General features: G+C 42.8%; 1 protein-coding gene across 2 annotated transcripts; it reads right to left on the reverse strand.

The window, feature by feature from the left end:
* Positions 1-4810: 4810 nt before the first annotated feature.
* LOC122660141 (tRNA pseudouridine synthase A) lies at positions 4811-90271 on the reverse strand. 2 transcript variants are annotated; one of them, XM_043855324.1, is made up of 9 exons: positions 90085-90271; positions 89889-89993; positions 79441-79635; positions 70919-71064; positions 65084-65175; positions 64601-64935; positions 61021-61090; positions 49828-49890; positions 4811-5246 (listed from the first exon to the last, which is right to left on the reverse strand). In XM_043855324.1, the coding sequence occupies exons 1-9, from the start codon at positions 90222-90224 to the stop codon at positions 5061-5063; spliced, it is 1332 nt and encodes a 443-aa protein (XP_043711259.1). In that variant the 5' UTR covers positions 90225-90271; the 3' UTR covers positions 4811-5060. The 2 variants fall into 2 exon arrangements, with proteins under 2 accessions (XP_043711259.1, XP_043711258.1); XM_043855323.1 differs by having other exon boundaries at positions 79441-79644.
* Positions 90272-136445: the final 46174 nt, after the last annotated feature.

Genomic DNA, 136445 nt, shown 5'->3' on the forward strand with positions numbered 1-136445 from the left:
TGGAGTATTGGTGAAGTGCTCGAGTGTTAAACTTAACCCCTGTGTAAGCCCAAGGTAAATACAGCAGAATTCCATTCTCTGGGTGATGCACTGGGCGATTGACCCAAACGCCCAGTGAAACGCCTAGAGTGTCTAAAACTGGTATTTTGGACTCTAGACACCTGGGAACCATGCAAACAGCCAATGGACACCCCCTAGAGGTAGATGGGAATTTTAGAAACCATTACCCACCTCTGGAACCAAGTGGACCCCACCAATGCAGCTAGAATGGCCTGGAATGCACTCAAAAATGCATTCTTAGAAGAAGGGCTTATGGCCAAATAGGCCCTAAGTAATTCAAAACTATAAATAGGAGGGGCCAGCCCTCCCATTTCTTTTTGCTGCCTCTACAACAAGAGAAAGAAAGAAAGAGAAGGAGAAGGAAGAAGAAGAGAAAGAAAGAGAAGGAGAGGGAAGGAAGAAGGGATCAAGGACTGATCTGGGCCCTTGGTTTAGCTTCCCTACAGTTCAGAGGTATAGACTACAGTCCTTAAACACTGCTGTCCATTCATGGTTGCTTCCAGTTCTTATGTCTGTTCGGTGTGTCTGTGACCAGTAAGGCTCAGAGCATCACTTGAATGCCTAGGAAAGCTCTGGATCTTGTATGCATGAGCATTGCATGCAAGATCTAATCATTCAAAGATTAGATCTAAAGTTGTTACTGCAGTTGAGATCGAAATCAATCTCTGAGCTGAGCTGCACTGCAGACTTGCACCCAGATCATGCTGTATGGGCATGGATCTCTGCATGCAAAGGGATTTCTTCATGCTAAAGCATAAGACCAGACTAGTTGTGAGTAAATACATGTAATTCATGCCTTGCATGCAGCCAAAGCTGGATCCAAAGCTTGAGCTCAGCCATGGCAGACATTCTCTATGCTGTCAGAGCTCACCCCAACTTCCAAATGAGTAACCTGACCTTTAATCCATTAGGACCAATCCATTTAGCTCAATTTTAGGTCCATAAACATCCTAGTATCTTCCCTGATCGAAATCATGGCCAGGCATATAGCAAAATCCAAAAATTTGAGCTGAATCTTGTGTTAAACAGGCTCTGGGCGATGCATTGGGCTATTGACCCAAACACCCAGAGTTACCATTTGGGCTTAGATGTAATTCTAGCTTTTTGGACCTTCACCAATAGGTCTAAGACAGCATGGGGAGGAAGGAAATGACTGAAATACCCTTCCCCATTGGCCCTTGTTGTCATCCACACCTTGGGTGCTTAGTGAGCCCCACAGAGCTAGGAAACCACACACAGACCTAGTCTCATTCGGGCTGTGAACCTTTGCATTGGTTTAGGAGATTGATGGGGACCATGCATAGGCAGACCATACTGTGAAAATGCTAAGATAGATGAACCCTGCATCTCTGGATGATGCACCGGGAGATGGACCCGAAAGCCAGTGCAAGACCCAAGAATTCTAAGTAATACCTATATATGCAGAGTCGAGTCCAATTAAACCTAGACCAATTCTAGGACACTAATATAATCTTGAACATTGTTTGACATACTTTAATGATTCGGTTAACTAGGTTTTGACCCCGAGCTCGAGGTGCAGTGTTAGATACCAGCCGGAACCGAGCTGACTGCTGAGCAAGGGGGACTAGAACAAGGTGAGTGAAATTACACCGTGTGTAAATATAACAACTAACGAGTCATGACAAATACGACAATACTATTTACTCTGTTCATTATTTCAGTTGTTTTATATTCTATTAAACACTGGATTGTTGTCTGATGGGTAATGAGAATGAACAATGATGCTTGTATGTGAATTGCTAGATTAGATGTCGTAGCCGGCTTGGAAATGAGGCCTGTGGTAGCCCGTAGAATGGGATGCGGTTGACACTACCCGACTCATACTATGCCATATAGAATGCATTAGGCTAGAGTGTCATCACCAGTGCTACGAACCCTTGCCAATAGGGGTTAAGGTGTTGGATGTCTATGAGAGTACCTATATGAAAGAGAAAAAGGAATAGAAATGTTTTACACTGAAATGGTGATTATGCGGCTGAATGCTAGAAAAAGGAATATGTTATATTGAAATGATGATGGGTGCCTCACAGATTAATCCCAAAGGGCTGGTCGGGCTGATCTTGGTGACTGATGCGGGAGCTGACTGGTCCTCTCCGACAACTCAATGGGTGTATCGCTGGAAGAGGTTAAAAGCCCGCACCAGGGATACATGTATTGGGGGTTGTAGTAGCACTTTTACTTGCCTTAGTTGTGATGTTAGGTGGCTAATAAATAAAATGAGTTGAATTTCATGTAGGACTCATTTGGTTGTGCTTGCATGTGCATGCATGATTATGCTTCATTCATGGGCTCGGTGGAGCTCACACTCTCTTGTATATGCTTTTGTTAGATGATCCTACAAGTGGATGTTTCAATGGCGAGGAGGCTCATCTCGCGGAGACGGGCCATGGTTATTATGATTGTGTTGGTGTGGACCCGAACAGAGGTCATACCTCTGGTGCGAGTCTTTTCTGTGATAGTTGATGAGGACCCATGATGGGTGGGCAACTGACTCTATTTCGGACTGTGGGATTCTTTTTAGTTGTAGTTAGGGATCCCCTTTTGTATAGCTTTGTTTTGGGGCTCGAGTTGCCTTGCCCTGTGTATATTCTTTTGTAAAGTTAGGCTGGAAAGAGTGGACTGCTGATTTGAGAGAGAGAGAACTAGTACAATGATGGATGTATATATTTTTTATTTTTAATGTTTAATGTAAATATTAGTTTCCACAGCACTCTGTGATCTATTTCTTTCATTATTGTGGATGTGTATTTGTGAATGGTATTAACAGCTTCTAGATCCTTGGGGTTTGGCGGATTGCTATTGTGCAATTCGGGTCACCTACTTAATCCTCCTAGGGGGTGGTTTGGAGTATGACATCCACCATGTCCGGGGTGCTAATCCTGTGCCCGGAACACAAGAAAAGTGGGTCCCACACGAGACCCCTCACAAAAGAGGTTCAACAGCACTGGTGATTGCAAGACCAGTTGCATTAGCAGTCTTGCAATCGCTCTTTCAACCGCCCATGGAGAAAAGGGCTGTTCACAAGGCTTTTGATCTCGGGCCCTGGCCCGCACTTCTAGGACTATCAAGGGAGTAGCATTCATAAAAAAAAAAGGGTTGAGAGCTCATCTTTGTATAGTCCTTACGTCTGTCACGGTGTCTTCCGAGATTCCAAAGAGTTTCCTCACTTCAACGCTTACTTCACTAGGACACAAACTGTCAATGTGACAAAACACTGGGTGCTCCTTCCGAAACTTCTCGTTTCTAGGACTCGTACTACGAGGGTAGTCCGTGAAAACATCGTCGACGAATTTTCCCCTCCCGGCTGAGGAATCTGTCCTCAACAACCAAACCCGTGAATTGGTCAAAGATCTTGTGGGTTAGTTTGATGACCATTGCGAACAACTCACCGGCATAGACTTCAACTCCATCAACGTGGTACAAGAATAACATTATAATATTAGGGTCTCCGGGTACGGGTATAACACTGGTACTATGTTGTTTTCTTGGAGCTTTACATTCTCCGCCCCGCTCTTTACGGGCACGTCCCCGCTATGGCGAAAGTTTGCCTTGATACCACTATAATGAACCAGACCCCGTTTGGCATGATATTATCAGCTTTGGCCCATGGGTCTCACAACCTTAAAACGTGTCATACCAAGTAGAGGATGTCACCCTTTATTAATAGCTCAAGATCTCTCCCTCATTAACCGATGTTGGACTAAGTTTGCACCTCCTCATCGATCTTCTAAACCCCCTAGTACTAATCCGTCTCTTGATGGGGACACCTCACCGCTCCCAAGCGGGCCGGTACTATGCCGTTTTCTTGGAGTGTTACATTTACCTTATTAAGAATTATGAAATTTTTAGATTTTTTTTAAAAAAAGCAGCATTAGAAAGTTGAAAATTTCGCCTACCGATGAAAAATCTAATTTTGGTTCTTAAACTGGGGTTGACTTTTTATTCTTTTGGAATTTGATTTTCTAACTATTTTTATTGGATTCAAATGGAGGCTATTTGCGTACTTATGCAAAATATCATTTAAGTAAATGAAATAACAAAATATTAAGAGATAATTCTGGTTCGATACCATTTCCAAGAACAGTATACACTATAAAATTTGGGTCAAAACCACAAGTACTGTTTTGAGTGTTCTTTATGCGAACCTAATGCATGAATTGGGCTCAAAATGTCAAAGATAGACAGCACAACAAAAAATCAGGGCAAAAAAAAAAGAGTTTCTGGGCCTCAAAACCAAGGTTTCAAGTTGGCTTGGAGAAACTACCAGGTTTCGACCAAGAAATAGTCAAAAATTGGCATATCTCGATTTTAGGGCTGGCTGAAACCGGCCTCGAAATTGAGATTTATAACCTTTCTCTAATCGTGCATAAATTAAAATAGTAAACGCAAACCCCACCCGACCCCTCTCCTCCCTCCCCCCCCCCCCAAAAAAAAAAAAACAAAAAAGGAAAGAAAAAGAACAAGAATGTTTAAACCATGAAAATCCAGTCCAACAGCAATGTCACGCATGTAGGGTAATCAAAGTTTGAGCAGTATTTATCCAGATCCAAATGATAAAGGTAAGCCTTACCTCCCCATGCACTCATGCTTTGAAGTAATACTCCCTAGAAAATCTTCGGATCAGGTTCTAAATTCCCATTCCAGTGATTTCTGTGTTGGTAGGAAATTCAGATTCTAGAGAACAAGATTTCAGGAACTAGAAAAATAAAAGCACGTCTGACAATGAATATAAGAGCCATTAGAGCAAAAAGGGATTGACTAAAATGTTTTTGATCAACTCAATCTGATCATAATTGTATTTCAGTAAAAGAGGGAAAGGATCAGAACATGCTCGTTGAGCCTTCACAATGACATCTACATGGATCATGTTTAACCATTCCCTTCTATGCCAATTATATTATTTTTTTAAGGGACAATGGATATCCATGAGGGACACTGTATGTAGGTGCCACATATTTAGATATTTTACTGGATTTACTCTATCGGATAAGGCAGTTTTCCTGATTGAATTCAGTATAGCCAACATCCACTAGGCAAAGACCATCAGGTGGTGCTGGGGGAGCTGTGGCACGCCTGCATTTAGCATCCATTAGATCTAGCAAGGCATGGTCCTCTGCACCTGCTGCTGCCTCTCTTATTGATGTTGCAATCAGTACTCGAACCATCTGCAAAAAGCAGTTAAAGATTGTTTAGAGGCAAGTAAAGCAAGGAAAGGTGAGAAGTTATGCTGTATGTTAAGACTGATCCAAAAGTAGTAGAAGATGGTCTGAACAAGGTTCAATGGCCAAGGGAAATCATTTTTGTACTGCCTTAGATCAGGCATCTTGAGGCTTCAAAGAAGTGACATGCAGTCTTGAACTTTTGATTATCAAGAGATTAAAAGAGCATCTGACAGTTTTTTCATAATAGAGGATGCTAGCATGTTGAATTTGCTTTACTCCTAAATTGTTTCCTTCACAAACCTCAACCCATCCATCAAAACCGCCTCCATCACACCCTCCCCCCCCCCCCCCCAAAAAAAAAAAAGGAAAAAAATAAATAAACAGGAATTGTGCCCTCCTAAAAATTAACCAGATAGGAAGCATATGACGGGCATGAGTTCTTTCACAACATATGGACCATGCTACAACTAAAAACCAAAAACTAGAGCTAATAATGGCCAAAAGAATATAAGAAACACAAATAGCAATTTCTACAGTAGTAAAGAAAATCATGTCAAATCTTAAAAAAAAAAAAAAGACCAGTTCTGCATTGAACCCCCATCCCTGGGTGATGGCAGGCCTTAAAAGCCAGCCTTTGCAAAGGTGTAAACATCGAAGAAACCATCGGCTCCGTTTGTTTCGGCGTAAAATTTTACCTGGAAAATTTTACTTGAAAATTTTCACTTCAAAAAAAATTAGATGTAAAATTTTAAATGTTGGAAAGTGTTGCAATGTTTGTTTTTTTATGGAAACTATTGAGATGTGTTACCCGATATTATAAGGGTATTTTGGGTTTTTTATTTATGCTTTATTTATGTACTTTTGAACAAGGGTAGGATTGTAATTTGGGCTGTGACACTGTTTACGTGAACAGTGTCATGAATAGTATCGTGAACAGTGTTTTCCTTCGTAATCTCTTTTATTATTATTATTATAAATAGAGAGCTTGACTGATCTCATTGATCATTCAAGCCATTCACGAAATTCCTGTTTTGTTAACATGGTATCAGAGCCAAATACACTCTGATCTAGGTTTTCAAAACCCACCTCCCTCCCTTCGATTTTTTTCTCCTTCCCTCCATCGAGCTTCTTCCCTTCTTCTTTCTTCCTTTCTTTTGGTTCTTCTTCTCCCATTAGGGCAGCACTACTGAGGTGATCGTAATGATCTAGCTGCTGCCCCAATATACCTCCTTTTTTATGCCTCTTTTTTGGATCGAGTGGAGCTAAAGCACTGTCTGCGATTTGAAGATTCCTATTTTTTTTGGAGATCAGGCCTCTACATCTGTTTCGGCTGCATCTTCTATTGTGGGATCTTTATTTGATATTGTTCTCAGCCCCTATTCACTTCATCAGATTGGTTGAAGACCCCAGCCCCTTATCGATCTCTCTTCTCAGGGTTTTTTTCAAAACCCTGACATTAATCGATCTTGGGGTTGGGCTGCTGGTTCCTGCTGCATCTGATTGGCACCCTTGCTGCCTTCATTCGACATCATTCCCAGCCTACATATCTGAGATTTTTTGCTCCAATACAGCCCTTTTCTATTGGGGGTCGATTCCAGAATTTTTTTGGATATTTTTTGGCTGTTCGCTGCTTCATTGAAGATTGGTTACCTGCTGCAATTACTGGTTTAGATTCTTCTTCGGCCTCTTCTGGCATTGATGGCCAACCCCGGACCGATTTTCTTCCCCTTGCTGCCCCAATCAAACTTGATGGCTCCAACTACCTGAAGTGGTCTCGGTCTACCTATTTGACAGTAGCTGGCCGTGGCCTCACTGGCCATCTTCTTGGGACAACAACTAAACCAGTGGAAGAGGGTTCTCAGCTCAACAAGTGGTTATCGAATGATGCGATGGTCATGTCCTACTTGATCCATTCTATGCAAGGGGATATCTCAGACAATTTTCTTCTACTGGACACTGCCCATACTATCTGGAATGGTGCCAAAGAGACTTATGGTCGCACGGGGAATGATGCACAGGTCTATGAGATTAGAAAGAAGGCTAATGCCACTACCCAACAGGAGCTCTCTGTCTCCAAATACTATGCTGCCCTCAAGAACATGTGGCAGCAATTGGATCATTACTCCGACTATCAGCCCTCTACTGCTACTGAATATGAAGTTTGATCCTATTCGGGTGCAAGTACTTGGGCAGTCCCCTTTTCCATCCCTAGAACAGGCCTTTGCCTTGGTTCATAATGAGGAATCTCGTCGGGCTGCTATGCTGCATTCCTCTACTGTTGATCGCTCCGCCTTGCAAGTTGCTTCCAGTACTCCTTCTCTTACCACTACTGATGGTGGTACTGCTGTCCCTAAAGGTCCTGTCAAGTGTGAACACTGCAACAGGCTCTATCATACTAAGGCTCAATGCTGGAAGCTCCATGGGAAGCCTACTGATTTTGAGGAAAAGAAAGCCCGTGGGAAGTTTAAGCCCAAAGCTCATATGGCTGATTCTCCTACTCCTGCTGTTGCTGCCCCTTCATCTGACATTGGGCTTACTCAGGATGAGCTCCTAGCTTTCCGTCGCATGCTATAGGCCTCTTCCGCTGCCTCCACTACGGCATCTACACCTGCTGCCCCTCCTGGTTCTAATTTTGCCTCAGGTACTCCAGTCAGTAGTCTATGTGCATCGGCTGTATCCAGTCCTTGGATTATAGATTCCGGTGCCACTGACCACATGACTGGCTCCTCCCATGTATTTCATCTTTATTCTCCATCTTCTGGCAAAGACAGTGTTCGAGTAGCTAATGGTTCCCTTTCTCCTATTAATGGGAAGGGTTCCATACGCTGCTCCCCTACCCTTTCATTAAAATCTGTTTTGCATGTTCCGTCCTTTTCTACTAACCTTCTCTCTATTAGTAGTCTAACTAGAGATCTGAACTACAAACTGACTTTTTTCCCTTCTCATTGTGTCATACAGGATCTGGAGACGGGGCGTACTATTGGGGGTGGTAAGATGCAGGGTGGTCTCTACTTACTTGAACCGGGTCAGCCTTCTACTTTGCATTCGGCTTCCTCTACAGCTCATCATTTACAGTCCACCTCGTCCCCTGACCTTCATCTCTGGCACTGCCGACTTGGTCATCCATCCCTTAGTACTTTGTCTCTTTTGTTTCCGAGCTTGATTACGCATTGTAATAGGAATGAGTTTTTATGTGAGGCTTGTGTTTTGGCCAAGCAGACTCGTTCCAGTTATTCTTCATTAAATAAAAGAAGTGAGTTTCCTTTTGCTTTGGTTCATTCTGATGTGTGGGGCCCTGCCCGTTCTACTTCCCTTTCTGGTCATCGATGGTTTATCTCGTTTATTGATTGTTATACTCGTGCCACTTGGGTGTACATGAAGAGCCATAAAAGTGAGGTCTTCCGCTGTTTTCAGTTATTTCATCGTATGGTTCAAACCCAATTCAATGCCACCTTGCGCATTTTACGCAGTGATAATGGCAGAGAGTACATGGAGGGTCGGTCCAACTTTATTTGGCTGCACATGGTATTGTCCATCGGATCAGTGTGTTGACACACCTGCCCGAATGGGGTTCTTGAAAGGAAAAATAGACATCTCCTCGAGGTAGCCCGGGCCATTATGTTTGCACGGCAGTTCCTTCTCACTCACGGGTGATGCCATTCTTACCGCTTATCTCATCAACCGTGTGCCTACCCGTGCCCTTGATGGTCGTTCCCCGTTGATCTCCTCCAGGGTTCCTCCTCCTTTGTGGTTCCCCCAAAGTTTTTGGTTGTGTTGGTTATGTCCGCAATCATCATCCTCATGGGAAATTTGCTCCACGGAGCATTCGGTGTATTTTTCTCGGCTATTCTGCGACCCAGAAAGGATACAAGTGTTACCATCCACCTTCTCGTCGTACTTTTGTCTCCATGGATATTGTCTTCCATGAGTCATTGTCATATTATTCCCGCACACCTCTTCTTGGGGAGCAGGATCAGGGTTTTCAAGATGTGTCCGCTATTCTTCCGGCTTCTATTCAGGGGGAGCCCTCTGTAACTTCAGCTCCTATAGTGGCTCCTATTCAGGGGGAGCGTAGACCAGTCAATCAAATCCCTGCTGATGAGGTATATACCCGGGAGCGCACAGGACAAGTTAAGACTACCACCACCACCATACCACCTCCACAATCGTCTGCACTTGATCCAGCATCCAGACCTACTACATCATCCGGTAAGGATCCTTCCCTTGACTTACCTATCGCTATTCGTAAAGGCGTTAGGTCATGCACCCAACACCCCATCTCCAATGTTGTTTCCTATGATGCTTTATCTCCTTCCTATCGTGCATTTGTTTCTTCTCTTTCCTCTATTTCTATTCCTCGAAATGGCAGGAGGCGATTGCAGATCCAAAGTGGAAAGCGCATGATGGAAGAAATGACGGCCTTACTTAAAAATGAGACATGGGAGCTAGTTGTTCTTCCTTTGGGTAAGAAACGATCGGGTGCAAATGGGTATTTGTTGTCAGCGAAGCCGGATGGAACAGTGGATAGATATAAAGCCAGGCTTGTGGCCGAGGCTTCACTCGGACTTATGGGATCGACTACCAGGAGACATTTGCCCCTGTTGCAAAGTTGAACACCGTCCGGGTCTTATTGTCTTGTCTTGTCAACTTTGGTGGGACCTATAGCGATTGGATGTAAAAATGCATTTCTTCATGGGAGTTGGAAGAGGAGGTTTATATGGATGTTCCTCCGGGTTTTTCCTCCGACAAGACCCATGGGAAAGTTTGTAGGCTCAAAAGGGCACTCTATGGGTTGAAGCAATCTCCACGGGCATGGTTTGGTAGGTTTCATAAAGCCATGGTCTCCTGTGGATACAAACAGAGTCATGCTGATCACACTCTGTTCATCAAGCGAAAGGGAGAAAAGGTCACTCTTCTCATAGTTTATGTTGATGACATAGTTGTGATTGGTAATGATACAGATGAAGTTTCTCACCTGAAGGCTTTCTTAGGACGGAATTTGACATAAAAGATCTAGGACAGCTAAGATATTTTCTTGGGATTGAAGTTGCCCGTTCTCCAAAGGCATCTTTCTCTCCCGGAGAAAGTATGTTCTAGATTTACTATCGAGACTGGTTTGCTTGGTTGTCATCCTTGTGACACTCCTTGGAAGCTACTACCCGCCGCAAGAGAAGGATGGTGAACTCGTTGATAAGGGCGATATCAACGATTGGTGGGCAAGCTAATTTATCTCTCCCACACCGCACGGATATTGCCATTCTTGTGAGTCTTGTGGAGCCGGTTCATGCATGATCCTTATTCCACTCACCATGCATGGCTTGTTCTTCGTATTCTCCATTACGAAGTCGCTCCAGAAAGGGGATCCTTTTGTCTCCTCATGACCATCTTCGCATTCGAGGCTTACAGATGCCGATCGGGGTGGTAACCCCTGACAGGAAATCTACCTCCTGCTATTGTACTTTTGTTGGAGGAAATCTAGTCACAGGCGGAGTAAAAAGCAAAATGTTGTGGCAAGATCTAGTGCTGAAGCTGAATTCGTGCTATGGCCCAGGGCATATGTGAGTTATGCGTGGCTTGAGTTTACTCCTTGATATTCGTGGTTCTGTTCATCTTCCAATGATGTTGTCTTGTGACAACAAAGCAGCAATTAGCATTGCCCACAATCCAGTGCAGCATGACCGTACCAAACATGTGGAGATTGACAGACACTTCATCAAGGAGAAGTTAGAGAGTGGGCAGATTTGTATTCCTTTTGTGAAGTCTGGAGATCAACTGGCTGATGTCTTCACCAAAGAGTTGAGTGGGAAGTTGTTTTATCCTAGTCTAGTCAAGTTGGGCATGTGTGATATCTATGCCCCAACTTGAGGGGGAGTGTTGAGATGTGTTACCCGATATTATAAGGGTATTTTGGGTTTTTTATTTATGCTTTATTTATGTACTTTTGAACAAGGGTAGGATTGTAATTTGGGCTGTGACACTGTTCACGTGAACAATGTCGTGAATAGTATCGTGAACAGTGTTTCCCTTTGTAATCTCTTTTATTATTATTATTATAAATAGAGAGCTTGACTGATCTCATTGATCATTCAAGCCATTCACGAAATTCCTGTTTTGTTAATAAACAAACAATAGAAAACTTTTCAACATGTAAATACATTTACGAAGTAAAATTTGCCATGGAAAATTTTACGCCGAAACAAACGGAACAATCATCAAAACAAATCTATGTGAGTGCTTGATCTTTGTCAGTCAAGCTAAAGTAAATATGTGCAATGTCTACCATACAGTACCTATATGGTTTAAAGCCAAACTTTGTATCCCATGACATGGCATCTAATGAATGTGTGATATATTCTGTGATGGTAAATGATGTTAGCATAAATACACTAAGACTAGGAACACAGCTCCACTTCTAAGTTACAATCAAACCCACAAGTGCTGAAAGAAATCTTCTTCAAATTCAAGTCACGAAAAGTGCTGCTTTGAAAGTCAAATGTTAAACTTCAAGGAACGAGTCCCTTTGTCCTTGCAGTCCCAGTTCCAGCTCCTTAGCAAGTATACTCTACTTACACCATTGATAATCATGAGATTTCACCCCTATAAGTGTCTCTCGAAAGCAGTGCACTAACATCAAAAAAGTTCACTCATCTCATGCTCACATCATTTATGCTGCTTGGTGTGCTCCACCAGTAAGGAGTGCAATGATTCAGAATGGCGGAGTTAAAAAGAGCCATGACATGCCTAAATTGACTTCAGGAGAAGTGGTGAGAAAAGATATGCATAGATTAGGGTTCGAACTAGCTCTGAATAAAGTAGAATGGCAACACAGGATCTGTCTGGCCGACCTCATTTTGCTGAGAAAAGGCTTTGTTGAGTAGAGTGGGTTTGTTCCACTCAGTACCATCCAGGCATCCACGACAACCAAAATGATTAAGGTTTTCCAGAACAATCCCTAGAACTTTCAGAAGTAGGATCCACATTTTACCTCCATTTTATAGAAGTCATGCATGACAAGGCAATAGAACAAAAGCTCAAAACCTGAAATAGGCGATGAATAAAATATTTTAAAATTCTGGAAAGTTAATAACTTTAACAAGCTAGAGAAGAAGTACCACTTTTGGCCAAGGCAGAATCCATATACAAGACCAAGCATGAGAAAAAAAAAAATGAGAGAATTAATGTTTCGTTATGTTCGAATAGATAGGGTTTAAAGAATCTTGGAGTTAGTGGAAACTTGGAAGCCCCACTAAATCTTATGCTGTTAATTTTTACAACTATTTAGATGATTTGTGATTAAAAAAAGTTATTTTTTTTTTTAAAAATGAAACAGTTGTGGCCCCACTTGAGAGTTTTCATCAAAATATTGCCAAAATGCCTAAGAGAAAGGAATCTTATCGTTAAAGAAACTAATCCTGTTCAACTGTTTACACCCTAGTTTTCCTCAGTTTACAAAGTTGGGCCAAGTATGGAGCGGCCTAGGATCAGAGAGGGAAATAAAGAGCCCGCTTGATAACCTTACGAGAAACAGTTTCTGGTGTTTTTCCGTTCTGAGAAACGAAAAAACACCTAAAAATCGCTTGATAACGAAGTGTTTTTTGTGACTGTTTTTTGAAACATAAATCAAAATTTATGCTCACTGAAAAACTTTTGATAGAACATGTCCAACATGTTCTGTTGTTTCTTGGCTGAAAATTGGAAAAGTGTGCCCGACAAAAACTCCTATATTCGTTCACTATGCTCTTTTGTAAAATTGGAAAAGTGTGCCAAACATATCATTTTGTTAATTTTTTTTTTTTTTAAAAAAAAAAAGGGTTTTGCTTGTTCCCAAGAACAAGTTTACCAAGCGGGTCAAAAACGGTTTCTCAGCACACAAAATGAAAAAACTGTTTTGCTGTTTCTCATCACATAACCAAAACAGAAACACCTGTAGAGTTATCAAGCGGGCACAAAGTTGCTTGGTTCATCTCAAACATGGCTAGGTGATTATTGTTTGTTTTGGATTATGACGATCAGGTCCAGAGCAGGTACTTATAATCGGTCAGGAGGTTATAACCAATTTTGGAACCAATTAAGAGAGAAACTACTACAATTTAAATAGAAGAACAGAAGAAAGAGAAGAGACTCTTCGTCAAATCAACAAATCTGCACTTTTCTCTTCTTTAGGAGTAGGAATAATTTAGGTTTGTTGATATTTTAGACTAATGACTTGTGTCTAATTGATCACAGCCCCTCTTTATTTATAATAGGCCAGAGAACATTCTAGAATAGGAACAAGGACAGAAATACCCCTAGGACAAAATTACCCTTGAACCCATTTGCAACACTCCCCCTCAAGTTGGTGCATAAACGTCAAACATGCCCAACTTGCTAACAATAGATATTAAATTTTTACTATTAATATTTGTTAGTGTAGAAAACCTAAGACCTGTAACCAGTAACTTGAGAGAGAAGAGAAGATGGAAGAAGAATTGATTGTAATGCTTGAATTTATAATCTCAAATTACAATAGAAAGGGGAACTCCTAATCAGATTAGGAATTCCTAATCATGATAGGATTCCAAGTTACAATAGGAAAAGAACTAGAACTAACAACTCAAACTGAAACTAAGACTAACAACTCACAGTAGAATTAGGACTTGACATAATTAGAAACTAAGACTCCAACTAGGACTAGGAAAATAGAAGATACACATATCAACCAAATCACTGTTCACGTGAACAGTGTCACGTGAACAGTACTTCAACACTCGCGCTCAAGCTGGAGCGTACAAATCACCTAGACCCAGCTTGGTACAACTCCGACGAAAAGCAGGTCCAATAGAGCCTTGAAAAACATGCACGTTGGAGAAGCATCACGAACATCAGTGTAGAACCTTGGAGAAAACTTCATCAGGTCATATCATAGCAGTCATCAGTAGCACCAGTTAGAGAACAAATCTGCGGCGAAGAAACCCAATCAGCAACGATCAACAATATAGGCAGTAGAGAAAACCTCTTGAATGCCAAAACAGCAGAGCAACAGCAGTAACACCATAGGCCTTTCACAAATCACAAAGAAGGCAAGTAGTAAATCTTCAAAGAAGAAGACCCCACGCACAAAAGGGGCACAATCACACAAACCCCATGCATCAAGCACACAAAAGGGGCACAAAGGCATAAAGTTGTAATATCAAAGCCCACACAGGGGCAAAAGGGCATAAAGCCTCACTATCAAAAACCACGATTGTAGCATAAGGTTGCTACAACCCACTGGTAATGTGTAGCATAAGGTTGCTACGGCCACTGATAATATGTAGCATAAGGTTGCTACGGCCCACTGGTAATGTGTAGCATAAGGTTGCTACGGCCCACTGGTAATATGTAGCATAAGGTTGCTACGGCCCACTGATAATGTGTAGCATAAGGTTGCTACGGCCCACTGGTAATATGTAGCATAAGGTTGCTACGGCCCACTGATAATATGTAGCATACGGTTGCTACGGCCCACTGATAATATGTAGCATACGGTTGCTACGGTCCACTGGTAATGTGTAGCATAAGGTTGCTACGGCCCACTGGTAATATCCTAATGATACGAGCTGATGACCTGAGTACAAGCAGATTAAGAATCTCCCAATCAATAACGATCTCCAATCAAGCAACAATAAGAATCACCATCCATTAGCTCCAATCTCCCCCTCACGTGTAACATTACACGTGGATAAATAATGACCACCAATAATCAGCATCACAAAAAATCCAATAATCATGAGTAGCGCTGCAACAAGATCCCAATAAATAATTTCCAATCTCCCCTCACTCATGCATTCCCCAAGTAATGCAAAAACTGGGTCAAAATACCCAATTGGGTTCGGTGTGGACCCACCCAAGTACACAGGTGGCAATAGCAAGGGTTAATAGCAGAACCGTAACTATTTCAATGTGAAAAGGGAAGGGCATGGCTGTAATTTAGATGAAATCTGAGTAAAATAAAAGCAAGGCAAAGGGTAAACATGTAATTGAAAGTGAAATAAGGATAAGGAGTAATAATAAAGCAAGAGGAGGTATAAAATTGGAATAATAAAAATAAATAAATAAGGGTAACTTGTAATTAACTTGAAAAGATTGGGTAAAACCGTAAAAGTAAAGTGTAGGGGCAATAGTGGATAACATAGGGGCATGAGACCAAAGGTAATGAGGACAAAAGGAAAGGCTATAATGATAAAGATAAGGATAAAAATGGAAATCAATAATGTTAAGGATAGCAACAAACCAGCAACAATTGTTCGACAGTGACGAAACCAATTCGAAGAATCAGAAAACAACCAACATCGCCATCTTTAGCACCAAGCTGCAGGAGTGGAACCAAGCAAGCAAATCGATAACAGAAAATAGGTGTCCAACCAGCAAAAAAAGCTCAATTGATGTGCTTGCAATCGAGAACCGCAGCAAATTAGAAGATTGAACCACCAAATACTACCAAGGTAGAAGTAGATATCGACCATATCATGAAAGAGAAGGTTGTCTTCAACCTTGGCAGTCGCCCAGTGGAAACCAAGAATCGTATCTAGAAATCTCCAGCGTGAACTAGAGGAGGGAACCAGTATAGTAGTAGCAGCAAAAAACATGCACAATAGCAACCAGCAGAAGCAAAAACAGAGGAAAAACTTCTAAGTAGCTGAGTCAACCGATCAGGTATGTTTCTTCATACAATACTTCAGTCTTCAACATACGAAACCCTAGTTCTTTTTTTTTTCTTTCTATGAACTAGGGTTTCACCTCAAACCAGTGAACCTTGAAACGACTCTCAAACTGGCTAAAATCAAGGATAAAATCAGGTATTGGTTAATGCTCTGATACCATGTAGCAAACCTAGGACCTGTAACCAGTAACTTGAGAGAGAAGAGAAGATGGAAGAAGAATTGATTGTAATGCTTGAATTTATAATCACAAATTACAATAGAAAGGGGAACTCCTAATCAGATTAGGAATTCCTAATCATGATAGGATTCCAAGTTACAATAGGAAAAGAACTAGAACTAACAACTTAAACTGAAACTAAGACTAACAACTCACAGTAGAATTAGGACTTGACATAATTAGAAACTAGGATTCCAACTAGGACTAGGAAAATAGAAGATACACATATCAACCAAATCACTGTTCACGTGAACAGTGTCACATGAACAGTACTTCAACAGTTAGAAACCGAGAATAAGCATCGAGACTGATTTGGTGAGGGTATTTTGGGGTTTTATTCTCCTTTTTTGCAACTTGGTTTATCCTATTTATATATATATATATATTAGTGAAAGGGGGAGAATAGACAATAAGTTGTTCTCCCCAAAGGATTGCAGTCTAACTTCTTCATTATTGTTATTTACATGGTATCAGAGCTAGGCTCTTAGGAATAGATTTAATTTCCCAGGACCTACTATATTACTTTCGGTTCTCATATAAGATGCAATCTGCAGCTTCTTCTTTTTTTTCAGGTTTGAAGCATTTCATGGATTTGATTCAAAGGGGCTGCAGCACCCTATACTACGATTTTTGGAGGTTGTTTGAGACTAGTTCATGAAGATATAGGAAGAAATAGGTCTCAATTTTTGTGGTTTGTATTGATTCAGGGTTAGTAATTGAAGTTCGATTGAGAAGAGATTCAATTTCAGGGTTAGTAATTGAAGTTCCCTACATCAATTTCTGTTGAAGTTCGATTTTTGGCTTGTTGAAGACCTGATTTCTATACTTTTCTTTTTTTTGAGAGACTATTGCTGTCCGATATTGGTGATCGATCTCTTTTGGGTTCGATTTTTTTGGAAGTTATTTGAAGCTGCAATTTTTGCTTGATTGAGATGGGTGACACAAGTGGAGATTCCAAAGGGGTTATTGCTGAAGTTGTCTCCGGCTCTTCCAAGTCTATCACACAGAAGAAATTGGAAGGTATAAGTAACTTTCAGGAATGGAAGAAAATTGTTTGGGTAGTTCTGACTGGTCGTGGCCAACAGAAACATCTTACAAAGGCCAAACTAGAGGTTGATGAAGCATGGGAAATTGTAGATGCACATATTCTGGAGCAGATGTTGAACAGTATGGATTCCCAGATCATTGACTTAGTGACTCAACGATATTGTGAAGGAGTTATGGGACTATCTGCATATTCTGTATTCTGGACAGAATAATTTGTCTCATATTTATGAACTATCACAGGAATTCTACCGTGCTGATAGAAAGGGTCGTCCATTGACCCAATATTTTGCTGATTATAAACGAATGTTTAAAGAATTAAATGCATTATTGCCCATTAGTTCTGATGTGAAACAGATGCAAGACCAGCGGGAACAACTTGCGGTTATGGCATTTTTGGGAGGACTGGGTCAGGAGTATGACTCAGTACGTTCTACTATTCTTGGAGGAGAGTTGCTGTAATGCCCCAGAATTTTGAAAGCCTAAAAGTGTTGATAAATAATTGATTTTACACCTCAGGGGTATTTTCATAATTTTACACTTTAGGGGCAAATCTCTAAATTAATAATTTTTTTTATCTTATTGACATTGTGTAGAATATAATTTTGGAGGTACCCTAGTACTGAATGGCATAATGATATTTAAGAGTTAAAGAGTGCTTTCGTTCTTTATTTAAATATGGTTTTGGAGATTTATTAAACAAGTGAGTGTCTAGCTTAGGCTGTCTTTGGTATGCTTTATATTTATGTTTATTTGACATAGAAATATAAAGAGGGATGTTTGGTATGCTTTATAGTCCTTATTTTAAAATAAATAAATATAATGTAAAATCCATAATGAGGTGGAGAGATGTTTATGATTTATTGGGATAAAGAGCTTATTGTTATTTATGTGGTAGACTTTAATGAGCACGTGTTGTAACGGCTCAAAAACTAAGGGTAAAATGGAATTTTTTTTTAATTTTATTAAATCAGTTCACATTTCATGTTTCCTCATCATTTACAACTCTATTTCTCTGTAAGAGATAAAGTTCAACCTCCTATCGTCTCTCTCTCTCCCTTCATCTCTCATCCTGGCGCTACAAGGTACTTTCTTTCTCTCCTCTCTCTCTCATCTCGTCTATCTCTCTCTCTCTCACCTCTCTTTGTTTCAGAGTTCAGGGGAAACACCTTCAGTTTTTGAGGTATGGTCATCTCTCTATTTTTTGTTTCTTCTATTAAACAACATTAAATAATGAAATAGGAACTTCATGGCCTATTCTTCTCAGTCGCCGAGCACATTGGACTGTAGGTCTTGTGGCAACCTTGATTTCTATTAGCAGCATAATTGTAGCAGATACATATGCCTTTTTAGGTGGAAACGTATACCCTCTTTGACAGTGATCGATATGGCTTTACATGAATCTTATATGAAGAATATCACTCAATTTTTTGGTTGAAGAACTCAGATGGATATAGATTTTTACTCTGCATTCCCTTTTCCCTCTAAATATTTTGATACACTTCGATTTACATTTTAGTTTATCAGGCAAGCATGGTGTCATACACAAAAACAGAGCAACTACAGATGAATTGACTAATAGAAGAGAGAGAATTATTAAGAGTGCAAGTCAACAGAAGTACTTGTACATAAGTTCATTCTAGCGCACTCCAGAATGTAATTTCACCATTTCAGGGATGTTGTCTTTTCTATTCAGACCATTATAGAGGTGGTCACCATTAGAGTGGCCCACTGGGCAGCAGCTAGCTATCAGCTTGTTCAAGGATATTCCACACGGTTAACTTTCTTGGGATTGATCAATTGGTGATTACCTCAAGGAACGTTCCAAACAGAATAGTGCGTGAATAGATTCCCCCTCCCCCCAACAAAGTTGGCATAGTCAAATTGAATTTTGATGGTTGTTCTTGAGGTAATCCTTAGCCCCTCAAGAGTAGGAGGGGTGATTAGAGATAGTTCAAGAGCTATTTTCCATGTCTACTCTGGTCCCATTGGTGAGAGATATTCTATTAGAGTAGAACTACGAATGCTTTGCACAGCTTGAAGCTGGCAGTTTGAGAGAACTACAATACTATTATGGTTCACAGGGACTCACCAGTTGAGATTAGCTGGTTTAGGAATGATGGTGAATGCCCAAGGAGATCCTTTCATACATTGCAAAAGAATAGGCATTTGATATTCCCCTAAGCAACTTCATTTCATTTGACACCGAGATCAGCAACTCCTTAGCTGATGTCCGTGTTAGACAAGGAATTGTTAGGCCTTGGATAATTCTCTGGGTTTATATTCCGGTTTGATGTTTGGGTTAGAGTGTTAGTACTTATGTTGTTCTTCAGGTTGTTATGGTTTTGGATCTAGGGGAGTTCTACCACTTCCTTATCCTTGTTATTGTACACTATCTTATTTATTCTCAATAAAATTTGTCATTTATCACCAAAAGGTATCTACAATGATTTAATCAATTGAAGTCATTAAAAATTCTGTTAATGAAATAATTAAACTAGCCTATTAACCCTCATTGACCTCTTTAAAACCCTCAGAGTTTTGTGGCCTCAACTTTGCTAAACATTGAGCCTCTTTATCTTGTCAAGAAACATGGACCACTACAATTAATCTACACCACTATGAGCTCCATTGCTTGAGTCTCTGAACAGAATCATATAGCATAATCTTTTTCATCCAAAAGAAAAAAATAAAAGCGCTCATAAAGGGCCATTTTATGTGCAGAGGATTAGGAAGGAGTCCTTACCATTGCCTGATCATATGATTGTTGACCATCTGATCTTAGCTTATTGTTTAGGATTTCTTCATTATTTTTCTAACAGTCTACTGAGTTCAATAAATATGGATGCATGTGAACATTATATCAGGTAACTATTGCCAGGTCATATGATTGTTAACCATCTGATCATAGCTTATTGTTTAGGACTTCTCCAATAGTTTTCTGACAGTTTACTGAGTTCAATAAATATGGATGTTTGAGACCATTATATCAGGCTGGCTTTGACCATGATGTTCTCTTAGTTGCATCCTGATCCTTTGAACATGAGACACCTGGCCATTTGTGGCCAACCCATAACCATCCTATGGTGATATGACACAAGGCCCCAGATTTTGTCTTAGTAAGAAATTAGGCTTGTATCCTTTTATCTTGTTATAAAATCAGCTCCAAGAGTCATAATGGCACACTAAGGCAAGTTGGCCACTATACCAGACCTGTAAATTCTTCAGTTTGTGAAATGCAGAGAAAATTTGTAGACCTCTTTTCTTTCTCCCTCCCCTATACTTCAAACCCCATCTTCATCTTGAAACAAATAGATGATGATAATGATGCCAGATATCAACAACACCATAATTTCTTTCAAGGAGACCCCTCAAAAGACACCTGAGAATATGCAGACTTTGATGGCTGCACTGCTGCTCCAGCAATGCCTTGAAGTAGCTTGATGACATCAACTGTATCATCAAGATAGTACTTTGCCTTACAGAGCAGCTCACAATGTCACAAGTTTATGGATCAAGTTGCAAAGGCAATTGATACAGAACTTGATGGACCATTAGGCAATGAAGCACTCTACATGATCATGCAATTGATACAGAACTTGATGGACCATTAGGCAATGAAGCACTCTACATGATTAGTCATGCAATTGATACAGAACTTGATGGGCTTATGTTTATTTGACATTTTACTTCGGTATGACAATTTTAAAGACAAATATCGATAGACTAGCATTTTTCAGGTCATTTTATTTTTCACATAATTTCTTGATCAATTTGCCAACTGGTGGTGCCTACTTTGTATACTTTGCAGCAGATATCACCATAGTTACTATCTCGCTGTGAATGAATATCCAAATATTATTTTTTCGCCTCCATCTCGGTGGGCTTTTGGCCATATTAAGGCCTAATACTTCATGTACACCCTTATTTATGCTAAATAAACACATTTAAACCTTCACATTGCAAAAAAATGAACTCAAAGTGGTATTTTGGGTTTGCACCCTTGATTGACAGTATATGGTCGCCGATCCTGATATATAAATAGTTAAATACACATTGATTAGGCAGTAAAAGACATAAGAAATTTAAACAAAGTAATGAAACAAAAATAATTCATAACTCATAACTCATAACTCATAAACTCCATAATAGTCAATAGTTCGATACTCAATAGTCCATACTCATTACTCAATAGTCAATACACAAAGTCACAAGTTCACAACTCACAAGAGTGCAAGACTCACAAGAAATATCCCGAAATATCGCCAAAATATCCCGAAATATCACCGAATTATGAACTTTTTCCATTTCGCCTTGCCATATCGTCTCGGTATTGTCAAGATTTCCGAAATATCCCGATATATCGGCGATATTTCGCGAAATCTTGAACCATGGATATCACCATTGTGTGGGTCCTTATGTTCAAATATACTTGTACTTCTTAGTAAAGCACATACATAATATATTATGCACTAGACATTCCAAACCTATTTTTCATTATATAATCTATTATGTTTACTAGTAACTAAACGACTATTGTTTATATTCCATAACCTATTATCATAATTGATTATTCATAAATAGGTTATAAATATAAATATAAACTATGCCAAAGAGATCCTTAGTGGTTGAGACTTTAAGTAATCATGAGGTCTTGGGTACAAGTCTTAGGGACGGGTGCACAATATATTTAAATTTCTTTTATTGTTATTTCAGCCTTAGGCTGGTGGACCCACCCTACCAAACAAACCATGAGAAGGGAGGAAACTACAGAATCGTGGAAGGATTAGAGGGCAGAGATATAATAGGAGAGTGGGTTAAAAAAAATTAATAATAATAAATAAATGAAAGGGGGGACAGAAATATCGTGTGTGGGAGAAAGAGAGAGAAACCGAGAGAGATTTGGAGAGAGGGAGAGAGAGAAACCGAGAGAGATAGGGAAAGAGTGAGAGAATTTCCGCAAGAGGGAAAGAAAGAGAAAGACAAAGAGAAGGGGATCGAGAGAGGGAAGGAACTACGGAGAAAACAAAAAGAATGAGATCGAGAGAGGAGAGAATCGTAAGAAGAGAAAGGGAGAAGAAGAAGAGGTCGTGGAAGGAGAAGGGAGAGGGAAGAACTGCCGTCAAGGAACAGCTGCTGCTGTTTTTCTTTTCCCATTCCACATTAGTGCCAAGGCAGGTAAGTGAACTACGCAATGTTTTTTTTTTTTTTTTTTTTTTTTTTTTTTTTTTTTTTGTTGTTGTTGTTGTTTTACCTAATGCATCTGATGGAAACGAAACTTGGATTAAATTCTGATTTTCTTTGCATCAAAAGCCTATTCTGTTTTAAAGTTAAATTCTGATTTTTGCTGCATTCGAACCTAGACTGTTTTAAAGTTAATTTCTGATTTTTACTACATTGGAACCTATACTGTTTTAAAGTTAAATTCAGATTTTGCTGCATTGAAACCTATATTGTTTTAAAATCAAATTCTGGTTTTTTTCCCTACATTGAAAACCATTCTGTTTTAAGGTTAAAATTTTGTTATTTCCCTACATTGAAAACCATTCTGTTTTAAGGTTAAAATTTTGGTTTTTTCCCTACGTTGAAAACCTATTCTGTTTGAGAGTTTTGGAACTATACTTGGGACCCAAATTGCAGGACCCAATGTAGGTCAGATTAGGATGAGGTATTAGGGTTTTGTTCTTCTACCAGGGGTGAAACTCGATTCTGATTTGGGCCCATTCTGAGGTTGCTTATGTTATGATTGAGAAACTTCCCTATTTTTATGTGTGGTGCCATTGTGAAAGTGGCTTTGGGATCTTACTTGTGGATTTTTATACTTTTGTTTCACTTTTTTAAAGGTGTAATTATTAAAGAGAGTGTTTTAATAGTGTGGGTGTTAATGAGTGATAAGGGATGTATGTGTTTGTGAAAGAGTGATAAGTGATGTAAATGTTTGTGAAATAGTGGTAAGGGATGTAAGAGTTTGAGGGTAAATAGACTGCCCCGTGCTGGTGTAGAGTCATTACCACCAGAGAGGTTTTCTGTGGAGTCACGAAAATCATATCCACTGTGCACAAATGAGTTGTCAGTGGTGTATAATTAGTCACAGAGTGGGTGACAGCTGTAAATGATTGTAAGGGGGCCGTGTTCCTCTCATATTATGGGCGGTGGCAGCCTGTATCCCTCAGTGCCGGCTAAAGTGATAAAAACGGGGGGAGTTCAAATGACAAAATTCTTTTAAGTGTGTGGAGTTTTCAAGCAAGTGTTTTATCGAAGTTTTGAAAAATTTAAAAGGCGTTTGATTTAATTCTTGTGAATGTTTGGTTGTTTTGTTTTGTTGTGTTGTACTCTTACTATTTTCTATCTTACTCGGTTGTTGAGCTCATCCCATTAAATTTTGATATTATAGAGGAATAAAGTGGAGGTATTGGTTGCAGCGAAGTTTGAGGGAGACTTAAGTTTTCTTTTAATTTATTTTATTTCAGTAGATGGATGTAGTAGGGTGCTACTTTATGTAAACTCTGATAGAGAGATTTGAAGTTTAAGTTAAGGACATACCTTAGATTGCCACCAGTAGGTACTTTTGGGATTGAAGAGTTATGATTTAATTATTTTTTCGAGACTTGAATCTGATGAGTTAGTTTTATGCATGATTTTGTGAATGTTTATCGATCGTTGATCAGTGCCCGTGAGGGCTGTACCTTTACCTGTATCCGGGTCTGGGTCGTTACAGATGTGGTATCAGAGCATGGTTTTGGGGTAGAGTCTTGTGGCATAGGGACATCAATAGAGGAATTATAATGAATCATAATATACTGACACTATTGATTAGTTGAACTAAAAATTTTATAATAATTATTAATATTTTTTCTGTTGATAGGGAAATGAATCTTTATGAGAGAAGAAGGGTAGCAGCTGCTGGAGGTAATGGCAGGCCAGAGGACAGGATGATCCGGTGAGAGTGATCGAACAGTTTAGGAAGCTGCGGCCAACCGCCTTCAAGGGTACCACTGACCATTAGTTGTTGAGTCTTGGGTGCGGGAGATGAATAAGATTTTCAGATTGATGAGGATTACTGAGGCAATGAAGGTGGAGTGTGCTACTTTCATGTTGCAAGGAGATGCTGATTACTGGTGGGATACGACCAGGCGAGTACTTGAAGGGGAGAACCAGCTCGTGACTTGGCAGAGATTCTTAGAGGTGTTCAATGAAAAATATTCCCATCCACCGTCTATCAACAGAAGGAGTTAGAGTTTTTACAACTACAGCGAGGGACTAGTACTGTGGCAGAGTATGAAAGGAAGTTTGATGAGCTGGCCCGTTTCGCACCACGAATGATGGACATAGATGAGAGGAAGGCAAGGCGATTTGAGGATGGATTGAAGCCGGAGATCAAGATGGTGGTTGCTACCCACCAATCTGATGTTTATAATGATGTGTTGAAGCGAGCCCTAATTGTGGAGAACAGTAGTAACGATGTAAGCCGCCCTGAAGCAAATGAACAAAGGAAGAGGATTATGCTTGGTTCGCCAAGACATATCCAACGCTTTTGTTGGAAGCTTCATGGCAAACCACCACAACAACAGTATGCTAATTCAGCGACTACTACTGAGTCTTCTGTTCCATCTTCTGAAGGTAAGGTGGTGAGATCGTCGGATGAGGATTGTTGCGTCAGGAAATCGCTCAGCGGTCCCTCGAGTGTCGTCACTTGCAAAAGGACCAAGGGATGACAAAGGAGAACCGGTGTGGTTCCGGCCTAGGACTCTCCGATGCCAAAGTCAGATCTCCTGAGCAAAAAGATGAATAATAGTATTCAAGATGGGTTGATGTGGTAGAGTACCTTCCCTTTTATAGTGTAGTATGGCGGTGTGGAGAGTCCCAGTTGATGATGAGTAGTCCTCGTAGTTGATAGCGTCCCTGAGTAGCAGGGCTCATGCTTGATTGGTTGTCTTCCCATAAGACGTAGTGTCATGATAGACTTGGTATCCTTGATGGATAGACCTATCTTCATGGTAGATGAGGTTCCTCGTATATGAGTCCGTTCAGACTACGTGACTGATAGGCGGTGGCCTAGAGTCCTTGGTGATGTGATCTATCTCGCCGATGGTGGTGGTTACTGCCGTGTTCGAGGGAGACTGTGCCCAATGGGGTTCGTCCCTAGGGTAGACTGCGTCCGTCCGTGAAGACCGCGCCTGGGGCCGGGCCGCGCCCGGGGTCTGCAATCCGCTCCTGGAGTCCGCGGTCCGTGCCTGTGCTCGATCGGCGCCCGTCCGCCGTGGTCTGCGCCTATTGGTCTTGGTCCCAAGCTGGTCCTCCTTCTTGGGCTAGGACACGTGGCAATCCCTAAGTGGTCAGGGGTAATTTTGGGTTTATCATTTGCCCCCCACTCTCTTGGAACGGAGTGCTCAAGAGAGTATTCCCTATACTCTGGTATCTATTGAGGGGTTCACGACGAATTGTCTCTTCTCGGAGGGCGTGCCTGCAAATTGCTTGGTGAGGGAGAGTTTATGGGTTCAAACCTCTCCTCTCCCATCTTTCTTGTCTTTTTTCTCTTCTTTTTTGTAGATATATGCTCTTGTCCCTTTCTTCTCTTTTCACTTTTCCCTTTTTCCTTTTTCTTCCTCTCTCTCTTGCTTTTCCACTTTTTGCTTTATTGCATCTTCCACTTTTTGCTTAGGCTTTGAGCTTAGTTACTATTCATTGTGCCCCCCATGTGTTTGTTCCTGGGTCACAGTGACCAGTAGTGTCCTCTACTTATTTGCCTGATTCCTTTTGGCTATTAGCCTTACCTTTGGACTTGGCTTGCTTTGTAGCCTGCATGGCTTGGTGCTTGGCCTTTGTTTTGTGCTCACGCTCTCGTGCCTGTTGATCTCTGTTTAGCTTGCCTCGGTTGACGCTCGTCGAGTGCTCGTAATCCACGATCTACCCCTGTCGCTCAGTCGGCGCCCATTTCAATCAGCGCCCGCCCTCGATCCGCTCCCGTCTCGATCCGCGCCCGGCTCTGATCCGCACCCGTTTGATCGGAGCCCGTCCTGGATCCGCGCCCGTCTCGATCGGAGCCCGTCCTGGATCCACGCCCGTCTCACGCGCTAGTCATCGGCGCCCGTCTTCGATCCACGCCAATCACGATCGACGCCTGTCTTCGATCTGCGTCCGTCTCGATCCGCGCCCATCTCAATCGGTGCCCGTCTTCGGTCGACGCCTGCTCGGCTGCCACATCCGATCCGCGCCCGTGCTCGACCGCGCCTAGTATATTTTTTTCTTTTCTCTCTTTTTCTTTTCCTTTTTTTTTTTTTTTTTTTTTTTTTTTTTTTTTTTTTTTTTGATTGGTTCTGCATTGATGGTTGTAGGTTGGCATCCCTCTCTTCACGTTGGTTGCTTGGCTTTGGGAGACCGTCGTTCTGAGTAAGTAGCTAGCCTGCTTCATTGTCTATTCATGTCATCGTCTAACGACTCTGACCCGACTACGGTCGTGGTTGGGTCTACTGAGGAGTCTTCTTCGGGGTCGTGTTCCCCTGCGGACACCTCTCCCTCTTTGCGTTCCCCTGTTGCTAGTGATGGGGAGGAGGTTTTTGGAGATTCCGCCCATAGTAAGGGTCGTAGGGTCTCCAAGGCTTCTACCTCTGTTGGTGATTCTAGGAGTAAGTTGGCTCACATCCCTAGCATCATGACTTCCTCGGACTTGGCGTCTCTTCGGCGAGAGTTCCATATACCCTCTGAGGTCGCGCTTCGCGTCCCAGGACCCGATGATCGTGCTTTTTCCCATCAAGCGGATGAGGTCTGCCTCTACCGTATTTCATCGAGCCCCAGTACTTCATCGAGCCTCAGCATGCCCCAGTACTTCATCGAGCGTCCCCGGACTCATGGTCTTCGCTTCCCTGTCTCCCGTTTTGTGGAGTTGGTGTTGGAGCACTGGTGTTTTACCCCTGGGCAAGTGTTGCCCAACTTTTAGAGGGTCATCCTGGGTTTCTCTGTGTTCTTCGCCCGGATGGGGCATGCTGCTACCGTTCCCCTGTTCTCGTACTTCTATGTGTTGAAGAAGGGGGAAGGTGGGTGCTACCACTTCGCCCGTCGTCTCCCTTGGGGGTCACTCGCCACGCTTGATCCTCTTGTGGGGATCACTAGCTCGGTGAAGTACTGGAGAAGACCCCCAATTATGATTTCTCGGGGTTCCCAGAGGTCACTACGCTGTTACCTGCGACCGCGGTGGTGGCACGTGCCTCTCCTGAGGATGGTGTTATGGTGCCAGAGGAAGGCGTTGCTCACCCAGCTGAGGCCGATATGATGTCCCCCGCAGGGTCGGATGTGGCTCCTCCATCAGATGCTCCTTGAGTTTATAGGTGTTCTGGACGTTGAACTATTGGGATCTCGAACTTTGAGATATTTATGTTCTCTTTTTGGATTGTGTGTACTTAACTTTTTACTTTCTTCGATGTGGATATGGCATACATTTGATCTTTATTACTTCGACGATACTCTGACCTTGTGACTCTATGTGGTCGACGGACCTTGGTGGCATTACGCCTTGGTGGTCAACGGACCTTGATGGCCGACGGGCCTTAGTGGCATTACGCCTCAGTGGACCACGGACCTTGGTGGCCAACGGGCCTTGGTAGCATTGTGCCTTGGTGGCATTCTGCCTTGGTGGTCAACGGACCTTGGTGGCCAACAGGCCTTGGTGGCATTGCGTCTTGGTGGTTAACGGACCTTGGTGGCCAACAAGCCTTGGTGGCATTGCGCCTTGATGGCCAACGAGCTTTGGTGGCATTACGCCTTGGTGGTCAACGGACCTTGGTGGCCAACGGGCCTTGGTGGCATTGCGCCTTGGTAGCATTACGCCTTGGTGGCCAACGGACCTTGGCGGCCAACGGGCCTTGGTGGCATTGCACCTTGGTAGTCAACGGACCTTGGTGGCCAATGGGCCTTGGTGGCATTATGCATTGGTGGCCAACGGGCCTTGGTGGCATTACGCCTTGGTGGTCAACGAACCTTGGTAGCCAACGGGCCTTGGTGGCATTGCGCCTTAATGGTCAACGGACCTTGGTGGCCAACGGGCCTTGGTGGCATTGCGCCTTGGTAGCATTACAGCTTGGTAGTCGACAGACCTTGGTGTGGTGGCAGTGATTTGATTGAGTAGTAGAAGAAGACGAGTGTTTCCGAAACCAACTATTTACTTCAAATAAAATTTTTTTCAAATTATCCTTGAAACCTTGAAACTGTAATGCCATCTACTGCTACTACTACTATTACCACTACCACTACTGCTACTACTTTATTGCTATTACTGGCAGTGCTGCTGCTGTTACTTCTACTGATAGTATTTCTTCAGGTGTTCTGAGTTCCAGGTACGGTCTACATTCTTGCCCCCCGGAGTTTTCAAGCGGTATGTCCCTGGACGTATCTGCTTGGAAACTATGTAAGGTCATTCCCAGTTTGCTGATAGCTTTCCTTCCTTCCATGGTTGTGATGCACTTGCCCTCCTTAGGACTAGGTCCCTCTGATGGAACAAGCGTTCTCGCACCCTGATGTTGTAGTACTTGGCTGTTCGCTGCTGGTAGGCCACGTTCTTCATCAATGCCTTCTCACGTACCTCATCAAGGAAGTCTAGGTTTGCTTGCAGTCCATTTGTGTAGGTTCTTTCATTGAAGTGCAATACTCTGTGGGACATGGCGAGGACCTCTACTGGTGCCAGTGCTTTTGTGCCATATGCTAGGCGAAATGGGCTTTCCCCTGTGGGTGTCCTTACTGTAGTACGGTATGCCCACAAAACACTCAGTAGTTCCTCGACCCACTTCCCTTTGGCTCCTTCCAGTCTTTTCTTTATTCCATCTAGTAGGGTTCTATTTATTACCTCCACCTGACCATTGGCCTGTGGGTAGGCTACCGAAACAGGCCGATAGTCAATGTTGTAGCTCTGACAGAAGGCTCTGAACTTGGGGTTGTTGAACTGCTTCCCATTGTCCGAGACCAGTATCTTTGGCACACCGAACCTGTAGATGACGTCGTCACGGACGAACTTCTCCATTTCATTCTCTGTGATTTTGGCCAGTGGCTTGGCCTCTACTCACTTGGTGAAGTAGTCTATGGCGACCACCAAGTACTTGCGGTTACCTGATGCTGCGGTGAAGTCGCCTAAGATGTCCACCCCCCACATGGCAAAGGGAATGAGGTTGAGGATCGATGTCAGCATGGTGGCAGGTAGATGGGGTACACGGGCGAACAATTGACATTGCTCGTAAGCCTTGACGTACTGTATTGCTTCCTCTTGCATGCTTGGCCAGTAGAGTCCCTGGCGGAGGATTTTGTACGCTAGAGCTCGTCCTCCAATGTGGCTTCCGCAGATCCCCTCATGTACCTCTGCCAGGGCATACTAGGCTCCCTTGGGTCCTAGGCACCGAAGCAGTGGTGCTGTGGCCCCCTTCTTGTACAGTACTCCGTCCAGGACGGTGTACTTTACAACTCTCATCCTTATCTTCTTTGCTTAGACCTTGTCTTCTGGTAAGACGTCGTTGTCGTTGTCGTTCTGTAGGTAGTTGAGTATAGGGTCCATCCAACTAGGCCCCTCTTCAATCTCGTTGACCTGCTTCTCCTGGTATGTTGGTTCATGTAGTATTTCCACATATACCGCGCTGGCCAGGTTTCTGAGTTCATCATTTGCTAGCCTGGACAGTGCGTCGGCGGTGGCATTCTCGATCCTAGGGAGCCGAACCATCTCGAACTTCACGAACTGCCCGATCAATTCTCGAGCACGTGCTAGGTATGATGCCATTCGCTCGACCTTCGCCTCATACTCTCCGTTCACCTGGTTCACTACGAGCTGGGAGTCACTCCGGATAGATATGTGTGTGTGACTTGAATGGCTTTGGCCACCCGGAGTTCAGCCAGTAGTACTTCGTACTCTGCTTCATTGTTGGATGCTGGGAAGGTGAATCGTAGAGCATACTGGATTCGGAATCCTTCGGGGCTGGTGAGTATGAAGCCAGCCCCACTTTCTGCTGCATTACTCGAGCCATCCACGAACATCTCCCACGATCCTCGATCCTGCTCCTCTGGTTCCTTTGCTTCTGGCTTGATCTCAGGTAGGGTACATTCAGCGACGAAGTCTACCAGGGCTTGGCCTTTAATTGCCGTCCTGGGTAGGAACCTGATGTCGTGTTCACTCAGCTCGACTGTCGATCAATCGTTCAGAGACGTCTGGCTTGTGCAGTACCTTCTTCAATGGTAGGTCAGTGAGGACTATGATGGTATGGGCTTAGAAGTAGGGTCTAAGCTTCCTAGCCGCGATTACCAATGCATAGGCTACCTTCTCAATCCTTGTGTACCTGGTCTCTACATCAATCAGGACATGGCTAACATAATAGATGGGTCTCTGTATCTTACCCTCCTCTCTTAGCAGTACTGCACTCACTGCGACAGGGGTCGCCATCAAGTAGATCTGCAATTCTTCGTTGGGTTTTGGGCGCCCAAGAAATGGTGGATTCTTGAGGTACACCTTCAGTTCTTCAAACGTCTTTTGGCACTCCTCCGTCCAGGCAAAGTCTTTAGGACTTCGGAGGTTCTTCAACGTCTTGAAGAATGGCAGACACTTGTCTCCCGAGCGTGACACGAACCTTGAAAGGGCGGCAATCCTTCCATTCAACCTCTACACTTCTCTGACCGTCCGAGGTGGTGCCATCTCTTGGATGGCCTTGATCTTGGATGGGTTGGCTTCTATTCCCCGTACTGAGACCATGAACCCCAGGAATTTCCCTGACGTTACTCCAAAGGCGAACTTTGTCGGGTTTAACTTCATCTGGTTCCTTCTTAGCATGGCAAGCACTTCCTCTATGTCGGCCAGGTGTTGATGAGCTTGAATGCTTTTCACGAGCATATCATCCACGTACACCTCTATATTGCGCCTAATCTGTTCCTCGAACATTTTATTGACCATCCTCTGATAGGTGGCCCCTGCATTCTTTAGTCCGAACGGCATGCCACGGTAGCAGTAGTTCTCCTTGTCTGTTCGGAAGGCAGTGTAAGATTTATCATCCTCATACATGAGGATCTGGTTGTAATCTGAGTAGGCATCCATGAAACTCAGCATCTCATGTCCTGCGGTGGCGTCGATCAGCAGATCGATCCTAGGTAGTGGGTACTCGTCCTTTGAGCATGCCTTGTTCAAATCAGTGTAGTCGAGGTACATTCTCCACTTCCCATTAGGTTTGGGTACCATGACCACGTTCGCGAGCCAGGTAGGGAGCTTCTCTTCCCTGATGAACCCTGCTCGGCTAAACTTTTCTACCTCTTCCTTGATAGGTGCCTGTCAGTCGAGGGTAAAATTCCGCCTCTTCTGCTGGACGGGCTTCCTGGTTGGGTTTACATGTAGCATGTGCTCTGCTATAGATCTGGGTATGCCAGGCATGTCGGCGGTCGACCATGCGAAGACATCCATGTTGGCTTGGAGGAGGTATCCCAGTTCTTCTTTCTGTTCATCGCTCAACAATTAACTAACCTGTACGACCTTGGAAGGGTCATCCTTGTTGAGTGGTCATGGGACAAGGTCCTCCACCGACCTTCCTCTCTTCTCTGTCAGTTCATCTCTCTGGTCACTGACCAGGTTCTCTATGCACAGTACCATCCCCCGTGTGTTGCTGTTGTTCTTCTTCACAAAGGTGGCATAGCATTCTCTAGCCTTCTTCTAATCGCCTCGGACTTCACCCACTCCATTGTCAGTGGGGAGCTTCATCTTCAGGTGGAGTGGAGACACGACACCTCTAAGGGCTATTAGAGATGGTCGCCCTAAGAGGCCATTGAATGAGACCATGGACCTGACGACCATGAAGTTTACCATTATGGTCACCTGTCGAGGGTGCTCTCCAAAGGTGACGGGTAGCTCTATGGTGCCCCTGATGGAGCCTATGGCGCCCGAGAATCCATGGAGGTAGGTGGGCTCTAGCTTGAGTTGATCGTCTTCGAATCCGAACTGGCGGTAGGCTTCCAGTAAGAGCACATCCACGGACGCCCCTGTATCTATCAGCACCCTATGCATGGGTCGGTTGGCTATCTCTACTTGTACGACCAGGGCATCCTCATGTGGAAAGCTCACACCTTCCAAGTCTGCATCCGAGAAGGAGATCACCGTCTCGATCTTCGCTATCCTGCTTGGTTTCTCTGCTACTCCCATGAACCTGGCATGGGCTTTGGCCTTCCTGGTTGATTCTTGCCCCCGGTCCTCCAAGTATGGTGAGGATGGGGGCTCCCTTGGTGCTGCTGGGTTCTGGCACATCTCTTCTTTCGCCAGTGCAGTCTCTCTTTCTATCTCGGTCCGCCCTTCTTTCTTCCCTTCTCGGCTCTTCCCGGTCTCGATCACAGCCTCGATCTCCTTGGCCCGAACAGCTGTTACGCCTTCCTTTCACGTACTTGTCCAAGCTCCCTGCTCTCACAAACTGTTCTATTTCTTTCTTCAGTTGATAGCATTCCTCCGTGTCATGCCCGTAGTCCTTGTGGAAGAGACAGTACTTGTTGGGATTGCGCTTCTCAGGTCCTGCTAGCATGGGTCGTGGCCATTGGATTAGGTCACAATCCTGGATCTGCATAAGGATTTGGGACCTGGCGGTGTTCAGCGGTGTAAACTCTGGACTACTTGCTCTCTCACTCCTCTCTAGGCGACGGTCGCTTCTTCCTGAAGGGCGATCACCCCTCTCTTGTCGACGCTCGGTCCTCGACCTCTTGCTTTCCTTGCGATCATCTAGTGCTGACCTCTTGTTGTCCTGTGGTTTGGCTTCAATTGCCTTCTTCCGAGCTTGCAGTACTTCAGCCATGTTGGCGAACTCATTACATCGTTCTAGGAGCTCTTTCATGGTCCTAGTCTCATAACGTGCCAGGTCCTTGATTAGCTCCAGGTCTCTGATGCCCCCAGCCAAAGCTGCATGCTGGGTCTGGTCGTCTAGGTCTCTGACTTCTAAGGACTCCTTAGTGACCCTACTGACGTACTTCCTGATGGACTCTCTAGGGTTCTGTACCACGTTCAGTAGATTGATCGTGGTCTTCTTTTGCTTGACCCTGCTCTGAAAGCGGGTCACGAATTGTTCGCATAGCTCTGCAAATGACCCTACCGACCGTGGTTGTAGTCTGGAAAACCATGAGGTTGCTGCACCCTTGAGGGATGCAGGGAATGCTCGACAGGATACCACGTCCGATCCACCATAGAGGGTCATCATCCCGTTGAAGTAATTGATATGGTTATTAGGGTCGGTGGTACCACTGTAGAGTTCGAAGGTGGGTAACCTGAACCTGGATGGAAGTGTGGCGGACTTGATCTCTTTTGAGAATGGGTGTTGTCCAGGGATCAAGTGTGTCTCGCCCTTGGTCTGCTTCTTCAACCCTTCCAATTTTTCGTCCAACTTTCAGAGTCTCTTGTCTAACTCTTCATCCCGTGCTTGTTCCCCACGCCTTACTGGTCATTCGCTGCGAGCTGTTTGCGTCCTCTCCTAGAAGTCCCCACCCGTTTCTACTGTTGCCGAGATGGTGAAGGATCACGTCGCGATGAATCTTGTCTCGAACGACGTGAGGGGCTTTCTTTACGGTAAGTCCGGCTTTGCTCTCGAAGTCTCTTGTCTAACTCTTCATCCTGTGCTTGTTCCCCACGCCTTACTGGTCGTTTGCTGCGAGCTCGTTCGCGTCCTCTCCTGGAAGTCCCCTCCCGTCTCAACTGTTGCCGAGATGGTGAAGGATCATATCGCGATGAATCTTGTCTCAAACGACGCGAGGAGCTTTCTTCACGGTAAGTTCGGCTTTGCTCTAGTACATAACTTCCTCCTAGTCGACCTTGGAACACCGACCTCCGGATGGACCCTTCAGGGTTAGGTACCCCGGATCGGTGTGATGGTGTTCTCCCCCGGTCCGACCGTGCTGGAAGGTCCACCGTTCTTCTCTGAGGTTGGGAAGGCTCTCCTCGCTGCCTGGTGTGCCTCTCTGACCTATCAACCCTGGGAGGTGTCCTCCTAGGGCTCGACTCCCATCGAGGATCCGTCCTGCGACGGTGTGATGTTGCACGCTGCCTCAGGTAGTCGCGGAAGAGTTGTTGGTCATGGAAGATCTGTCGCTGCAAGTCATTGATCTGCCCCACCGTCGCTGGTGCGTTAGGATCAGGTACTGGCTCCACAGGGGCGGCTTCCACGGCTACTTCAGGGTTGAGGTTGTCTACCTCAACTTGTTGGTTCTCAAAGACCCCCATCTCCTGAGAGGCACGATCAGTGGCTCTGCGACGTGAACTCTCTGGAGGTGGTGATACATTCCCCTCCCTCGCAGCATTATTGGTGGAGGGAGCGGTCTTCTTGCCTCGTGGTGCCATGGTTGAACAGTTATGGAAACAAGCTAATAGGTATGATGGCTAGCGTCGTTCCCACAGACGGCGCCAATCTATTGCGTCAGGAAATCGCTCAGCGGTCCCTCGAGTGCCGTCACCTACAAAAGGACCAAGGGATGACAAAGGAGAACCGGTGTGGTTCCGGCCTAGGACTCTCCGTGCTAAAGTCAGATCTCCTAAGCAAACAGATGAATAATAGTATTCAAGATGGGTTGATATAGTAGAGTACCTTCCCTTTTATAGTGCAGCATGGCGGTGTGGAGAGTCCCTGTTGATGATAAGTAGTCCTCGTAGTTGATAGAGTGCCTGAGTAGCAGGGCTCATGCTTGATTGGTTGTCTTCCCATCAGGCGTAGTGTCATGATAGACTTGGTATCCTTGATGGATAGACCTATCTTCGTGGTAGATGAGGTTCCTGGTATATGAGTCCGTTCAGACTACGTGACTAATAGGCGGTGGCCTAGAGTCCTTGGTGATGTGATCTATCTCATCGATGGTGGTGGTTACTGTCGGGTTCGAGGGAGACTGTGCCCAAAGTGGTTCGTCCCTAGGGTAAACTGCGTCCGTCCGTGATGACCGCGCTCGAGGGGGTCCACGCCAGGGGTCTGCAATCCGCGCTTGGAGTCCGTGGTCCACGCCTGTGCTCGATCGACACCCGTCCGCCATGGTACGTGCTTGTTTGGTCGGTCCCGAGCTGGTCCTCCTATTTGGGCTAGGACACGTGGCAATCCCTGAGTAGTCAGGGGTAATTTTGGGTTTATCAAGGATTATGCTCGATTCACACAGTTTTAGATCTCTCAGCCTTCTACATCCTCCTCGACAACTACTTTTGCCCAGACAAGTCATGCTACTGCGTATTTCTCATCTTCTCGCCTCTGGATCAATAATTCAGGTACTCGTGCATCTGATCATATGTCTGGAGTGTCAGGTAATTTTTCTTCCTTTCAGTCTACGGAGTCTAGTGTTATATTGGCTGATGGTTCCTTTGCCAAAGTCACTGGTACTGGTACTGTCTGTCCAACTAAGTCCTTATCTTTGTCTTTTGTCCTCCATTTACCTAACTTCCCTTGTAACTGGCTTTCTGTCAGTAAAATTACTAAAGCTTATAATTGTTCAGTGACATTCTTTCCTGATTCTTGTGTTTTTCAGGATCTTACGATGAAGAAGATGCTTGGTAGGGAACGTGCGAAATGAGGTTGTATCTTCTTGAAGACTCTCATTTAGTTGCCTGCTCCAGTGTTCTATCTCCACACCAAGTTCATTGTCTGTTGGGCCATCCATCTTTAGAGTTTATAGAAGTTGGATTCTCGTTTAAGTTCTCTTTCTAATCTAGAGTGTGAGTCATGTCAGTTTGGAAAGCTCCACCGTGTGAGTTATTCCCCTAGAATAAATAAACGGTCTGTGAACCCTTTCTCTTTAGTGCATTTGGATGTATGGGGACTTTGTCCTGTTACTTCTAAGTTGGGATTTAAATATTTTGTTATCTTTGTTGAAGACTATTCTAGAGGGTTACATGAATTTATCTAATAAAGCATCGTTCTGAGTTATTTGCAATTTTTCGTACCTTTGTTACTGGAAGTCAAAATTAATTCAATACAAATGTTCGTGTTTTGTGGAGTGATAATGTAACACTCCGCAGGTCATGAATATTTTGTTATTATATTAGGTGTCCTAAAATATTCTAATGCTTTTATGAATATTTTAATAGTATCTGAATAATTGAGAGTATTTTATTGTTTGAAATTCTGCTTTAGTATTATATTAATGGATTGTATAATGTTTTATATTATTATAATGTGAAGAGAATTATTTCATTAATTTTAATATAAGTTATATGAATTATGTGAGTTTTATATTATATAATACACTATGATGTATGTATGGTTGATATAACATATAGTTTGTAATTGTATAATACACTAAGTGAATAGTTAAGTAGGTGTGAATAGTTAAGTAGGAGGTGGCTTGGTCTGGTTTGGTTTGGTTTGGCTTGGCTTGGCTCATATGAACCATTGGTCCAACCATGGGTTCGGTTGAACCCAAGTGATGAGGATGGATTGAGTTAGGCTTGGGCTGCTGCCAAGTAACAAGGAGGAGGTGTATTAGACTATTAATAGAAGTAGGAGGTGGCTGATAAAGTTGCCTAAGTTAAGCTGCTGGTGGCAAGGAACTTTGACTTGAGGCTGTCTAAGTGAAGTTGGTGGTGGAAAAGTTACAAGCTGGAGGTGGCTGATTGATTGACTAAGGAAATAATAGGGAAGAGGGAGTCCTACGTTAGAGCTGGGAGAGTTATTTTGGTTGCCTATGTTGCTGTGGAGCTAAGGAAAAGAAGAAAAAGAAATCAATTAGCACACTGTAGAGTTTCAGACTTGGAAGAATAAGAAGAAAGGAAGAGGATGAGAAGCTGAAGTTCAGAGGTGTTGTTGGAACTTATAGAAGAAAGAAGAAAAGGAAGAAGAATGAAGTAGAGGAAGCTGGAGTTCAGATTTTAAAGGGGTTTGTCGCTAAAGTTCTGATTTGAGAGAAGGGATTGAAAGAAAAGAAGAAGGGAAGCTGGGTTATTATATATTACTATGGTTTTGGTTAAATTAATATTATTATATAAATAGATAAGTAAGGATTAAGGCTTGAGAAAGTCTCATCAAACACAATCGAAACTAAGAAGACAAAGAAGAAGAAGAAAAAAGGATGAGAAGTTGACGTACAGAGGTTTTGCTGGAGGTTCTGAGAATTCTGGACTTAGAAAGAAGAAGAAGAGAATCAAATGGGAAGTGTAAATTGAAAGAGGAATGGAGTGGCTGTGTGCAATTGGTGCTGGAATTGTTAATCTAAAAGTGAAACCAAGTACAGAAATGATAGGAATTGAAAAAGAAATTGCAGAAGAAGGATGAATAGAAGAAGTATAGCTGGTTCATCAAGAATTGAAAAAGGAAATCAAACTGGGTTTGAAGCTAATCTACAAAGGATACTGAAATTAAAGGTGAGTTAGAGGGTTAAAGATGCTGGAGATAAAAGATGTTGGAGATACTTTAGTGAAGTTGGATTTATAAAGAGAATAAAAGAAGAAGCAGCAGTAGTAGCATCAGCAAGGTCTAGGTTCTTCGACAAATTGGACTACTGAACATTAGATTAAGAAGAGTTGCAGAGTGCTTCCAAAGCTTGCAGTAGGAACAAGGTATTGGGTAATCACTTTTGGTCGCTAAAACCATTGAAGAATATACGCTCTTTGGAATTTTATAGAGTCAAGCATTATAATCAAGGTGAGGGAGCATGATTATGTAATGTATAATATTATAAGCATTGATTGAATGATGTGAGGGTTCATGGCTATATTATGTGATTGCAATGTATCTAAGATAAAAGTAATTATGATGTGTGATAAAGTGAATGATGATCATGGAACTACTGATTTAAGAGATTGTTATGCTGATGTGTGGATGCTTGGCAATAATATATGAAATGCTGAAATGTACAAATATGTTGCGATGTGAAATGATACCTTTAAGTATGATTGAATTGCACCACATTCTTTAAACTTTAATGGAAAAGATCCAGAGAAATAAAAACAGAATCATTTTATTCAAACCTTGACAATGTGGAACGGATTAGTCATGAACCTTCCTTCTCCCCCCCCTGCCAGCCCTCCTCCACCATTGCCCTCACCGCCACCCCTCCTTGACTCCCCCGGCAACCCCTCCGCTGTCATGTCCCCCTCAGCCCCACCTTCCACTGCTGCATCTCCAACCCCTACCATTCCGATCATCCCCCCCCCCTCTGCCTCCTGGTCCTCCCTTTTACGTCAGACTCCTCCTTCTCAGATTGATACTTCCCTCCATTATTCAAAACCCCTCACTGAAAATGGCATTCCTTTCGCCCTCTGTCCCACGTCCATTCTCTCCCCTGAACTCCGGAAATGGACCTCCTGCCTTGTGGGTCATTTCTTGGGTGCTCGGCCTTCTTTCTCCATAGTCCAGGCCTCCCTCACCAACCAATGGAAAGCAGCTGGGATGCTTGATATCCATCTCCTCGACTCTGGAGTGTTCTTATTCAAGTTTTTCTCTAAAGAAGCCAAGTCTCGCGCGTTGGATGGTGCCCCTTGGATGGTGGGAACCAAACCAATTTTTCTTCGTCAGTGGCAGCCTCATCTCCTTCTCCACAAGGTCGACTTCAACACCATTCCCTTGTGGGTCACTCTCTCTGGCTTACCCCTCCACTACTGGACCACTGAGAGCCTCAGCCGCATTGGCTCTGTCCTGGGCATTCCTCTCCGCACGGACCTGCGCACTCTCAAACAACATAGGCTTTCGTATGCGAGACTCTGTGTCGACATCTCGGCAGACTCCCCTCCCCCTTCATCCATCTCTATCAAAGAAGAAGATGGCTTCTGGTTTGAACAGCCTGTGCAATACGAATGGCTGCCCCCTCACTGTCAGCAATGCAAATCTTTTGGTCACTCAAACACTACCTGCCCTGCCTCTGCAGCAACTGCTCCTGGAGACAAACAGCCTGCCTCGCAGGACGATCATCTTCCTACTGCGACTTCCTCTCTCAACGAAGTCTTCGCCATCGAAGCCTTGCCCATCGAAGATCCTTCTCCTTCAGTGCATCGTGGCAGAACCCCCAAGCGAAACCGGCGTCAGCGTCGCCGGCCCAGCGATCGTCCTCGAAGTTCCACAGCCATCGTCGCCGTTGATGCCACTGCTATTTCTGGAAATACGCCTGTCCCAAGCACCGAGATTTCCCAGGCTCCCACCCTGCAACCCTTGCAGACGCCAGACTCCTCGATCATCGAGCAAGTTGACAAATTGGCCATCGAAGATCCTCCTGCTTTGCCTCTCTGCATCTGCGCAACCACAGATTTCCCCTCTGTGGAAGAGCCTCTGACTCTTCACCTACCACCACTGGGACGTTGTGCAGCTCCCCAACTGAGATTAGTCAAGTCACCGATATCGCAGTCGAACCCCTGCTACAGGACTGCTCCCCTTGCCATTCTCGCGAAATCACCTCCTACACTGCGCAGTCTCAGACTGCTTCAGCCCCTCTTTTGAATACCCCCCCTTTTGTCCTCTCGTCCCTCTAACCTTGCTTTTCCCCTTTTACCCCCCACTTATCCCTCCTTTTTACCCTCTTTACCCCCTCTTCCCCTTTTACCCTCTACTTCTCCGTCCTTTTTACCCTCACTACCCCCTCTGCTCCCTACCCCCAACACGCCAACACGTCACCACCCATTAACGACTTTAGCTCTTCTACCCCCCTTTATGTCGTTCCTTTTGGGCCCACACCCTTAGCCTCTGCCCCCCCCTTCTCCTTCTCGGCCCACCATCGAGGCCCATTATCCCCCTCCCAACTCCGTGACCCATTACCCCCCATCCACCCAATCCTTGCCCCTAGCCCAGCCCCCCCTTTTCTCTCGGCCTAGCATCCCTGCTATATCCTTAACCCCTACCTCAACCCAACCCACCCCTCCTCTTGACCTATTACCCCCAGCCCAAGCCCAATCCTTCTTTTCCTATAACCTGCCCATCTGTCTACCCCCTGCTTACCTCTACCACAAACTCTTCCCCAACCCCCCTTCCCATTCTCGCACCCGGTCCATCTGCTTCCCCTCTCTCTCGGACAACCCCCCCTCCCCCTCCCCCCCCCCTTACCCCCCCGGTTTCAACTCCCCTCCCCCCCCCCCGCAAGCCTCTCCTTCGCTGCCCGGCTCTTGTCTTCTCTCATCGTCACTATCGCAGCACCCCTCCGGTACGCACCCGGCCATTCCCCTCTTAGTTCTCATGTCTGCTGGATTCCTTTGGAATGTCAAGGGTCTTAATTCCCTGGCTAAACATCAGGATATCAGGTCCCTTATCAAGTCCACCCATTCCTCCTTTTGTGCTCTTCTTGAAACTCGTGTCCAACAAGATAATGCTTCCCGCATTGCTGCCTCCATTACTCCTTCCTGGTCTCTTCTCTCCAACTACAACCATTCCCCTCTTGGTCGGATTTGGTTCCTTTGGGACCCGTCCAAAATCACCACCTCTCTCCTCCACTCCACTTCCCAATTCCTCCATCTTAGCCTTTCCATCCCCAACTCCCCTACCTCCTTCCTTTTGACGGTCGTCTATGCCAATAACCTTGCTACCGAGCGTGTGTCTCTTTGGCACGACCTCTCCCTCCTCAAGCCCTCCTTGGACTCCGTCCCTTGGGGCTTAGCTGGAGACTTCAATGTGGTTCGCTCCCAAGTTGAGAAACTTGGCGGTAGACCCATTGATTCTCCCTCCGTCCTTGCTTTTAAAGAGTGCTTAGAAGATCTCGGCCTTGATGACCTTCGGTGGACTGGTTCCCCCCTCACCTGGAACAACCGCCGCTCTGGCCCTAACCGCATCGCTTGCAAGCTTAATCGCTTCATTTCTAATGAGGCTTGGCTTTCTTCCTTCCCCCACTCTCTAGCCAATTTCCTTCTTCAAGGCCTGTCTGATCACTGCCCCTGCCACATCCAAATCCACTCCTACACTTCTTTTGGCCCCAAGCCATTCAAATTTTTTGACATGTGGACTTCCCACCACCTCTTCCTTCCCACCGTCCTCAAGGCATGGCGCATCCCGGTCTCCTCTCCTTCCCTTCCCCTCATTGCTCTCTCCAGGAAGCTCCGAAATACCAAAGGTGCCCTGAAAAGGTGGAATCTCTCCACCTTTGGTAACATCAATTTCAGGCTTTCCTCTTGTAAGTCTAATCTCTCTTCCATCCAACTTAGACTTCAATCTGACCCTCTCAACCCTTCTCTTGCCTCTGAGGAAAAGTCCCTCTCTGAGGAATTGTATTCCCTTTCTTCCCTTGAGGAAAGCTTCCTGCGCCAAAAGGCTCGCATCAAGTGGCTTGAGTTGGGAGACTCTAACTCTGCTTATTTCCACAGATCTCTGAAAGCCCACCTTAATTCTAACTCCATCACCCTTCTTCACTCCTCTGATGGATCCCCCCTCACTTCGGTCCACGACATTAAATCTGCCTCCATCTCTTTCTTTGCCAATCTTTTCAATCCTCCCCCTCTCTCCGCACCCCCCATTCCCCCGGATCTCATCAACAAATTCCTCACCCCCCAGGTCGCGGACTCCCTCATTAGTATTCCCTCGGATGATGAGATCTCCAAGGCTATCCGCTCCCATAAGTCCAACAAAGCCCCTGGCCCCAATGGCTTCAGTATGGGTTTCTTCTTCAGCTGTTGGGACTCCATCAAAGGAGACCTCTTCAAAGCCATCCGTAGCTTCTTCTACAAGCCCAGCCAGCTAGCCCAGGTCAATCAGACTTTCATCTGCCTCATCCCCAATAAAAAGGGGGCCACCTCCCTCGCGGATTTCAGGCCCATTTCCCTCTGCAATCTCATTTACAAATTCATTGCCAAAAATCCTGGCCAACAGAATCAAGGCGGTTATCCCCACTCTTGTTAGCCCGAACCAATCCGCCTTCATTTCTGGCCGCAGCGTTGCAGACAACATCATTCTCTGCTCGGAGGTAGTGCGGGGTTTTGACCGCAAATCTCATTCTCCGGCCGCCCTCATAAAGATTGACCTCCACAAAGGTTTTGACTCCCTTCGCTGGGACTTCATCTGTGGAGTGCTATCTCAAATGGGCTTCCCCCCTGCCTTTGTCCGTTGGATTCAAGCTTGTATCTCTTCTCCCTCCTTCTCCGTGCTGGTCCATGGTTCCCCTGCTGGCTTCTTCCACTCCAAAGTAGGAATTCACCAAGGCTGTCCTCTCTCCCCCTTCCTTTTCTCCATCGCTTTGGAAGTCCTTTCCCGTAGTCTCCAATCCAAAACGGACCTCCACCTCATCTCTCCCATCCCTAAATGCAACCATATCAATCTAACCCATCTGGCTTTTGTTGATGATCTAATGATCTTCTCCAAAGCTTCTCACTCTTCTATCTCTACTATCATGGATTCCCTTCATCTCTTTAAATCCCTCTCTGGTCTCCGCATCAATCTCCTTAAATCCAAAATCTTTCTCTCTGGTATTCCCGATTCAGATAAGGATTCCCTTCTTCACCTGACTGGCTTCACCCTAGGCTCCCTCCCAGTCAAGTACCTTGGTCTTCCCCTCATTCCGGCCCGGATCTCTAAGCATCATTGCGCTCCTATGCTTGACAATATCCGCAAGCGTCTCCGGCTATGGAAAAGCAAACTTCTTTCCTATGCCGGCCACCTTGTTTGTATTCGCTCCGTCCTCCAAGCTACTTACATCTACTGGTGTGGGATCTTTGCCCTTCCAAAAGCCACGTCTCGATAGTTGGAACGCCTCTTCTGCGCCTTCCTCTGGAAAGGGGCCGATACCTCCAGGTTTCTTCACCCTCTCACTTGGAAGTCCATCTGCCTTCCCAAATCTGAGGGAGGTCTTGGGATTCGCCGCATCAAAGATTCCAACACTGTTGGCATCCTCAAGTTGATCTGGAAAATCTCTTCTCGTCAGGATTCCATCTGGGTCAACTGGGTCTACTCCCATCTTCTCAAGTCTGACTCCTTATGGATTGGCTCCACCCCCTCTGATGCCTCCTGGATTTGGAGAAAGATCCTTGCCCTCCGTCCCCTGGCCCTTCGTGGAATCTCTACCTCCATTGCTCGAGGCTCTTCCACCTCCCTCTGGCTTGATCCTTGGCACCCCCTTGGTATCTTGTACTGCATTATCAGTCCCAGGTCCATCTACTCCTCTGGTTTCCCAAAAAATGCCCCCTTTCCACTCTCATTTCCTCTGGATCCTAGTCCCCCCCCCTCTTCTCAATCCCTCTATTGTTGACCGGATTTGGCCTGCTCTCCCCCCTTCCCCCCTCCCCCCCCCCCCTTCTGCTGACAAACTTTTGTGGTTGCCCTCTCCCAATGGCCACTTCACCTCCTTCTCTGCTTGGAACTTCGTTCGCCACTCTGCCCCCATTGTCCCTTGGCACAACCTTGTCTGGTTCAAAGGCCACATTCCCCACCATAGCCTCACCACCTGGAGAGCCCTCCGCCTTTGCCTCCCAACCCAAGCCTTCCTTATTCACCGTCACATCCATGTTCCCCCTACCTGCTCCCTTTGCTGGAACGGTCTCGAAGACATCCCCCACCTCTTCTTTGACTACCCTTTCACCTCTACCATCTGGAAAAAAGCCCTTTCATCCATTTGGCACCGTAGCAGAAGACCCCTCCCTTTTGACAGAGAATGGCCCTGGGTGGCTAAGTCCTTCGTAGGGACCTCGATCTGCGACATCATTGGCAAGCTAATCTTTGGAGCGGCTGTTCACCACATCTGGATGGAGCGTAACATTAGGAGATGGACTTCCAACTCTCGATCCTTTGATCTGATTTGGAAAGCCATCTCCTTTGATGTCTCTTCCAAGCTCAGCCATATCCCTCTTCGCGCTATCAGAGACACCCCTAGAAATAGGCACATTGCAGTTTTTTGGGGTCTTGATCTGACCTCCCTTTTTATTGCCACCTCTGCGTAGGTCGGCTTTGTTTCTCCCCTCCCCCCTTTTTCCCTTGTATATTCCTTTCTCTCTTTTCCCTGCCCCCCCCCTGGGGTAAGGTAATACATATTTATTCATCCAAAAAAAAATGCTTTAAGTATTTTATGGGAATAACATTATATGGTATGATGAATGAAAATGGAAAGGAAAGATGGAATGAAATGAGAAAGAAAGGAATGCAACAACAATGTTTATGATGTGTAATTTTATTATGATATGTAAGTGATATGTGGTGAAATGATTGAATGCTGTATCTTAATGAATATTATTACGTTCCATCTAAACAGAATGCTTAACATGACAGTACATGTATATTGATTAATGTATACTATGAAATGTTCATATGAACTGATAAGATGCATGTGGCAAATGAATGTGGGATGAAGTTCTGATTTGTACTATGTATTGATCTATGTATGAGGATGATTTAATATATATGCCATGTGAAAGTAATGAATGAGTATGGAATGAAAGAGAAAGGAAGAGGAAGAAAGAAAAGAAGAATGTGAATGAAAAAGAAGTATGTATGCAAGGTTATGGTAATATGCAAAATATCCTTGTGGCTACCACCCCTTTCCAGTAGGGGGTTATGTACTGGATGAGGGTTTTGAAAAGGAAAGAGAATAGGCGAGGGTCCTCCCCTAGGTCTACGGTGCCTGGATACATGGGAGTAGAGCGCGTTTATTATGTTGTTTGATTAGACGAGGGGTCCTCCCCCAGGGCTACGGTGCGTGGACATATGAGAGTAGAGTGCGTCTAATATGATGTTTTTATAGATGAGGGGTCCTCCCCCAAGGCTACGGTGATGGTGCCTGGATACATGGGAGTAGAGCGCATCTATAATGCTGGGATACAGTGCCTGGGAATGTTTGTAGTCGACTACACCCTCAACTGTTTGTGCATTATGGTAGTTCACTAAGTGGCCAAAACCTGACCTAATTAAATAAAAAGTGAAATTTTATGAGGTGCTATGTATGTCTCCATTCCATTTATTGTTCTTTTGAATGCTTGTGTGTATAAGATCATGTGTACCTCACTGGGCGTAAGCTCATCCTTATATATGTTGATGTTTTTCAGATGACAAGTCAGGTGTGGAGTCTTATACAACTCCGGAGTATTTGAACTATGGGTAATGTTAGAAGATCAGAAAGAAATATTTTATGAACAAAGTTATTTCAGAATATTTAATGCTGATAAATGAATGAACAAGATTTTAGTTGTACGACATTGTAGATAATTGCCACCAGTGTATACATTTAACTTGAACTGTTATCCAATATATAATGCTACCGCTACGTTGTAAACAAGACTGGGAATTATTTATTACTATTAAGGTAAGTTTGTAACCTAATGGGTCGGCACTTGCAAGAGCAGTGCCTAGAATCCTGTCCGAGTTTGGGACGTTACAGATAATGCACTGGAATATTTTTCGGCACCCTTTAACTCTTTTATGGCTGACGTGGTATGTTACACCAGTCCTCTTGTTCAAACACACCCCAACAGAATGGTGTGGCTGAACAGAAGAATAGACATTTAATGGAGGTGACCCGTTCCATTCTCTTTGAAATGAAAGTACCAAAAATCTTTTGTACTGATGTTGTTTTGACTGTTTGTTTCCCTATCAATCGTATGTCATCTTCTGTGTTAAAGGGGGGGGGGGGGGGGGGATTCCTCATTCTCTTTTATTTCCCACTGAACCGCCTTTTGTTTTACCACCTTGTATTTTTGGCTGTGTTTGCTTTATTTGTGATCATCGCCCAGGGCAATAGTCTCTGCCGATTTGGTCTACAGGCTGGGAAAGTGGGGTTTTGATGGGTTTAGGGAGATTTATCGTGGAAGGTGATCTGCAGGTCAGATGGGGCTAACAAAGGGATTGAATGGAGGTCTTAGAGGGGGGGGAGGGGGAAGGTTTGCTGAAAAGCTTGAAGAAAACTAATGGCTGGATAGGGCAGGAGAGAGAGAGAGAATGAAATTAGAAGGTTAGTCAAAAATAGAAGGTAACGTGGGAATGAAGACTTGAAGGCTTGCAGGGAATGAAACTCAGCAACAAGAAAGAACCTCCTGGCCTTCCCACCGCAAGGAGTCAACAGGATCCAACAGCAGCTCCTCTCTCCAAGGATCGAAACCAAGGAAAAGCTTAATGGAAGCATAACTTGCATAACAGCAGAGATATAATTTCGAATCAAATCGTGGAGCTCACCCCCGTGGGTTGTATGTATAATCCTTGAATGAGGTTGCATAGCACTATCAACAACTAAGTTGATGTGAAGACTCTCTAATTTCAAAAATAGAAACTAATTACTAACTACAAAAATAGAAAGTACTAACTTCTAAAAAATAGAAACTAACTTATGACTAAGCTTCAAAATAAAATTGGACACTGTTCACGTGACACTGTTCACGTGAACAGTGTTTCTTGGTACAAAACTGGCCCAATACTTGGGCTGGTTCAAGTCTGGCTCGATGGAGCAGCAGCATCAAAATCGTGTCTGGCTGCCAAGGTAGGCAGCAGCCTTCTTCTTCTTCTTCCTTGAATACACCCTTGGTTCTGCATCAACTCTCCCCAGCTTGAAAACATTCGTCTCCGACGAATGGGTAAAGGCCATATAACGTTCGTACAAGTCCGGATCAAGCTTCTTGAAGTCATCAGCATGTATCCAAGTGCTATCGTGTCGTGGGCGACCCTTCCATTTGACGAGAAATGCATGGTAACCGGTGCCACGACGAGTGGTTTTGTACATGTCGTCTAAAACCTCTTCAATGATGTCTTCCATAGGTGGCTTAAGTTGGGGCAGGCGAAGTAATTCTTCAGTATCACCATCATCAGCATGGTGCCCCACATAAAGGTGTAAATCAGTCACGTTGAAGACATTGCTTATACTCGTATCATCAGGCAGCTCGAGTACATAAGCATTTGGGCCAACACGCTTTAACACCTTGTATGGACCCATCTTCCTTGGGTGGAGTTTAGTGTTGACTCCTGGTTGGAACCTTTCCAGATTGACACAGACCATCACCATGTCTCCTGGCTGAAATTCCAAGTAGCAGCTATGACGATCAGTTGTAGCCTAGTAAACATCGTTGCTGAGAGCCATTCGTCGCCAAACATCAGCATGCACCTCTATAATATGGCGCAGAAATTCATCAGCTTCAATGCTGATGCATGCTTGTGGGGGCAATGGAACAAGGTCTATAGGCCACTGGGGTTGAACTCCAAGCAGTATCTCAAAAGGAGTGTGACCAATAGTCCGATTCACGGAGCTGTAATAAGCAAACTCAGCTATATCAAGTATGGACGGCCATGTCTTTTCATAATCACGAACCAAGCACCTCAATAAGTTACCCAAACTCCGATTAACCACTTCAGTTTGTCCGTCAATTTGTGGGTGAAAAGATGTGGAGAATTGGAGCTTTGTGTTTGTTCGCAGCCACAAAGTTTTCCTTGAAGAACAGCTTGGCAATGTGATAGGCATCAAAGGTCTTACAGCATGGCAAAAAGTGGGCCATTTTAGAGAAACGATCAACAATGACCATAATGGAATCGTATCATTCTCTAGTGGGTGGCAGTCCAAGGACAAAGTCCATGCTAATATCAATCCATGGTGCATGACGGACAGGTAAAGGAGAGTATAAACCTGTATTTTGCTTCCCTCCTTTTGCAAGTTGACATACCCGGCACCGTTTGATCACATGATGAACATCTTTTACTATGTGTGGCCAACAATAATGGTCTGTCACCTGAATAATGGTCTTATCCTTCCCAAAGTGTCCTCCCAAACCTCCTCCATGTAGTTCCCTTATGATGTGATGTCGTAGGGAAGAGTTTGGAATGCATAGGCGTGTTCCCAAGAATAAGTAACCATCCAGGACAGAATATTTAGGATGCTGTCCACCCTGCTGCAACTCATCATAGATCACACTAAAATCTGTATTGGCAGCATACTCTCCTCGTATTTGTCCAATACTAGCTGCATGGGCAGAAAAGGTACTGAGGGTGAGGACCTTGCGGCTCAATGCATCACCCACTATGTTCTCTTTACCAGCCTTGTATTTCAGCGCAAATACAAACTCCTGCAGATAGGCTACCCACTTGGCATGCTTGTTGCTAATCGACTTTTGAGAGTGAAGATGTTTGAGTGCTTCATGGTCAGTGTAAAGAATAAATTCTTTACCAATAAGATAGTGGCACTAATGACGTAACAGTTGAACAATTGTATACAGCTCCAAATCAGTAGTCGAGTAGCGCTTCTTGGCATCATTTAATTTTTCGCTATAAAAAGCAATTGGGTGCCCTCATAGCATTAATACACTGCCTAAGCCGACATGTGAGGCATCTGTAGCAACCTCATATACTCGGTCAAAATCTGGTAGGCGTAAGACTGGTGCTTCAATCATCTTCTTCTTGATAAGGTGGAAGGCCTTGTTGCCGCTGCTGTCCATTCAAATTTTCCCTTACTAGACTTCATACACCCAGTAATAGGGGCCATAACAGCACAGGAATTTCGAATAAATCTTCTATAGAATGAAGCCAAACCATGGAAACTTCGAACTTCAGTGAGTGTCTTAGGTACCGACCAGTCCTTGATGCTTCTAACCTTCTCCGGATCATCTTCCACCCCCTTGGCTGAAACAATAAAGCCAAAAAATACCACCTTGGGCAGCATGAAAGAACACTTCTTGAGGTTCAAGTACAGCTTCTCTTGACGAAGAACTCTCAAGACTAGTTTAAGATGGTCAATATGGTCATTTTGGTCTTTGTTGTACACCAAAATATCATCAAAATAAATAACCAAAAATCGACCAATAAAAAGACGAAGTACCTGAGTCATCACTCGCATAAAAGTGCTAGGTGCATTCGTCAAACCAAAGGGCATGACTTTCCATTCATACAGTCCGTCCTTGGTTTTGAAGGCGGTCTTCCATTCGTCGCCCGGGTGGACACAAATCTGATGGTAACCGCTCCTAAAGTCCAATTTAGAGAAGACCTTCACTCCAGACAGCATGTCCAACATGTCGTCAAGCCGTGGAATGGGGAACCGGTACTTGACAGTTATTTTATTTAGTCTTTTGTTTTTCCTTGTTTTCTCCTGACTTCAACGTGAGAGTTGGTCAGTCGAGTCTTATTTACTTTGTAGTTTTTCCCTTCAAGTTATTGAATAAAGGTAGTGTTCAATTCCAGGCATTTTGTCTGTTTGCTTGTCTTTTAATTCAGTCACTTTTATGCGAATTATTCTTTGCATCAAAAGCCCTTGGCGCAATCAAGGCAAGAGCGAAGAATCTACTTTTACTAGGTAGAAGTCAGATTAATTTCTCTTGGGCTTTCAGAGGCTCTGGCACGCCTGCAATTCTGTGATTGCCAAGTTGAATGAGGGTAAACACGTTCACACCATTCGAGTCTTAGTGACTCTGGCACACTTGCGCATCCAACGACAGTCTCGAGCCCGAGTAAGTGGCAAACATCAATGTTCTGCTCTTTTCAGGCATATCAACCATGAATAAGGCTACTGTCTGGATACTTCATTGCAAGTCCTCGTCAACTTTGCCTTGTTGTCTTAGAACCTTCAACCCATACCATATTAATTCTCACTGCTGGAGCTTTTTTTATTTCACATCATCAAACCATCAGTGTCAACTTTCCCTCAATTTGTCACATATTGGTGCTACTGCTAAGGTCTCACAAACACATCCATTTGAATGATATTTAAGACGAGCAATGAGAAAGCTCAGTGAAAAAGAGAAATGGAATTAAAAAGTAAAAAGACAGCTCTTGATAGAAAATAGAAGCACATCGAACAAAGTAAAACTACTTATGCATTAGTACAACTATATTACCTTGCGCAAAAAGCGATTAGCAACCAGCTCCACACACATAACTCTCGTTCCTTTCAAGTTAACCTATAGACAGAAGTCATGTTATTAGCATGCAGAAGTCCTTGTCAGGCATAACTAAAGAAATACCTAAACCAAATCAGATTACCTCAATCATGAAACAAATGCATAGAAAGGGTCCCTAGGTTTCCTTTAAAATTATATCAAGTAATATTAAACTATAATAAGCTCAGAGTTCCCAGAGAGTTAAATAGAGAAACCAAATAAATAAATAGCAAAGAAAAACTGAAATGGAGTTATCGAACTTGAAACTTGTTAATTATTTAATTATGTAACTTGATTAGAATAGAGAATATTCTAATCGAGATTCTATGATTCCTATTTGAGTTGAGATTGTAATTAGGGTGTCAAATTAGGATTCCCTTTTAGTTTATGATTCTGATTCCTAGTAGGATTAGGAGTCTGTTTATGTACTCAATAGTTACTATAAATAAAGACTTAGAGGGAGCTACTGAGCATCGATTCTGTCTCTTAGCAGCTCCCCTTTCTCTTCCATCTCCTCTATTTTCTCTTTCGGTTCTCTGATCTCACAGGTTTAACTCTGTTACGTGGTATCAGAGCAATACCATTAGTTGGTTGTTGATTCTCGGTTCTGACTTGAAGGTCTTCCAAGGTTTCTACTAAAGGGATGCAGCACCCTACGTTGCATATTACTTCAGATTAAATCCTAGTTGATGATTTCAGTGACAAGCTAGGGTTCTACTCTCTACTATATTATTTACATGGAGTGACGATCGATTGCAGTGATAAAACTTCAAGTTCAAGGCTGCGGTTTATCTACCTACTATTTCTATTGTGATTTCTAATCCAACAGGTAGATCCCTACTATATTTGAAGGCTATCTCAATCGAATGATTAGATCTCATTCAACTACAGCTCATCTCACTCCATGCGGCACCCTTTTTAGGGTAAGAATGTTAGAGTTATTGGAATAGTTGTATAAGGGTAGTTCTATCATTGTCTTATTATTAGACATGGCTGAGTTGTATTTTTTGTTATTTATTCTTTATTTCTATTTACCTCCCCAGGGAGGTCTATGTAATTCTTAGAAGTGATTAATGAAGTAAATATGGGTGTTGAGGATTACTCAAAACACATTCGATTCTCCCCAAAACTCTCTCCTTCTTCTTCTTCTTCTTCTTCTCCTTGCTGTGAATCGTGTCCTATTGCTTGCAACCTTCTATTTATAAAAACTAACTTGGTATCAGAGCAGTTCTTCCACTGGTTTGAGAGACGACTAAGACTTGGCTGTCCTCTTTACCTCTTCTTGGAACCCTAGAAAGGTAGAGGGTTCCATTAGAGGCTGTATTAGTTGGTTTCTAGGTTGGGAATATAGGTAAGTGAAGGAGAAGAAGATGAAGAAGAAGAAGAGAACAAGAGAATGGAGGAATAATATTTCGGTTGTAACTTGTGTGTGTGAGAGATATCTCTCCACAGCTATATTGATTCATTAGTAGAAGTAAAGGAATTACATACACCTCCCTAAGGAGGTAAACAGTAAAAAAGGGAAAAAGATAGAAATTACAAAACAGGGCAACTAGTTAACAGGCTAGTTCCCAAACTACCCTTAGAACATAACTACTAGTAACTCTAACACTCCCCCTCAAGCTGGAGAATATATATCATGCATTCCCGGCTTGCTTAAGAATGTACTAAAGCGAGGAAAACCAAGAGCTTTAGTGAAGATGTCCGCACTGATCACCGATCTGCACAAACGGAGTACAAATGTGGCGAATCAATCTTCTCCTTGATGAAGTGCCTATCAACCTCAATGTGCTTGGTTCGGTCATGTTGAACCGGATTATGGGCAATATCGATGGCAGCCTTGTTGTCACGTGAGAGTCTCATAGGGCCTTGATGGCAAATCCCAGTTCTGAACAAGCCTTTTCAACCATATGAGTTCACAAACACCATGAGCCATGGCTCAAAGTGCTTACGCACTAGATCGGCTACAACATGCTGTTTTTTGCTTCTCCAAGTAACCAAATTACCTCCCACAAAGGTACAATAGCCGAGGTAGATCTTACATGCGTAATGGAGCCAGCCCAATCAGCATCGGTGAAGCCTTCCACTCTCGAGTGATTGTGTTTGGCATATAATAGTCCTTTCCCTGGAGAAGACTTCAAATACCTAATAATGCGGTACACAAGACATCTAAGTGGCCACTCTTGGGAGCATGCATGAATTGGCTCACCACTCCCACTTGCATAGGAGATATCTCGGGCGAGTCATAGCAAGATAGATAAGCTTCCCCACTAGCCGTTGGTACTTTCCCCGCATCAACCAAAGGAGAACCACAATCTTCTCTCGGTTTATGATTACGCTCAATGGGAGAATTTGTTGGTTTCTGACTGACATCCCTGTCTCTGTCAACAAATCAAGGACAAACTTCCGTTGACATATGTTGATTCCTTTCTTGGTTCTTGATACTTCAATCCCTAAGAAGTACCGCAAGGGACCCGGATCTTTGATTTCAAACTGTTGTGCCAGGTAGTCTTTGATTTACTTATTTCATTATATCATCCCCCGTGACCACAATATCGTCAACATAAACAATGAGGGTTGTGATAGTTCCATTGCCCGCTTGGTAAAGAGAGTGTGATCGCTTGACACTGGGAATACCCATTTCTCGGAATAGCTGTCCGGAAGCGCTCAAACCATGCCTTGGGAGATTGTTTGAGACCATATAGTGCTTTCTTGAGAAGGCACACTTTCCCTTCATGAAGGCATTTTGAAGCCAGGAGGGGTTTGCATGTACACCTCTTCTTCAAGTCACCGTGAAGGAAAGCATTCTTCACATCTAAGCGGTATAAAGGCAATCATTATTGGCGCCCAAGGATAAGAGGACTCTTATAGAATTGTGCTTGGCCGGGAGCAAGCGTCTCACGATAGTCGATCCATAGACTTGATTGTATCCCTTGGCAACCAACCTTGCTTTGTATCTTTCGGACAACGCCATCAGATTTATATTTGATTGTATAGACCCATCTCGCAGCCAATCAGGACCGTCCCTTAGGAAGGTCCACCAATTGCCAAGTATCATTCTTCGAGGGCCATCATTTCCTCGCATATAGCTTGTCTCCACTTTGGGTCGACATAGCATCGATGACATTCCCGGGAATAGAAGCTATAGAAAAGCAGTAATAAAGGCCATACTTGTGGGAGAAAGAGCATCATAGGAAATAAAGCTGGGCTATAGGATTAGTACAAGCTCTTTTCCCTTTTCTAACAAAGAATAGGAAGGTCTAAATCACAAGGAGGAGAAGGGATGTCACCTGACCGAGAGTGATGAAGCTCAAAATGTGGATCTCGGATCCAAAGAGGACTCTTGGTAGGTTTGCTTTCTTTGATTATGTACGCCTTCACTTCTTCGTATGTAATGTGGTAATCCTTCTCCTTACTAGGACCACTTTCAACCACCAATTCCGTGTTCATATCGATTGAGATTGATCACTAGTATTAACCACATCCACGATCTGTGTGTACCAATGTCAAACATAAAAGGAGAGATAGGAAGAGGAGAATGAAGAAAATCAGCAGCCTGTTCACTTCCACACTTCTCCCCCTGAAGAGGATGCTGAGAAGGGGCAAAGAAAGGAAGGGATTCAAGAAAGGTGACATCCTTTGAGATAAGACACCGGCGAGAAGAAGGGTGATAGCACTTGTAGCCCTTGGTAGTAGAAGAGTACCCAAGGAAGAGACACTTGAGAGCTTTGGGATCAAGTTTAGTGCGGGCAGATTTGTTTACATGCACATAACAAACACAACCAAAGACCTTAGGGGGAAGAGAGAAAGCTGAAACTTTGGGAGATAAAATGTCCAAGGGAGATTTGTAGGCAAGAAGTTTGGTAGGCATGCGATTGATGAGGAAAGAAGCAGTGAGAAGAGCAGCGGACCAAAAGGTTTTGGGGACATGCATACCAAACAAGAGACTACGGGTGACCTCCAATAAATGGCGATTCTTCCTCTCAAGAACCCCATTTTGTTGGGGAGTGTCAACACACGCTAGCTGATGGAGAATGCCATTATCGATAAGAAGTTTTGGAGACCACTAAACATGTATTCCCCCTTTATCGGATCGAACAACTTTGATTCGGGTGTCAAACTGAGTAAGAATCATCGATAGAAGGTTTTAAACGCATCACAAACATCACTTTTATGTTTCATCAAAATAGTCAAGTACACGAGAGAAATCATCAATAAAGGACACAAAATAACGATAACCAAATAAAGAGGTAGTAGGAGAAGGTCCCCAAACATCGGTGTGCACAAGATGAAAAGGAGCAATGCTTCTATTACCATGATATGGATAAGAGGAACGACAATGTTTGCAAACATGCATGGTTCACATTGAAAAACATGAGAAGAAACAAGAGAAGAAAATAAGTGAGGCAATTGTTTCCTCATTACAACAAAAGATGGATGGCCAAGACGCCTATGCCATAACATAATGAGACTCCCACAGAACTACTCTCGGTATGACCACACACATAAGATTTGTGGCGAGAAAAGGGTCAAAAAAATAAAGGCCTTGCTCTTCACGTCCACTACCAATAATCCTCTTCGTCACCAAATCCTGAAAAAGACGGTGAGAAGGGAAAATGTGACGGAGCAATTCAAAGATTTTTGTCAGTGACTCAGCACGGATAAGAGATTAAGCTGTAAGGTTAGGAACATGAAGAACGAAGAAAGAGAAATAGACGAGGTTACAGGAATACTACCCTTACCGGAGATGGAGGATAGGAGCCATCGGCCTATTCTAACCTTATCCTTACCGGAGCAAATGGTATAGGAATCATAATTATGGGACGTACCAGTCGTATGGTCGTAGCACCATAGTCAATGACCCAAGACCAGGCTACGATGAAATTTCAAGTAGAGACACCTGTAAGGCCGAGGATGATGAGGAGCTGGCTACGATGAAGGTGTAGAAGATGTGCTAAGGCTGTGACATGACCCGTCGAACCACTTGTCTCCATAAAGGTGGGGTCATCCGGTATAGTATCTTCCTCGGTCATCACAGAGTGAGCTCGGGCTCCCCCTCTACGGCCACCACGACTACGTGTGCTAGGAGGACGACCATGAAGAGACCAACACCGATCCTGGTGTGTCCAGGTTCTCCACAATGGTCACATTTAAAACGGTCCCTACCAACACTATTGGCACCCATTGCTCTCTTGTGTTAGGCCCGGGCCACGACCACCTCCACGGTGTCCGGGAAGAAGCTGAGTCGAGGGCTGACCTCTCAAGAGAAGATACAGAGCTGGCTCCATTGCAACACGTCTAGTCTCCTCCTCTGTAGTAACTACGATGACCTCACTAAGAGATGGGAAGGGAGACCGCCTAAGATCTCAAGTCCGATAGGCTCATAGTAGTTGGGCACCACCAAGTAAGGTAAAGACACGCTCTTTTTCAAGAGTCCGATAGACCTTAGCCTCATCCTCTGGGTCCTTAGTGAAGATCTCTATAATGATCATATTCCTCCAGAGAGGCCAAGAAAGGCATTATAGTACTCAGAAATGGTCCTATCATCAGAGATGGAGGATAGGGAGCCATCAGCTATTCTAACCTTATCCTTACCGGAGCAAATGGTATAGGAATCATAATTATGGGACGTACCAGTCATATGGTCGTAGCACCGAGTCATGACCCAAGATCGGGCTACATAGAGAGGTGAAGTAGAGACTGTAAGGGCCGAGGATGATGAGGAGTCACTAGAAGGTGTAGAAGATGTGCTAAGTTGTGATGACCCGTCGAACCACTTTGTCTCCATAAAGGTGGGGTCATCGGTATAGTATCTTCCTCGCTCATCACAGAGCGAGCTCGGGCCCCTCTACGGCCACCACGACTACGTGTGCTAGGAGGACGACCATGAAGAGACCAACACCGATCTTCGTGTCAGCTTCTCCACAATGGTCACATTTAAAACGGTCCCTACCAACACTATTGGCACCCATCTGTCTCTCTTGTGTTAGGCCCGGGCCACGACCACCTCCAGGTGCTCGCCGGAAGAACTGAGTCGAACCCTAGAAAGGTAGAGGGTTCCATTAGAGGCTGTATTGATCATATTCCTCCAAGAGGCTGTGAAATACCTCACATATTTCATTCCTTGGAGCTGTTTCTTTCAAACCTACAGCAATGGAGGAAGATTCCCAGCTTACAAAAAGCATTTGAAGCCCTAGAAGCTGGACAGAACATTACCACTAGCCTGGAGAGTCTTCTGCCCATCTCTCTCTCATCTCTTCACCTATTGGGATGAGGACTGAAGCTTTTGAATCGCCTGAGGATCCCCTTTTAGACCCCCAACAGCTCAGTTCCGAAGAGGAGCTGGTCGAAGAGCATAACTCCAATCAGTGCTGCACTTCAGGTATCGGCAGATTCTGCTTCTTCCTTTCTCTGAGTGCCTTGGTAGCTGTAATGAGTGGAATAGTCTCTTTTGCCATCCATTTGAATGCTTTGGTTATTGTGGAATGGAACCACAGTTCATGTTGAGTGTTAGTTGTAATTTTTCTTTAAGGATGTGCCCTCGGATTCTATTGTTTTAGGACTATTTTTGCTTGTTCTTGACTATTCTTGTCTGGGTTGCTGGAGTTTTATTACCTAGGCTAGTCAATCACATCAAGTAAGGGAATTTGACTTAATTTCTATGTGTTTATTGCCTTAATTACTTCTTGTTCAGTATGCCATGTCATGCATCATTATTGCTGCTCAGATCATGTAGTTTATTAGTTTTATATTCTTTGCACTAGACTGCATGTGAATTAGGTTGCATTGGTATACTGCATTGCATTGATATTTACTTGATACTGTACAATTGATGATAATGGTGCACTGTTTACTTTACAATTGATCTATACATACATGTGCCATCATGATAGACTGTATTGGGTTAGGATACTTCATTACCCAGTACTACGTACCTTACCAACAGGGGAAGAGGTGTTGGATAACCCGTGGTAGGTCCGAAGGGTAAATTCCGAAATGCCATTCACTGTCCCATGTTAGCGTGTGTACTCCACTGTGGGAACAAACAGTAGGGTTAGTCACTGGGGGTCCGTTAGCATCAGATGTATGATGCCTGAGCTGTCGGGTCTCCACCGTAGTAGAATGTTTTCGCTCGGGTGACCGACGTCTGGTTATGTGTTTCCGGGACCGAGGCTAGTATTCTATTACAGTAGTACTTATACCTCATATGACTTAGTATTCATGTTAGGAGCATGCTTGCTTAGGACATTCATCATGGATTGTTGTGTTATGTTTTCATGCATTTCCTTACTGGGCTCAGTGGAGCTCACCCCCGTGGATATCCCTATTTTTCAGATGATACTGTTGTTTCTGGTGCTTCAGTGGGAGTCTCCTCTACACAGAACTCTCCTTCGGCTCATGGAGTTGACACTCGTCTGGCGGTGGAGCACAATGCTTCGTGCTCGTGCGACGACTGCGCATTCTCATGAGTGATTGCTAGATCAGGCTTCTTCCACCCTTTTTGTTATACACTTTTGTATAGTTACTGCAGATAAGTCTTTTGTTCTAGTTATCTGATGTATGGAACAAACACTCTAACTTAGTTCTTTTAAATATATACAGATCACAATTCATCGTTAGTTTTCCTTTATTACTGCCTTAATTCTATACTTTAATTGCTTCCGCTGCATTTAATTCTGTATTTGTGGATATGATTGCAAATAGAGTACAGCCCTTGCGATCCTGGTGGGTTGGTTGGATGTCAGAGACATCCAGTCACACTTGGCCCTTATAAACCGGGCCGGGGTGTGACAGTGGTTCTCTTATAGATGCAAGCCGGTACCAAAGATTAGTTGGGAAACTAATCTATCTCTCCTTGACTCGACCAGACATCTCTTATGCAGTTGGAGTGGTGAGTCAGTTCATACATGCTCCCAGGAGTGGACATCTGGATGCAGTGTATCGCAGCATTAGATACTTGAAATCTTGTCCAGGAAAAGGTCTTCTATTTTCCAGGCATGACCATTTGCAGATTGAAGGCTACACAGATGCTGATTGGGTTGATTCAGTCTCTGACAGGAGATCTACTTCTGGGTGTTGTACCATTGCGGGTGGTAATCTAGTTATCTGGAGGAGCAAGAAACCACTAGTTGTAGCTAGATCTAGTGTAGAGGCTGAGTTTAGGGCCATGGCTCATGGAGTGTGAGTTTATATGGCTAAAGAGACTTCTTCAAGACTTGAGTTTTAAAATTGAAGGGTCAATGAGACTTTATTGTAACAACAAAGCTGCTATAAGCACTGCCCACAATCCGGTTCAGCATGATCGAACCAAACATATTGAGGTTGATCGACACTTCATCAAAGAGAAGCTGGAGTCTAGGTGCATTTGTACTCCCTTTGTGAAGACAGGTGATCAAGTAGCAGATATCTTCACCAAGGGTCTCATTCCTAGTCTGTTTAGTACCATATTGTGCAAGCTGGGAATGAATTACATTTATTCTCCAGCTTGAGGGGGAGTGTTAGAGTTATTGGAATAGTTGTATAAGGGTAGTTCTGTCATTGACTTAATATTAGACATGGCTAAGTTGTATTTACCTCCCTAGGGAGGTCTATGTAATTCTTACAAGTGATTAATGAAGTAAATATGGGTGTTGAGGATTACTCAACTCACATTCGATTCTCCCAAAAACTCTCTCCTTCTTCTTCTTCTTCTTCTTCTTTTCCTTGCTGTGAATCATGTCCTATTGGTTGAATCCTTCTATTTATAAAAACTAAGTAAGAATTCATTGTCTTACTACTTATAATTCCTCACAGTTATCTCAACTTATTTCTATGAGGTGTTGGGATCTTATTCCCTTCTTCAAGTTCTGTTCGATCTACCTAGGTCAATCTGACCTGTTGCGATTTGGTGTTTTTTAAACCCTAGATCTGATTTCTGTGAGATTTGGGTTTTGAAACCCAAATTCTGGTTCTTTCAAGTGCTGACAGTGACTCTACTACTGTAACTATTACTTTTCTGCTGTGTTGGTGATTAGTGGATTTCATGGGTGATCCTAAACCGCCAATGGACAATGTCCAAGTCCAGATTACTACTGTTGAACACATTGCTCGATTACATTACTGATGATCCTCCTACTACTGATCCAAAAGACCCTACTATGATCAAAGCTCATGATGAGTAGATGTGTGAAAACTCTATTATCAAAATATGGTCATGGAACATTGTTGAACCTGCTATTACATCTAATGTGATGTTTCACACTCTTGCTAAAGATGTCTGGAAAGATTTACATGAAAGTTTTTCTCAAGAGAAGAATATCTCCCGTATGTATGATCTCTATGAGAAACTTTTCAACTTCAAACAATGAGATATGACTTTGAATGAATACTTTGCTAGTTACAAAGGTATGGTTGAAGAATTCCAGCTACATCAGCCCTTGACTACTAATCTCGAACAGCTGAAGCACCAAAAAGCTGAATTTCATGTGGCTAAATTTTTAGCTGGTCTATATCCTAACTACCAGTCTGTGAAGAGTCAACGTCTCACAGGGGAGAAGCTTCCCTCTCTCAATGAAGTCTTCTCTCTCATTAATCGTTTGACTGCTAATCCTTCTAAAACTGACACTACTCCCAACGACAATTCAACATTTGTTGCCCATCGTGGACGAGGACGTGGCCAAGGCCAATCTAGAGGCTGATGCCTTGGAACTAGTGGTCGTGGTATAGGCAGTCAACCTGTTGATAAATCTTCTCGATAGTGTACTTACTGTGGCAGGTCAAATCATACCATTGATACATGCTGGGCCAAACATGGAAAACCTGACTGGGCTAATGAGTTGGCTAATACAGGTGGACTGCATCTTTTTGCCCATTCCAGCAAAGACAACAATGAGGAGAGCCCTGGATGTGGCGATGGATTAGGAAGGCCTAGGTCGGGAGGCAGTTTGAAAGGGCTCACCAAGAGGTGAAGCTGCGGCGTGGAATGTGTCCTTTGAACCAGACAATTATACCAAGGGGAGGGAGAGCCTCTGTGTCTAATGATATCCCAAGCGGATTGGGAGCTGAAGCTGCTTGAGGAGGATGCGAGGAAGGTAGCTCCAGAGGACCTCTAAAGGAGGAGAGCAGGAGGGGAGGGGACCAGGCACCTCTGGAGATGATGGAGACAACCAAGGAGAGTCTATCGAGCCCAGACAAATATACCTCACGGGGGCTCAGAACTGAAGAGAGGACACCTGAGGGATGCCATTTGTCAAGCCAAAGGGAGGAAGTAAGGCCATCATTAATCTTGTAAGAGATGGCGGCAATGGTGATGTGCCTGACTTGTAAAATTCTGCACCACACCCACGAAGCATCGGATGAGGGGCTGACCGACCAAATGGAGTCCTACGGAGGAGCCAGCATAGACCCAAGATGTCCAAATGTTCTTTCTTGGTGAGGATCTTCCAAATAAGCTTGAGAGAGCCAGCAAGGTTGACATCTTTAATTCTTTGGAGGCAAAGACCCCCTTCTGATTCGGGGAGGCAAAAGGGAAGACCAGCTCTTGGGATGGAGAATTCTGGCCGATTCCACCCCTTTCCAAAGAAAGGCACACATAATAGACTTTGTTGTCTTGATGATTGCCTTTGGGAGCCCGAAGAGCCCACACCAATAGATGTAACAAGATTAGAGCATTGATCCGATGAGCTCCAAGCGACCTGCATAAGAGAGGAATCTAGCTTTCCAAAGCTGCAGCCTTTTACGAAGGAGGTCTAAAATGGGGGAGTAGTGGTGGGCTGTTAGTTTAGCGGGGATGAGGGGGAGGCCAAGGTATCTAACGGGTACGGAGCCCAGGGTGAATCTAATGGGGCTAGTAAGGAGGGTTTTGGTGGTGTCAGAAACCCTAGTAAGGCTAGGAAAATGTGGGACTTGAGGAGGTTGATGTGGAGGCCGGAGAGGTTTTGGAAGAGGAGGAGGGAGGCCATGATGGACTCAATGGAGAGGCCATGGTAACTCCCGTTTAACTTGGGTTTATTTGTTAAAAGATCGGTGCCAATTTCTTACATAATTACATAATAACAAAATTTAACAAAGCATTTTTTAAATTGGACAAACATAATGGAGTTCAGAGCCAATTCATTCAAGGAATATTGAATATAAGAATCATGACAATCAACAAGATTGATAGCAGTAAACCTCTTCCTGATAGGGTAATCTTCCTTCAGCAGCTCGAGCATGGTAAATGAAACATTCTGTAGGTGGACCCCTGACAGAGAGACAGATAATTAGAAAGTTTACAGAAAACTTAGTTCTATTCAACAGAATCAAGTGCATAACCAATAAAATTCAGGTAGTTTGAGCTTGTAATGTGATATGTTCAGTCTCACAAGTAATGAAAAAAAACCCATTAGCAGGCACACAAACATGTGAAGGATGGCCTCATAGTCCAGAGTTGCCATTACTTTTTTCTTCTTTCTAATTTTCGTGGGCACATACCTATGTCATCCGCTTTATGAAAGAATCAACAGCCAATAAGGCAAGAAAGAGCAAGTATCCTCTAACTAAATAATGTCTAAGCAGAGGTTGACTATTGAAGATATTCTATGAGTAGTTGTCACACCCCGGCCCGGTTATTATGGGCCAAGTGTGGCAGGATGTCTCTGATATCCAACCAATCCCCAAGGATCACAAGTGCAGTACCTTATTTACAATCATTGCTCACAGAGACAGTAATCAGAGGCAGCGGAAACAATTTAATTAATAGAGATAACATCATTAGTAAGAGAAGTCTAAGTGATATTTCATTTATATAAAGGATAAGGCTTGTGATACAACTATACAGTTCTCAAAGGTACCACAGAGTAAAAGTATACAAGAAAACTATACTATAACTATATAAAGCATTTACAAAGCATAAAAGAGTGGGGGAGTAGCCTGGACTATCAGGCCAAGATCAGGAGGTTGCGCAATCATCACATGCGCACGAAGTATCGTGCACTTCAAACTCCAGCGCCGCAAATCCAACATTAGAAGTAACTAAATCACCTGAAAAATAAGGATATCCACAGGGGGGAGCTCTCAACTGAGCCCAGTAAGGGGGGTACAAGCATACAAACACAATAAATCCATGATGCATGTGCTAAACTAACATGTTCCTAACACAGATACTAAGTCTCATGGGGTATAAGTACTACTACTAGGGGTAGATGCTAACCTCGGTCCCGAAACTAACCCTTCGGTCACCCGAGTGAAACCATTCTACCACGGTGAGGACCCGCCAGTTCCAGAACTAACACATCGGACCCCGACAGACCCCCAAATGACCAACCCTGCCTGTTTATTCCCACAGCGGAATTAGGGACCCGCTAACATGGGACAGAAGATGGCATCCCGGAACTAACACATCGGTCTCTGCCACAGGTTGTCCAACACCTTTCCCCCTGTTGGTAAGGGGCGCAGTACTGGGTAATGAATATTAACCTAGCCCAGTGTAGTCTAAACATGATGAGGCAAGCATGATCTGAGTTATAAATTACCAAATTCCATCATCATAAATTCACATCATAGAAATAATCAATGCAAATGCAATGCAGTATATCTTTGTGCAACCTATTTTACATGCAGTCTAATGCATTAAATAAAAGCTAGAAAACTACATGCTCCAAGTATAGAGGTAATGATGCATGAGCATGGCATTCAGCATAAAGTTGAAATTAATGTGATAAACACGCAGGAAATTAAGGTCGAATCCCCTTACCTGTATTGGAGTCTAGTTCAACTAGGGAGTTCTCCAATAGATCAGCAGAGCACACAAAGACAACAGAGAAACAAACCTAAATATCATGACAAAACAGTGTTTATTAGGTCCATGAAGTGTCAGGGCAAACCCCAACATAACAGGGCTTCAAAAATGACCAGCCAGATGCAAACTCCAAAGGAGCCGGTCGACCTCCTCTGGGCCTGCAACTCCATCCGGGAGTGTGTCCGAATTTGGGGTTTTTCCTATTTTTGGGCAGATCCTTACATGCAAGGGTAAATCTTGGTGTTTTAACACCATATTAAGGTGGGTCTACGTACATAGGGATTCAATTTCATAAACAGCTTCCTAATTTTGATAATTTCAAGAATTAAACCTAATTAACTAGATTAGGGTTTATGAAATACTATTAAAAACAGCAATACAGCCTGCAGACTTGATGAATTACCGAATTTCAGGTCTCATACGGATAGAAATTGTTTCCAATTAGTCCAAACATGCTCAATCTCTAAATCCCAAGCTTGGTCTTCAAGCTTTAATGGTAGAATTTCCTAATAGATGAACTAGAGATGGAGAAGAAGTGAAATAAAGAGGGAGACAGCAAGTATTCAAAGCTTACCTTAATATAGGAGCAGGAAACAAGGTACAGCAGCCTTCTAATGGAGTCTCTAAGTTCAATTTCAGAAGTAGAAGGTAGGTTGTAGGGTTCTTCTTCTTCTTTTCCTTTCTTCTCTATTTTTCCTTCTTGCTTTCTAGTTCTTCCAAGAGAGAATTCATTTCTCTCAGCCCCTTTAGTTTGTTGTGATTGTAATAGTAAAGAGAAGGTTATATATATATATATATATATATATATGGTAATGGCATTTAAGCACTAAAGGGCATTTCAGTCTTTTTGACTGAAATTAGATTTAAATCAATTTCTATAACAGTTTATATATCTGAAATTTGTATTTAATACACTATTCTATCCATAATTTGATGCCGGGTGACATTAAAGGTCATCCGAGTACGGGTAACTATCGAGGACAGCATTGCCTACTGGGAAAGTGGGTCCCACATGGTCAATTTTACTAAAATACCCCTGAATTTCTATTTGGTCGTACACACAATATGTATAAATTCATTTAAAATAATACTTACAATGTTTTAATTTAAGGAAAGGCTTTGCATAGCCATCAATCCAACATGCCAAGCTTATGTGTTGTCTTCCGTTAGACACCTCAGACTCATTTAAGGCCATGGCAGTTGGCTGATCGGAATGCCTTTAAAGACGAGTCATGAGATAGGTCTGAATTTCTTAATCAAGACGGCCCACAACTTAGAGGCTAGCATGGCCAAATATTGAACCAGAACCTGAAATCACACAGGTTCCAAAAGTTCAAATTTATTCAGAAATTTGACCGGGTTTCATAGTAGTACCCTATATGACTAACAAAAATAAGTAGTTACATTCTTTGTAACTAGGAAGGATAAAGTAAGGAATTATCATATTAAAGCTGGTTTGGGACTAGCCCCGATACGTGATAATCTACAAGAAAGTAATTTAAGGGGGCATGGCCATGTTCAATGGAGGCCTATGGATGCTCCAGTTCGGAGGAGTGATTTGATTCAGATTGAAGAACTAAAAGAGCCAGGGGCAGACCTAAAATGACCTTAGGAGAAGTGGTGAGGAAATACATGCTTATCTTAGGGCTTCTTTCAAATATGACCTCCAATAGAGCTGATTGGAGGACGAGGATCCATGTTGCCGACCCAATTTAGTTGGGATAAGGCTGAGTTGTTTATTCTTTGTTAACAGATAATTCAAATTTGGTAACAAAACCACGTTTAGACTCTAAGCTTTAGAAGGGGAATGCACACACTTTAACACAAAATATCTCCAGACATGTAGATTGAATCATCATCACAGAAAAAACAAACACATATGACCGTAGTCATGCTATATACAGTAGCATACATAGAATATATACGTATGGCTGTGGCCAACGCTGCATACAGTATCATACATATGTTACTTACGTGCTTCTAGAAGCTTTTGTGTCCCGCGCAAACACCTTGTATGATAACAGCTTCCCTTCTAGTTGGAGTAGAAGTTGGTTTACTCTGCTTATGCTGAAACTTCTTGGTTTCTTTGCACTTTCAAGTTCATCTTCACCACTGACAATCAGGCACCCACTATTCTCCTCTCCAATATATTCATCCCATCCATTTCTCTCATGGAGTTCCCCCAAGCTGCAGTTCTCATTGTCCCCCTGGAGCCCTTCACTTTGCTTCTCTTCTCCATCATTAAAGGGGAAAATATAGAAATAGCGCCTCCATTTGGCAGAGAAATTAGGATGGAATATTCGTGACACCTACAATTAGTTCCACTTTACATCAGTATCAGCTCATATACCATCGGCTCAAGACATGAATCAACTTTGTAACTACAATTGGCATGCTTTGCAGCTTCTTCCAATTTCTCACTGCAACCTTGAAATAAATAAATAGAACAGGGTTTACCTTGGATACAGAGATGACCTGGAGCTTTCCTGGTGCAGCAGTATTGATTGCATCCACAACATCTTGTGCTTTGACATCCTCTCTCCAAGTATCTGGACATGCAAAATCTCTGAGAATGACCCTGTAAAATAGTTGAGACTACAAAACAATACTGAATAATCACTTAAACATTCTAGAGAATCTGATGCAGGGGAGCTTTTAACTTACTCCCGAAGAAAGAAGAATACCAAACAGGCCTTAGTGGCCAATAACTTAAAGGAAGTTGAACTTCTTTAAGTTCAGCCCAACATGGGCCACTAAATCCCATTAATGGACCTGTCTTCTAGCCAAAGTCATGGACTATGTTTTAGTTTTATTCTTTTATTTTTTTTGAAGTTGTTTTATTTAACTTAAAGGCTTGTTACGTAGCCTAGTGGGTTTCCTTCTTGTGGTATGTTTCCTATTGGCTTACTAACTAGGGATTTTTGTCTTTTTATATCACAGATTGTAGCCTATTCTAGGCATTCAACGAATTAATCAAAGGAATAGCTATTGCCTTTGTTGCTTCTGTGAAAGGAGCTAATGTGAGACTCAGTTGAGAGTCAGAGACTCTTGAGATTGGAGGAATTCTAATCTAGGTCTGTTGGTGGGAGATCAAAGGTCAAATCCGCTTCTATATTTTTCTGTTTTCTTCTCTCAAGTAAGTGGTGATTCTTCTACTGTTTACGGTGCTTGCTGAAATTGATTCATCTAGGGTTTGGTTCTTACTGGAGAGTTAAATCCAGCCAAGGTCAACCATCCAAAACCTGCCGTCACCCCCTGTTTTTTCTCCCAGTTAAAGTTAGAGTAATATGTTAGAGTAATATGTAACCACCAGTCCCCCCATCATGGATTCCTTCTTTCCTCTATCTTTCTTATCTCTTTTCTTCAGCTTTCCTACTTGTGTTAGGATTTTAAGTAGTATAAGTCGAGTTTAGTAGTCTAGTTTATTTCTATTTTCTTTTCTTTGTATTTTCCTAATATGATAAGAAAAAATTCTTGTAACGTATTGGCTCTGTTGGAACCGCTTCTTCTAAAAGGCCGACCTTGTAGGAAAGGGGGGAAACAATATGTACATCATACAGGAGCTTTAACACGGCGGACTATCCAAAGGGGGACACGGGTGGATAAATAATTTTTTAACACCTGTCCGCTCCCAGGGGGACTCGATACCGTGACCCCTGCCTGCTCTGATACCATGTTGGAACCGCTTCCTCTAAAAGGCCGACCTTGTAGGAAAGGGAGGAAACAATATGTATATAAAAGAAACAAAAAGAGGGTCCAAAATACCCCTACGGTTCTAACAGTTCTAACACTCCCCCTCAAGTTGGAGCAAATATGTCAATCATGCCCAACCTGACTAGAATAGGATGGAACAATTTCCCAGACAATCCCTTGATGAAAATATCAGCAACCTAATCATTAGACTTCACAAAAGGGAACACAAATCAATCCGTCTTCCAACTTCTCCTTGATAAAATGCCTGTCCACTTCAACATGCTTGGGATCATGCAGTACTGGATTGTGAGTAATGCTGATTGCAGCTTTGTTGTCACAATACAACATCATAGGAAGATGAACAGGAACACTAAGGTCTTGTAGCAAGCCTTTCAGCCAAAGTAACTCACAAATGCCCTGTGCCATAGCACGAAACTCTGCTTTAGCAGTAGAAGGAGCCACCACATACTGCTTCTTGCTACGCCAAGTGACAAGATTACCCCCTACAAAAGAACAATACCCAGAGATAGATTTCCGATCTGTAGAACCAGACCAGTCAACATCAGTATATGCCTCTACTCATAGGTGACCATGAGGAGATAGAAGAATGCCTTTTCCAGGAGCTGACTTCAAGTAGTGAAGAATCCAAAGAACAGCCTCCATATGAGAAGAATAAGGGTCATGCATAAACTGACTCACAGTACTCACAGCAACAGCAATGTCTAGACGTGTGTGTGAGAGATAAATCAGTTTCCCCACTAGTCTTTGGTACCGGCCTTTATCAACAAGTTCACCCTCCTTTTCTTTGAGACGAACAGTAGCCTCCATAGGAGTATTTGAAGGGTGACAACCAAACAAACCAGTTTCAGATAACAAGTCTAGGGCATACTTCCTTTGGGAGAGAAAGATGCATTTAGAAGACTTGGTAACCTCAATCCCTAGAAAGTACCGTAGCTTCCCTAGATCTTTTATCTCAAACTCCTGCCCAAGAAACTTCTTCAACCGGTTGATCTCATCACCGTCGTTGCCAATAACCACAATGTCATCCACATAGACTATATGAACAGTGAGGTTTTTTCCAGCCCTCTTTATAAAGAGAGTGTGATGTGAAACCGACCAAACCAAGCTCTAGTTAACTACTTCAGCCCATAAAGTGCTTGCTTCAATTTGCACACTTTACCTTGATTACTATCACAAGAAAACCCTGGTGGAATATCCATGTATATCTCCTCACCAAGTTCTCCATTTAGGAAGGCATTCTTCACATCTAGCTCTTGTAGATCCCATCCAAGATTGACTGCACAAGATAGCATAGTATTTGGAGACAGATAACTCCCCCTGAGTAGTATTATTGGCCTTCTTCCAAAGTTCATACACCTGTGCATCATTACCAAGCTAGCCATATGTCTCCTTGCAAGTAGACCAAATCTGATGGGCTGTATCAAGGAGAAGAAAACCATTGGCAAGGTCGGATTGCATTGAGCCAATCAAATAGGACATAAAGTATACCATTGTTGGAGATCCATCTAGTCAAGAGAGTGCCAGGAGCAGTTGGCATGGTGATAGTACCATCAATATGGCCAGTAAGCCCACGGCCAGCAATAGCAAAGTATGCCGAATGAGACTAGATCAAATAATTGCTCCCATCTAGTTTGATAGGATTAGGGAGGAGATCACGGTTGTCATTCCTACCAAGCCCAGCAGCAGCAGAGATGCCAGTAGAGACTTCAGAGTCACCCATAATGCAGCCAAAAAACCCAAATCGCAAAGGAGGGCTGTGGTGATAAGAAACCCAAGAAATCCTTCAAATTAAAGGCTGAAAATTGGAGGAAAATCCCCTTTCAATGTCACAATATGTGTCTCCAAAAATCAGCAGCAGCAAAGGCTCAAAACCCTAAGATCGATTTATTCAGGGTTTTGAAAAAAACCCTGATTTTGTTGACATCGATGTAGCCATGTAGGGAGAGAAGCCTGCAAAAAAACACTGGATTGAGCTGAAACTTGGCTCGAGTGTGGGTCTAGAAGAGACTGAGCACTCTTCCAAATATCAGCCCCAACAGAGGACAGCAGCTCCTAGATCGATATTTGACTTTTCAAAACCCTGTTTTTGGAGAAATCGATCTAAGAGGTCTTCAAGGCAGAACTGAGATAAAAAAGAGTATTCAACAAAGGAACCTGCTGCAGTTCTTGATCTTCAATAAGGGAGATTGGTTCCTTATACTTGAGGTGGAATCAATCAAATATGTGAAGCTTCAAATATCGCAGCCAAGGTGTTGTTGATATCGAACAGATTTATTTAACCATGGAATGAGGTGAGAAAGGGCAGCAGCTGGATCAATGGATCACCTCATCAATGCTGCCCTATTGAAGAATAGAAAACAAAAGAAGAAAAGAGAGAACAGAAGAGGAGATCGAGGGAGAGAGAGAGAAGAGAAAGAAGAAGCTGAAATTAGAAGGTAGAGGCCTAATTCAAAACGTGCTCTGATACCATGCTAACAGATTTAGAATTAGAGAAGGCTTGGATGATTAATGATCACCTCCAGCTCTTTATTTATATCCTTAGGGGCCAGTAACTTAAAGGAAGCTGGGCTTCTTTAAGTCCAGCCCGACATGGGCCTTTAAAGCCCATTAGTAGAACTGTTTTCAAGCCCAAGTCGTGGGCTATATTTTAGTTGTTTTTCTTTTATTCTCTTAAGTTGTTTTGTTTAACTTAAAGACTTACTACCTAGCCTAGTGAGTTCCTTCTTGTGTTATGTTTCCTATTAGTCATGTAATTGTAGTAAGATAGCTTTCTTATTAGCTAGGGATTCTCTCTTTTTATACCAAAGCTTACAGCCTATTCTAGGCATCCAACGAATTAATCAAAGGAATGGCTATTGCCTGTGATGCTGCTGTGAGACTTAGTTGAGACTTGAGAGTGGGAACCCTTGGAATTGGAGGGATTCTAATCTAGGCCTATTGGTGGGAGATCAATGATCATTTCTTCTTCTATAGTTTTCTGTTTTCTTCTCTCAAGTAAGTGGTGATTCTTCTACTGTTTATGGTGCTTGCATTTTTTTTTTTTTTTTTTTTTTTTTTTTTGAGACAGGAGGGGTATCCGACTTTAGGCCAACTAAATCCCCCTAGGGCTCGTTCATGACCCCCGCGCCACACACGAACCGGGAGCTTCTGGGCCCTAGTGAGCCTCAGGCGGGTGGCCCCAAGAAATTATGCAGCGGCAAAGGTTTGATCACGAGACCTCACTTCCTGAGGCGGAGTCTCATGTCCCCTCCAAGCCAGCTGTGCTAACCCCTTGGGGTTGGTGCTTGCTGAAATTGATTCATCTAGGGTTTGGAAGGGTTTATTATCTACTCACTTTACTGTTTATATTCTGTTCTTACTGAGGAGTCAAATCCAGCCAAGGACAGCCATCCAAAAGCAGGTGGCACCCCTGTTTTTGGCCCCTATTTGCTGAAATTGATATATGTGATTGTAGGTCCATACTTTTCGGCAATCAAGTGGACCTTTCTAGTGACCTTTGACCAGGTCATCTCTTAGATCAGACCTGCTCATCTATTGATATCAGATTTCTCCCTAAATCTGAGTTTTGGGTTTGAGACTACACTGCTTGATTATTACTTCAAAATCTGACCATTTAAACGTTGCTGTATTTTGGGGTTCACTTGTTCTAACACTTTGTGAACATTGGTCAAAATCTGACCATCAATGGGTAAGGTTGACTTTGACCTTACTATTGACCTAAATTCTGTTTTAGGGTTTGCTTGAGTTCCTGTTAAAAGAAGAGTATAATCTGAACCTAGGGTCCATCTTATCGACCCCCCACCAGAATCATTATATATACTAATCAAAACAAATACAAACCATACTGTCACTCTAAGATGCATCAATATTGATGCTAGGGTTTTTACCAAAAAACAAAAAAAAAAAAAGATATCGATGCTAGGGTCAGCATCGTTCACCAATACAGAAGGCCAGTGTCAGTGAATGAATTATAATAGAATTCATACACTTAGCAATATATTTTACTGTTGTAGAAGTAATTAGTTATACCAGCACAACAATAATCACATCTTATGAATCGTGTAATTACCTGATACATGAGCATAAGATAAATGTAACAATGTTACATTAACCACCTAAAAGTTCTGTTCAAGGAAGGATAGAACTAAATATACAGAAGAAGCCAACTAATGATTTAAAACTGGAAAAACGAAGGGGGCAAGGAGGAATTCTAAATTGTCAAACCAGAATCTTGGAGTATTGAAAGCTGACTTGGTCGCTTCATCCATTTGGAAGAGTTCAAGCAAGAGCATCACATGCTTATATCCTGATCTTTACAAAATGCTTAAGATTGTACTTCAAAAGAATAGACCTAAAAGTTACAACACTGCCTTTTAATGGCCTCTTTGCCTATCTACCAATCTATGAGCAGCCACAGCTTTTTATTTTTTTATCTCTAATGAATCAAGAATTCATTTAATGGAAAACAGAGATGGACAAAAAAGATCCCTGGCATAAAAACCAAAAAATATTAAAGGCAAAACCATGGATTTTGACATACTGGGGAGGTGAAGAGGACAAGAGGAGGAGATAACATACAGAATGAACAAACTTGCCGAAGAGCTGTCACCCCTTTGTCAGTGCGCCCAGCAACAGCCGCACAACCTTCCACCGGTAAAGACTTCTCTTTCAGCTGTTGAGCTTTCTTCTCATCGACAAATTTCCCAAGAGATCTTTCTACTAAACTGTTACCATGAAAAGAAATTGAATTAAATAAATAAGATATTTAAAAAGAAGCACAAAAACAAGCAGAACATCAACCTAATCTAGGCCTCTATCCCGCCCCTTCCTTATGACAGATTAAGAAGACAGTTGTATGGGGGAAATCAATTGACAAAATAAATAAGGTTGTTAAGTTGTGTTACGTGCTACCGCAGGGGTATACTTATCATACCCTGTGGTAGAATGTTTTGTTCTTTATTCTTTTAAGTTCTACCACATGTAGCACAAGGGTATTCTTGTCCTTGTGCTTGTATTTTTGGTTTAACCCTATTATATAATGGTATGAGGGACTGCTGATAGCTATTAACCAGAATTCTTCTCTATCTCTCTCTGCAGTACCCTACTGCCCTTCTTTCTTCTTCTTTTCTTCTTCTTCTACTTTGCTTATTCTTCTTATTGGTTGTTCTAGTTCTGAAATTGCAACGTGGTATCAGAGCTTTGAACAACCAATAGAATCAATCCATATTCTATTTTGAGTCTTCTTTAGATCTTGTGCTTTTGTGTTTTGTTGTGTTTGCATGAAAGTGAAACCCTAGTTATTGGAACATGAAAAACTAGGGTTCTATATTCCAATGTTGGCTGGTACATTGATGTACCTTTGTTACACATGAATGTTTTTTTTTGCTGCTGCCTGCCATATGTTTCCTGCGGCTTCACTGGTGTGCCTCCTTGTGGCTGCAATCTTCAAGTGGTGATGTCTCCACATCCATATAGCGGATGCTTGAGATATTTTGGGGGCTCTTCTACTGTTCCAAGTTTGATGCCGATCAGCTAAGTAGATTGGTGTATCTTGATAGTTATTGATTCTGCAACTCTTAAGATTCAATTTTGCTGTCTCTCTCATATCTTGTCATCTAGCCGTTGTTGGATTACACTTTTCTTTTAAGGAATAAATCTTCATATCCTGCACTACATTCAATTACAATCTTGGTATCTTCAGATGTTTAGATTGCCTACTATAAAATTTTGTTTATTGCTGTCTTATGCTTCTGGTTCTGTTTTCTGTTGCTGAAAGTTTGGCCAGTGTGGCTACTGGTTGATGTTATGTGTTGATGTTTGGTACTGTTTTCAGTTACTGGTTCTACATTGGCTTGATATTGTGGCTGCAGTAATGTCATGACTATCGTACTGTTTTGATATTGCTGCTGGTCCTGCATTGACCAGTTTCCTGCATTTTGCAGTAATGTTGGACTGTATTGTTGTGGTACTGATATTGCTCTTGATACTGTTTTGGCTTATTTGAAGGTTGTGCTTGGCGCGTTGGTCAAGTGCTCACTTGCTGAACGCTTGGTCACAGGTTCAAGTCCTGGAAACAGCCTCTTTGGAAACAAGGGTAAGGCTGCGTACATTTGACCCTTCCCAGACCCTGCTAAACGTGGGAGCCTTGTGCACTGGGTATAGCCTTTTTTACTGTTTTGGCTTATTTCCTTGCTGCTGGCCGTTGATTGTGAAACTGTTTTGTTGGTCGGTTGCATTTTTTTGTCATATTATGGGGAGTCAAAAAGTTTTGTGGATAATATGAATGTCCAAATCACCTCAATTAAATTTAATGGTGCATCAAGTTATCATCTTTGGTCATAGACTGTTATAGTCCTCTTTTTTTTTGGGTGAGTAATTAATTCATTACCAAAACCCCAAGGGGGAGGAAAGAGAGTGGGGAGAATACACAGGGAAGAGGGAGAGGGGGGGCTATACAAAGCCTCAAGCCCTAAGGAGGTGGGCTAGGAGACTGAAAAAGAGAAACATCTAAGCCCCAGGAAACAACAATGTGCCTGTTCCTTGGGGAATCAAAAAGAGAACCATGAGGGAGCATATGAATTCTGGTGCTGACATTAAAAAAAAGATGGCTTTCCAAATCTTGTCGAATGAACGAGAGTTGGAGGTCCATCTTCAAAGACTTCTCACCATCCAAATGTGCGAGATAACGGCCCCAACCGGAGCTAGAACTGAAGAGACCATTGGGGGAGGGGATCCAGATGACATTGTCCGAGTGAGACGGATGGGGCGGGGAAAGGACAGAGTGAGGCAAAGGGGGATTGGGGGGGGGGGGGGGACCAAATACCACGGGAGATGATAGAGGAAAGCTGGGCGAATTAAGGAATGCCAGAGGAGTAGACCAAACATGTCACACCCCACCCTAAACGAGCCGGGTAATGTGATTGAACATCCACTAACAATCCTAAAACCACCAGGATTTCAGTTCTGTGGCCTACCTCACAGTTAATAATCAAAGCAATCATTAAGAGAATCAAAGTGATGCATCGGAAGATTAATATACCATTAATATAAACATCAAGGTACTGAATTCTACATGATAGTAGATTAATTACATAACCCAAATTGTTTTTTAAATTTTACATCCATTATATCTACATAATATTCCAAGATAAATATTTACACAAAAGAGATTGTTTCAAAAAGGTAACCCAAAACATATCCAACACCAACTACATCAAACCAGAGCCACTGAAGGCACAACTGATACAGGCACATGCATCATCGTGCTCATCCTGCTCAGCTCCTCCAGTGCACACCCTTGTTCAATATTGAACTGAGATGAAGGATCTACATCCATCATCACCACGCTACCTACCATGTCTAAAAAAAAAAAGAGATATATCGAGGAGTGAGCTCCACTGAGCCCAATGAGTGGAATCACACAAACAAACACATATAGTCCATGATTTATGCATGATTCGATATTAACATCATCAACAATGCCTAATAAGCAAAATGCCTAAGTCTCATGGTAAGTCCTATACTACAGTAACTTCTGTTGCAATGGAAGCCTGCCAGACACGTGTACATCCTGCCCGGCAGACCCCCTATGTCAACCCTAGCTCTCCCTCAGTTACGAGCAACTCCATCTGCCATCAGAGTTCAAGAATCGTACACCAATACGTCGATATCACTATCGGTTACCAACACCTTTCCCTTTGTTGGTAAGGGGTGAGTATAAGGTAAGCCCTATCCACATGCATTCTAATCATGATGTAATGCACATGATTGAAGGTATGATCGATGCCCATACAAAGCCATACCAACCCTCATACAATGATCAACATAAATGATTTTCTATGCATAACCATGCCATGCTCATCTCTAAATCACAATCATATTCAATGCTTCTCACTATCAAACCAAAGATCATTATGCTAATGTAAATATATGAATTATGTCACACATGATGCATGTTTCCACATATGCTTCATACATAATACAAGATTGTTAACTGAACACGATGGGATATAATGCTTGAGTGAGTAATGATCACCCCAAGCTCTTCTATTTATAATATTGAAAAGAGAGGACAGAATTACAAATAGGCGATGTGGGACTAAAACCCACATAACCGACTAAACAACTAAAGAATAAAAAAGACAAATATACCCTTTCGGGTTTGACTACTCAACACTCCCCCTCAAGTTGGTGTATAGATATCACACATGCTCTACTTGACCAAATTAGGATGAAGCAAGCTTGGCAACTGGTGCGAAGGTTACCAAGTAGTCAACACCATACACCTATGCGTAACCCTTGGCCACAAGTCTTGCTTTCAACCAAACAAGAGACCCATCAGGGTTAACTTTAACAGCATAAACCCAACGGCAACCAATAGCAGTCTTACCATGGGGCAGAGGAACAAGTTCCCACGTGTTATTCTCTCTCAACGCCGATAATTCTTCATCCATAGCTGTCCTCCAGCCAACACTAGATAATGCCTCAGATAAAGACTTAGGAAGCGGATGAGTCTCAACAGTAGACAAAAAGGAACGAAAACCAGTAGATAAGCCAGAATAAGAAACAAAATGAGAAATAGAATGTTGTGTACAACTCTGAGTACCTTTACGCTGGGCAATAGGTAGACCAAGATCAGAAATAATAGGGAGAAGGGGAGTTGTACTTACAGTAGGATCTGCAACGGAAAAAGACGTGGTAGAGTCCGTGAGAATAGGAGGGGCAACAGCCACAGGTGGTTTAGGGGCGAGCAGCCACTTGCGGTTCGGGGGGCAGCAGCCACTGGGGGTTGACGAACATACATACGAGTAGTAGGAGGATGATTCCGAGAAGCTGGAGCAAGACCCTGTGGCAAAGAGGACTGAACAATACACACAGGAAAAGTATCATCTAAGCCAAATGCATCAACTGGTGCAGTAAGGTATGGAGCAGACTTAAAAAAAAAGACATCAGCAATGATGAAATATTTATGCAACACAGGAGAATAACAACGATACCCCTTCTGGGTATGATAATAACCAAGAAAGAAACATTTAATGGCCTTAGGATCCAATTTGGACAGCCTAGGCCAATGATCACGAATGAACCACACACACCCAAAAATTCCTGGAGGCAAAGAAAATAAAGACTCAATGGGAAATAACAATGTATGAGGAATACCCCCCTTCAAAACAGATGATGGCATAGGATTGATAAGATAGCAAGCTGTTATTATGGCATTAGCCCAAAACACTTTAGGAACTTTCATCTCAAATAGCAAGGATCGAGTAACCTCTATTAAATGACGATTCTTCCTTTCCGTCACACCATTTTGTTGTAGTGTGTCAGAACAGGAAGATTGATGGATAATACCACGCTGAACCATAAAAGAAGAAAAATATTCTTTGGCATTATCACTTTGCAAAATTTTCACACACACCAAATTGAGTTTGGATTTCGGAGACAAATGCACAAAAGATAGAAAATAATTCAGATCTGGTTTTCATTAAATATAACCATGTGACCCTAGAACGGTCATCAATAAATGAAACAAAATATCTGAAACCAAGCTTAGAATAACAGGACATGGACCCCAAACATCTGAGATACTAACGAGAAAGGAAATGCTGAACACCTATTGACTCTAGATGGGTAACTCACACGATGGAGCTTCCCAAACTGACAAGACTCACACTCTAGACTAGATAAAGAACTAAAAGTAGGAACTAATTTTTTAAGACTCTCCAAAGAAAGATGACCAAGCCGGCAATGAATCTGGTGAGGGGAAGCAACATTGGTGCAAGCCACAGGTGGAGAACCATCCAATAAATACAGCCCCTCTGACTCCCGTCCTCTACCAATCGTCTTCCTCGTAGCAAGATCCTGGAAGACACATGAATCAGGATAAAAGGTCACAAAACAATTAAAGGTTTTAGTTAATTTACTAACAAACATAAGATTAAATGGAAAATTAGGAAGGTAGAGAACAGAAGACAGAGATAAAGAAGAACTGGGTTGAATAGTACCAATCCCTTTAACTCTAACTAAGGACCCATCAGCCAAAGTAACACTAGAAGAAGATGAGGACAGAGACAAAAATATACCTAACATCCCAGACATATGATCGGAAGCCCCTGAATCAATAATCCAGGGACGAGAAGTAGCGGAGAGACATGTAGTCGCATTACCTGTCTTGACTAAAGCAGCAGTGGAAGAAGTAAGCTGAGACATCTGGAACTGGTTGTAGTGGGTAAATTCCTCCTCTGTCATGACAATTACCTTATTTTCAGATGGTTGAGTCTGTGGAGCTGAATCACTGCTAGTAGCTGAATTAGCAAATTGTTGCTGGGGAGGTTTTCCATGAAGCTGCCAACAAAATCTCTGAATATGTCTAGGCTGGCCGCAATGATGACCAGTTCTAACAAACCCTGAGCCATCAAAAGAAGTACTAGACTGACCAAAACCGTGCTGGTTTTGGGTTTTCCCTGTGCCACGACCACCACCACGGCCACTGGTGCCACTACCACGACCACGACCTCCACCACGATTGCCACCATCTCCACGTGCAAAATTCTCAGTCCCTAATTTTGATAACAGGGCAGAATTCTCAACAGCAGGTGTAGGCTCCTTTGAGCCATCCCGGGATACTCGAAGTACCCTAGCAAATGTATCAGTTAGCGTGGCAATAGTTGCATCTCCAAGGATTTGAGACCGAACTGACTCAAAATCCTGTCCAAGACCTCTCGAGCAACCCATGACAACCAATTGCTCCCTTTGACTTTGCATCTGTTTCACATCAGCCGAGATAGGAAGAAGGGAGTTCAATTCTTCATACATTCTCTTGTAATCAGCAAAGTATTGAGTGACAGAACGTCCCTTCCTCTCAATGCGATAGAACTCTTGAGAAAGTTCAAAAATCCGTGACAAGTTATTTTGGCCAGAATATAACACCTCCAAATAATCCCACAATTGTTTCACTGTATCAATGTGGGTAATGAGGTCAACTATGTTGTTCTCCGTTGAATTCAACATCTGGCCAAGAATTTAAGCATCAATGGTAGCCCAAGTTGTGTCATTCTCAGGCTTGGTCCTTGTTAAATGAGCTTGTTAATCACGACCAGTCAGAACTAGGTTCACAATCTTCCTCCATTGCTGATAATTTGTGATACCTTCAAACTTCTTTTCTGTGATTCGATTGGCAGAAGAGGACACAACCACTGTGACAACTGCACTCTTTTGTTCATCACCCATAATAATGTTCAAGCAAGACCACAAATCAAAGAATTCAGATAAGTGAAAGGGGAAAACACAAACTGTTTGGCACCACCACCGAGAAGAAGTATCCTCCCAAACAGAAATTTCAGACCAGCAACCGAAAAGAGAAAATATCACCTCAACCAAATCACTTTTTTTCCACAAACAAGGGATTGAGACTCCCTTTAACCCAGAAAAATCAGATCAGAATAATCTCACCCACAAGCAACATCAAACGATCATAGACACCATCACAAACAACCAACAAATCTGCTTTTAATTTGGGAGAGCAGATTTACTTCATGTTCATCCAGCAACCACCAACAAACACCAATAAAATAAAGGGAAGCAGTTTTCTGTATGGGAGTGTGGCCTACGCCAGCACTCCCATGTGTCTATCTCTCTCTTCATTAAAACAAGGGGGCAGAGGTGTCTTTTCACATGAGGAGGAGAGAGATGGACTCATGGGGGTCCTGGCATAGGCCACACTCCCGGACAGAGAACTTTTTCCCTAAAATAAAATAAAAAACGCAGGGGTGAACAATCACCCCCTTCCTTAGGTTCGAGAACCTCTGGTAAGGCTAACCAGAAATTGCAGAAGATAAAAGTGAAAGGAAAAAGAAGAGAAACAAAGAGAAGAATGGAAAAGGACTTGCACAGGCCTAGGAAAGCAGCTTTGATACCATGTAACCTGCAATAACAACGAAGAGAAGAGAAGAAGGAAGAAGAGTGCTGCAGCGCAGCCTTAGAATCTCATTAATATCTCACCGAAATAAAGAGAGAACATATAGAGGAGGGTTGGGGGCAAATAAGGAAAAAACCAAAAAAGAAGGAGACCACTTGGGATCCCGAGACCTCTTTTTGGTCTCCTTAAACCACTCTTAACCAATACCACGCCAGTAAATGTAAGAGGATTGTAGAACTGATCTAATCAACACAATCCGGCCAGCATAGGAAAGAAGTTTACTCTTTCAGAGCTGAAGTCTTTTGCGGATAAGGTCCAGCATAGGGGTACAGTGATGGCCAGTCAGCCTACCCGGAATAAGAGGAAGACCAACATATTTGACTAGCAGGGAACCCAAGGTGAATCCCGTAAGGCGAAGGAGAGTTTCCTTATCAGATTCAAGGATACCTGTGGTAGCTTGTTTTGTTGTTTATTCTTTAAGTTCTACCACTTGTAGCACAAGAGTATATTTTCCCTTGTGCTTGTATTTTTTGTTTATTCTCTCTCTCTCTCTCTCCTTCTTTTCTTCTTCTCCTACTCTGTTTCTTCTTCTTCTTCTTATTGGTTGTTCTAGTTCTGAGATTGCAACAAAGGTAAAGAGATGAAGGTTCTAAGGATCTGCCAGTTATAGTTTTGATCACTTGATCCCGTTCAGGATTTTCAAGGCCAATGCAGTCAGCATCAGCCAGTATCGGCCACTTCATTGTTTAGATCAGTCCGCTGATCCAAACTAGAGCAGGTCAGGATCAGTCAAGACCAAGATGATCCCTAACACTGATTATTCGATCTTTGGATGCTACAACATTGTTTCATGAACCACTGACTGGATGATCGGGATCACCACCCGCTGCCAGCACCCAACAGTTCTCCCAACTTTTAGGATCACAGATCAATCAAAAACCATTGACCTGTCAGAAAGATAGCCTTTTCCAAACAGGACCGTAGTGTAATTTTAGCTTTCATACTGTATGTAGTCTTTCAAGTTTCAACCATCAGACTGTTGAGGCTTTGGAGCAGAGAACAGGACCACTACCCACCAAATGCCAGAGCAGAATGGTCTACTGTTCCATTTACTAGAATTTATCCCCACCATAAGAAGTTTAACATTAGAACATGAACATTTGACCAAAATAAAACAACTTACACTTGCACAGTGTTCAGACCCGGTTGCTTTTGCCACCCATCGAAGGAGCCCCCATGATAGGAGAGAATTATTTTGAATGTGGCCCTCGCCCATCTTCCAGTCCTTTCTCTTGTGTAAACATTGACCAACTCAGTTTCCTCATGAGAATCTGGTTGACCAAGATCATGAAGTGGATGGGTCTGTTGAGGAAGTCCTCTAGAATAACTACAGCAAGACAAGTTTGATAAGAAACTTTTTAAATAGTTTTTGGGATGCAACTAAAATGATGATGCAGGACAGGCACAAATCCAACCCAAACCTGTGGGTATGGGGCCACGTAATTCGAAAGGACAATAGCAAGAATAGTTTCAAACAGCCCACAGCATGGACAAATATAAAATTTCTGAATTGTATATACTCGCTTTCAAAGAGATAATGAAAACCAATGCAATTGGCAGAAATAGGAGATTTATATCTGAGCTATTCTTAAAAATCACACGGAATATAGAGCAGTTCAGCACCAAATCAGTTAGATAACTTCTGCTAAGTGAAGTTTCAGGCACCAGAAATCAAGTCAGATAGACAGTGATAGGAGCCCCCAAACATTAACCGAAGTCAATGAACTCCTGCAGGACAATACCTTTATCAGTCTACTCACTCCCTAACATCTCAAGTCAAGTGAGAAATCCTAAGTAGGGTAATCACTAGAATCAAGTAATCAACTATACCACTCAGTTGTAAAGAGACAGCAGTATAATAAAGAAACAAGTAAAAACTGGGAAAGCAAGAATTTCTCTTCTGCATATGACTCCCAAACTCATAAAGAGTTCCCGAATGACTCAAACAGTACTTGCTGATGGGTTTCTAGAAGCCTTAAATGATTAAGTTCAGAAATCCAAAACAACCAGAATCGTAGTGATAGATTTAGAAACCAGATTGCAGGAAAATAGAAATAACAGCAAAACATCAGAGGATCTTATTTTACTGGAACTCCGGTTACATGCTTTATCTGCTGGAATGTGTCCATCAAACCCAAATTTGTTTGAATAAATAATTTATTTTAATTTTGCATGAATTTATTTAACAGGCTTACAAGATTGTTCCATGGGTTTTCACCCAAAACCGTTCTCGACTAGGGAGAGGACCGGACATCCAGTATAAATGGCTGTTACATCCAGTATAAATATTCGAAATTTCGGATATTTCAGTCGAAATATTGTATTTTTTCTGGTATGTTTCGATAGGTCATTTCGGAGGGTTTTAGGCCAAGTTAAGGCCTGAAACTTCATGGAAACCCTATTTTAGGCTATATAAACCCATTTAAATGTTCAAATTGCAAAAATAGTCACCCAAAATGGTGTTTTGGATGTGCACCATTGATTGGCAACGTACGGTCGAACCCGAATGTATAACTTAGTTAATTACACATTTACACATACACATTGTACATTAAACAAGTAAATTGACTTGGAACTAAGTTGGAAACATAATGACTCATAAATTAAGTCATAAATCATAATATTAAGTACATAAGACATCAAGTCAATAACAAGTTAACAAATAACAACTTAAGAGTTAAGATTTAAGAAGATGATATGAAACATTCCAAATCACAATATGTCAATATCCCCAATTGTCCCCTACAAGGCTACAAGTCAAGTAGTCAGCTAGTCATCATTCATCTCAAATGTTTACAAATTTGCTAATAATAACTACTCCGCCATCCAAGATCAACCCCACTCATGGTCCGCTGGAGCCGATGTGTATTGCTCTCCGACTGTAGGACAAATGCATGCCACATCATAGCCTGGGAGAAGAAGCGAGTGTAGTCATCCACAGTGGCCATGTAAACTGCATCATCAACATGCTGAAGGTAATCTATCCTAGGATATAGGTCACCAAACTGTGAAGAAGTACTACCCACTGATCCACTATGATATGAGTCATATGACGGCTCTGGGAGCATGTACGGGTTGTACGGCTGCGGCTGATGGGTTGGGTAGCTAGTGTAGGAAAAGAAGTCATCCACAAAAGACGATCCACTATATCCTTGTGAGTGGGAGTCATACTCAAAACTGGGAATGGATGGAGAAGACATAGGCTGCTGCCCCCAAGGGTACGCCAGAATGCCCTTCGCCACATGGATGTGAATGAGATGAACCATGCTCGATTGTCTTGGAGATGGACTGCTTGTCTACATGAAAAGATGGGGCACGGAAATGCCCACTCGATCATCTGTCTCTATCGCCAATACTCGACCCACCAATGAGCGGATAGGGCATCAATGTCCATAAGCTCAGCCTGCCTACTAGTATCACTACCACGACCACCAGGACGGGACTAGCCACGCTGCTTTCTCGAGTAGGTCGAGGTGGACGATGTGGGCCATGTGGCTGGTGTGGGGCCGGTGGGGGCACGGATTGCCTCTTGCTGCTCTTGTACCACAAACGGGACTTGAGTTCCCTCATATGCTTGACCACCATCACCATCATCATCACGTCCATCATTACCTTCATCATCACCTCCATCATCACCATCTCCACCAGGACCACCACCACCATCTCCACCAGATGACATAGACCAATCTTCATCCTCCTCATCAACACCACCAGTAGACTGGAACGGTATGGGTGACGCATCCCGTGCATGTACCTCATCCTCTGCAGCCATGAAGTCATCCACATCAGCTTCTATGTGTTCAGCTATCATGGGGTCAGGTCTACCTCCAGGCTGATCTAACACTGGCTCACCTCTATCCCTCACCCAATCAACAATAGGATCTTCATCATCTGACTCCACCTGAAAAATGTCGGCGAGATCGATATTTTCCCTGATACCCTCTTGTCCCATGCGTATGTGTTGCATCTTCAACCTCAAATTATAATGCACATACACTAAGTCAGAGAGACGTTCAGAACCCAATCTATTTCTCCTCTTGGAGTGGATGAGAGAAAATGTACTCCAATTCCGTTCACAGCCAGATGCTGAACATGTCTGGGAGAGAACCTTGATTGCTATTTTTCTTAAATTGTTTGTCGAACCCTCATACAACACCCACCATTCAGCTGCATTACAACAAAAGAAACATGTCACCTTCATTTCAAAAGAATAAGATATTGAATTGAGTAATGACTAATGAGTACCAGCATCACCGCGTGTCCGCTCTTGCATGCGACTTCGGTTCCAAAACTTCCCAATGCATCCCTAAAAGTCTTCAACTATAATCATTTGGAAAATATTTAAAATTAGTAATGACTCATTACTATTTAGTATTGAATTGAGTAATTCCAAATGAATTATAACTTATAAGACTCACCTCATTGTTGCATATCGCTTGTAATTTACTATTCGGCTCCAACTTGGCAACTACTTCTTTGACTGCGTCAATAAGACTATTATTCAACCCAAGCCTATGACTGTATTGGTACTTGGGGTTCAAATAATATGCTGAAATTGACATTACATATTGACTAGTTCGTAATATATCCTTCAAATTAACTTTAAAAGATGTAATTGCATAAAAAACAATGAGTGTACACTCACCAACCTTATGCAGTGGATGCATAAGTTGATTTTCCCAGCGCTCCTTGATAATTTTGAGAAAGTGTTTGCTACCTCATGGATTTGCATTGTAAACACCTTCATTCATCAAGTCTATGGCAGCATATAGATGTGACATGGTTGGTCCCTTGATAGCAGAATCAACTATATGCAAAACCTTGACCACTAGGTCCAGAAGTTGTACCACTTTATGCAACTTAGACCAAAAGTCATCTCATGAAATTGTAGCTTGTGCTTCCCTACCACCATGGGTATTGGACCCATTCCAGTTGAACCAGTCTTCAGAAGCAAACATTGATCTCAGTCCAGACTTCTTGGTCTCTATACTCTTGAGTGCAATGTAGTTGGCGGCGAATCTAGTTATGCCTGGCCTCACTAAGTCACCCCCACAATTCTCCCTCAAGAGGTTTAATGCAAACCCATGGTTGTAGACAAAGTTGGTCATTTGCCTTGCCTTTTCCACAACATGTTGTACCAATTTGATCTTTCCCATGTCCTTCAACATGAGGTCTATACAATGGGCAGCACATAGAGTCCAAAACAACCGGTACTTATTGTTTTGCATCAACCTCTCACCGGCACTCTTGTAGTTGCTTCCGTTGTCCGTTACAATTTGGACAACGTTCCCCACCCCTACATCTTCTACCACTTCCTTCAGCAATTTGTAGATATACTTTGTATCCTTTTTCTCCTTTGATGCATCAACAGACTTCAGAAAGACTGTCCTCCCATCACAATACACCATAAAGTTGATGATGGACTTTCTTGTAGGACCAGTCCAACCATCACACATTATGGTCACCCCATAGTTCTCCCACAGCCCCCTCATTTTATTGATGTAGTCTTCAAGCTCTCTCTTCTGTTGGGGCAAATACACATTCATAACCTCATATGGGGTGGGCCCCTTATACCCTGGGCCAGCCTCAGCAATGGAATCTATCATAGTCTAATAAAAGGGGCCGTGTGCTGTGTTTGCTGAGATGGTATGGTATAACATCCACTTAGCTATAGATTCCTTCACCATCCCCTTCAGATTTTTCCATGCTCCCTTGATTTTTGGTTGTTTGTTGCCTTTCTTTCTAGAAACACCAAGTGCTTGGTGAAGTGTTGGGTCATCTAGTGGTAGTGGAGGCGGAGGGGGAGCTGCCCTCGTACTCTGTGATCTCCTAAAGGGATTAGGCAACCCATCTCCTCCACTTGTACCTACTCCTCCACTACCACTAGCACCAACTCTAGAGGTACTAGCTCCTCCACTACCACCTACTCTCTGTCTCTCGACTCTCTCCTGATCCTCATGATAACTGGCTCTGCTCATCATCTGTGCTCGTCTCCAATCCCTAGCCTCTTGCTCAGTCTCTATATCATCAGGAACATAGACATCATCACTGTCATCATCATCATCATCACGATGGCTTGATTGGCCTCCCGCTGTACATCTCACTGCTTCCTCAAGATCTACTTTTGCCTTCTCCCTCTGAGCCTTCCTCTTACTCCCTCCCTTCATGTAATCAATGACGACACTAGATACCTCCACAGGAACCATATGACATGCGACCACTTCGGAGAATTCCGGCTAGATGTTGTTTGAGTCTAGTGGCACCACCTCCCAAAAGCGCATGTGACAATAGTTGCATTGGGATTTTCTTTTATCCCCATCAATTGGAGTGCCATGCAACCATGCAATGTCACCCCCTTAGTGCGCTGGGTGTGCTCCCCTCCCCCGGGTGCGGGCCGGCTGCCTCTGCCCCTCTTGCCTCGGCTCTGCTCGTTTACCACGGTTCGTCATAATCAGACTAGTTTCTTGTTGCATGAATAAAAGACAATTCATTAATCACTGAAGCACATCAATTCTTTTAGTTTAAATGTTTAAGAATTAAGATTAAAGAGCACTAACACAAGTATATAAGTATATAACTACTTAGTATTTTTCCCCTAACCCCCATATTTTTCTCATATTTAAAAACAATTTTTAAAAATATTTTTCAAATAAATATTAGCCTAACACAACAAAATCGAAAAGATATGTAAATGGGCAGCAAATAAGAAGTATGTACAATTTACTTTTATATTTTTCAGTAATTTTAAAACAAAAACCTCATATTTTTTCTTATTTTTTGCTATTTTTTTGAATTTTTTAAATATTTTTTATAATTTTCGAAAATTAAAATAATTAATTATTGGCAAAAAAATATTTTTGACACCATGAGGCCATAGATCGACTAATGGTGTCTAACATATATTTAATTCATCACCATACAATATACATAACCCCTATTATTTTTTTATTTTTGTTGTAAATAAATCCAATTTTGAAGTAGAAAAATAAATAAATAATATATATACCAAAAAAATTTCGACATGTTGAAGTCGTAGATCGGCTTCCGGTGTCTAACATATATTTATTTCATCACAAACAAACATGTTGATCAAGCATTTCCCTAAAAAAAATCAATTTTGAGAATATGGTTTTACCTGGAATAGGTTAAAGGCTTCACAGATGTGCTAAGAAGTTTTTCTTCTCCAAGTGATTCCGGTGTAGATGCGGCAAGGATTCAAGTGGGAAGTTGAAGATTGAAGAAGAAATGAGCAAAAACCTTCAAAAACCAAGCAAAAGAGGAAAAATGCTCTCTGTTTCTCAGTCTCGGTCGAAATTTCAACCGAGATTATCGAAACATGGTATTTTATATAAAGCGTTTTCTCGAGATTTTCGAAATCTCGTGAGATTTTGAAAAAATCTCAAAATATCTTGAAATCTCGAGAATTTCGATCGAAATTTTGTAATTTTTTTATTCGAGGGGTCATTTCGTTTCTAGGGGGTCGAAACTCTCGAGATTTCGCGAGATTTTGAACTATGATTGTATGTCAATAGAAATGATGATTTCAGGGCATAAATGTAATTACACATTGTGTATGTGTATATAATAGAATCTGGTCCAAATCTCAAATGTTAGCGTCTGTAGTATAAGGACGAGATGTGTACCCGTCACCAGTTGACCTTTTGACCTGAGAGATCCTTATCATTACGGTGTTATGTCACGAGTTTTGGTACACCAAAAGGTTTACGTCTCCCGGACTACATATCGGTGTGTTGACGCATCGTGAACGAAAGAGATGCTCAACATAAAATCCACTACCATTAATTAGGGAATATCAAGTAGAGAGAATGTTTGTGATCAATCGGATTGGAATCTGGATCCATTGACGTTTTTTGTAAATTATTTGATCACTTTTTTGGCATCCAATTGTGATCATAAAATCTCTGATAAGGACATGTACAATGAATTGGGGTTTGGCAGTATTGAATTACATGCCCTATAGTTCATTATAAGATATTGTTTAGAGGAGGGTCCTATGTGCAAATTAAAGAGTTTAATTATGCATAAAAATTATTGAAAAATATTAATAGGGATGGGGACATTTACAGGAAGCTGAGGGAGATTCACCACTGGATCCAAACTAGGAGAGATAAAAGGAGTTTCATCTCCATCACTCAACAAGGAAGTAAAAGCCCCAGACTTATCTCAGGCATAAGCATCAAGGGAGGCCTTTATTCTCAAATTATCAGAAAATAACTAGGTGGAGTTTTAACCCTATCATCAAATCTGAAAAGATCATTAAGGAAAAAGTCTTCAAAATCACCAGTACCAAAGTCAATTGGAGTAGTGTCGCAATCCACCTCGCAAGAATTAAGCTCATCAACTTTGTTATCCGCAGTAGACTGAAGACCATAAAAGTCCAGAACACCCTCCAACTCAGAAGAAGAGGAGAATGAACCCAACATAGGAGAAGAACCCGCCATAGACCCATCAAGTTCACCATAATAGGAGGAACCAAAACATCATCATAGAAACCCCCATAGGAGGGAGGCATTGAGACGGCGAACCTTTAAGCAACGGGCAGTATGTAGTATCATGGTAAATTCTGCCGCACCGAAAACAGAGAGACCAAAGCTCGTATTTGAGCTTCACAGCAAACGCCTCATTCGAGATAGGATTTCTGATTTTTGAGTTGACACAAACGGCCCTTTTCTTTTTTGAAGTTAACCTTGACTCTGACAGTGTCGCAGGGAAGGCCAAATTCCACAGGATTCCAACACAATTGAAGAGAACGACCAACACAGGAGACTGCATGCTTGATGGCCTCCTCAGAAAAGCAACCTTCAGGGATAGCGGAGGCCTGAACCCACAACGGCACCGATTCTGATTCCTCTGCATAACACGCGTCATCAGGCGCATGAGGAAGGAGGTGGATCAAATTCTTGGAAAACCAGTAGGGAGAATTATTGAAAACCCTACCTCTGTCAGAGGCAGAAAGAAACTCCACAAAGAAGTTGCTCTTATCAAAGCACGAAATGTAAGTAACTCCAAAGGGTTCCCATAGAGATACCAGAAAGTCGCAAAGCACATCCCTGTTGGCTTTCGGGTATCCTACAAGATACCCATGAAAGATTTTGTCCAGTTTAAGCTGATGAGAAGGGGAATAAGGCCAGGGTTTAGTCGTCAACACATCTTCATCGGACTTCAGAGGCTGAATAGGGGCCTTCCAGGAACAAAAAGGACATCATAAAGACAAGCTACTACCCTGAGGAGATTGTTTGCGGTGGCCACCCCTGGAAAAATCCCTTGCATGACTTCGGAAAGTCAACCTGAGAGAGACATTGGAAAACAGCTCCTAAAGCAGAGAGCAAGAGTCAAGATAAACACAAAAGGAGGAGAAGGAAAGCGAGGCCTACGAAAAGGCCAAAGGGATAAGAGTAGCAAGAATCCTTGGAAAATAACTGAGAAATGCCGAAAAAAGGAGAGAAGGAGACTGGAAGCAAAAGGTTTCCAAAAAAACTCCAGAAACACATGTAAAGGTCCAAGAACCCTATTAGGGCAATTACAGCTAGTGAAACTCTAAAAAGAAGGAAGAAACAGCAGAAAAGTTACTCAACAAAGCGAACAAACGAAAACGAAAAGGAAAGAGGCAAGGTAAAGTAAATAAAAGGGTTAAAGGAAAAAAACGCATGGGGAAAATATGAAAAGAGAAAGGGAAAGAGCCACACTCCACGCGTAAGGTCAGAGATCAAAAGCTGTCCCCACCATCATAGGGGGACTAAACGCCTCCCATCACCGAACCCGAGAAAAGGAAAGAAAAGTAAAAGGAGAGAGAATGGGATACGAGGATTCACGATGTAGTAGAGGAAGGAGATTAGGGAAGAAGAGAATGGAGAGACCAAGAGTCACAATCCATCGAAAAACTTCTCAAACTCTCGGGGTGCAGCTATTGTCCAGATGCTAGAAGAGCTCGAGCATATTTGGTGAATACACACTACACAGGTGGGCAGGCAGGCAAACAAATGAAAAACAGCCTCAAATGCATTTTCTGCCCACTAAACTGATTGGATGGATCCTTCAGTTATTCAACTTTGTTCTTTTATTGTATTGATCCTGGTGCAATTGATCTCCCGCTGGTTACCCTGGTTCAAGGTCGAGCCTTGCATTATTTGGTATCAGAGATGAGGAGAGGCGGTAGACAAGATCGACGATTGTTGCATTCTACTTCCAATTGAAGATTCATCATGCAAGTCAGAATCGGCATCTCTACCAAACTCGAGGACGAGTTTTTTTCAAGAAGGGTAGAGTTGATGTAGATCGAAACATGAAGAAGCTCAATTGGGGGGGGGGAGTTACTGTTCACATGAACATTACCGCAAGGAATTGTTCCTGTAACACTGTTCACGTTAACAGTAATTTGGGGCTTAGAGGAGTTGATTTTAAGTGTTATTTTTATTATTAGATTCTTATTTAGTTTCCTATTTGAGTTGTAATCCTAATTAAGAATCCTAGTTGTACTCAAGTTTCTATTTTAAAGGAGATTTTTAAAAATAGAAGTTGTCTTAGGTTTTATTATAAATAAGTATGTGGTTGAGCAGAAAAGGGACAGAGATTGAAGAGAAAAGAGCTATGGATGAAACTGTGAGATGCGGCAACGGTGAGAGACCGTGGGTGAGAGGATGAAAGGCTGAGAGAGTCGACCCTATCCCCCCTTCTATATCCCTTTCTTCTTCTTTCCTATCCTTCGATGTTCTTCATTGTAAACAGAAAATAGCAATAAAAAAAAGAGTTTCAGTTATTCAACTTTGTTCTTTTATTGTATTGATCCTGCTGCAATCCTCCCACTGTTTTCCCTGGCTCGAGGTCGAGTTTGCATTACTTCTCTTCCTCCTCTTTTCTCCTTTTTGTTTCCTGTTTTCCCTTTGAGTTCTCTTACCACATACCCCCAGTACCCTGCTCCAGTGGTACCAACAGCCCTTTCATATCAGATTCTATCTCCCTCATTCCCTCTCTTTCTTCCTGATATTTTGGGTGTAGGTTGCCTTTTTCTAGGCGACCCAGACCCTATGTTCTATGTTCTTGCATCCAAATTACACTCCTGTTGTGATATATTTCATTGATACCAAATCTGGTTCTGTACAGTCTGCCAGATCCATTTTCCAGAATTTAATATCCTCTTGATATTTGGGACTGTTGATGGTAGATCCTAAGGTTCAGAGGTTAGAAGCTTAATCCTATAATCTTGAGTCGATCCGTGACCATGGGAGGAAGTTCTTCCAAAGATACAGCATTCTGTTCTACTGCCATGGCTATATATATCGAAGGTTGAAGACAACCTTTAGGTTGGTTTTTTTTATTCTCTCTCTCTCTCTCTAGCTAAGCTAGCTAGTTATTAAAGTTGGTCACTGAAAAATTCTACAGCAAGGATACAGACTCTATTCAGTGATCTAAGAACAAAGAAGATGAAGTAATTTTAACTTAGTCCACTAAATAAATTCAAGAGATATTTGGAAAACCAGAAGCAACAACCAATCGTTGAAGATATCAAACATGCTTTAAGCATCCAAAATTAAAATTTACTTTAAGACCCACCTCAACTCCAAACAATTCAGACAAGGAAATCGCCCGTTCACTAGATTCGAGTAGAAATCAGTAACTTGTTGCCATGGCCTAGCATACATGAACTGAAAACTTTCCCTGCCAAAACAAGAACATCGATAATTTGGGTAAATTCATTAAAAGAAAAAAAAAAATCTCTCTCGAATAAAGTAGTATGCATAAACCACACCTTGCAGTCCATCTCGCATACTTGCAGGGATCCGTATGTTTGTAGTGTGTATAAACTATCTTTTCAGTTTGATTTTCCATCACGGAGTTCTGAATCCGTCCTATAGCTGTGACCAAATTTCCCCTCGCGTAAGTTAGCATTCCTTCCAAGCATTCTACGGAGCTCTTATCGATACATGGCGCTCTTGGATTTTTCGTACATTACGTTCCCTTTCCTTAAAAAAATTTGCAAGTTTTTTCCTTTTTTGTTTTAGTTTCATCTATTTTGAAAGAGAAAAGGTTGCGGCCTTGCGGGTGCCCAGCATGTGTCATCCTCTCTCCTTCCGCTTTGGAAAAGATTCTTCGTCCTCGTGTGTGATCGGTGCATGCTGTTAGCTAGGGGTACGTTTGACCCGCCCTAAGCCCGAATAGGACTTGGCCAGATTTTTCAACCCTGAGGATGGGTTAGGGTTCCAATTTTCTAGCCCGAGGTCAAGGTTGAGGCCTCGAGCTGAGCCCAGCCTAGCCCATCCGGCCTTGCCCGACCCTGGTTTTAACATTATTCTTATGTTTAGTTATTTACTATATTGGTGTAATTATTAACGTAACAAGGGTTTGTATTTATCCGAATATAACAAGACAGTCAACTACCCATGTAGAACTATTGTTGAGGACAAGATAGGAAATAAAGTTTGGGGATAGAAAGATCAATTCATAGTTTTAGCTGGAATACAATAAAAATAGGAAAATAAGGTCTGGATTTTGAATTTAGGGGTATAAATGTAATATGACTATGGTATCTTGGAGCCTTCGATCAGTGTAGAAACCTTCTTCCCTAATTTTCTAACACTAAGAGTGCGTTTGGTAACGTTCAGAACAGTGTTCTGAACAGTTCTTTTGTTAAAAAAGAACAAAAAAACATGAAAAAGTGTTTGGCTTTGCGGTTCGTTTTTTCGTTCTTTTAGAACGAACCGGAGGTCTTGAGCACCAAAAGAACAAAAACGAATGGAAGGGGACAAAATTTGAAAACCTGTGATTTTGCGAGACAAAACCCGTGAGGAGAAGTGTGGAAGGAAGGGGTCTCTTTGGCCGTGGAAGTTTGGAGAAGAAGAACCAGAGCTCGATCTGCAACCCTTCAGGTGAGATCTCTCTCTCTCTCTCTCTCTCTCTCTCTCTCTCTCTCTCTCTCTCTCTCTCATTCTCTGCATCTCTCTCTCGCTCTTTCCCTCTCTCTGTCTCTCTCTCTCCCTCTCATACAATCCCTCTCACTGTCTCTGTGTTGCTCTCTCTGACGATTTATGCAATTTTTTCCCCATTTTTGTCTCAGGAATAGGATCAACACCCCTTTAATCAGCACTCCTCAACCAAAAAGGTTTGGGCTTCAGGGATTTTTTTGAGAAAAAATTGATTCTAGGTATTCTCTGTTCTAGGTATACAATTTCTGGATTTTATTCTCTACTTTAGGTATTAATTTTTTGTTTTGTAAATTTGATGTTGCACCTCCTTACTCATCATACATATGTGTGTTGTGAAAGTTTGATTTGATTTGGTAATCAGATCTCTCTATTCCCTTTTTTCAATTTGAGTAAACCGATTTGTTTGGGCTCCCTGTTATTGGTACCACCACCACCACCACCGTATGTAGATGTAGTAGTTGAGCAGAAGCTGCTGCAGGGCCCCTTATTAATAGCACTAAGATAGTCGAGAAGGAAAGCCATGCTCTATCTTTCTTACTTAGGCTGCGTTTGGTAACGGTCTGAACAAAGAACGCCCGTTCTTGACTAAGAACGTTTTTTGCGTCTTCGCCTGAACAGGCAGCTTCCGAGACCAAAAATAACCATTTGGTAACGTTCTCAAGAACTTCAACGGAAATGGTGTTTGGTAAAATTTGTTCGAACAGTTTTGATGTTAATTACAATAATGCCCCTTACCTCAAAATACATGTTTCTCTACAAACATAAATTAAAATTGTCTCATAAGTTCCTTATTTAACATAGATTAAAATATCTAATAAATTCCTAAACTTAACATAATTTAAAATATGTCTATAATTAAAATATGTCAACTTATAGTTAATTAAAGTCATTAAATTACAACTTTGACAACCTCTCTCATGATTTAATTTTCTTCTTTCTTCAAGTCTAACTTGGTAAGACCTTTAAGGATGTCTTTGAACATCTTGGCATGATTCTCCGAGGATGTAATTGCACTCTTGCAATAACCTTTCGGAAATTTCGAAGAAGACGGAGCGGATACAACTGTTGAGCCCGAGGGACAAACCACGATACATTAGTCCTTGGCTAGAAGATGAGGTCATGCCTTCTTCTATCCATTGAAAAAATTCACATCCGCAATTATCACTCTATAAAATCCAATGAAGTTACATAAACAAGCCATAGTTTGGTCAAACATATACAAAAGAAACTCATTCAAATCACATTCTTGCATTGTCTCTCCGATTGAATATCTAGTTTGGTCAAACAAATACAAAAGAAACTCATGTAAGTTGCGCCATCCTACAACTTATGGCCAATTCATTTGCAATGTTTATCCGCAATCCATTCATGATTCTTGCACTCTCTCTCCGATTGAGAGTAGACATAGATGTATCATAAGGCAAGTGTACAGATTCGAGTGGATCTATGACTACTTTGTCATCAAGCACTTAAACCAAGCAAATATTTTGTCCGCCTCTTGTTATCACGAATAAAATTATGCAACCCACAACAGCCATCACAATGTAAGTCGATCTCGATTGAGTAACTAGTCATATGTCTTAATATTCTAAACCTATTTTTTGAACCCCAAATGTACGCTCAATTATATTCCGAAGTGAGGAATGTCCGTAGTTGAACAGCTCTTTAGCAGTCTTTGGGTTTCTCCACTCCCTTGTAGTCCGGAATATGGTACCTCTCACCTCGAAATGGAGTTAAGTAACCAACTTGACTTGCATACTCAGTCTACAACATAATATTTTCCTACACATACAAACCATTGTAAGGAAAAACTCAACTTTACCAATAAGTACTTCATATATCAGTAGAATTAAATGGGTTTTACCTTGGTGGATGTGGGAAGCGTAATGTTGGATCTCTCCTTGCACGTTCAAATATACGACAATCATTAGCGCTGCCCTCCCAACCCGCATAAACATACGTGAATCGCATATCAAAAGAACATATACACATCACGTTTTGTGTGGTAATGCCCTTTCGATTTGTAGCGAGTAGCATCTTGTTGAGGCACTATGGCACTAATATGACTACCATCTATTGCTCCAATACAATCCTAAAAACAGATTTCATAAAATAAACTTGTCATACTAAAATAAGAAAAATTTAAATAATTGAATTTTCATACTTGTATTGATTGTATATTACCTTAAAGAAAGGATAGTATTTTGGTTTTGATTGCATGTCTAACTGAATTTTCTCGGATGTCCGGTGGTGTGATCATTTCTTTTGCCAATTTTCCCATAGCCATTAAAACACGCTTGAATGTACGGCTAATGGTCTCTCCGAATGTTGAAACTCCTCTTGAATATCCCGATTAGAGAAACCCTTCCTACTATCATCATAAACATGGCTATTTGTTCATCCACCCTTAAATAGCGATCGTCTTTTAACCACTTTCTAGATATCATTAGTGTACATAGATTTTGGAAGACATGTCTTTCCATGCTAAACTTCTAAAGCAACGGTCCGCATGACCACTCAAAACTTCATGGACCATAATTGATCCTGGATGTCTACCATCCCTACAAGGTTCTCTTGTATATAGAGATTGTGCGGCAACTAAAGTTGCAGCTACCATTATCAAGTCATCCTCATCACTTGAAGAGTCATTCTGAACGGTATATTGTTGTCATGACCGCTAAATATACACAACAAGTAATAAACTTTTAACATAATACGAGAAGTAAATTGTTTCAAACATAACTAAAAAAATACAAGATTGTATCATCATACCATCCAAATTAAACATAACACAACTTAAATTGTTTGGACCACCACACGAATTTAAAAAATACAAGATTGTATCATCATACCATCCAAATTAAACATAACATAAGTAAATTGTTTCAAACAACCACACGATTTAAATAACATCACCCTATAACTCCTCCAATGCCACATCCCCCGTCGGCCTACAACCAATGAATGACTCCCTCCACGGTCTCGACTCCCTAATTTGTTTTAAGGCTTTCGGATACATGTCCTTACTTATATCGTATCTCATCAAGGACACGTGTACATGCCAAAACACTAGTATCGATAGGAGTCATGAAGTGCCATGGCCGAAACTTCGAGTAGCCTCAGACTTGCAGTTGCCTTCTCTATCTTTATCCGACATAACTTCCCAACATATCCCAAAGCGGTTGTCACACTACCACTCATACTTCGCTTCCGTTTAGCGTTGGAGTTCTATCTTGTTTATGGACTGTAGTATCTTCCTCAACCTCATTGACTTCAAAGTCATCTAGACCCATTGAAGTGGTGTGGGTTGGTGTAGGTTTTTCATCATCAACATCTAGATCATCAATCTCGCTTGTCACCGCTTGCGTGTTATCCAAATGACCATCTCCACGGGCATAAGAATCTCCAAATATAATTTGGAGTTCAGACAATGTGCCAAACCTTGATGCCTAAATTTTTCCATCCCGAATTTGCCTATATACAATATCAAATAAATTATTAGATATTTACTACATAATCAACATAAGACTAAATATAATAGTTTAGATCAAACCAAAGAAGATATTAGTATAGTATTTACCGCTATAGCTTTATCCCAAACACTGTCATCGTCAACGATGAATCGCCTGGGTGATTGAGTTCCATCCAAATCCGTAGTTTGAAGTAATGACTTGAAACTTCCATAATCTATCCTCATCTTGTTGAACTTGTTCCTTATCCTGTTCCCTATCGAACACCCTACCAAGAGTGGTTTCAACCGGTCCGAATATCATCCCACCCATTCTTTGAAGGTTGCCCCACTCTTGTTGCCAAGCCTTACATTATCTACCATCAACCGAACTAGTAAGGCAACCTCGTGAGTGGACCAAGATACAGGACCAACTTTTGATTTTCCTTTTGACCTTGATGAAGTAGTCATAATATCTGAATAATAACACATACATTATGTAACAAACAATATGAAATAAAAATATCTATTACCCAAAAAAATAAATAGTCATATTCATTACCAAAGAATTGAAGAATGTTGATTAAAAAAAAAAAAGAGAGAAATAGGAGGCTTGATCACAATGAGCAAAGTTAGGGTTAGTCCACTTGAAAGAGAACCACTCCTCAACCATAACCAAAAGACCCAAACAATTCCATACAAACATGTTGTTTTCAAGGCTACATATAGGTATTAACCACACAGATTTGGCCCTTTTGGCCAAGAACAAAAGTACTAAAAATTATAGAACAAATTACTGAAGTAAGCGATGGGTAATCTTCAAGTAAGAACAAAAAAAAAACTTACCACGAACATCATGAACAATCCTTCTAATGATCATGTGGGGAGTAAGAAACTCATCCTTAGTACCTTTACCTATTCCTCTCTTTCCTATGTGTTATACTGGTTGAGGCAACAAACCACCATTTCATCAAATTCTCCTGGGTTACAACTATGTTTCATGATGCAAAAAAATGGAGTTGCAAGGGGAAGCCAATGGAATGCAGAAATCAGACTAAAGCATGCCAAGCAACAGCAGGCTGCGTATATCAATATAACCCACTTAAAAAAAACCCGTCTTTTTGAACGCTGTTGGAACCCCTTAATGGCCAAATGTTAGGAAGTCTTGTGTTCCATTTTTTCCCTAGAATCATGCCTCAGTTGGCTCTCCCTGTGCAGAATCAATAGTTAAGAGTTCTTACCATTCATTCATTAGTCATCTATACATGTAGACCAGAATTTATTGGTATTTGGATTTCATGCGATACACGACTTGTTCTTGAATTGATGGAGTCATTGTTCACAGGTAATAAAACCTTCTTTCCACCAAAGATATGGACATCAATTTGTAAATGCAAGATAGATCTAACATAAATCTGTGAGTAAAGGCCCCTTAATCAGAAAATGTGCCAAGGGCCAAAGAATATTAGCTAGTTAAGATAGATATGCAATAGGACTTTGTTGCAATTGATATGGAATTGGATTCAGTTTCCGAGATCAGTGCAGATTTTATGGTTACTAGTGAGTCACCAAATCGTCCAAAGAGGCCAAAAAGAAAGGGCTATTTCTTCTTCTGTTTTTACTGGTTCCAGAGCAGCTTTTTATTTGAAAAGGTTTCCATGCAATAAGAGCTTCTACATGGGCAAAATGGAGTAAACAACCCATTACGAAGATAGAGAGAGTTCATCCAGAAAAGAAAAAAAAAAAACCGAATAAAACAGCCATTACGAAGACTGATCAGAGAACTACAGATCTACTACCTTCACAAACCAGCATCCCCAAAATCCCCAAAATCCCTAACATCCATCCAGACCTAAAAATCAAATATTTCAACAGATCCAAAATCATACCTTTCGGCGATTACTTCTAATTTTACAGTTGTAGATCCAAAACCTGAGATTCCTGAGACACAAATGGGAGGAAAAAATTCAGTCCTCGTCAAAATCACAATCTAACAACGATTGACAGAGAGAGAGAGAGACAGAGAGAGCGTGAGGGAAAGAACGAGCAAAGAGAGACAGAGATAGCGAGATAGAGAGTGAGACAGGGAGAGAGCGAGCGAGACAGAGAGAGAAAGAGAGGATGAGAGAGGAAGATACACAGAGAAAGGAAGAGAGAGCGTGAAGGAGAGAGAGAGACAGAGAGAGCGTGAGGGAAAGAACGAGCAAAGAGAGACAGAGATAGCGAGATAGAGAGTGAGACAGGGAGAGAGCGAGCGAGACAGAGAGAGAAAGAGAGGATGAGAGAGGAAGATACACAGAGAAAGGAAGAGAGAGCGTGAAGGAGAGAGCGAGAGAGAGAAACCATTGTACCTGCAGGTGGTTCGAGCGTTTCCCTTCTCTTCCTTCCCCTCCTCTTCTCGCAGTTGCGTTTCTTTCGATTGTGAAGTCACGGGTTTTGCTCGATAGCCTTCTCGATTTGTTCTTTGTTCTTTGCAGACCGTCTCCAAGACGGTCTGTAAAGAACGTTCTTTTACTTCAAAAATGCCCGGTTCGGTCTTTAAAGAATAAAAAACGAACCGATAATCCAAACACTTTTTATATTTTTCGCTCTTTTTGAACAAAAGAACTGTTCGTAACACTGTTCTGACCGTTACCAAACGCACTCTTACTGACTGTACCTACTGTTGCTTCGTTTTTCTGTAGATGTAGTAGTGATTATTAGGCTTTGAAGAAGAAGATATTGTGAGGTTTATCAGTTGCTGCTGCTTCCTTTTTCTGAGGGTTGGGGAACTGTTATTAAGAGAGTTGAGATTGATTTCTTAGTTGTATCAAGGTGTTCAATGCTAATCAATTAGGGCCTGTTAGTGCCACATTTGCATGCAGCCATACAGCCACAGGAGGCAGAACTCTTTTCTTCTTCTTTTGTTTTTTTTTTGGGGGAGGGGGGTGAATCATGGGGTGAAAATTGTTAGCTTGGTGTTAAAGTCTCTGTTGTTGGTACTTCATGTAGTAGAGACCGAGGAGACTTAAGATCAAGTCCTACCTCACATGGGGTTATTAGGTTTTGGGGGAGGGGGTCTTGGAGTGGGGTGTGAGTGGGGTGTTTCTTTGCATTACCAAAAAACTATGAGCAGAGCCATGGGCTGAAAATCATGGCTCAACCTTGCTACTGATTAGACCAAGATATATATATTTGGCCATAAGAAGCATCAGGTAATGTAACATAAACTTCATGTGGCAATAATGGAGAAACATTTCATAATCACCCACTGTCTCATAAATAATTTTGTAATAGTAGGGTAAAGGTTTGCAATTAGGCCCTCTTACTTAGTAAGATTTTGTAACATAAACTTCATGTGGCAATAATGGAGAAACATTTCATAATCACCCCACTGTCTCATTAATAATTTTGTAATAGTAGGGAAAATCATGTGTTTGTTAGATCTGATATGCTTATATAAATGTCCAATATGCATACTCAATCTAGAAAATGCAGTGGTTACCTATTGCATTCCATTTAATATATATGTTCACAGTTGGCAATGTTTGTGGCTTTTAATTTTGCAATGTTTGTGGCTTTTAATTTTGAAAAACAAATCCATCTATTAACTCAAGTGGACATTTTCTGTTTGCAATTTTTAAGGTAAGAATTCATTCTCACGCCCTTGTTATGATATCAAAACGGTCCATTCTCATTGTGTCATATGGACAAATGATGTGGCTATTTTGAATTATTCTTTTATCTCCCCTATCTAACTGCCCAATGGGACTTTAGCTGGGTAAGGGACACCGAGCTTGGGGAGGATGATAATAGGTCCATAAAGGGTAGACCTCAACCATGAGATATGGGCATGCCACAAAAGGGTCCCTCTCTGTCCAGTAATAGTGAAGTTATACACATAAGACTGGCCTGTTTGAATAGGGCACTGGGTTGCATATGCTGGTCCATTTGCCCATTATACACATAAGTTGTCGAATTCCATGCCTGTTCCAATTTAAACCATTTCAATTCTTAGTAAAGAAGATAGCTAAATTGAGTGAGTTGGAGAAAGAGAGAATGTTATATATATAGATTTTAATTTAGTCCTTACTGTTGATCCCAGGTTGACACTGAGAGGGGGGTGAATCAGTGTTCGTAAAAAATAATCCTTAAATTCCAACCCTGTGTTGACGTCGATGCAGAAGACTTCAAGCAAAACTGATTGGCCGGGGCAATCCCGTAATTACCAATTCCACAACACACATGCACGTCCACCTCGCAACCACTGTGTGGCCAGGTCTACCAGACAGTGCACCCCACTCTGCAGATCAAACACACTCTAATATATGCAATGGAAAGTAAAGTAAACAAGACACCAAATTTACGTGGTTCGGCTAAATGCCTATGTCCACGGAACAATACCCTACCCAGGGTTTCGTATATTGCTCAATACGCTACTCAAATTTTTTTACTGCAACAACAGCCTAGGAACTATAATCCCTGCTTCGGTTTGTGCAACAACACAAACGATGGCAACTACCCCAATCTCTGTACAAGCCCCCACTTATCAGAGTTACAATAATTAATTGCAAATAACATAACCAAAGTCCCCAATATTTGCTTACAATCAAACTAGGTTTTTTTTCAACTAAACATGCAACGTAGAAACTCACAATGGGGATTTACAATCAAAGATTACCTCTTGTAGAGTAATCCAACAATCATGAAGCCTCTGACGCATAGACATCATGTCTATGTACGCTCCACTGCTCAAACCATCTTCATTACGGAGTCATCGAGCATAAAATAGTAATATCGTCAACTTTTTGTGCTCAAACGCTACTGAAACTCCTTCCAATGGCTTCCTCTAAAAAAAGACCCAATTTCAAAAAAAAAATCGTCCCATTTGGACATCAGATGGCCAAGATATGGCCTTCTAAAGTTGGATGCTGCAAAATTGGTAACCAGTGGTAGAATCGTAAATAACAAGATTCTTCGTGACAAACCATGTGTAACGAGGACACATGTCAAAGAAATTCACACTGCCATATTCGTTAGAAATAGGATGTGATGTCATGCTGATGTCACGCTCCACTACCAAATCCCTTATTTCCTTTCTCTCTTCCTTCTTTTTTAAAAAGAGTCTTGCATCAATCCACGACGTCCAAGAGGAATCTTGCACTAGATGTCGATCCGATGCCCGTGGTGATTCTGGAACATTAACAAAACAATGGAAAATCTTTGTCTCCAGTAGCACTTAAGAAAACGACCAAAAAATTGGCTAAGTATAAAACTTTTTGCCTATTCCTGATTTTCTTTGTTTTTGCGTGTTAACACGGAAACAACTGTAAATTTCTTGTCCAACACTCAAATGATGCGAGACCAGTTGCGTTGGAACCATGACTCAACGAACTTCATTTATCATGAAGACCACTTCACCTAGAAATACCATTAAACCTTCCAAAAATAACCTTAAAATCACTACCATTGCATGAACCTATGAAATCACAACTTTATCAGTATGAAACCTTCACCTGCTGCTTCGCCCCTTTGCCAAACACTATATAAGGACTTAATATGCTGTTAAATGGTGTTCTTCAAGTGCGGGCATGCTTGTAACCCTGCCAAATGACCAAAATACCTTTATAGCTGTGTAGGTGACTGTTTGACCATTTCAGCTCTTCCAAACCACTAATAGCTACTGCCACAACACCACTATGACCAAATACGTTGCCAACAATGATAACAACATTCCACACACTCCAATGGACTAACACTTACCAATGCAAGGATTGCAAGCTAATATTGTTCTGGACAAGGTAAATGCTACATTTTGATATTTATAAGTTGATTAATTCGTGGCTTACTTTAATTAAGATTTTCTTAATTTTCATGTGTCATTGGCATTAAAACCAAAACTTGATTTGAAGATGCTTTGTTGAAGTAATATGGTTATTGGTGCTAAAACTTTAACTTAACATGATCATCCCTTCTCTCTCATTTTTTTTTTACTGATCAGATATATGGATGAACATTAACCACAGAAACAAGGGATTCCTTTGTTAATGGACAGAACTAAGCAGAATAGATCAGCTAAAACTAAGAGAAGTACTTGGCTTCAGCAAGTAGTGTGTCGTCTTCGTCTTCACCTTCCATTCCAAGGTGTGAAGCTTCATATAAACTCATCAGTCCTCTTATGTCTTCACTTGATTATTGTTTGAATTGTCCCTCCTTGTCCTTGAAGGTCTCAAAGACATCCATTCCAAGTTCACCCAGAATTCGCCTAATGACTCTACAAGTTTCTCAATGTGTTTGACCTGAATTCCAACCTACAATAGTGAAAAGCAAGAAGAGTATTAAATTAGTTGTTGGACCCAAAAAAATAAATATTATTAAACATAAAGTTGCCCCATTTCTTGGAGAAACTAATTAAGAATTAATGTTCAATTCTTACCATATTGACTTCACTACTGTTGGTATAATGAAAGAATAGCATGAGGTTCCCTTCCTCCTATTTATCTTCCTCATTTCCATTGGTCTTCATTGAGATTGAGGCAATACAAAGTTCAGTCATGAATTACATACCTGTTATGTGATGAAAGAATAGCATGAGGTTCCCTTTTTCCTTTTTTTTTTTTTTTAAAAGTTAGATGCATTCATGTTGACTCTATTTATTTCCCATTTTGATGAGATCATAACTCACCTGCTGAATTCCTATTTGGAAATCTTGCTGGTTAACTTTCTCATGCAAAGATTCATTTCATTGCGACTCTCTTGCTGTATTTCTGTTTTAGACCTTTGCTCATTTCATTCCTCATGTGACTTTTTTTTGTTGTATTTCTATTTTGGATCTCTACTTAATGGGTCTTTAGCTCAAATTGGTAGAGCACTTGGAACATGAGCATCTCATGTTCCAAGGGGATGGTGGTTCGAATCCACCAAGATCCTTTTTATTCAACTGTTCATAGTATAGTCAGTTATAGCACTAATCCACACAAGAACCCAATGTTAATGGTATTTTTTAAATTTGACATATTTTTATAATTATTTTGGTTATGTTAATGAGATATTTTAATTTTATGCTAAGGTTGGAAAGAGAGAAAATGATTTTACAAGTATTTTTTGGTATAATTTAGAAGGAAATGGCATTATTTTAATTAATATCAAATTTGAAATAACAGGTTTTACCAAACACCATTTTCGTTCTGAACACGTTCATGAGACCATTACCAAACGGTCATTTTCGGTCTCAGAACACCGTTCTAAACCAAGAACGTAATGAACGTTTCTAATCAAGAACGGGTGTTCTTTGTTCAGACTGTTACCAAACGCAGCCTAAGCCCTCGAGTTTGTACAACCAAGTCCTCTGATGGTGACATCCTCTCCTCTCTCACGCCTCCTCTCTGTGTTCCAGGCGACCCTGACGGTTTCCTCTCTTTCTCACTCTGTTTCTGAATCTTGATCCTCGAGTACCCGATGTGAGAGCCTCTCTCACTCACCCTGCTCCTGCTATTATCTACACCAGCAACAGTTTCGTAGTTGTTCTCTCTAAGGAATCATATCCACCGATTGGGGAATCTGTTTCCAAAAAGCTATAAGCATTCTCTGCCTTCTTCTACCAATGGGAAATTGAGCTCAGAATTGCCACGAACACAGAGATTGGTTCATGGAAGTGGAAAAGGTGGAGTTAGAGACAGGTCACTGTTGTCTTCGAAGGCCTTTATGCTGCTATCCGAGAAAGAGGGGTTTGTTCGACAACATGAGGATGAGTTGGGTTCAAACCCAATAGATGCCAATGATGCTACCCCACATGTCATTCCAAAGAGCAGAGCCTGGTGTTTATTTGCAAGGCCTCCAATAAGCCCTCTTTTCCATAATCATTTACACACACACACACACACCAAACCTACAGCACTCTTTAGGCAAATGTTTCCTTCTGTCCTATGAAGTAAGGAACCTTAGAAATTATCTAATAAGACAAGTACAACTGGTTCTAACCATAGCTACATATGGAGATCAGACTATCATAGAAAGGAGATGCTTAACCTTAAGCTTTGCTTTTGATCTTCAATATATCTCTAGGGAACTCAGGAGGCCTGACTGATTTAATCAAAACCCAATTGACACCATTGAAGAACTCAGATGCTTAACCTTAACCATTTGGCAACCAGCAACATAAACAGGCATGGAAACTCCAACAAAGAAAATCCAATCATCTGAAACTCTAAGGTCTAATAGGCCACTAAACAAACTAATAAACCCTAAAGTAGATTAAAAAAAAAATACCCATCATAGATCATAATACATGTGGGCTGTGATCAAACTAGTTCCTTGCCTGAAAAATACCCTTTCATTTAATTTTATTCTTATCTATCTTTTTTTTTTTTATATTTGATTAAACTAACATAGGTTTATGGAGGTATGTGGGTCTTTAGCTCAAAAAGGAAGAGCACCTGGGTTTGTTACCAGGAGATGGTGGTCCGACTCCATCAAGTCTCTCATGTATTCATCAGTAGGCTCTTTATTATTTTCTTATCTTGAAGTGACACATTCTATCTTCTCTAGGTTTTGGATTCCAAATTCAATGAGATATATGGCTTTAGTGTGTGTTTTTATCAAAATATATATTGTTTGGTGTATAATCTGGTATCAAGAAGGATTAACGGCTTCACTGCTATATGCGATCATATTATTTGAATGTTCTTCATGGTTAATGTAGGAACATTGCAGGGGCTATTGTTTTACAAATGTAAGTATACACCTAGGTATGTTGGAACTCTAGGATTAGAGTCACCAAACAATGGTAGATATATACAAGCCAAAAAAAAGTATATGAATGAGGCTATAGAAGGTGTGATGGGTATGTTGTAGAGAAAACCAAAAATACAGGGCAAGTAGAGAAAACCAAAAATACAGGGCAAGTAAATCAGATATGTGGAAAGGAGTAGAGTAACAGTATACTATAAACAAAATTCAATAAAGAAAGCAATGAGAAAGTTAACCACAAAATGTCAGATTAAAATAAGCAATATTTAATGAGATAGATGGTCTCCAACGAGAGCAACCAACAATTATAAACTTAGAAATCTATATTCATTCCAACCTTCAATTGATGGGGTACTTGCTTGTTGCGTGTAAAAACCTCCGTCGTCCGGTTCGCTCACGGATGAACCTGCAAAAAGATGAGTGAGCGCAAGAGAGCCAGTGTGGCTCTGGCCTAGGAAACTCCAACGCTCAAGTAAGGTCTCCAGTGCAACAGCGTAACAGCTAGTAAAAAGTGAGATGCTCATTTGAGCTCCATACCTGAGTATTTATAGAGGGAGATGAGGCGGGTGGGAGAGTCCTAGTATGGTAGGAGTTCTTCTCTTGGAAGGCACTTCCATGTAGAGTGGAGTGGAGAGACATTTTCGGAGTCGGACTCTCATTAAGGTAAAAGTCCATGTAAAGAGCGATTCCGTATTGCGCTAGGATTGTGGATCGACCCTTATCCCGCGATTCTCGGGTGGTGCTGACGTGGCCTCGTGATCTCCTGCGGGGGCGTTATGGTGGTCTCTGTGGAGAGCTCGGCCTCGGCCTATGTGACCTGAGGGTCATCATAAGTTGTGTGTGGGCTCGGCCGCACAACAGTGCTCCAATCGCAGCCGACTTGCGTAGGCTCAGACCAAGGGGTCGACGGGCGTGCAGCTCGGCCGTGAAGGGGAGATCTTTGGGTTAGCATTGATCTGTCATCATGTCGTGCACTTAATGCTCGGTTGAGTTCTCGGCGAGGTGTGTGCTTGGCAAGGTGCTCGACCCCTGAGTGGCAGAGTATCAAATCTGGCGATGATCGGGTCGGCCTGGCTCCGCACGGCTCGGTTCGGTTCATAGATTGTCCTCAGCTAGGCCATGTGTCAACCTCTAATTGGTGGGTGATTTACGCCTTATCACAGGCCCCCCACTCATCAGGGGTTGGCTCGGCACTGATGAGTGAAGTTTCTGGGTCCGTTCGTCTGAAACCTCCTTGCGGTCGAACCGAGCTCCCTTTGTCGATGATTTGACATTGTACGGTCTGACAGTTGGGGTGTCAGGGCCACGTCGTCCCTCGCCCTAAATTAGCTCTGGAACTTGAATCGTCTTTTGATCTGGATCGTCAAATCGTGGTGAACTCTCAGCCGTTGGATCAGTTCAGCCCAAGAGTTATAAATAGGCGACTCCTCCTTGTTCATTCTTTACTGCTTCAAGTTATTGACCGCTCGGCTAGCTCGGATTTCTCAGCTCTCCAATACTCGGTGCTTTCTAGTTTGTGCTCAGCTCGTCTTCAACTCTTCTTCAACCAGTAAGTCTTCTTCAGTATGTCAGTTGGTAGTAGTCATATGGGCGACGTGTTCGCCGGGGCGGCAGAGGGCGCGAGTCTGAGCCAAGAGCTCCCAGCTCGTTCTCCACGATAGACCTGTTGGGATGAGCCCGTCGTAGCAGAGCCGCATCAAGGCGACGTCGTCATGCGTCCCCTGCCCATGGAGTCCGGCCTTAAGGCCTAGTCGATTCCTGAAGACCGAGCTAAGGGCTTGGTATCGTCTTCGACAGATGACGAGGAGTCAGACGAGGGAGGTTCTTCCCGAGGTGGGGTTGGTTCAATCAGCTCCTCTGCTGACGCTCCTAAGCCTGAAGAGGGGAGTGTTGGTACCGTCCCGAGTACAATTACTGATGCCGGCCTCCACCGCCTCAGGGCGACCTATGCCATCTTCGAGGACATCAAACTCTGAGCTCCTTGTCTTGGGAAGATGGCCTGCTTCATCCGACCCTATAAGGTGGACTTGTATGATATCCCATTCAAATACGCCTTCAGGCTTCCCGTGCTTGACCTAGTGGATCAGATCTTGGACCACTTCCACCTCTCCCTAGGTTAGCTGGTGCCGAACTCAAGACTGGTCTTGTACGGCTTCCATGTCCTCTTTTGCGAGATGGGCCGAGCTGCGAGCATGGCCCTCTTCTCTCGGCTCTACTTTCTGAAGAGGTCCTCGGAGAAGGGGTGGTACTATTTCACCCGCCGAACTAGGAAGAGTGCAGCCCTGAGAGGCCACAAGTTTCTAGTCGGGACGCCAAACTTTAATAAACACTGAAGCCTCGGTTTTTCTTCGTTTCCATCCCAAACTGCCCTTTTCGAACCGAGTGGAAGGACATCCACCTGAACTACGTCAATAGGACTCTGCCTTTGAATGAGAACAAGCTGACATCGCTCGATCTGATTCATCAGCACCCGCCTTTCGATGTCCTCCAGCTTCAGGAAGAAGGGTTTCTCCAAAGGTGGAACCTGACTCCAGGTAGGGTATCCGAGCTGAGCCAGTTTCTGTCCCCCGAGCTGACCCATTTACTTGGTCTTTTTTCATTTTGGTATGCTTCTAACGTTCTGTCTTTCTTGCAGTGGTCGGCTACATTCCCCTAATGGATTCAGCTCGGCTCAGGGCCGAGACCATTACGGACAGAAGGAGGAAGAATGCCAAGAAGAAATCTCGGGGCGAGTCTTCCAAGGCGCTGAAGGGCAAGGCGACGCTGCCGAGCCCAACTAACATGGTGGTCGGCCTTGAGGCTGAGAAGGATAGAGCCCCGCTGAGCCCCTCCCGAAGAGGGAAGGGTTGAAAGGGCGAGCTGAGCCGCCGAGAGACATCAAAGGCCAGAAACTCTCGGTCAACCTGACGGGTGGTGGTCCTCCACCGGTGGCCTCACCGACCGACATCTCCCGGTACGTCTTGGGGAGGGCCTCAGCCAGTAATGTTCCAGTTCAACCGAGCTGGCCGCTCTTCCCAGGGGACTCGGCCCTGACGTCGGCCGCTCATGCCAAGGAGTGGCTTGACACAAGTCGGCTCCCCAAGGACAAGGAAATGCTCGTGAAGTTGTCCGATCCTGAGCTCCTCTCCTCCCTATTCCAGGAATTCAACATGGTAAGCTTTTTGCTCGGTTCTTGTGATTGGATCGGACCTGTGGAGTCCGATCTGACATTTGGTCGAATGTTTTCTGGCAAGGCTTCGCCAAGGCGGTGGAGACCATGCTCTGTTTTGGGCGGCTTTTGACCTCGAATGATTCTCCCGAGGTCCAGGTCGAGCAAGCCAATAATGTGGCTCTGGAGGCTGTCGTGGCGTGCCGCGAGACTGCTGCGAAGCTTGTCGAGGCGAAGGAGAATGTTGAGGGCCTGGAGGAGACGGCGGTGAAGCAAAAGGAGGAGGTCGAGACCTTGAGGGCTCAGCTCGACCAAGCCAAGAAGAAGGCAAAGGATGACCTGGCCCGGGCTGGAGCAAAAGCCATTAGTGACTACCTCATGTCAGCGGAATACGCCGAGGTGTGTCATGAGATAAGGAAGCCACCGTACGGAGAGGGCTATGACGCGGGCCGAGCCGACCTCCTGAAGGAGATAAAGGCCATCTACCCCACCCTCAACCTTTCTCGATTTGATGACGATGCGACCACCGTGGTTAAGGAGTTGGGAGATAAGGCCGGGGTGGAGGTTGACCAAGCCGGCCTGACCAAGACCGCCCCTTCCGCCGAGGATGTCACTGAGCAGGAGGTTGCCATCGAGGATCCCCTCAACATCGCTGAGCTCTAGGCCCCCCTTCTTCTACTTTGATGTATACATCCCCCTGCGTGGGGTTTTGAACAAATTTTTCTCTTTTTCTTTTTTGTATGTATTGGGCCGAGCTGCCCACCTTTTGTAACCTTGTCGAGGTGTCGGCCTTCAATGAATAGAATGGTTTTTTTTTTTTTTTTTTTTTTTAAATTGTCTAAGTGTTTGAGCTCGGCGGTTGTTTGCTTTCCTTTCTTTGTGAAATTGTTTTGAATGTTGAGATTGATCTGCTGACCCGACCTTGTAGCCGAGCTCAAGGACTCGGCCTGGTTGCTTGGATGCGGCATGTCAGCTCGGGTCGGACACCCTTGGAGTGGCTATGCTGCTGAGCTGATGCTATGGCCGAGCCTGATGCCTTGGATATTTTGTTTGATCTTTGGTATTCGTTCAGCTCGGCGAAGTCTATGAGGGTCGGTCAAGTCTATGAGGACCGGTCTTATAACTTGGTTGCCGACCTATGAGGGTCGGTCCTCGAGGTCGGCCAAGTCTATGAGGACCGGTCTTATAACTTGGTTGTCGACCTATGCGGGTCGGTCTTTGATGTCGGTTAGGCTATGAGGACCGATCTTATGACTTGGTTGCCGACCTATGAGGGTCGGTCTTGGAGGTCAGCCAGGTTTATGAGGACAGGTCTTACGACTTGGTTGCTGACCTATGAGGGTCGGTCTTGGAGGTCGGCCAGGTCTATGAGGACCGGTCTTACGACTTGGTTACCGAGCTATGAGGGTCGGTCTTCGAGGTTGGCTAGGTCTACGAGGACTGATCTTATGATTTGGTTGCCGACCTATGAGGGTCAGTCTTGGGGGTCGGCCAGGTCTATGAGGATCGATCTTACGACTTGGTTGCCGAGCTATGAGGGTCAGTCTTCGAGGTCGGCTAGGTCTATGAAGACCAGTCTTACGACTTGATTTTAGAGCTTGAAAATACGCCAAGTGGTGGAGAAAGACTTTATTTTATTGAATCAAACGTCGGGGCAGAAGCCAAACACAAATATGCTCGTCATAAACCGTGCCGAGCAGAATACTTAAGGAAATTACTGAAAAAATTTCTTTAAATTTTTTGAGTTTCATGGTCTCGGTACCTTCTTGCCCCCTGGAGTCTGCAAGAGATACGTCCCTGGGCGATTCTGCTTGGGGACTATGTACAGGCCTTCCCAATTTGGTGCTAACTTTCCTTGCTGCCTTGGCTGGGACGTGCTGAGCTTTCTGAGGATGAGGTACCCTTGGCGGAAGTGTCGCTCCTTTACCCTTGAGTCAAAGTACTTTGCCGTCCTCTGTTGGTATGTTGTGTTCCAGAGTAGGACATTTTCTCGAACTTCGTCGAGGAAGTCAGGGTTGGTGCTCAGCCCATCTTTATAGGTTTTCACATCGAAATTGAGCACTCGGTACGATGATGCCATGACCTCGATCTGGGTGAGGGCCTCGGTCCCGTATGCTAGCCGAAAAGGGCTCTCCCTGATTGGTGTTCTTACAGTCGTCCTATCTGCTCATAGGACACTTGGGAGGTCTTCCACCCATATTCCTTTGGCCTCATCCAACCTTCTCTTGATGTCGGCGAGTAGTGTTCAGTTGGAAACTTCTACTTGTCCATTTGCTTGTGGATGAGCTACTGAGACTGGTCGGAAGTCAATATAGAAGTGCTTGCAGAACTCTCGGAAGGCCAGGTTGTTGAATTGTGCGCCATTATCTGTGATGAGCACTTTTGATAGTCCGAACCGATAGATGACCTTATCTCAGAAGAATTTCTCCATGCTCTTCTCGGTGATGGTGACCAAGGGCTCGGCCTTTACCCACTTAGTGAAATAGTCGATGGTGACGACCACGTATTTTTTATTTTCGGAAGCCGGGGTGAAGTCTCCAAGTATTTCCATCCCCCATATGGCGAAAGGAATTGGACTCAGCATAGAGGTTAGCTTGGTTGTAGGTCGGCTCGACACTAGTGCGAAGAGCTGACACTTCTCGCACGTCTTCACATACTTCATGGCCTCTTCTTGCATTCTCGGCCAGTAGAAACCTTATCGTAATATCTTGTATGCTAGGGCTCGGCCACCCATGTGGCTCCTGCATATTCCTTTATGCACCTCTGCCAGGGCGTACTCAGCGTCCTTCGGCCCGAGGCATCGAAGAAGGGGCGCTGAGATGGCTTTCTTATAGAGCACCCTGTGGATCATGGTGTACTTGGCAGCTCGGATTTTGACTTTCCTCACTTCTTCCCGATTCTCCGGGAGCTGGTCATTCTCCAAATAGTTTACAATGGGATCCATCCAGGTCGGCCCGTCCTCCTCAATGTGTTCGACGCTTTCCTCTTACAAGGATGGCTTCTCCAGAATCTCGATGTACATTGATTGGCTCATATTTAGGAGGTCGGCCTCGGCCAACCTAGACAGGGTGTCGGCCACGACGTTCTCTTTCCTCGGTACTCGGGTCATCTCAAAGTGCTCGTGCTAAAAAATTAACTCCCGTGCTCGGCTCAAGTAGGCTATCATTCTTTCGTGTTTCGCCTCATAGTCTCCGTTAACTTGGTTGACCACAAGTTGCGAATCTCCTCGTACCCTCAATTGCTTGACGCCTATGGCTTTGCTGACTCGGAGTCCGGCCAGGAGGGCCTCATACTCGGCCTCATTGTTTGAGGCTTAGAACTTGAACCTTAGGGCATATTGGACGCGAAAGCTTTCGGGGCTCACCAGGATTAGCCCAGCTCCGCTTCCTCCGGGGTTGCTCGAGCCGTCAACGTTCATGGTCCAGGTCAGGTCAGCTTTAGCTTCTGCATTGGCTTCTTCTGCTGTCTTCTCTTCCTCGACCTCGAGGTCTGGCATTGTGCACTCGGTGGCAAAGTCGGCAAGGGCTTATCCTTTTATCGCGGTCCTCGGGCAATAGCTTATATTGTACTCACTCAACTCGACCACCCAGGTGATCAGCCGACCTGATACGTCGGGCTTGTGCAATATCTTCTTAAGAGGCTGGTTTGTCAGCACCGCGATCGGATGAGCTTGAAAGTATGGCCTTAGTTTTCTCGCGGTCGTGACAAGAGCGAATGCTACCTTCTCGAACCTGGAGTACCTCATCTCGGCGTCAACAAGAACATGGTTGATGTAGTATATAGGCTTCTAAGCTCGGCCTTCTTCCCTAACCAACACCGTGTAGACCGCCACAGGGGTAGCAGCTAAGTAAACTTGAAGCTCTTCTTTTGGCTCGGGTCGGCTGAGCAGAGGTGGGTTCTCCAAGTATATCTTCAGCTCCTCAAAAGCTTGTTGGCACTCGTCCGACCATACGAAGTCCTTCGGGTTCCGGATGTTCTTAAGGGCCTTAAAGAATGGTAGGTACTTGTCACCCGATCTCGATATGAATCGTGCCAATGCCACCACTTGCCCGTTTAGCCTTTGTACTTCTCAGATCGTCCTTGGAGGGCTCATCTCTTGGATGGCCTTGATTTTTGTCGGATTGGCTTCGATGCCTCTGACGGAGACCATGAAGCCGAGGAACTTTTTCGAGGTCACGCCGAATGCACACTTGGCAGGGTTCAGTTTCATTTGGTTCTTCCTCAATACGCCAAAGGCCTCTTCCAGGTCAACCATGTGGTGCTCGGCCTTCAAGCTCTTTACTAACATGTTATCCGCGTAGACTTCCACGTTTCTTCCGATCTGCTCGCGGAATATATTGTTCACGAGCCGCTGGTATGTCGCTCCGACATTCTTTAATCCGAATGGTATGACCTTGTAGCAAAAATTTTCTTGGTCAGTTCGGAATGCCGTGTACGACTCATCCTCCGCATGCATAATGATTTGGTTGTAGCCGGAGTATGCGTCCACGAAGCTCAACATTTCATGCGCCGCCGTGGCATCAATCAAGAGATCAATTCAAGGTAGCGCGTACTCATCCTTTGGGCAAGCCTTGTTAAGGTCGGTGTAGTCGATGCACATCCTCCATTTCCCGTTCGGCTTGGGAACCATAACGGCATTCGCCAACCAAGTCGGGAATTTTTCTTCTTGGATGAAACCTGATTGACGTAGCTTCTCTACTTCTTCCTTGATGGTGGCTTGGCGATCAAGGGCATAGTTCCTTCCCCATTGTTGAACTGGCTTTCAACTCAGACCTATGTGTAGTCGATGTTTGGCTATATGCCGAGCTATATCGAGCATGTCGGCGGCCGACCAGGCGAATACGTCAGCATTTGCCTTCAAGAAGTTTTCGAACCGATTCCTTTGTTCCTCGCTCAACAATGACCCGAGTTGTACCGTCTTCGTCGGATCTTCATCACTGAGGGAGAACGGGGTGAGGTCTTCTACAGGTCTTCCACGCCTTTCTGTGAGCTCATCCCACTGGTCTTCTGGGAGGTGTTTGACGCACATCGCCATTCCTTGGAGGTTTCCTTTATTTTGCTTGACGAATGTGGCGTAATACTCCCGAGCTTTCTTGTGATTACCTCGGATTTCTCCAATGCCGTTCTCTATGGGGAACTTCATCTTCAAGTATGTCGACGAGATGATGGCTTAGAGAGAGGTCAATGATGGGCAGCTGAGTATGGCGTTGAAGGCCACCACCGACCGCACTACCATAAATTTGACTTGGATCGTCGCTTGACATGGAGCTTGTCCGAATGTGACCAGTAGGTCGATTGAGCCCTTGATGGTGACGGTGGCTCCCGAGAACCCATGAAGTGAGGTGCCCTCCGGCTTGACCGCTTCATTGCCGAAGCCAAATTGTCAGTACGCTTCTAGCGGCATAAGGTCCATGGATGTGCCCGTGTCGACCAATACGCGATGAACGGGTCTCTTTGCAATTTCCACCTGCACCACCAAAGCATCATCGTGAAGTAAATTTATACCTTCCAGGTCGGCCTCGGTGAAGGAGATCGTCTCCTCAGACTTCGGCCTTTTGCCGGGCATCTCGACGACTCCGACGAACCGCGCATTTGCCTTGGCCTTCCGAGTGGACTCTTGTCCGGGCCCTCCAAGGATAGTGTATATGGGAGCTCCCTTGTCACTGCTCGGCCCAGATCCGTCATCTTTCTTCTCAGCTCCGGCTTTATCTTCGTTATGCTCGGCCCGCCTATTTTCGGGCCTCGGCTCTGCTCTCCTTTGATCGCGATCTTCAGGTCGCCGACCCCCACGTTCTTCTCCGCCTCCCTTGACGTATCACTTCAGGTGCCCCGCTTTCATCAGCTCTTCAATTTCTCTTTTCAACTAATAACAATCCTCGGTGTCGTGACCGGTGTCCTTGTGGAATTTACAATACTTGTTGGGATTTCGAGATGACACGGCTTGCATCGGTCAGGGTTATTGAATGTACCCGCCATCCTGTATTTGCATCAAAATCTCCTTGCGCGAGGTATTCAGTGGGGTGATCCGTCCTGGGCCGCTTTTCCTCTTTGCGGTCATCGGTCGTCGGCCTTTTCTTTTGCCTCGGCCTTCGTTTTCCTTCCGGGCTTGGAGCACCTCGGCCATATTTGCAAACTCATTGCACCTCTCCAAGTGCTCGGCCAGGTTTTTGGTGGCTTTCGGGCCAAGTCCTTGATGAGGTCTATGTCAGCGAGCCCATTGCTCATTGCAGTATGGGCTGTGGCCTCATCTAAATCCTTGATGTCTAAGGATTCTTTGTTGAAACGTGAGACAAATGCTCGGATCGACTCATCAGATCGTTGCTTTACGCTGAGGAGGTTGACCGTCGTCTTCTTGTGTTTCATACCACTCTGGAAGCGCGTAACGAAGGCTCGACAGAGCTGAGCAAAGCTCGTTATAGAGTTTGGTGGCAACCAGGAGAACCATGAGGTTGCCGCGCCCTTGAGAGATGAGGGGAAAGCCCGACAAGAGACAATCTCGATTCCCCCATATATGGTCATCATCTCGTTGAAGTAGTTGATATGATCCGTCGGGTCGGTCGTCCCGTCATACCGATCGAAGGGAGGTGGCTTGAACGGGGCCGATAGTGGCGGGGTCATGATATCTGGAGGATAAGGGTGTCGTCCGACCAGGGAATAGGCGTCCGGGGTCGCCTGTTTCTTTAATCCCTCCACCTGCTCGGCCAAGTCTCGTAACCGCTTTTCCAGCTCGGTTTCAAGTGCTCAGCCGTTCGGCTTGTCCACCTAATGTAAATTGTCCCATTCATTTGGCCGAGGTCCACCATTTTTTCCTTCAGCTCGGGATCGATTCACTTGGTCGTCTTGTTGAGGTCGGCTCGGTCAGCATTACCCCTCCTTATTCTTCTTTCCATCTAGAAATTAGACCCACGGGGGCTTCTCGATTTTTCTTCTCGGAGAGGCGGCGGGCTTCGGCACCGGGGGGCTACCTCCTGTTGTTCGCGGTGTGCCCTCAGCTGTCCATCCTCTTTAAGCCGGCCCAAAAATATTGATCTCCTCGCTACTGATGCCGCTGGTTCGATCTCTTGCCTGGTCTTCGGGCTCTGATGATGCTCCTACTCACCCCGTCGAGCACTCCTGTTGGGACACGGAGGAGGAGTTTTCTGACGAGGTGGATGTGACAATGCGGCTCGACTCGGCCCGATGCTGACCACCATTCTGTGGCAAGTTCCCCTCTACGCGGACAGGGGCTGGAGGGGGCGCGATCAGTGGTTGACCCATCAGCTCACCCCGGGCCATCTGGGTCATGAAAGTACGCAGCATCTCGTTGGTGTGGAGCATCTACAGCTGCAAATCCATAACTTGTCGGTTATTCGCCGGGGCTTTCGGATCCAAATCCTCCGGTAAGGGTGGTGGCAGTGGTAGGCTCAGCCCGTTCAAGTTTGGCTCGACCTGTGTCCCATCAACCGCTGCTGTGTCCAGCACACTTCCACCATTCCCACCCTCCGGCGGGGGAGTTGGATTGGCCGCGGAGCCCGTGCTGGGCTTCACACCCCCTGCCCAAGGGGGTCTTCCGATCACGCCTTGCCGTGATGCCTCAGGGGGCGGTGAACGTCTCGCTTGCCTATTAGGTTACGGCTCATCCCCGCGGGAGGCGGAGATATGCTGTCCTGATCTTGTTTGCACCATTGTTCTTGCTCGAGAAGTTGGTAGAAACGACGATGGATTGCTGATGTCATTCCCACAGACGGCGCGAAATCTGTTGCGTGTGAAAACCTCCATCGTCCGGTTCGCTCAAGGATGAGCCTGCAAAAAGACGAGTGAGTGCAAGAGAGCCGATGTGACTCCGGCCTAAGAATCTCCGTCGCTCAAGTCAGGTCTCCAGTGTAACAGCGTAACAGCTAGTAAAAAGTGAGATGCTCGTTTGAGCTCCATACCTGAGTATTTGTAGAGGGAGATGAGGCGGTTGGGAGAGTCCTAGTATGGTAGGAGTTCTTCTCTTGGAAGGCTCTTCCATGTAGAGCGGAGTGGAGAGACATTTTTGGGGTCGGACTCTCGTTAAGGTAAGAGTCCATGTAAAGTGTGATTTCGTATTGCGCTAGGATTGTGAATCGACCCTTATCCCAAGATTCTCTGGTGGTGCTGACGTGGCCTCGCAACCTCCGGTGGGGGCATTATGGTGGTCTTTGTGGAGAGCTTGGCCTTAGAGCTCGGCCTCAGAGATCGGCTTCCAAGCTCGGCCTCGGTCTATGTGACCTAAGGGTCATCATAAGTTGTGTGTGGGCTCGGCCGCACTATGGTGCTCCAATCGCGGCCGACTTGCATAGGCTCGGACCAATAGGTCGGCGGGCGTGCAGCTCGGCCGTGAAGGGGAGATCTCTAGGTCAGCATTGATCTGTCATCGTGCCGTGCACTCAATGCTCGATTGAGTTCTCGGTGAGGTGCGTGCTCAGCTGGGTGCTAAACCCTCGAGTGGTGGAGTATCAAATCTGGCAATGACCGGGTCGGCCCGACTCTGCATGGCTCGGTTCGGTTCATAGATTGTCCTCGATGCTGCCATGTGTCAGCCTCTGATTGGTGGGTGATTTACGCCTTATCATTGCTGATATATAAACTTAAAGAATGATTGAACCACTCCTCATCGTACTCTAAAACTGAAAGCATAATTTAAAATTAACTTGGACTCTTACCAATCAACATCTAAATTCCAATATAGTGCAAAAGATCAATTCAGTTAAAAATAAGAATTGCATGGATGAACTTGCCCAGATCTCACATCCTGATTTCAGCAATGGACAAGATGTCTACAATAGATTTTTGTCACAAGCAGGCTCTTTGCTGTTTTCATTCACACGTGTTAAGACTTTGGAGAAAACTCCAGAGGAAGTTATATTGCTTTCATCTCTTTGACTTTTATCGTGATTTGTCTAATTACAAGTAGATCATCGATAATGTTGGAGTATTGGACACAAAAAATTTCCCACCAGTATCACAGTTTTGGATGAGAGTATGCACTACCAAGCACAAATCATGAAAATTGGCATGGATACAAGGTGTCCAATACTACACTTCTGAAGATCATGCATGCTTGTGTTGGGAATAAAAGAGTCAATACAATAGAAGACCAAAGCTATCCCATCCGCAAGGCAGCTAGAATAGATGCTTACTATCAACAGATTGGGTGAGCAAAAAAAGCAACAAGTAAGATTTGTCATAATAGCACTCATGCTTCAACTTACCATAGACAGTTGAATACTAACATGGATTGGATGAGCTACAAAAATTGAAAACAGCCTCACCACAGTTAAGATTGAAAAGGCTGATCATGCAAAACAAGAAACTACTAAACTCTTAAATTCCAAATGGAAAATGTTGTACGAGTCCCGATGGATTCAAACCATCATCTCCTAGGAACAAGCCCAGGTGCTCTTCCTTTTTGAGCTAAAGACTCACCTAAACAATAGCCACAAAAAAACCCAACATATGGTCCAACTATAAAGTATATTAAAACAAGTAATTGATAGCTGACACTAGAAACCAGACTAAACAATGATTGAACTGAACATATAGTTCAAAATAGGTCCAATTGCAAGATCAAAAATAGATTATTAATTTGAACAAAATGTTGCAGAAAATCTGATCCCTTTGAAAAATTAGGAAAATCTTTCGCAAATTTGGGGATTTCGCCTCCTTGGTTCCATACTTGAATTACCCTATTGAAAACCCCTCAAAATAATGCTCCAAAACCCCTTGGAAACATAAAATAACACCAAATTTAATCAAGTTAAGAATCAATAGGAAATACCTTCTCTTTCAAGGAAAACCCCCCAATTCAAGTGTTCTTACTTCAAATCCTCTATCAAAACATGGAGTCCCTTCAATTCCACATTGATTTAACCTCTTTGTAACCTAAACAAGAGAATTAAACCTTCCATTTCATAGATCCATCATTTAATTTCAAAAATTAAAACTAAATCAAGCTTTCTTACCTTCAATTTTAAAATAGGAGATTATTCCTTCAAATCAAGACTCTAATCCTTCAATTACCCCTTTGTTCTTGCTTTAATAACTCTCAATTTCATCAAATCATTCTTCAAAACTTCAATCCCAAGCTTTTCCCCTCTTTCTCTCCTTTTCTCCGTCTTTCACTTCTTTAGCAATGCTAAGAGAATCTCCAATCGTATGATTTAACTTCTCATAAGGATTATTTATAATCCATGACACTTTTGTACATAACAAGTCTCCTCTTAGAAATACCCAAAAAGCCAAGCCAAAAGTCTAAGCCCTACTCTTAACGCCCAATAGTGCTCAAAGATATGGTATCTAGCTAAAGTCTTTTACTAAAATACCCTTAGTTCTAATACTAGGTTAAGATTAACTTAAATCAGCCTAAACCAAAATAACCAAAAAGAACCCAAATTCACAAATGAGCCCAAAAATATAATACATCATAAACTAGGCCCATAAATCAAATAAAAATCATGGGCTTATTTATTTTTTTTTTAAAAAACTTCATAAGACCCATACTCCAATCATTAATCAAGAATAAACCTATAAACCATTTTAACACAAGTAAAATCATAATTACAAGAGAATTCTTACCAAAATCAAGCAATATCATATAGTGCAATCGATCTCCTTCCGTCCAGTCCAGTCACTCTATAAAATAATCAATAAACTAATACTAAAAGATAGTACTTGGGTCGAGGTATTTCAATCAATGGACACACATTGGGAGTTATTGGTGGTGATACTGCAATAAAAAGGCCAGAAAGGGATGCAGAAGTGCTTACTCCTCTTGAGTTGTGTGACAGCCAAAATCAGAGAGAAGCTAATTTTAGTAGGCCACCAAAAGTACCCTTACATAGGAGTGGTTCAACTTCAAGATTAGCCACGCCCACAGTAAGCAAGGGGGTTCACCCACAACAAGGAGAGAGGGTATATCCACAGTAAGCAGGGGGTTCACCCACAGCAAGGAGAGAGATTATATCCATAATAAGCAGAAGGAGTTCCCCCACAGCAAGGAGAGAGGGCATATCCACAGTTGGCAAGGGGTTCACTCACCGTAAGGAGAGACAGTATAACCACAGTTGGCAAGGGTTCGCTCATAACAAGGAGTGGGAGATGGAGTACACCCACTGTGGGGATTACTTCTGTGAGGTCTGATTATGCACACACTGATGGTCTTGGAGAAAAACACAGTACTACTCCTATTGGTGTCTCATTTTTTATTGAAACTAGTGCAACATTGAGTGAAACTGGTATGTCTTTTGAAGAGGTTGGCATGTGAGGTAGATGTAAGCAAAAGTGATGGCTTTCTTAGTACTTCAACCACAACTGCTACTACTATTGAGGCAAATGTTCCTTCAGCTAGTGATGTACCTAACAATGACAAAGGAGTAGATGAGCATTGTACTGACACATCATATAATGATTACTTGGTAAGAAAATCAGATGAAATGTCTGATAGTACAAGTAACAGTGAAGATGACTCAGGATTTGAAGATGAAGGAAATGAGGAAATAAGAGAGCAAAATAGCAATGACATAAATACAGAATGTGAGTCTGAAAATGGGGGATGAAATTTCTGACAGGGAGGATATTGTAGACCAATAGAGTATATTGAGTGTTGATCAAGAGTTTAGAAATGTTCACCATTTTAGAGAGGTGTTGCAGAAATATGAAGTTCAAGAGAGTATTCAAGTGTTGAAGAAGAAAAATGATAAGAATAGAGTAACTGGAATCTGTAGTGGGAAAGGTTGCACACGGAGGGCTCATGCTTCACCTAACAGTAATGGGACCACCTTTGTGATCAAGACATTGAATGGCAATCACACTTGTCAGAGGTCCAGTTTCAAAAACAAGTGTGTAAGTGCAACATAGATAGCAAAGAAATTGGCTGCCAATCTTAGGGCAGACCCATAAATGAGCATCCAGGCAATAGAAGAGTTGTTGAAAGAACAATATGGTGTGACAGTTTATCGCAGTAAACTGTATAGGACTAAATGGATTGTCAATGAAGGAACTGATTAGAGCATGCAAGGGCATACAAGAAGTTAAAAAATTATGGGTTATAAGTTAAGGGAAAAAAACCCTAGGATAGAATATGTGATTCAATACTAGAATGCAAATATATATGGAGAAGAGCAACATGGAGTGATAATGGTAAATCCATAATTCAAGCGCCTGTTTGTATGCTTTGATGCATGTAAGAAATGCTTCTTGAAGGGATGTATCCATTGGCCTTGATGGATGTCATCTAAAGGGAGTATATGGTGGAGTCTTGGTTTCAACAATTTCAATTGATGAGAACAATGGAATGTTTCCCCTTGCATATGGTGTGGTTGAAACAGAGTGTAAAGATGGTTGGTTGTTCTTCCTACATCACTTGCTTGGCTGCAGTGGGTCAATCACACCCACTGGGGAACCATATACATTCATGACAGACAAACAAAAAGTAAGTTGTTCTTTTATAGCAACATATATTTATGTGTTATTCTTAAGATTCATTTCTATTCCAATAATATTTTGTAATTTGTTATTTTTTATTTTGATTTGTAGGGTCTTATTGAAGCAATTAGAATCAAGTTCCCAGTAGCACATCATAGGCATTGCAGTAGGCATCTATATAATAATTTCAAGACACAGTTTGGGGGGAGGGCCTGCATTGAGGGGATATTTCTGGGCTGTAAGTAAATCATATAATGCTACTGGTTTTCAAAGGGCTGTGAATGCTATGAAAGAAGAGAAGGTAGCAGCATATGAGTGGTTGATGAGGACTCCTGTCAGTATGTGGGCAAGACATGCATTTGATCACAAAGCCAAGAGTGATAATATTAACAATAATATAACAGAGTCATTCAATCAGTGGGTTGAATCCTATAGAAGCAAGTCAATACTTACCTTAGTTGATCAAATTATATTAAAATTGATGGATAGGTTTCAGAAAAGATATGCAAAAGGTTACAACAATGAAGATGTGTTAACTCCTAGAATGAAAATGAAGTTTGATATTTTACAGAAAGATGTGAGGTCCTATCATCCAGTATACGCTGAAGCAGATGAGTATGAGGTCCAAGATGGTCTGAATAGCTATGTGGTTAACTTAGAAAAAACCTGTGATTGTGGAGTCTGGGTAGCAACTGGATTGGCATGTAAATATGTTGAGTCAACTAGTAATTAGACCAAAGTAGGACTACTGGAGTATTGTGATCCATATCTGACAACAGAGAGATATCTCATGGCCAATGGTGAAATGATTCACCCACTATCTGATGTCAAAACTTTAGCTGACACTGCACTGCTTCCTCCTATTTTTAAGAGGTCAATTTGTAGACCTAGTAAAAAAAGGAGGAGAGAAGCTGATGAGCAACCTACAGGAAATAAGAAGATGAGGAGGAACCCAAGTAATATTTGTGACCGTTGCAAAGAATATGGTCATAATAAGAGGACATGCAAGAGAGGTCTAGTTAAGGGTAAAAAAAAGAGGTCAACTACTTCTCAAAACAGTGGTGTCAAGGTACTTATTGTTGTCATTAAAGTGTTTGATTTTCATTCTATTTTGTAAGAACATTTTAGGTTTTGTTTATTTTCCATTAACTAGTATTGTTGATTTCTTTTAGAGGAAAAACATTCATGAAGAGCCAGCTCTTTCTCAGAGGGTCACACGGTCCTCTCAAAATTCAACTATAAGCTTGACTGCAGATGAACAAGATAAGGCTTTGGCAAAAAGGGCAAAGAGGGTTGTTAGAGAAAAGGTAAGGAGAATGGAAAAGCAAAGTTAAATATGATTTGGTATGTATGATTTTGCTTAATATGCTGCTCATTAGATGCATTGGTATTACATGTATAAGCAAGCATTTATTTACTTAAGTTGATGTGATTCATCTATGTAGAGTAGTTGTTGTCAAGATTGGAGTTGCTGTCAAGGAAGAGATGCTGTCAAGGAGGAGTTGCTGTCAAGGATGGAGTTGTTGTCAAGGAAGAGTTGCAGAAAAGGATGGAGTTGCTGAAAAAAACTTGTTATTTTAAGTGTTTAACTTGTTGTGTATGGCATTTGACAACATGTAATATAATGTCATAACACTAAGATTGGGGTTTGAATTGATGCAAGAACAATGATTCTTATGTGTTTAAGTTGATGTCAAGGTTGGGATTGATGCAAGAACAATGAATCTTATGTGTTTAAATTGATGTCCACAGTTGGGATTGATGGAAGAATAATGAATATTATGATTTATGGTATATCATATGGGTGTGATGTATGTTTATATGTTTTTTTAATAACATGGTGAATGCATAAGTAAAGCAGCCTATAGTGAGAGCTGCAAAAAAATAGCAAAATTGAGGGAATGGATTACAATCTCTCATTTTAAACTGTCAATGAAGCTATCTTCTTTTGATTAGTTCTATTTTTTAGCACCTGTGCATGCCCAGCTTTGATCTAATGTTGTAGTCCAACATTTCATTTGTCTAGGTTTGACCTTATGGTACTTTGGCAGTTCCAACTGTTTCCTACCTTTGCCAAAATAGATTTGACAACTCTCCTTTGTCTAATGCCAAAAAATAGCAAATCTATTGAGTAAATCAGCCTTTCCATTATCCACTCATACTTATTGATTAGTGAGAGAATGATGCAACTTGTAAGAGACAGTAAACCATGATGGACAAGGACTTCTTTTCTACTTCCCCAAATCCCACACTCTTATGGTCTTATTTTTCATATTTTCTGAACTCTACTATTAATGATGTAACTAGAGAGAGTAGTTTGATAGTGGATGACATAGTACCATTCATTCATTCAAATCACAAAATTACATAAGACTTTACACCAAGAAGGTTCACTTCTAATAACCCATAGAATCTATATTCATTCATTATAAACCCATTGGATCTACATAGATCCTATCACATTTTCAGAATAATAACAAGAAGATTCACTACAAATAACCCTGCCATAACTACACACAATAACTTCATTGTGTCATTTGACTTCCCCAGAGCCTTAACTCTGTTCTTCAAACTGCAAAGCTCTTCACTACTCTGTGGCAGCATCCTCTGTTGCTCTTCTGCATTGTTTTCAACCATAAAGTTTGGTGTATCATTGATTAGGCCAACTTGACTTGGTTCACCCATTTGACTTGAATCACACCATTGAAAAAAGTTGCAACCACCCCTGAATTTGTTTTCACAATTGTAGTACAGTCTGCTTGGCTTCTCTAATGAGTTCGATAGCCTCACAACAACTCTTTTTCTACAATGACATTGTTTGAAGGGATACTTCAATTACCTTGATCTGCTCGCATTCACACTAACAGAAGACATATTCTCTGTTGGAAAAGCAAATGAGGTTACACCATTAAACAAAACAATGAAAGCATGATATAATAAAGCCCAGAGATAGCAACTTGGCACCCACCCTTCCCTTCTTCATTATCCAAGAATAAAATTCCATTCACTTTCATTGCATTTCAATTTCCAATTTCAATCCAAGGATTCATACTCATAGACCATCACGTCAAAAGTTCAAAAAATTTCTAATTCTAATTCTAATTACACCCTGTATTTTTATCCCAAATGGAAGATTTTCCATGGGTTTGGATTTGGTTTTCAGGAAAATAGCTAAATACATAGAATCTTTTATGGTATGCAAGTTATGGTCAAGACATAATGTGGAGTCTGAGTAGTAATAGATCTAATTCATTTGTAAACATTGATAAACACCTATAATTCCAATTCTAATTCCCTTTTAATACTGAGAAACCAGAGCGATGACGACCGGACGCGAAAGACTGACAATGCCCTCTAAGCTCTTTTTCTTCAGAGTAATCCGGACACCCCCTATTCCATCTTGTTTCCACCCACAATCCCTTGCATCCTCGAAACGTCCCCTCACGATGCCTTCGCCCCAAACCACAGCCTAGCAGCGCTACGCCCGATTTTTGCCCCGCAACGCCGCGCCCTAAATCGTGCCACCATGGGGGACCCAAAATGCGATTTTTTCTACCCGATGATGCCATAGACTTCGCCGCGGCACCGCCAGACGGAATTTTTTCCTATAAATACCCCCACTCCTCATTTCAACAAGTTCCAAGTTGAGGAGAGGGGGGGACCCCTAGAGCTCTGGTTTTCCTTTTTTCCTCTTTTTCCTAGTTTCGGGGCCTTGCCCCAGTCCGATTTTGAGCCTTCGAGCCTCGTCCCTCTGTCCGGAGTCCAAGTCCCCCGGATCCACCTTCCCTAACCCATTTTCGCTTAAACCCCTGAAGTCTGAGTCCCCCGGATCCACCTCCCATGGTCTAGTCACCCTGTTCGATGTCCTAATGCCTAGTTTCTGAAGCTTTTTAACGCCATTATTCTGTCAGAGGTCCTAGTACCTGACACCCGTTCGCCGTTACTCAGCTCGATATCCTAGGAATCTACTGTCCGAAGCTTTTTGACGTCGATATTCTGTCCGAGGTCCTGGTGCCTAACACCTGTGCGCCGTTACTCTGCCCGACATTCGAGAAGCCTACTTTCTGAAGCTTTTCAACGTCGTTATTCTGTTCGAGGTCCTAGAGCCCGACACTTGTGCACCGTTACTCTGCCTGACATCCGAGTGATTACTCTCCAAAGGTTTTTCGATGCCGTTATTCTACCCAATATCCGGGCAATTACTTGTTGACACTGTTACTCTGTCTGACGAAGGACAAAGCCAGTTTTTTGCCTCCACCGGAGCTGGGAGACGCGGTCCGTCCTGCATAATTACATTGGTTTAAAGCATACAGGTATTTAGTTCTTTCATCGCACTTTAATTTTGTAACAGTGCAGACTTTTAAATTATGCTTGTGTAGTGTACAATAGTTAATTTAGATTAATTTAATTAAGTAGTTTATGCATCATTTTAGCTATACATGTGGGAATAGGACATTTATAAAAGGAGAATATTCAAAAACCAACATCTAGTAGAAAGACCGGTTTACCCAGGCAAGGTGGGTGCCTAACACCTTCCCACTTACCCCAAATCTCTGACCAAACCAAACGAAGTCCCGTAGCCATTCACAGGGCTACACCAATGGGTCCTAGGCCCTAATCCTAGGTGGCGACTCCATTTTATTTAATTGTATGACCCCCATCCCCTGATAAATCATAACCTTCGAGATACACATTCCTTCTATCTCCAACCGAGGAGCATAACCCCCAAATCCCCCATCTGCACTAAGAGCGCCACAACGCACGGTCCCGATTCTGGGAGGAACGGATCCTCACACATACCCTTTAAATCAAGCAGCTCTCTCTTAGTCGCAACTCCTCTCTATCGCAGCTCCCTCTTAGTCGCAGCTCCTCTCATGGCGAACATGGTGGCGCAACTCCTCTCACGGTGAACATGGTGGTTGAGAAGGGAGAAGAGAAACCTAGGGTTTCGTTAGTAGAGGTGTTCTTTCCCTTGAGAAGAACATCTCTAACGGTCATATGAGGTAAGTGAGGGGTAGTTTGGTCATTCTACCCTTTCAAGGGTACAATGGTCTAAGACTGGTCAGAAAAGCCAGTCCGTTTGTACATAACGTTCAAGACTAACGGTGGACTAAATTGCTACAATGTTTTGAAAGTAGGGAGGAGTTTACAATTAAAAAAGTTATAGGGGGCATTTAGACAAATGGGCATTTTTAGGAGGCATTTATCAAAAACCTAAAAAAAAAAAAGACAAACCGTGTTGGAGATGCAGAGCTGGGATTTGGATGGAGAGAGGTTGAAGAAGAGGGTTTTTTTTATGGATTCAATCAGGGTCAAGGCCAACCTGGCCTAGCCCGGTCCAATAAGGGCCATCCTGGTCTAGCTTGGCCCAATCAGGGCTAATCAGGGAAGGCCTGGGCTGGGTTGAGCTTGGTAGGGTTGGGCCTGGCTGAGGTTTTTAGACCCTGAGTTAGGGTCAGGGTGGGCCTGGGCTTAACTAAGGGGATTCAGGATTGGGCCCGACCCTATTACGCCACCCTTACTGCTAGCTTACGGAAAGTTTGCAGGAAAATATTTCACATAAGTTAGCATCCCCTTGGGCTCAGTTTGTTTCTATGATTGCTAGAAAGTATATTTGTGTTTTTTTTTTCTTTTTTTGGGGGTTGGGGGAGGGGCAAGAGATCGTTGCCTAGTCTCATAGCCTCTACACCAACACTGGGGCCAATGAGAGTGTGCATAGGGGCATCATACATGGATGGGATTTTTTATTTCAAAGGGAGCAAGCGATAAATTTACGCGCTCCTATGTCTGGGAGCAAGGGCCACACGACCAGGTAGCATTCTTTTCCCCTTTTTTTTTTGTTGGGAAATGAGTTTGTAGTTATTTTAGCAAAGGAGCAATGGCTTAGGGGCTTACCTTCAATATGTCTCTAGGACCATCTTTAGGATTACTGCATTTGAGTTCATTCTTGTCATTCAAAGCAGTAAGAGAAAAGAATGGAAAATGGCGGAGCAATTCACTTAGTGATGGTGATCCAGTGACTGAAAGTGAGAAAGATACTCGGCTAATTGATTTGCATCGTGGTCCTCAAGTTCTTCAAGGAGTTGGCAAGGGTAGGGGGTAATAGAGGTCGGAATTGGTGGAGGTGTGGTGAGTTTGCATGCTCAGGGATCAAAATCTTATGCGTCAGCTGTAGGTGGGAGTGCTCTTCCGGATGCTCTCCCAAACCTTGTTCATGTAGGAAACATTATGAAAATTATGATTCCACAAGAAGTGTATGAGGAGAAGAACCTATAAAAGTTTCGTTATTCTTTGATTGAGAGAGTTAACTTTAGACTAGCATCCTGAACTATTTGAGATCAGAGGCCAAAGACAATTAGAATTTGAAGGATCATGTGATCATGATACCGTAGATACCTCATTTTGTCTTTCCCCCCAGAGGTTTCTTGTAATGATGATGAGCATCATCTAAGGCCTAAAGTCAGTGTATCTGTGGATGTAGCATCAGTGTGCACTGCCCGAATCCATTTACCGATCATCCGTTCCCCTTACCGGAGCCAAAATTAGAACCTTCAAGCCCTCCAAACTCCCCTGGAAAGGCTAGCCCTGACCTAGACCCCTTGGAACCAACCTGGCCCAACACAGAACCTAGCCCAAACAGCCCATTCCATCCTTGTCGACACTGGAACCTGGATCGATACTTAAAGGCCTCTAGTCGACATCGAGCTCACCTGCCATCGACATCGAGCCATACCCCCTCACTGTCGGGCAGAACATCCCTACTGTCTAACTTGCTTCGATACATAGAATTTAATTTTCGACAGTCAAGCACCAACCCTCGATGTCGGGTACTGTTCATCGATAGTCACTCGATGTCGACCATACCCCATTTTGATGTTGACTCAGGCAATTTCAATGTTGAATCTCTACAAATCCGAGAAGCCTAAACTTGCCATGTTTAGCTCCTATTGTGATTCCTTTTGCAACCAAACCTATTTTTGGCACCTTGGATCCCAATCTAGGCTCCCTTAGGCCCCAAGAAACATTCCCTAAGGCAACTTACCACTTGCCACCCATCTATTGGTCCTTACCTTGACTTGACACCCACTGTCGATGTAAAGACACGTCCTTTCGATGATTTGGATTAACCCAGTCATCCCTACACGAATTTGGGAGTGTACACACCCCTCTACATCTATAAATACACCCCCTTTCATGTTGAGGAGGGTGACTTGGCCATTACATACACTTACAAACACTACTTGAAGCCCCCAGGCCGTACTTCACTCCCCATTCAAGAGCTTTGAGTCCTTAGCTTTGGCCCTCACTTGGCCTTAGCCTATTGTCCCTTTCCACCACTTGAACACCACAATCCTCCATTAGAACCCCAATACCAAAGCTTAGAAGCATCAATCCGATGATTTCGGTGCCGGGCCAACGAAGTGTTCGAGTACAAGAGACAAGAGAAGCCTTACAAGCGACAATACTTGCTCAACGTACGAATCTCCTGAATTAAAAAGGGAAACCTCCACACCTCTGTTTTGATCTCTTTCTATCAGGTAGGTCCTTCATTCTTAAACTCTATTTATTTTACTTGGGTTTCACTTTGTATTCTGTTTTACATCTTCAGAGGGAAGTGATTCCATCTTTATAGATGGTGATCACGTACTCCTTTATTTTTTTCACTTTTTCTTGTCATAACTCATGTCATGCATGCATCTTTTCATGACCCCTATCCCCTATAGCCCAAGACTCCTCCATGTTCACGTTCATATATTGCATATTTTCACATGCCATACACACGTCTCACACATCTTTAATTTCAATTTGCATATTCGCTCTTATGTCTTTTTTACTTTCAATTTCCATGCTTCATCATACACATGCATCAAATTGCTATCTTTGGTTCTACATGTTCATCCCCTTATCATGCTTAGGTCCCTTAGGTCTTTGAGTCCTTTCTTTACTTTCATGTATATTGACCCTTACCTTGCAGCCGAACCACCTGGTATGTGCTTCTCCACCTCTCGGTCCTCAAAAGCACTTCGACATGCGTCGCCGGGCAAATTGTTATAGCCTGGGGTAATTAAATCAGAATTACACATTAATGAGTATTAAATTACTTAAGGATACCAAGGGTACCCTTGGTCTAGGTTCCAAACTAAGGCTAGACCTAAAACTGGAAAGATAACAGCAGTGGTCAATTGGTACTGGTCCATCCAATAGACCAATAGCAATCGACCAGTTGGGCTGGCAGTAGCCAAAATTAAAAACGTTTTAGGGAAAGGGGCATAGCTTCACACCAAAAGGTCTCTAGGTGATATTTCAAGTATTCCACAAAGTTTGGTTAAGTTTTAATCAAGGATTTGTACTGGCTGATTGGACTGGTTGTTCCAATCAACCCGAGTGAATCAACCCATTGCTCAAATGCAGCAATAGGGCATGGTTTCCTATTTGGTTCACATAAATGGCCTCCCATATGATGTTTCAGGCCACTAGACTAATCAGGCTCAGATTTGGTTCAAGTTTCTGGTAGTGGTCGATCGGTATTGGTCCATCCAATCAACCAATGGCAATTGACCAGTGCATGATCTACTTGAGAAATTTAAGAGCCTGGATTGTTTGGGCTTGTTTCTACTGATCTATGGCCATCACGGATATCAGGAAGCATAGGTAGGTTTCACCCATGATAACCAACATATCTAAAAGGAAAAATCAAACATGCATGGGAGTTTTGGGTTCTATGGCCTACATAGCCAACATGCATGGGGGTTTATATATAAGGATCTACAGGATTCTTACATGGGAGGGTTTGAATTACACTGTAACAGTACTAATACAGGGTTTAGGTCATGAATCCAACATGCAACCAAGATAAGCATGTCCTACACCTTAATCCATGGTCAATGCTTACTCTATAGCTTGGCAATAGGTCATTTATAGGCTAGAATAGTTATCACAATGACCTAAACTTATAAGAAGGTAGCATAGGGATGAGAAGGCATGGATTCGTACATGCATGCAAGGATCAAGTCTTCTACATAAGAAAATTATGGAATAGCTTCATGCTACATGGTGGTTCATAGGTATATGGCAAGAACCAGAAGTTGATCATGCTTAGAGCTTAAGTACAGCATAGAACTAGGGAAAACTATCTAAGAGAGGGATTACCTTAAGAATCCACAAGCTCAAAGGAATATTCAAGCTCCTCCTCTCCTTCTCTTCTCTTTCTCTCCTTCTCCTCTCAACGAAAATGAATAGGGGTGTATTTTGAGATGGGGTGGGCTTTATATAGAGGCTGACTTAGGTCATGTTTGGTAAGGGGCTACATTGGCTAAAAACACATTCTAAAGCCATTCTTAATGCACATGGCTTATAAGTGGGCCCCACATGGCCACATTGCCAAGATAATATTTTCACGAGTCAATTTAGGTGCGGGGAGATGATTCAGGGTGCGGGATACTGGGCCCCACACAATAGGAGTGGAAATTACACATGACAGCAGCACTGGTCGATCCAATCGACCAATGGGTGAAATTCTGTTGTTTTTGCATTAAAACACCATAGAGGCCTATGCTATGGTTTGGACACTTACCACACATGGTTGTTCAGCCACTAATAGTGTTCAGATATTTGTTACCTCCTTTCAACTAAAGTGAGGAATTTACTTTGGGTTGTACATCAGTTGATGCACAGAACAGCTGCATGGGGTAGTGTCTGCCTCTGGATTGGTATAAAAGATGTTTCCACTAGACTTCCTTCCTCTCGAATGATTACCCGATCAATGCACCACAGGTTGCTAGTGGACATGACCTTAAATTCTCCGGGTTCTGGACCTACATTCGGAGTTCGGGTTAGGATTTGGGTACAGACATAACAGAGCTAAACCCTACCTTTCCCATCATTTATCTCATTTCTAAACCCTAAGGAAGAGTGGAAAACATCAAGAGCTCAGCTTGGAGAGGAGAAGGAGGAGAAGTGAAGAAGAAGGTGGAGAAAGGAAGGATTTCAAGGCCATTTTAGCTGCCCTTAAGCTCATCTCACTTCCGTCACTCAGCCTAGCACCAACCTTCGACTTGGAGCTCATGGGAGAGGTGTGTTGAAGCCCAAATCCAACTTTGAAGCTTGTTCCCTTGCTGTACCAAGCTCACCCAAGCTCACCCCCATTGTAAGCAAGCTAAACCATAAAGCTCCTAGTCTGATCTCTTAGCATTTTGACCAAAATTTCATCTAATCTCTAACTTAAGCTTAGGGATTTTTGTTTAATAGTAGTTAGAACCTCTATTGTGATAGTTTAATGTCAATTTATTACCTCTATTGGTTGGTCTCCTTATCCATGACCAATTTATTACCTCTATTGGTTGGTCTGCTGAGCTATTGTTTGCATAATTTGCTATTCTGCGAATGATGTACATAGTCCGCTCCACCCCATCGTCCTCTCAGACCAGTGACCGTTAGCTATGGGGTTTGACTTCAACTTGACACCTAAGCCTTCTCTAACCTATTGTATGATTGTTTGTGAACATGTTAGGGTAGCGTGCACCTATAGTGAAGGGTGTGCACTACACGGACCTCTGATTTCTTATGCTTCAACGATTGTGAGTGGATTAAACATTTGAACTATTTTATGGAATGTTTCTCATTAGCCATGTGCCTAGGAATTGCATAAAGATGTGATGTGTTGATTATGCATGTTATGTCATTTAAGTTAATGTGAACATGATGAGATACAAGTAAGATATATGATGCTAAATTGAACTTTATGTACAATGTTATATGATTGGGAACGTGATGAATAAGGAACATGAAAGAGTGATGAATCCAAGTGTCGAGAGTGTGCGCCGGACTTGGGATTACCATGAGAGTGATGTGAGGAAAGTGATAAACAATGATTATGATTTGTGTATGATGGATTGTGTTGGGTTGTGACCGGCCAACTGATATTTCAGCATCACACTTAACATACTACTATTATCTAGCGTATGTGTGTAAGCTAAAGGGGCGAGAGGATAGCCGACCACCATTTTGGCACTACGAACTCGACTCCTAGGTTACACAGATGCGTACCTATGCATCTTAATAGTTGCTTACTGGTTAGGACATAACGTACCCAGTACTATGACTCTTACGGCAGGAGTTTAGGTGTCGAGCAAACCCATGGGTCCCAACCATGTTTTTGAGGTAGCCCACCGAGAAGTTCAGGCGTCGACCATATTTCAGGCTGGACACCAGGACGGGGTTTGTATCAGGGATTAGTGGATAACCTAGTGGAGAGGTCTGATCTTGTTGGATTCCATTGTAGTATGGGTTTGATATTATCGGAATGTCATTCAGGTTATGACACCATTCATTGACCATGCTACATGTGCTATAGTAGTACTTTACTCGACTTAGAATCTTGTTGCTAGGGGGAAAATAAACAAAAGCATTCATGCATCATATGTGATGTGCATACTTTAGTATGCATTATTAATGTATCTTATGTTTGTGTTTGGCTTAATTGCTCGCTGGGCTTATGGAAGCTCATCCCTCAGGAACTTTTGTTTTTAGATACTGATGCAGGACATACTGTGGAGTCTGAGGAGCAATCTTGGTGGACGTATCTGGTTGGAATCGATGTGTGGGGAGACCCTGGTTGGAAACTCGTGCCTGGTGATGATATATGTAGTGGACCAGCGGATGAGTGTTATGTCAACGATCATACTTGTGAGATGGATATTCAGGGAAAGTAGTGGTGTGGGCTGAATGCCGTATGATTGGAACACTGTTTGCATCATGATTTGAGAGTGATTTGGATAGCTATAATTAAATGATGTTGGATCCTTACTTTACACTCTAACCTTGCTGCGATTTTATGGTATTTGATACCTATTACTTTTGGTAGAAAACTTATATGATATCATTTAGAAATCTCTATCATATGATTTTAGTATTCTCTAACTCTTCCGTTGTGGCTTTGAATTTATCTCTGATCTTTTTCTTGGAATGGTGAACACGGTATTGCAATGTATTGATCCTGTGTTGTGTGGAATACGAGGGTATTCCCGTGACATAGCCCTAGTTTGGGATAAGGGTGTGACAGCAGAATACGAGAGTATTCCCATCACATAGCCCTAGTTTGGGATGCGGTGATAAAAAAAGGTCTAGGGACACGTTCCCCGAGGTCTTTATGCTCCTCCCTCGTTGCCTCTTACAAATGAGGGGGAGGACCCCTTTTTATAGGGAGCCCCATCTTGGGGCACCGTGACTATGCAGGCCCCGCGTGTGTCAATTTTGTCATTTCTTTTTCTTTTTATCTTTAGGGGTATTTCTGAGCTTGAAGATAGGAGAAATGTTTGTGGGGGACATCATTAGTCATCCATGTCCTTTGTTGGAGACTTGCTTGGAGAGTGAGGCTTATGGCTCTGGGACTTGTGGCTCTTATCCTTTGTTATAGACTTGCTTGGAGAATGGGGCTCGTGGCCCTTGTCCTTTGTTAGAGACTTGCTTGGAAAATGGGGCTCGTGGTCCTTATCCTTTGTTGGAGACTTGCTTTGTGAATGGGGCTCATGGCCCTTATCCTTTGTTGGAGACTTGCTTGGATAATGGGGCTCGTGGCCCTTATCCTTTGTTGGAGACTTGCTTGGACAGTGGGGCCTGTGGCCCTTGATACGCCTTGCATGGAGAATGGGGCTCGTGGCCCTTGATACGCCTTGCGTGGAGAATGGGGCTCGTGGCCCTTAATATGTCTTGCGTGGAGAATGGGCCTCATGGCTCTTCATTTAATTACTTAGTGTTGGAGACATCCTGTTGTAAAACAGACAACAAGAAACCTAACTCTTGGAAAAATAACATAAAACAAAAAAAATGACCTACTAGTGGAACTTTGACAGCTCGATCTGGGTTCCTTGACCCTCCTTTCTCTGTCCAAGCTTCATCTTTATTAACTCTTCTTTTGGTTCTCTTTCCTATTGGTCGCTTTGACTTCACAAATCCTGTAACTCAATTGGGAAGGATTCCACGGGGGTAGTTTCCTGCCCTTTTCCTTTCTCTCTTGAGATTGCTTGTTGGGGCTCAGCGTTGTTGGGCTCGGTCTTCCTTTTCATCATACATATCCCAATCCCTGATTTGGTTGGGAATTTCATCTTTAGGTGGTAAGTGGATACCACGGCCTTCAAGGTGTTCAGAGTGAGCTTGCCTATTATAGCATTGTAGGCCGAAGGGATGTCCACTACCATGAACGTAGTGGTGATGGAAGACTTGCATTAATCATCGCCCGTAGTTGTAAGGAGTTCAATGGACCCCATGACTTGGGTGTATGTCAGCCGGCAGGATCTGGATATGACACCCAGGTGGCCAAAAATATTGGAAGCCCATGTTGCGAACAGATTAGTCCACACTACCACAGTGTGTATAATGACTCCCAACAGGGTAAGTTATGCAAGCAAGGGTTATAGTTATCCAATTAATTTTTTGGGTCATGAGGGAGACCTAAATTATGAAAGACCATTGATATGTATGCTCAATTTTTTATTAATGGTTATTAATATATGTGTGTTTTTACTTGTACATGTGTAAATTATTATTCAATGGTTGTCGTTAATTCCAACCTATTGACACTCATTAGTGAATACAAACTATGTTGATTGGTACCGGAGCATTAAATGGCTCCTGACTGCAGAAGGACTTTATACAGTTCTTGATGAACAAGTTCCTCCTTAACTTGAACCAAATGATTTTGAGGCATATGAGGAGATGCAGGATTTCCTTAAGAGGGACTCCAAGGCATTCCTTTATATCCTAAGATCGTTGGAGAAGTCAGTACTGGACTCAGTCAAGGATATACATACCTTAGGCGGTAAAATGGATAAGCTTGCTGAATTGTTTAACAGGTCGCTGACACATGCACACTCTGATGTAGTGAGTCAGATCCATAACTACAAGATGTCCCAAGGGACTCCAGTGATGGACCATGTCGTGAAAATGATTAATCTATTCGAGAAACTGGAATCCATGGGGACCAGGTTTGAACTGTGGTACAAGACTGATTTGATCTTGGCATCACTCACTTTCGCCTATGCATCCTTTAAGATGTCCTACAAGATGTCAGATAAGGAACTGGAGCTCACCGAGCTTGCTAATGCACTGGTAGAAGCGGAGGCCACCTTGAAAAGGATAAGGCTAAAGTCCATGCTATTGATGTGAAGCCTTCTTTAAATGGGAAGAATAAGAAAAAGGGAAATAAGGGTAAGGCCTAGAAACCCAAGGGTGGGAAGTCTGGCAATAAGAAAGCTAAAGATAAGTGCTTCTATTGCAAGAAGGAGGGTCACTGGAAAAGGAACAGTCGTGCATTCCTGGCCACTTTGAAAGACAAGAAGCCAGATGATACAGAGGCTGCTAAAGAAGGTACATGTGATGTTTGCGTTCTTTATGAGTCACATTTGCAATGTATTGCAGGGGTTCAAGGAGACAAGGAATCTAGAAAGAAATGAGGTGCGTCTTCGGATGGGCACTGGAGCTGAAACCATGACGATGGTTGTGGAAACTTTAACTTTAAATTTTAGTTCTGTTAATTTGGTTTTAAAGGATTGTTACTATATATCCTCTTTTCAGAGGAAGATTATTTCAGTTTCAAAACTCGTTTTGGACAGGTATAGTTTTTCCTTTATTTCTAAATTAGTTGTTCATTTTAATAATTATTTTGTGGCATCTGGATATATGTAAAGTCGATTGTATTTCCTGGATTGCCCTATTAGAACTAATGTTGTTTCGAATGTTGATTTGAAATGAAAAGCAGCTCCAGTAAACCCAATATATCTGTGACATCTAAGATTAGGTCACATTAATATGGACCGAATCAGTAGATTGGCATGGGCCTTTAGAGTGTCTGAGGATAGAACCATTCCCTACCTGTGAGTCATGCCTTCAGGGTAAGATGACCAAGAAACCCTTTAGCAATAAAGGTACTAGGGCCATAAATCTGTTAGAGTTGATACATATTGATGTATGTGGACCCATAAATATACAAGCAAGATATAGATTTGAGTATTTCATAACATTCACCGATGACTATTCTAGATATGATTACATCTACTTGATGCATAGAAAATCGGAGGCCTTTGATAAATTCAAAGAATTCCAAGCCAAGGTCGAAAGATAGCTCGATAAACGCATCAAACCCTTACGATCAAATCAAGAAGGGGAGTATCTAATAAATGAGTTTAAGGGATATCTCATTTCACAAGAGATAGTTAATCAATTAACTAATCAGTGAACACCACAACAAAATGGTGTATCCGAATGACGCAATCGGACTTAATTGGATATGGTCCAGACGATGCTCACTTATAGTGAGCTACCTCTCTCTTTATGGGGGTTCGCTTTAGAAACGACTATTTATATCTTCAATAGGGTTTCAACTAAGTCTATAGCTAAGACACCGTTTGAGTTGTGGAAAGGGCATAAACCCAGCATTCAACATCTTAGGGTATGGGGTTACATAGCATATATGCGAAAGCAACAGACGGACAAGTTAGAATCCAAGACTTCGAGATATTTTTTTAGGCTATCCTAAAAGCACGATAGGTTACTATTTCTATGACCCGGTTAACCAAAAGGTCATTGTAAGCAAACATGTTACATTTTTTGAGGAAGAAATGTTGACCAAGAGGTTTGAAACTATAGTCATTGAGGAGTTATTGGATAACTTAGAAACTTCACTTCTAGAAGTGAGACCAATCGACAAACACCTCAAGAACCTCGACGTAGTGGGAGGACTATTAGACCACCCACTAGGTTTACTCTTCTCATCGAAGGAGAGAAAATAGTGGAAGAGTTTCATATGGTGCCGGTTGAGTTGGATGATGATCCGATGACATACTCTGAGGCTCTTAAGGATGTTGATGCCACTAGATCACTAGAGGAATGCGCTCTGAAATCAATTCGATGCACTCCAACAAGGTCTGGACTCTGGTCGATCCACCACTTGGCGTTAAGCTGATTGAATGTAAATGGATCTTCAAGAGGAAGAAGGGCGTGTGGATGGAAAGGTCAAAAGATTCAAAATAAGACTGGTGGCAAAGGGCTATACCCAGAAAGAGGATAAAGATTATGAGGAAACCTTTTTACCAATGGCGATGATGAACTCCATCAGGATTTTATTGGAAATTGTCGCATACATTGATTATGAGATCTGGCAGATGGATGTGCAAACTGCATTTCTGAATGGATTTCTTCAAGAAGAAATTTACATGCAACAGCCAATGGGGTTCTCTTCCTTGGAGGAAGAAAGAAAAGTATGCAAATTACAGAGGTCCATCTATGAACTGAAGCAGGCTTCCAAGAGTTGGAACATCAGGTTTGATCAATCAATCAAATCTTTTGGTATTGATTAAAACATGGATGAACCATGCGTTTATAAGAAGATCAATGGGAGTGCAGTATATTTTCTTGTTTTATACGTAGAAGACATATTGTTGATAGGTAACGAAGTAGGATTTCTTTCATCGGTGAAACAGTGGTTGTCCACAACTTTCTCGATGAAAGACCTTAGTGAAGATAGCCATATCCTTGGGATCAAACTCGCAAGAGATCACCAGAAAAGATGCTAGGCTTGTCACAGGCTACCTATATAGAAAAAGTCCTGGCCAGATTTAGCATGAAGAACTCCAAACGGGGAAGTGTTCCTTTTCGACATGGAGTCAGTCTTTTCGGATCTCAATGTCCTCAATCTCAGACGGACATTAAAGAGATGAAGAAGAACCCCTATGCCTCTGTAGTAGGGAGTCTTATGTACACTATATTGTGTATGAGGCCGGACATTTGCTATGTAGTAGGTATTATAAGTCGTTACCAGTCTAACCTTGGACGAGAGCATTGGACTGCTGCCAAGAATATCCTCAAGTACTTGAGAAGGACTAAGGATTATTTCTTGGTTTTTTGATCTGATCAGTTATTAGTTCTGGGTTACACAGACTCAGATTTCCAAACTGACAAGAATGATAGAAAATCCACATCTGGGATGGTGTATCTAATGGGTGTAGGTGTCATTATGTGGTGGAGTACAAAACAAAAATCTACAGTTGATTCCACTACTGAATCAGAATACCTTGCGGCTTGCGACGCAGCAAAAGGTGTTTGACTAAGGAAGTTCCTATCAGATTTGGAGGTTGTCCCTGACCTTGTCAAGGGCCCCATTCTCTTGTTATGTGACAACAGAGGGGCCATTGCATAAGCTAAGGAACCTAGGGGTCATCAAAAGAGCAAGCACGTGCAACGGAAATATCACCTCGTAAGAGAGATTATCCAACAGGGCGACGTGAGTGTCTCCAAAGTGGACACTACTGAAAATGTGTCTGCTGCCATGACAAAGGGTTTGTCTCCTAGAATATTTGAAACACATGGAAGGCATAGGTTTGAAATGTATGGGAAATTGGCTTTGACGTACAAGTGGGAGATTGTTGGATATATGTATCCATCAA

This window comes from Telopea speciosissima, chromosome 4 (assembly GCF_018873765.1).
Source record: "Telopea speciosissima isolate NSW1024214 ecotype Mountain lineage chromosome 4, Tspe_v1, whole genome shotgun sequence".
In the NCBI taxonomy this organism is placed as follows: domain Eukaryota; kingdom Viridiplantae; phylum Streptophyta; class Magnoliopsida; order Proteales; family Proteaceae; genus Telopea; species Telopea speciosissima.

Coding starts and splice junctions, on each gene's coding strand:
- LOC122660141 (XM_043855323.1), bottom strand. CDS start 90,224: ATGCTAACTTACGCGAGGGGAAATTTGGTCACAGCTATAGGACGGATT. Junction 71,065..79,440: donor GGTCTGAACACTGTGCAAGT/GTAAGTTGTTTT, acceptor TCATGGTAACAG/TTTAGTAGAAAGATCTCTTG. Junction 61,091..64,600: donor ACAAAAGCTTCTAGAAGCAC/GTAAGTAACATA, acceptor TCTCTCTGTCAG/GGGTCCACCTACAGAATGTT.